Genomic DNA, 144179 nt, shown 5'->3' on the forward strand with positions numbered 1-144179 from the left:
TTTGCCTCTGACATTGCCCACTATCAGAAGACCAGCCTTTACACTTACATGCAACTAGCTGGTTCTGAAATGCTGCAGGTGGGTGGAGGGGAATTTCTCTTTGACCCCCCAGGTGATCAAAATATTGCTCTGAAGCATGAAGTGGTTATAATTTTATTTTTTATACTTTGCTGCTTTAAATAGACACTTGAATAAATGCTGTGTGGGGGAAATGGAACATGACTTGTTAAATGAACTCCTGACCTAGCTAAATGCTGCTGGTACTGGGAGAATAGCTGCAAACTGCGGCAAGTGGACAAGTGTTAAGTCAACCGTTTCCTTTAAAAGCGCTCAGAAGAACATGCTATCTGGCCTTTGAAATCTCTCTGTGCCCTTGAAAATATTGATGGGTGAAGACAATGATGTTGTGAGTTAACAACAGCACTGCCTCAGATAATGAATGGTAACTCCCCTTTAGCTTTTATTAACCACGTATATCATGTGACAACAACTGGGACGATGGCAAAAAAACCCACCAACAACAAATCGATAATGAGGACTCTGAGGTTATGGGGAAAAATCAGGAAATTTAAGTTGTGTCTATTACTAACTTTTTAAAAAGCCCAAATATTTAAGGAGCCCTAGCTAGACAGAATGGGGATCCTTTCAGCAGGGCCCTCTTCTCGGTTTCTCCCCCTCCCCCGTTTCTTTGTTTTTGTTTTTTCCCTTTGGTGATTAGTACAATGGGTTGATTTTAGAGATAATCCAGTTGACAGGGTTTTGTGGACAAGTTCTGGATTTGGGCACCTTCCAGTGAGACATTTTCGCTGGCAGGAGCAACCCTAAAAAGAACAAAAGCTCCATCTAATTGCATCACAGGGATCAAGAGAGAACTTTGGTCTAATTCTGGTTGTTGGGCTTGGTGTGTGGGTGATGTGTGGCCTGTGCGAGACAGGAGGTCAGAGTTGATGATTTGGTGATCCCTTCTGGGCTTAAACTCTACGACTTTCTAGGTTGAAAGAAGATCCTCTGCAGAGAGATCACACTCTGTGTGTGTGACCATGTTCAAGCTGCAAAGAGTTGATATGGTTGGCTGCAAGAAAGGAATGAGTAGTGAAGCCTTCCAAGAGGTCTGGAAATCCGTTAAGGGGTTTGTTGGGATCATATGGATTATGGAGATGGAAGAGCTCTATTAGGGCACCTTCTCCGGTTCTCTGTATAAGCGATCTTTGAGTGCTTTGTCCGGCCTAGTTTTAAAAAAGACTCCAGTAATGGACGGGCCCTTTCCCTCCTTCTTTTGGATTGAGGAACAATAGAAAAAGAAGAGACCAGGGAGGGGTTGTTCCTACTGGCCCAGCCCCGTATGGTCGTAGCTTAAATGGACCAGAAACGGTCCCTAGCTGGCTGGGGAAGAATTCTCCCGGCGCAGGCACTGCAGGAGGCTGCTTTCAGTGACAGGTCCCTGGCATAAGGACATGCTGAGGGTAGGTTTGGGGGTAGGAGGGGTATTCAATGGTGGGAGGGGGCAAGACTGCAGCACACAGCCCCATGGGGATTCGGGCAGTGCAGCCACCCACAGGCAGCTGTGGACAAACAGCTGTAATTTGCCTAACTTGTGCTGGGGGCCCTTGAGCTCCCAAACCTGCCCTGAACTGAGAGGACATAAAAGTGCCATTAACCCACCTTACCCAGTCTCCCCTGAGCTGCAAGTTTTCTGTTGTGCCTTTTACTGATGCAGCATAAAATTGCACCCCTGGAACTTTATTTCTTTAAAACCATTTTTCAAAGTGTCCACTTGACTTCCGTCTTTGCCATCTAAACGGAACTTTCCCTTTGACTGGGGTTCCGTTCACTCACAGCACGGCGTCCCTGTTCTGGAGCGGCTGATGCCGATATCACACCTGGATTTTATAGATCCTGGTGCTCTGCAGATCTAGAAGTTTTTGATCAAACTATAAAATGATCATCAAACGTAATGTAAGGAAGAGATTGGAGCCCAGACGTGGCTTGTGTCAGATTTTGACGGCTTTATTAAAGTTTTAATATTCTCTTCACCTCTAACTAATCTTCCAGTCATTATGACTAGGAGGTGGGGGAAATTAAATTGACAAGATCATCAGCACTAGGCCTGAAACTTCTTCAAATGAAAATTTTCATATCTGTAGTCACTTCAGAGCCAACATCTTGTCCTATTCAGGTCCTGTCATCTCTACCGACATTAGAGCAACAGAAGAGGGAAACGGAGAAGGAATGTTAGTAACTGTCCATGTGAAAAATTATAGACTGTAAAATACTGGGTTCAACCCTTATGAAGATTCTGTCCTCCAAATGCAAAAATCTAGAATGTTTGGTGGGGGGAAACACAATGAGATGGAGAGTAAAGTTTGAGAATAAATGTATTCCATGACTCACTGAGATAAAGTTTACTCCTGTCCAGTAATGTCATGGAAGCATTGGCTCTCAGGTTAAGTTTTCAGAAAGAAAACAGGAATATTTAGAGAATCAGACATAAGTCAAATTCATCCCATTTCAGGAGGACTGGGTGGGCTAGGAGGATGCACTTATTTGTTCCTTTGCTCCATTAATCTGGATTCCAAGGAAGACTCTATACAAGCAACCTCTTGGAACACTTCCTACAATCAAAATGAATTCTATCTTCAATTCTAATCCCCCTTTCAGTCGCTCATGATGTTCTCAAACACATTAATGTTGTGTTGAAATTTTCCATATTTTTTCTCAGCTCAAAAGGGTAAATAGCGATGGAAAGTTTCAGCAGAATTAGCTCAGCCATCTTTGTGTTCCTGAAGCGAGGGGAAGAACACACTTCTCATATGTTCCAAACAGAAGTGCAGTGCTCTGACCACTTAAAGTAGAAACATCAAACGTGTCTCACTTTGCTGATCTCAGAGAGACTTAACATCAATCCAAGAAGAGTCATTCAGGAATTCCGAAGTTGGGCAGCATTTGCTCTCACTCATTTTAAGAAGTCCGACCTTAAGAATACTGACATCAGCCCATCATACCTTTACACCTATTGCAACAATTTTCTTCAAACCTTTGTGGAGTTTGTTGAGACTTAATCATAGAGATTTTCTCCTGAACATCCGGGCTCAAGGACAGCTGGTTCAATGGGACTGTGGACCAAAGAATGCTGGCCAGATTTACTGGATGGGAGACTCTATCCTGGGAAGCAGTGACTCTAAAAAGGATTTGGGGGTCAGGGTGGATAAAGAGCTGAACGTGAGCTCCCAATGTGACGCTGTGGTCAAAAGAGCTAATATGATCCTGTGACGCATAAACAAGGGAATCTCGAGTAGGAGTAGAAAGGTTATTTTACTTCTATGTTTGGCACAGGTGCCACCGCTGCTGGAATATTATGTCCAGTTCTGGTATGTACAATTCAAGAAGGTTCAGAGAAGAGCCACAAGAATGATTAAAGGATTGGAAAACATGCCTTATAGTGACAGACTCAAAGAGCTCAATCTATTTAGCTTAACCAACAGAAGGCTAAACGGTGACTTGATTACAATCTATAAATACCTACCATGGGGAACAAATATTTAATAATGGGTTCTTCAGTTTAGCAGAGAAAGGTCTAACACAATCCACTGGCTGGCAGTTGAAACTAGACACATTCAGACTGGAAATAAGATATACATTTTTATTGGTGAGAGTAAATAACCATTGGAATAATTTCCCGAGGGTCATGGTGGATTCTCCATCACTGACACTTTTAAAATCAAGATGGGATGTTTTTCTAGAAGATTTGCTCTAGGAATTGTTTTGGGGAAGTTCTCTGGCTCATGTTTTACAGGAGGCCAGACTAGATGATCACAATGGTCCCTTCTGGCCTTGAAATCTATGGGTGTATGGGTAGAGGATGGCTTCGTTAATGAGGCCTCAGTCAAGGAGAGCTGCTTTCAAGAGGCATCACACTGAATAGCTGCAGCTCAAGGAACTTACAGACTCCGCTGTTGAAGGGAGGGAATGGAATTTCCGGTGAAGTCTTGTGACGTTGATTAGACCCCAGGTTGCTTAGGAGATATTTGACCATCAGTTTCTCAGGAATACTATTCACTGTCATGTACAAGTAATGATGACATCCCAGGAAACCACTCCTGACAGCCTTCACTGAGGAATATAGCCAATTAATCATAAAAATGACATTTCCTTGCTGGAATTGGGAACAGTTAGGCAGGCAGAAACATGAGATGGAAAGTACTGCAACGCTGGGCAAACCTGTATAAAATAGAGCGTGTCTATTCTTATCTTGCCCTCGCTCTGGGATTGTTTGCTGAAGATTGAGCAGCTCACTTAACTCAGGGTCTCGTTTCACACAATTAGAAGCCTTTTCTTAAAGACATTCTAGGCGAATGAACATGTAGACTGCATAATTCTCCTGCCCAGGAGACAGAGATTCTCTGCTTCTATAACAAGCTGCCACCAGAGGGACAATCTGGGGTTTAAACTACACCCACTTGTGTATGCTACCTGACAGGGAATTTCTTACTGGCACTGAACAAAAGAAAAGGGTAACACTTTTCAACTGCCCAGTAATTGCTGCTGCACCAAAGGGGGTTTCTGTGGAGGTGCATGTCACATCCACACCGGCCCAAAGGAACAGATCATTACTGGTGACAAAAAGAGCTAAAAGGAAATGCAGGACCTCTGGTTCCACCTCACGGGCCCAGACTAAAGCAGATCAGTGACGCTGTTGCTCTGGTTTAAGAAGAGGGAAGCATTGGATACTGAGCAGCATGAATATTTCACCCAGCAGGGGGCAGATGGGCACATATGCAATTGACAATTTATTACAAACTATGCTGTGGAAGCTTGTCCACCAACACTTGCTAACCTGCCCAGAGACTGTGGCTGATGTTACCCATTTCTCTCTGTTGTGGACACTTTAAAAATCACTGCAAAAAAAGAACATAGTTATTGTTCAGCGAACTGCTCAGCTACTTCATCTCAGAGCTGGACTGGTAAGGGCTGTAAAAAAGCGAGCTTTGTGCCTGCAACCCACTGTGTAACGCAAGCAGTGACATCCCTAGCAGTGACACCCAATGTAGCGGACTGATGAAGGGGCTGTAAATACACGGTGCACCTTGGTCCGTATGTTCAGTGTGAACTGGAAAGTAACAATACATAGTGATATTTGGCTTTTTATTGCCTCTTTCCTAAGACGACCTTATGAAATTGTTGAAATTCCCTAACTACAGACAACTTGCAAGAATTGTTACTTTCTTTTGTAATGTCAGTCCATAGTTATTTTCGGTTTATTATGCTAAGTGATCATAGATCCAAAACCTTTTGGCATTCAGATTTGCACGATTTGAGGTCTTAATATTTCTTTGAAGCAGAACCTCCACATCATACCTCCGTCCTTTCTCTTGACAGCAGCGTGCTCCTCCACCATAAGAAAGTTACGTACATGCACAGTCAGTCTCCGATCACAGGGCCACAACTTCTCCCCCCTCAGGGATTTTAGAAATTCCCTTTCCTACATTTGAGAAAGGAAATTTGCTAATGGCAAAATCACTCTTTCCACGCAGCAGCTAGCTGGAAATCACAGGTCCTACGGCACTGACTTGTTCTACACTGAGAATTGAGAATATTTTGTGTTTAGATGAACAATCTGTTCAGTAGAAATATACAGGTATTAAGTAGAGCTGGTCAAAAATGCCATTTCACCAGAAAGAGACCCCAGAATGATGTGGGAGACCAGGTCAAGTGTTTGATCTGGAGCAATGACTAGAAACAGGGTCGCCCATATCCCAGTTGAATGCCGTAGCCACTGGGCTATTGTGGGATGGGTCAGTCTCTTGTTGTCTCTCTCTCTCGTTTTCATCAAAAGGTTTCGTTTATGTTCTGCATCGTTACAAAAACAAATTTCAAAACCTTCAGGGTTGTTTTTTTTTGCGACTTGGAATTATTGTTTTCCAGCCAGCCCTCATAGTGAGGGATGGGGTTTTCTTCCGCCAAGTGAAACTCTGAGGCTTACTATGGCTGAACTGGGACTAAATCTTTAAGTACCGTAATTGCTGTGTATAGACAGGCTCTTCTTTCATGGTTCAGCATCACCATCAGTTTAGTGTAGGGAACTGTTTCTGGCATTGTTGTGCATTTTGTATGTTGGATTTCAGCCAAGAATTCGGATTTCTCCAGAAGCATGTTTCTCATTGCCAATGGGTCATGCACGTTCCATTACTAGAGGCTACCTGCTCTGGATCCCACGTATGCCGCTCTCTTATGTATATGGGAAGGGAGTGCTCCAAGAATAGGCAGGCTTCCAGATTTTGAGTGACCATGAGCTCATTGCCCCCAACAATTGCACAAACACATCCCGCACATCTCATGGGCTAGCCAACTCGTATTTTGAAGATCGGAGTAGCTTGAAATAGGAGAACAAAGACTATGTGATCGGACTTTGGCAGCCTCTTGCGACAATGCCATGATGCAGTCAAATGTCCTACGGGGGCGTTACAGCAACATCCTATTCCTGCATTCTTTAAGGCATTGGTGACTCAATAACGCACAACAGTTTATTGGCTTTTAGTTCATCTCATGCAGTTCTGTTCAGGTGTGAATGACAAGCACCGTCACTGCTTTGCCTGGCTGTCACCACCCCCAGTTTGAACTCATCAGGGGAAGGTAAGCGAAGCTGTTTGCTTAGTATGGTCTTTAACATGATAAAAAGGAAAATTGTGCAATGACCTTAACTGACATGGAAAAAAATCAAATCCATTTCAAATTCATTGAGCATGAAGGGTACTTTGACATTTGAGAGACAAAAGTTGTGCATAAACATAGTTTTTCATCATCATATTGTATTACCCAAACACTACATATTGTTATAAATGTCACAGCAGTTATGAACGTTAATAATGCCATTAAAATAGTTCAGCCAGCATACACTGATTTTACTGAAAATGCCCATATCTACAGCAGCTTCTGAAGGGACATATTTTTAAATGGAAATTAAGCTTTGAGCAGAAACTTAATTTGCTTAAAATAGCTGTGGAGTTTCTATTGTTTTAAGTTGAAAAAAACAAATAAACAAATGGAAGATGTGATTTTGACAAATGAGTGCAAACTTCATATGATTTTTAAAATATACAATTATGGATGAACTAATTATATGAGTGCATCCTATTTACATTGCAAAGCATATCTGCAATGTTTACACAATTGCATTTCAGTTTCTGAGATCCAGCAGTCTAGTCAGGATTATAAATGAATACTTTGATACCACTTTATTTTGCAGGACACTAATAACCATTTAATAAAGATGTGAATAGAGATTCATCCATTATATTAGTGTATGGCAGCTACCCCGCTGCTCAGTCCACTCGATTGGAAAGAAAAACAGATTGGTTATTTGGATACAATTCAATATCTCTGCCATGGGCCATTCTAACATCAACCTGTTACACTTTCAGTATTGGCAATGACCTGACAAAATCCCATCTATATCTATATCTATATTTATATATACACACACACACGGGACACACACACAGAGCATTACAGGTGATCTGCAGTTGTTGAGTGATTGTGGTTGCTAGTGAATGATCAAGACAGCATTGCCTGTGGCAGAACAATTGGCTGATGCCTTTTGATTGTGATACCCGGGTGTTCTGTGGAAGGATAGTGATGCTAAGATACAGATGATCATTAAGGGGTGTAATTCTCCTTTCCAACGCAGATAGAACTCTCAGTGACGTGCTGAATGCATGAGATACATTTTGCTCTTGCTTCATCAGTGAATGTCTTTATTTCTGTTGGCTATCAGGGTATAGGCATCACCAAAACTCTTTTGTTTAAGATTTAAGAATTCATTCTTCCCAACACCACTCAGTCTTCACAGGCTTCACCACCCTTGTGTGTTATTTTGGGACACTATTTGCATGAAAGATGTGATGCAAAACACAGCTGTATTGCTTGTAATGGAGCAGCTCACTCCCCCTCTAGTGGCAAAGTACTTTTCAAGCTTTACTAGGCCTAGTTAGCTTCTAGATGGAAAATACCCACTAGGCTGTCTAATTCTGACAGAATTGGGTTTGTTTAGTTTGGAAAAGAGAAGACTGAGAGGGGACATGATAGCAGTTTTCAGGTATCTAAAAGGGTGTCAGAAGGAGGAGGGAGCCCACGAAAGCTTATGCTCTAATAAATTTGTTAGTCTCTAAGGTGCCACAAGTACTCCTGTTCTTTTTGCAGATACAGACTAACACGGCTGCTACTCTGAAACCGGAGAAAACTTGTTCACCTTAGTCTCTAAGGATAGAACAAGAAGCAATGGGCTTAAACTGCATCAAGGGAGGTCTAGGTTGGACATTAGGAAAAAGTTCCTAACTGTCAGGGTGGTTAAACACTGGAATAAATTGCCTAAGGAGGTTGTGGAATCTCCATCTCTGGAGATATTTAAGAGTAGGTTAGATAAATGTCTATCAGGGATGGTCTAGACAGTATTTGGTCCTGCCATGAGGGCAGGGGACTGGACTCGATGACCTCTCGAGGTCCCTTCCAGTCCTAGAATCTATGAATCTATTCCTCCCTTGCTGAGGTAAACCATACTAGTGCACTGCCCAGGCTAATTTAAAATGCAATGGGGATTCCGTCACTTCCTCCTGAGAGACTATTCCACACCGTAGCAGATCCCATAGAAAGTAAATTTCTCCTGGTATCCGGTCCAGTTTCCTCCTATTTTAAATTCCTCCAAATGGCTCTTAGTTACATCCTTTTGTGCCATCGTAAATAATTTTTTCCCCTTCTTGGTGTTTGCACCCCTCAAAGACTTATCATATAGTTTTGTAGATTCAAAAGGGCCTGGTCTTCAAAGGTATTGAGCACTCACCGTGCCAGCTGAATTCAACAAGAGCTGCAAGAGCTCAGCACTTCTTGAAAATCAGGGCTTGTGCCACTGTTTGGCCCAGCTGTGTAGTCATGATGAGAATTAACCAAGCTCCATGACCCTCTCTTCAGAACTCTAATCCTTTCTGGGGTTCTTCTCTGAGCTAGTTTCAGTACGCCACTGTCTTTCTGGTAACAATGCACTGTACAGTGAATACAGTATTCTAGGGATGGTCACACAAGAGCCATAGGCAGAGACGATTGCCTCCCTTTCTTATGGCATGAAACTTCTGATGTGGAGCCTGACATTGCTGTGGCCTTTCCTGCTGCCATGTCTTGCTATGCACTCTTGATTATTTGACTGTCCCCTTTCAGCCTTAGAGAAGGATGGGCAAGGGCCTAAACTAGGACATCTAGGTTCAATTTTTGGCTCTGACACAGACTTTTCGTGTAACCTTGGAAAAGTCACTTTGTCTCTCTGTGTCTCAGTTTCTCACCTGTAAAATGGGCATACTGGCACTTTCCTATCTCATAGGGGTGCTGTGAGGATAAAAATCCATTAGTGCCAACGAGGTGCTCAGATACTCTTGTGAGGAGTACCAGATGGGGGTCTCTTCCAGCATTACAGCCTTTAGGCTTTTGCCTCCTCTTTAATATCTGTCTTTCACATTATTATTATATCTTCATTTTATGTTTTTCAAAGCCTCCACTATCAGCACCCTGACAGACACAGGAAATACACATTCTGCCATCCGCACTTTGGCAAGGAGACAGAAAATGTGCATTTCAGTTCTTTCACTTCCAGTGCTTTTATGTCAGGTGCTTTCCCTAATGAAGTAGGCAGTGTCATCTCACAAAGGGGATGCCTCCTACAGAAAGCTGCAGAACCGCTCTGTGGGCACAGTAATACTATTTACTTTTCCTAGTGTCAAACTCCAGCTGCTCAGCCCACAGCAAATCAAAGTGGGAAACAAAGGAAAGGACTTGGAAAGGTTTAAGTTACTCAGAGGGTCAATTTTACATCCCAAGCCTCTGAGTGATTCAATTCCCTAGATAGGCTGATAGCCCCTTTCTACAGCCCTGGAAGAGCTACTGCCACACCCAGACTCTGGATCACGCCCCTTTCCTCAGGGCTCAGTTTCAAAGACAAAACAAGCTAGTCCCTGAGCAAAGCAAGCTGCAAAGCCTAGTGATCTTTCCCTTGCCCCACTTCCCTCTGCTCCACAGCTTGCACCAGAACCACAACCACTTCCCACCCCCAGCTGGGGCACTTGCTGGCTTTTATAATCCCTTGGTCTGTCTCAGCTGGGAAATGGCTGATCAGTCACAGGTGAGACTGAGCCCAACTCCACTTTTAATCACCCTACACACCGGCCGGGCTCTGTCCCAAAGTTGCTGAGTAATCCCCATCTCGCCCACCTGGGCGCCCTGCAGGGTTTCCAGGTGTACGGCTGTCTATAATAATGGCTGACTGCAGAGCCCCAGAGCTAAGCTGCCATACAAAAGTCCTGGGGCTAAACAGAGTGATCACAAGTCACTAGTGTCCTTCAGCAAGGGGGTAGCCAGCCACATTAGCTGTGGGATCATGGTTCCCCCTTCTCCTGGGATCATATCTCTTCTTTCACTCTCCCCTCTCCAGGACTCACTGCCTCATATCCCACCTCAAGCTGGCAGCTCTGCAGTGATGCCATGTCTGTAACACTCACTGGCCTTGTCTCTACTACGCAGCATCAGGCCTACTGTGCACCAGGAAACCTGCTCAAGGCACAGTGCTGAGAATGCTGATAGTTGGTCTACCCCAGCTCCTACAACAAGCAAACACTCTTGGATGCTAATAGCTGACTATTAATGGTAAATATGCCCAATGGCCTATGATGAGACACTAGATAGGGTGGGATCTGAGTTACTACAGAGAATTCTTTCCTGGGTGTCTGGCTGGTGAGTCTTGCCCATATGCTCACGGTTTAGCTGATCGCCATATTTGGGGTCGGGAAGGAATTTTCCTCCAGGGCAGATTGGCAGAGGCCCTGGGGTTTTTTCGCCTTCCTCTGCAGTGTGGGGCACAGGTCACTTGCTGGTGGATTCTCTGCACCTTGAAGTCTTTAAACCACAAGCTGAGGACTTCAATAGCTCAGAAATAGGTTAGGGGTTTGATACAGGAGTGGGTGGGTAAGATTCTGTGGCCTGCGTTGTGCAGGAGGTCAGACTAGATGATCATAATGGTCCCTTCTGACCTTATAGTCTATGAGTCTATGAGCTGAGATGAGAGTACCGAGAGCTGACTAATACCCCTTGGGAAGTGCCATACTCTCAGCTGCCCTGGGCAGATGGAAATCACCACAATTTCTTCAAATACCTATTTATCCACAGGGAACCTCACATTCCAAATGCCCACTCCTGCTCATTCAAGGCTGTCCCCAGGCTGCACTGTGGCATGCGTGGCCCTCACAGACCTCCACCCTGACCGCTTGGCGAGTTCTATTCCTGGGTGGTGCTTGGGCAGGTTTTAAATGAGGCATCAGAGATGAGAAGTCATGGATATAATTAGGAAGGGGACCCGTGGCCCTGCTCTGAAAGTGCTCGGATGACAAACATTCTTGGAAGAGAAAAACACTGTTTCCTTCCCTGCTGCACTTATGGCTTCCAATTCAAAACTCTCAATTTCCCAAAAAGCAGCTCATTTCCCACTCCTGCCAGCAGGGTGATTGTGGATGTGAAGGGCAGGGACAGGGGAGAAGCTTTGGTGACGGCCTCATCCTGCTGCAATGGGGATTTTGCTTCTGACTTTGTCAGCATGGAATGCCTGCTGCAAACTGGTTCCTTCATTTTCATGAACTGCTGCTACAGGGGCCCCCAGCCATCCCCGGGATTGTGGGAGTGGAAAGGGGCTTAGAGGAGACCTGCTCTCCTCCTCCCCACATCCTATGCTATGCACAGCTCAGGGAGTCCCTAGGAGCTGGCTCCCAGCCTTTAAATTACGGTAAATACACCTGGCTGCATTAGTCTGCAGTCTTGAGCAACTCTGCATGTTCTTCTCTAAATGGTGTGAGAGCCTTGACTTGTGTTTTGGGTTGTGACGCTGAATTGCATATGAAAAACAAACAGAGGGACATCTGGTCCAGCTGTAGTAGAGTGAAAAATAACAGTGCCCCACTTGGTGCCAGGCTCTGGCAACAGCAATTAAATTACCAACACTTCATTCACAATAAGATCTCACACCTGCAGCCTTACCAACAATTGGGGCATCATCAAGTTCAGTCAATAGGTGACATGATTACATTTTCATTGAACCAGCTTTTTCATGGCCACAGCTCTAGGCAATAAGAGGCTGACAATAAAAATAATTTGTTGATGGAATGTTGATAAAAACCCTGGTTATTGCAAGCAGTAAATTAAATGTGGACACTTCTACCTTTATTTCCCACCTAGGGAACAATATCCGCTCACACTGAACTCAGAGGAGAGAGGAGAATACAGTCCCCCCCAGTCTTACCAAGAAACTCATAAAAATGGAGGAATAATTTTTCAGAGAGATAAGGGCGTTATGGATGCTAAAACTCACGTACGAAATTACTCTTCCCCTGAGAAGATGAGTGCAGGATGGGAAGGGATTTCTTTTCCCATTTTTAATTTACCAAACTCTTGTAAACTACAAATTAAAGTAACAATAGCAATTCCAAATGGCTGGATTCATTTAACCTTTATTTAGCCCTTAATTGTTCCAAAAGAATAATAATTTGCTTAGTGAACATGAGCTATGTGCTAACAGCATGCAGTTCCCACACAAATCTTCAGCAATGGATTTTGGCTACTGCATTTTTTCCTGTTGCTCTGTTCTCATTTAAGTGTAAGCATATGATTTCATGTAACAGGAAGTGCCACTTTCATAGTGAAACCAGCTGTGTTGTCTAATGCAGCATTGAAATGCATTGTATGCCATGATGTTGTGGGCATCGATAATCATAAAATTCACTGAGCAAAAGAGATGTCTATAAAAATACAATTCTCTCTAGAATGCTGCAGTAGTTCATTTTTATGCAGTCCTTGCAGATACGGGGCTAGATTTTCAGACACTGTCCAAAGCACCTAGTGTGTTTTGGCCGCTGTATAAATAACAGTAATAACAATCAAGGCTAGTAGTGGCACAATTTAGGTCACCAAAGGCCTGATCTTGGGAGATTCTGGGCCCCCATAGCTTCAGATACATGACAAACCATTGCAGATTAGACCCTTAGATGTTTAAGCCTTTCATCTGAAGATGCATTCAAGGACCTAGTAGTCCAGGTGACCTAAACTGCAGCTGCAAAATTGTGCATATTTTTGTGGTTGTGAAAATGGAGCGCCAGTTAAGGCTGGTTGAAATTTTGGCCCATAGTGTTTTACAATAGCCCAACCTGATTGCTGCTTAAAAACTTCCAAGCATTTTCCTTGCAAAAGGATGTCAAGAGGGGCTGGGTGTCGCAGGTAGTTGGCAATGTGACACAAAACCATTCACGGTGTGGTTTCTTGTTAACGGTTGGACTAGCCTAGCAGTGATCAGAGAGGGAGGATGGCCTTGTCGGTGCACAGAGCCAAGACTCAGGAGAGCTGGACTCATTTCCTGACTTTGCCACAGACTCCCTTGGGCAACTCACTTAATCTCCCTGTGCCTCAGTTTCCTATCTATAAAACGGGGATAATAACACTTTCTGTCTCCCACCTTCCGTCTTGCCCGTTTAGATAGTAAGCTCTCAGAGACTGTCTCATGCTATTTGTAGGCAAAGCAGGCAGCAGAGTGGGGCTTTGATTTCATATGGAGCCTCAAGGCTGTACTGTAATATGAATAGTAAGAACAACAACTGAAGGGGGTTGACATCTGGCAGCTATTGAATTGTGCCCGACCAGTTCTTAAGCCAGGGGTTTCCACAGTACAATAGACTGCCTCAGAACTAGCACTGACTGGCATCTTTGCGCACAGTCCAAACAGGAAGGATATGGCGTGGGGGAGTCAACCCTTCAGCTCTAGGGCTGACCCTTCCCGGGGAGAGCGAGGAGTCGTTGGCGGGACTCTGGGACAGCGGGTGGAGGAAGCTTGCTCTGTCACTCCCCATGCTGTGCCTGTGCAGTGAATAAACAGAGGCCTTGGTCTCCAAGGCTCTCAATCTCACTGTCCCTTTGTTTGGACTCTATGACCTGAGCTCCTGTCCCTGCTTGTTTTTTTGGCTCCTCCCCTCCATGCCTGTGGCTCCTCCCATGCCTGAGGGGAGGGCTTTTTGTTGCACTGGTGGCTCCGCCCACCAATCCCAGTCATACTCGGCTGGCACTTTTCACAAGGAGTAAAGTACTCTTATAAATTGAAGTCAAACCGTTTCTCCCTGAGCTTCCCTACTCATAGGAAGCCTTGATGATTGAATGAATGGGACACAATCTATGCACTGATTATGTATGCTGCCTGCCAACAAACCACCCAAGTGTGAAAGCTTCCATTTCCAAAAATGGAAGGACTAGAAAGTACCTATTGATGTAGGGCGATCTGGGCTTTCTGTGCCGCTCCCAGCTTCCCTGCAAGGGAGAGGCACCTCTTTGCTCATTTAGCCTTAGGCCTGTGCGTGGCGTGACAGCTTGGCTGAAATGAGCTGAATTATTTGTGGTGGTTTTGGTGAGGCAAATGTTACACCTGGGGTAGCACTTCCAGAGAAACACACTCGTTTCCCTTCAGACACCAAGATGAATTCGAGCTCTGAACCAAAAGGAGAAACAAGAATAAGGTCAGTAGGCACAACAGAAGCATTGCTAGAAATTACCAGGAAGGAAAAATGCAATATTCATTGCGGATTGGATGGATAAAACCACAATTCCAGTTTCCAGCATGCAACTTAGAGTGCAGCGTTGCACTGGCCCCAAAGTGCATTTAAAGAAAATGATTTAATTTTTAATAGTTGTATTTTACCAGTGGACCTGACTAAGTTGTACTCTGGCTCCATGTGAATTAAACACACTCCTTATAATCCCGATGAGATCCACATGCTTGCTGGATTCTGTAGTGCTCTGTGTAAGGATTCCTCCTGCTCTGCCCTTACCAGATGTAACCCTGGAGCCTGTAATCATTTGAGTTGTCCCACTGATTTCTGGGACTTCTCATTACTGATGCCAATGGTATTTGAGAGCGCTCAGCTTCTCTTGGGTATTTTAAGGACCTGGCAGGGTGAGTCCCTAAACATGGATATTTTGCCCTTTAAAAATTGATTGTTTTGTAGCTCAAATCTTTGATTCAGAGTCTCTTCATTTAAAGACAATTGCATTAGCTATCACAGATGGATAAAGAGCAGTGTACATGTGTATGGAGAGGAGAGGGCACGCAGAGTTAAGAGGCACTTACGGAGTTGAAGTGGATGGTTAAATGTATCAGTCAGAATGGATTTGCCCCCGAAACAGTTGAAACAAAATTACTCTGAATGTGCACTTACAAAAGCACCTTGTGTGGGCTCAGGTGAATTCATACGGGAGAAATATCCAGGACTAAGAAGAGCATCATGTAGTCGGGTTCGCACATTTCACATTGCCATAGTGAATAGAGGAGCTGCCTTGAAAAAGACGAGAATATCACTTCGGGCACTCAAACAAAAAGTAAAAGTGCTGCTAAAGGGGAAGCTGCTGCTTTGTGTCTGTTCAGGCAAAGCGGGCCCTAGCTGTCCCTCTCACACATTCTGGTTTCCTGATGCTCTTTGAAAAATCTAGCAGAAGAGCCATTGACTCAGCAGGTGACTCTGAGGAAGTGATAAGACCCACTCACGCCTTCGTCTCCCCAAGTGGAAAATTGGCTGAAAAGCAGGAACGTCACTAAGAAAATGGATGCTGCACGAGAAGCTGAGCTTCCCTAAGTAAATAAATTATAACAGCAGCAAAACTTGCAGGAAGTCACTGGAGCTGAAAAACTCTGACCCTAGTGTACTTGTTCCACTTGTTAGCCTCTCACACGGCCATCACCTTGTGGAGAATTCAATCTCTTTTCAGTTTCCAGTTCATGACTGACTGCACCTGATGATGTAGACCGTTTGCTATCCAGTGAAGGTTGGCGTGTACTGCCTCTGAAAATGTGAACTTGGAGAATCCTTGAGATTCACTATCAGGTTAGGTGCAGAGAGTCAGGTCAGCACTGACTGAGATAGGCTGCATTGTCCACTTAGTTTTAACTAGCTCCTGGTTGTACATGCTTTGAACATGTACACTGCTGGATAATTATGTATATAATAATAATAATCAAAATTCTTATTATTCTTTCTGTCAACCACATGACTTGCCTCACCGGATGGCAAAGGATCCCGTTACTAGGGGAAACTTGTCTAAGAGGCAGCTTGTCAAGCTAGCACCCTTGAATTAATTAAAACAAGGTAAAATCTTACTGAAAATCAGGGAGCTTGTAGTTTTTACATGAGTCAACAGGTCAAAGTAAATCCTAGGCCCCTCCATAGTCTTTAATACGATGTGCTGCTGTGAAAACGACACGGCCTTGTAGTCTTCTCTAGGCTGTTCCCTCGTGTTGGTTCAGAACACACCTGTTTCCTTAGACACCTAACTGTCATTGGGTGCATCTTCACTAAGTGCCACATATGTTTTTGAAACTTTACCCCCGCATGACTGAGTAGAGGGTGTGGCACCATTTTATCTAGGAATGGGTGAACCTCGGAAGAGGAGTGGGAGTTGTGTGGCTGAATACCCTCATCAGCTTTAAAAAATCACAACCCAAATGCTTCTCCAGATGTTATTCACACTCAGGGAAGTGCAAAACGGGGCCGTGCAGCTCATGAGAAGATGCTCTCACAGAGTTAGAGCCAAGCCAAATTTTGGCCAATAAATTCAGGTATGGAAAAAACTGGCAGTTCTAGAGTTGGATTAGCACATATCAAATGCATTTTTTCGCTGGCTCATCCAGCTGCATACTGCAGATTTAACATGAATTTCTTCATAGCATCACTCCCTACTAGAATAGCAAGCAAACAAGGTCAGTGCAAATATCTGATCTTACCCTGTGTTGACTGACATAAGGGACAAGGCATGATTCCTGATCCCTGGTTACATAACAAGAATTGTGAATGTTACACTTGAATATCAAGTGAAAGATGATTTTTTGTGATCATTCAGGTTTAAAATTTGCTTTTCACAATTGCTCACACTAGCAAAATTTAAGTGCTTTGAATTTGCGTAGGAAGTGTAACATGACAGCATTCTGGAGATGGCCAAAGACATCCCCAGAGGAGACTATGTGTCACCCACCGTCACTCACAATTGCATTCTGAAGCCTTGTTTTTCAACCCATCAATGTGCATTTAGTTCCTTCGGGGCCTGAGTCAAAGCCCATGATGGCAATGGAAAAATTCCCATTGGTTTCTGGATCAGGCCCTAAGTGATGGAAGGGAGTGCACGGTGCTATGGGAGCGAGAGAGAGATTGCCTTCCAAAGAAATGCTGTTGTCCCTTAATTCCCTGAGAAAACAGAAATAAACCAGGTACAAATAAAAGATTAAATTGGCAAGATAAATACAGCTGCTGAAGCCAAGGTGTTCATTGCCACCTTGACGTGAACCCTGGTGGAAACAATAGCTTCCTCAGGGTGCGAGGTTCTAGAGAAACCTTGCTGCAAGAGGACTCGATGATTTCAATTGCTTGTGCTTCCATTCCTTTTACCATGCATGTGATTAAACTCTGGCCCCATTTGTTTTAAAGACCTGCCTCATCTGACCTGTGTACAGGACTCGTGGATTTCTCATTACTGCCTTTGAAAGGATGCAAGAGAAAATGCCTCCAACCTCACGTTCCTTTGGTTCAAGCTGTGCCCATAAAGCATCACAGTTACAGCAGGAGGAATAAAGAAGAGCAGCGCTGTGTAGAAGATAGAAGGCATGTGCGTGTTCCTGTCCACACACTCTGGGGATTGGTGAAGGACACAGAGAAGAGTCCCCTCCGCTCCTCTTTTCAATATCTCTTTGGAAGCGGAGGGCACACACCTACTGACATCCAGGTCCCACTTTGATACTGGGCAATAACCTCAAAGATTGGTTCAGCTTACATGGGACTGAAAATACTCCATGTTCGTGCCACAAGACTCTTGTTCTCAGGGAAGCGCCGAGCCTTTTATTTTCCATTTAGAGTCAGGTTCAAATTCCCAAATAGCCGAGCCCTCGAAGGGTGTGGTTCCGCTTTGTCTCCCAGGGATATTCGCTGTGAGAGATTGCTAAAATGAATGGAAGGTACTGATGTTTCCCATCTCTAGAAGGAAGATCTGAGCCCTTGAGCAAGGCATGCAGACCACAGGCATTAAATGCACGTTTAACATTCAGTGACAGGAAGGGCAGCAGGGGGCAAGTGGCCTGAACAGCAATAGAACAATGACTCCGGCAGCTCCAAGCAATGAGGAAGACCTGAGGTTCTAGACTGCAGGAATTTATGAGGTGCTTGCCAATGCTACTTCTCCTGTTATATTTAAGGATCTTAGATACTTAGCCAAAAAAACTGGAATAAATATGAAGAGCTTGTAGAGCAAGAGGGACTGCGGATACCCCATCCAGCAAGGCTCTCCAGCCCACATCTTGCTTTAAGCTATGAGTGGTTCCACTGATTTCAGGTCTGACTGTATGGCATGTATTAGTATTATTTATATTCTACTATTACAAGACTATAACAGGGTTCAAAAAAGAACTAGATAAGTTCATGGAGGATCGGTTCATCAGTGGCTATTAGCCAGGATGGGCCGGGATGGTGTCCCTAGCCTCTATTTGCCAGAGTCTGGGAATGGGCAACAGAGGATGAATCACTTGCTGATTACCTGTTCTGTTCATTCCCTCTGGGGCACCTGGCATTGGCCACTGTCAGAAGACAGGATACTGGGATAGATGGACCTTTGGTCTGACCCAGTAAGGCCATTCTTATGTTCTTATTATGGTAGTGTTTCCAGGCCCCAGCCAAGCTCAGGGTCCCATTGTGCCAGGTGCTGTACATAAATATAGAGAGAGACAGTCCCTGCCGCGATGAACTTGCAATCTAAACAGACAAGGCTAAGAAAATATGAATATTGGAGCTGGTCAGAAAAAATTCCAATGAGATATTTTTCTGTTGGAATTTGCTGGCTCGTTGAAATCAAACTCACCTTGGAACTTTTTGATTTCAACAAAGTTCCTCTGCAAACCAGGCAGGTTTTGAAGCCTGGCTTCTTGTCAGCTTGCACACCCAGTTCCTCAGCAGCCCAGATTCCCAGGTCTGCAGCTCCAGGACAATCTGCTAGTCCCTCAGGCTTCCAGGCTCCAGGGCAGCCTACCAGGCAGACTGTCCCAGGACTGGGTCTTCAGTCCCTGTCACAGAAAATTTCAAAAATTTTGGTTTTCTTTCTGAATTGGAACAAAATCAAACGTTGAAATATCGAAAATCCTCTGTGGCACAGAATTACATTTCTCCACCTCGCTCTGATCAATATTGCCATTTTCCCAGTGGGACACTAAGGCTCAAAGACATTAAGTAACTTGCCCAAGGTCAGTGCTGGCAGTCGGTGGCAGAGCTGAACGCAGGTCTCCCAAATGCCAATTCAATGCATTAACCATAAAACTGACCTCTCTTTCTAAATCCATCTCTCAGTTTTGGCCGGGCCCTTTCCTCCAGCGAGGAATGGTTGAGAATTGCTGCTTTCCTGAGTTTTAAAGAGCAGATTCCTGCAGGAGGGATTTCTTTGCCCACACCCAGGGAGAGTTCGGAGTGTGAGTCACAGCATGCTGCCTTTGTTCTGTTGAATTACCATTGTACATTTCTCCTTTGCCATAGCTGAGTTTTGTCTTTGTTCTTCTGAGTTACTCCACTGATATAGCTTGAGTGGTCTCTCTCATACATTCTGTAGTTCTTCCAAATGACTAATCAATTATTCTTTATTAGGTTTATTTGCTTCATTAGTCATTTCTTCAATGCTTTCAATGCTTCATTAGTCCTTTCTCAAGTTACTGTGGATTTCAAGCACGGTGGAGTATGGGATAATTTATTTTATTAGGTAATTTATTTTCTGGGTACATTTTTAAAGGTCAATTAATCAATCTAAATGGAGGGGTGAGGTATGGATTGCCATACAATTTCTGCTTCAACTCCTGCCACTAGGACTAAGATACACCACTATTGAGCATTTATTTATCTTGTTAAGGAAACGTACACTAATAAGCAGGATTACTTTCCTGCGATGTCTTAACCTGGAATTGCACTTTCATAATTAGTGTTGATTATGTGCATAATTAAAGAGATTGCTGCTGTGGATGGATGAACCAATTTGGATTAAATGAGCAGAGCCCTGAACTTTCACTGAAGACCAAAGTCAGAATAGAACCTTATTTTCCAAGATTTCCAAAAGTTCAGTTCAGTTTTTAATTTTCACATTCAGGCACATGCTGGTTTCAGCCCGAATCCTGGCAGATCACCAAGAATTCAATCAATACCAGATGGTCCAGGAAATCTCGGAGGAATATCCTACCCCCCCCCCCTTTTTTTTTAAGATTTCCAGCCCAATTTCCAGATCACAGGGGGTTAAAATATAGCTGAACCTAACAGCGCACGCCTGGCTGGGGCGTGGGAAAGGCAAAAGTGGCTCTAAGCCAGCTTCATGGCTCCTCAGACCCTGGGTTGGCCAAGGAGCAAATTAGTCACTGGTGCAAGGCAGAAGCGCCACATGGCTGCTCTAATTTGTGCAGGTTACAATGGTTCCTATCCCAACCCAGTGACTGTTCACAAGTGGGGATCAGCAGAGCTATGGCCCCTTTGGCTCCTCCCACTCTAGCCCCTCCTGCTCCCGCAGCACAAAATGACTTCAGATGGGGCCACGGAGCTTCATACCTCTCCAGGTGTGCCGATTACTGATGCTACTAAAAACTAGACACTCAAGTTGCGTGTACAAAGCAGTTGCACGTGCAATTGTACACACACATTTTTTGAAAACCGGAGCTGAAGTATGCTGAGTTTTTCATCCTGTACTCTTTCCTTAAAGCCACAGAATTTTTCTTCTTAACATTAAATTGGTAAAAGGGTTTTGAGAGTTTTTTCCCCTCTCTTCATCTGATTTTTAGAAGGAAGAGATAGCCCTAAGTCAAGTTGGCAATTTTGGCTTCAAATTCTAATTTCTCTCGTCGCATATTTCTTGGAGAGAACAACTGACAGCAGCTTTGGTGCTGTGTTTTCGGCATCAGTTAGTTTATTTTTGCATCCATTAGTTCACATATTCAAGCGCATGGGAATGAAATTTCCTGATTATTATTATTTTTATCATTATTATTAGCAGCAGCATCTACAGGTCCCAACCAAGATCAAGGCCTGATTATGCTAAGAACTATGCAGATGTTGTAAAAGAGAAGCATTGTCTCAAAGCGCTTGCAGTCTAACTAGACAAGGCAGACAAAGGAAGGATTACTATCCCCATTGTACAGATGGGGAACTGAGCCCCAGAGAGATGAAATGACTTGCCCAAGGGCACACATTGATTCTGTGTCAGAGCTGGGAACAGAACCCAGAACTCCTGAGTGCCAGTCCAATTCCTTCATTTCACTGTGGGCTTCAAGTCAGATTGCATCTGGAATGCAGACACAGTACCAGTTCTTTGCTTTCCTAATGTTTTTTTCAACTTTTATTTTCAGGGAACAGGCGAGGGATTGTAAATTTCATTAGTTATGTTTAGCCTTAGGAAAGGACAAACTTCAAAGTGACTTTCTAATTAATCACAAGAGCCAAAAGACCCAAATAAAATATCACATCCCAGTGCTGAATGTGCAAGACTTGTTTGGTAGCTCGTAACCAGAGATGAAAAAAAAAAAGGGGGACTATTTTCACCAATAAAAGCACCAAGTTCACTTCACTGTGGTTCATGAGGTCATCATCTGTGAGTATTAGGACAACCGCCAAGTATTCACGAAAAGTTTGCAGATCCGGAAAGTTACACGAATTATAGCAGCTGTGGTTATACAGTCAGAAATTCAGAATGGAAGTGTGCTCATCGTCATCCTGGGTGACATTCACCATTGTGCACATGGTCAAAGCATCACTAAAACCCTCAGACTAGGATCAAGCGGGTCCTGTGAGCAGGGATGAATTTCACCCTATGTTATTCACTCCTGGTGCATCATTCAGTCAGGAAGCAGGAACAATACCTCTTGACCTAGGTGACCAATAGTGAGCAGCCAACCCGAACAGTTGATTGACAACCCCTAATCTGAGAATTATCCAGCGCTTGCTTTGGAATGCTGAGCGCTTGCTGTGGAAATCAGGTTTGGTTCGTCCACGGTTCGATAAGCAAGGGGGGGGGGTACAGTGATAACAAATATTATTCATTGCAAATGGTTCAACCAGCTCTCAGCATACACACCCTGCTCTCAGTGGCTGGAGTAACTCCTGTCATTGGAGATCATTCTGATTTACACTGATCTAAATGAGATTATGGCCTAGGGTGGTTGTGCAGTGTATTTTGGAATGGATTATAATCTACCTAAGATTTCATTTTCCCACCCAAACACTGTCATTGATGGGGATATTTATCTGAGCGAGAAAGATTCAGCATGCTAATTTTTTATGGGATTTTTTCCCACCAAAGTGAAAGTATTATATCAATTTTATGGACACAAGTATTGTGGACATTTAAAGCCAAACTCTATTCTCCTCGCCCATGGGAGGATTGTAGAGGATTATTGTTATTATATATTACCCTGGATATGATGAGTAATGCAGATCCTGAAACCCTGCACGTGGCTATAGGTGTAAGAGGAAGTGATAATGTAATGAAATAATAAGCCAAGAACCTAACTTTCAACTTCAGAATAACAATGAGGGCAAACCACGGTTCAGTGCGGAGAGGCCTGGATTCCGAAATGTCTTTTATGAAACAATAGCAATAAGCCTTAATCAAAAAACTGGGCAGCTTCATTTAGACGATTGATTATTATTCCATTCAGGATATAATAAGAGAGATACAAGTTCAATCCACTGAGCAAGAGCTAAACAATCCATTGGTTCTGCTGCCTTTCAAGCAGTTTGTATTTACGTTTTTATTGATGCTGCACAGAGCGAAACACCTATCATTTTAATCGGAAAGTCCACTGAAAGAGCCAATAAAGCTTCTCCTGAAGAAGGTATTTAAGTGTAGTGCAGAGAACATGAACAGCTTGATGCTTCATTCTTATCAAGCATGTGAATATGACTCAATCTAAGAATTGTGACTGGGGAAAAAGCCATGCTTTTCTAAAGCCGGGAAACACTTGGAAATGTAAAAAGTGCATGTTCCGTACATTTATGGCAAAGGTTGTTGGAGCACAAGAGAGGTGCTTTTCGGTGGATTTTGAATCCCAGTAAATGAAATACCGAAATGTTCCTGCCTAAGGAGCATTGTATAACACTTCATTTGGGGCTGGGAGTCAGGACTTGTTTTCTCCCCACTGCTCTTGGAAGGAATGTGGTCCCAGCCCTTGGAGCAGGGGATTGGGGTTCATGACTAGAGCTGCTGGAATGTTTACAAATGGTGACCATTTTTAGAATTAAAATAAAATAAGAAATTTTTTTGAAAAAATGTTTGCAATCTCCCCCCTGCCTGCCCCCCCCCCATCAGCTCTAGTCAAGACTCTTGGGTTCTATTCCCAACTTGAGCCTGTGACTAACCCTTATGTAGCTGTGCAGAGATGTAGGAAGGGTTAAGAATTTCCCCATACATGGCTAGCTAAGAGCTAGTCATGACTGCAGCCCTCCACATGTTTTTTCCTGGGAACTACTCGGGGAGCAGGGGCAGGGAGTAGGACTGTTGGCTCACCCCAGCAAACGGGGCAGGAGGGTTGTATTTCTCAGGAAGGGGGATATGCTGTAAAGAGGTGTTGCTGCAGATGATTCTTCCTCTACAACCACGGAGCCCCAAGAGGAATTGTGCTTCTTGGAGCTCAGTTGCTCAAGGCCTCCATGCGGGGAGCATGATCCAGGACCTACAGCTAGGGAATCAGTCAGCTCTCCTCACTAATCCATCCTGGGAATGACAAGCCCTGCAGCTCCCTCACTTGCAATCTAGCTATCTCAGATGCATCGGCGGCCCCCATCACCCCAAAAGCTGAGCTTCTCACAGTCTTTAATGTATTTATCTTCACAACAGCTGTGGGACTGGGAGGGAAGTATTAGACCCTTTTTATGGCTGGGGGTCCCGGTCCCAGAGAGACTGAAGGACTTGCTCAGGGTCTGTGATGGAGTAAGGAATTAAAACCTGGTCTCCAGGCTGGCATCATAACCATTGAACCTCCCACTCTTGATCCTGCCTGGTACAATTTCCCCTGCCTTTCGGCCTTCTTCCCATGCCTAGGGGAACCACATAGCACCGCTCCTGCACTAGGATGAGAACCGCTTGTTTAAGTGGATACATTTAGCTTGAAAAATGCAATTAAAATGGGTCCCCTGTTTGTTTCTTTTGTTTTGTTTGTTAAAACTCTTTACAGCTTCCAGGGTGCTTGAACGTGAAGAGTTTAACAGTGGCCTTTTTATTTTGGCTGAAGCGTATTCTCTCTGATCTAGCCTATTGTATCCGAGGGAAAGATTCTAACTATATTGGGTCAGATACAAAGGTGGTGTAAATCAGCATTACTCCCACTGATTTCAATAGAACAACACTGATTTCCATCAGCCGACCATCTGGCCATATTAACCATGCAGTTTTTAGATACCTACATTTTCTTAAGGAAGTGACGTAGACGTTGGGCTGTTTGTTCTGTGGTTATACAGACCTCGCACAATGGGGCTGTGGGTCTATGACGAGGACCCCTAGGTGCTATGATCAAACTCCTAATAATACAGGACAGATCAGGCAAAGTCATTTGTGGGGTTTTATTAGGAACTGGAGATCTGGGTAAATAAAAGTAACAGAGAAACAGAAGAGAACATTTTCCTTTACAGCAGCCCTGTCACGTCCACCACAATAAGACACCCTGGAGCATGACAAAGAAGAGCTGACAATCTTTTAAAAGAGAACCATAAGACACAGAAGAAAAACATTTTAAAACAATTAAAAAACCCTGATGAGTTATTATGAAATTGTTTCATAGTATTTTTTTTGATTACATTATAATGGCATGGTAGAAGGATATTAATGAGGTTGTATAATTAGTCCCAATTTACATTAATAGTTTTTTACATTAGTCACAGCACAGCATTACCTCCTGTGTATTAAATAGGCAGGATGGTTTGAAATGTAAAAGAAAACAGAGAGAACAGCACAATACAGTGGGACGTATTTCAAATCAGGCAATGACAATGCCCCTCCTGTATCTAAAGGAACCCTATATCTAGAGTTAAAAAGACCATTTGTTCAGCTGGTAACAATTGGCTTGCACTTATACAGCACTAATGAGCAGTTAGAGCCGAAGAGTGTGGGTGGAGTCTCTGAGTCCCCGCCTCCTGCTGGAGCTGAAAAGACGTGGCTCAGCGATTACACGTTCCCCGCTGCTAAATTCGAAAGATAGCCTGTTATCCCAGACTAGAGCCCATAGCAAACAGAGGCAAGCACAGCAGGGAGACGAGGCACCACCCAGAGCATGTGTGTGTTGGGCAGGTGGAGAGAGGCCTGCGTGGTTTCATGTCAGCTGGCTGCAGGAAGAGGAGAGGAGGGGACAAGGACGTGTTGTCAGCAGGCTGGGGTACAGAACGGCATGTGAATAATCCACCCCAAAACAGAATATCTGGGGGTTCAGAGAGTGTCTAGAGGAGCAGAACTATTCTTTACAAGTTTATGTAAATAGGGATATTTTCTCCATAACCAAAGCACCAATCCAAAAACCAGATGCTCAGACAATATTAAAGCCACATGCACAGGTTACAAAGGACCAGATTCCAATGTGTTTTTTACTGCCCTCACTGCACCAGTGGTCTCATTAACATCAGTGGGAATCCTCATGGAGGAAGATGCTGCTCAGTGAGAGTTAGGGGATCTTAATTTGGTCCTAAACCAGGGATCAGAAGCAAACTGTTCTTCACCCTCCTAGTACATCAGGACTACCCGAGAGCCCACTTACATCCTCCTCAGGCGACCCCTTCTCAAAGAATAGATTGGCGAGAATAGATTGGCTTGAAAATCTAAAGGCTTGGATTGTAAGCCCATACACCCGGGTGGCCGTTACACTGCTAGTGAACATTAACCCAGGTTTTCTGGGTGCATTGGCATTGACATTGTCCGCTGTTTATTAAGGTATTTGAGGAAACTCGTCTCAACAGCCATTTCTGTTTACAAACTGATGTTAACTGCACCAGGCTAGATCTTAATGTAAGATTCTTGGGATTATCGTGTCCAGGGTCCGGTTATTGTATTTACACTGATTAATCTAAGCAAAGCAGTGAGAGTGGTTCTTTCCTGGGGAGAGAGTCATCCATGTGCAGAGGGCTGGCTAAAGGCCTGGGGACCAATGAAGAAACTGCTTTCACTCAATGGGAACCATCTTCCCCATTCTTCAAGTCCAATACAAATGTGTAATTGAGTGTGGTTTTTTAATTTTTATTTTAAACATCAGTGCAGGTTAGTTTTTGCTTTCCCCCTCTTTGTTCAATCGCATTAAATGTGGTAAAATATCTTGCCGCAGGCTTTTTTAGCCCCCCAGCCCCAAATATCTTAATCTTGTATAAATGACAGTTGAGAACACTTTGTACTGTTTCTTCAAGAAGACTCCCCTCTGAAATCTAAAGCATCTAGAAATGCCAGTTCAATACACTTCAGATAGTTCCCTTGGAAAAATCTGCATTACAAGCTTCATTTATTTTTTTACATTCGTAAACAACATCGTTCTTGTACTGTGGCTTGAATACCTTAATTATGTTCTCGCTATTATGTTATCTTCCACTGTACTAACTAGTACATCCTTTTATTTAGCCTTTAGAAAAAGAATGTCAAACGCCCCAGGACTGTCACTGCAGCACCAGAATCATTTCAGTTCTTCCTGTTACTTGGCAGCCTTGCATCACAGACATTACTTCATAGGCAAGTTGGCGTGTGCTAGTTTTTATGGCAGTGGGCCATAAGCGTTCAGCCAAGGGCCTTCTAAACATGCCCCCTGGGACAATCGTATTGCAGGAGTGTCCTGCCAAAATCAGCACCACAGATATTACACTATGCAGATCTGAGAAAGCAGACACATTAAAGAGAGACTCCATGGAATCTAGTGTATCTGAAATATTCCTTGAACCCTGAACACCCTTTCTATGTCCTTCCTTGCCTCCTGGTCCAAGTGCTCTTCTTCCAGGCTGCTTCCCAGGCTCATGGCTAAGGCACCTGAGTGGGATTCAGGAGATCAGGGTTCTGCTCCTGACTTCCTGTGTGACCGTGAGCAAGTCACTTTGCCTCTCTTCCTGCTTTGTTAAACGGGGATATTAATACTTGCCTACTTCACAGGGGCGTGGTGAGGATAAACCCAGGCCTGTCAAGCCCTTGAGATCTGTGAATGGAATCTTCCCTCAATTAATTATCGATTAAGGAACTTTAAAGATTTATATTGCACTAAAGGCCTCAAAACCAGATTGGGCCCTGTTGTGCCGGCTGTACAGACACATAATACGTGATCTTCCCTGCCCCAGTGAGCTTGCAATCTAGCTGATTTTCAGTAGTAAGGAGAATATATATTTCAATCTCCTCCATTATGGGTGTTTTCGACATCATAGTATGGCTTTCGTCATAGATTCCCTTCATTCCTGAAGTCACATGGGATAAATTGTCCTGGCTCATTGTGAACTGTTTTGACATTGAACTCTGGGATGTTGTAAAAGCCAGTGCTGATTCTCCTGCCACCGTGCAGGGAGCCTGGACCCAAGAAGATCTTGTCAGCCTTCATATCTTTGAATAGGGAACCAATCTAGGCTCTGCTAGTAGGATGTGTAGGGAAGCCTAGAAGGCCTGAAGTGGGCCATCACTGTGCCTTATGGCTGGATCAGTGCGAGACATTTTCCTACCGTTTGGGAAGGGCTGGAGCCTGGACTAGTTTTCTCAGGAGAAATCCTACTAGTTGAGTTATATCCTGCAGTCCCTCTGTCTGAGAGGTGTCCCTAGTTAGCTGTCACTCACAGAGTTCAGCATGCTGCTACAGAAAAGCTCATGTGGCTACTAATGTATTGACACTTAGATTTCCTTGTAGAAGAGTTTATTTTCAAGGTGATCTTGTCTAGATGTTGTTTGGCAGGCAATTTTGCTTTACATTCGCTGCCTTTCTCAGTTAATGATTTTACTCTGAGAGAATTAGGGGCATCTGCTCTGTTACATATACACACAGACACACAGAGCCATGCATTGGGGATAGAGTGTGTGTGATACTGTTCTCCATTCACTCTATTCTGTGATCGTGAGTGTCTCTCTGTGTGAGATATACACACACACACACACACACACACACACACACACACACACACACACACACACACACACACACACACAAATGATACAATTCTCCATTCATTGCCGAAGCATGGGGTTCTAAACCAGTGCACTCAGAAATGAAAGCCTGAGGTCCTTTTTTGTTCATGGGGCTCAAACTCACGTGCTGTGGATGGTGTAAGGTGGCACTGAGAATGAACAGCACAGTAAGGCAGAAAATGTAGACAGCATAATTCCCCCCATGAGCCTGAGACTGCAGCTGGAGTACCACAAAAAGGAGGAGGAGGGAGAGAACAATATGGAAGATGCGTTCGAACAGTGCACAGAAAGCGCAGTCACAGATCCCACTGCTACTCTGTGGTTGCTTTGTGAGGCTCATGATCTCTTAATGAGATGCTTACCTGTGCGCAATAGCTATCCAGGCACACAGCTGTGCTGTACTTGGCTGCCATTGTCTAAGGGAGAGAAATAAAGGTGCATGGGGAATAGGAGAGAATCCGGCTCGCCCATGCCTGCTTGCTCAGTACTAGCTCTCTGGCTAGCAGACTCAGAGATGCTTCTATGAAGCAAGCAAGCATCAAATCTAATCCAACCCTGTTCCTCCTTTCACCCCCCCTCTCTGCCTCCAATATTCTTTTCTGATGATTAGGACTGCATGTCTATGCAGAAGTTTGGGGCTGGGGCTGGATAAGAAGTCCTAAGAGCCAGACTGGAAGAAGTAGACTAGCCTTGAGAGGAAAGTGAAACCTCTGGGGATATCCTAGTCCTGACATTAGCCTGCTCTTCCCACACAGGTCCTAGTGCTGAGATACCCGGGGAGGGACTCGCTCAGAGAGTCAACTTGTTCAGATGCTCAGAGTTCAGGCATTTGCAAACTGTGCGTTTCCTTCTCGGAATCTGGAGAGCAGAGACAAAAGAAAAGATAAAGTATTGCCAGATTCCATGGGAAAGCAGGTTATATTTCCATCTGCCATCAGTACAATTTTGGGCTCTGAAACCCAGCAAGGGGCACTGGTCTGTTTTCAGCTCTGCAGCATGAGCCCTGCACACCTGAATCACTGGACCCAGGCTCTGAGACTCGCTGCCCTGGGTTGGTTTCTGTGTAGACATCAGGCTCCTCTACCCTATTTAGGCATCTACATTAAAAAGTGGTCTGATTTTCAGAGGTGCAGGGCACCTGCAGCTCCACTATCTTCAGAGCTCAGCACCTCTGGAAGTCAGGCTGCTTTCTATTTACATGCTTAAATATGGACTTCGACACCTAACTTTAGGCAATCAGGTCTGAAAATGTAGCCTGTATAATCACATTATTCACAACCAGCAGCTAGAGTATTACCGATGAGTAGTTCTGGCTACGGCTGATGAAAAACTGATGGTTTAGTGCTTTTGTGCTTCAGAATTTTCTCCTTGAATTTGGGCTAGTCTATTTTTAGGATGAATTGTAACTGAACTTCCCCCAATGGCACTCACCAGTGCTGGCTTGGAACTTGGAGAATGATATTAATTATGCACAAGGGGTGAGGCTGAGCTGAGCACAGAAAATGCTGCTTGCTGAAGTTTACAGTTCAGAAAATAGGTCAAAATATTGTTATCCACTACATGACAGGGGAAATTGATGCTCTCTTCCCATGGCCTTGTCTCTGGACAAGTCAGAGGTACCTTGTCCTACACAGCTGAGATAATTCAGTCCATTGACTGAAAGGAGCATCACTTGAATCCTGATTTAGAGAAAGCCAGAAAAAGAATAGGGGTTTATTTTATTGTATAATTGTATCCTGCTGCTATTACTAGGTTGCCTGGCTAGTGTTGCGTGTGGCATTTAGGCAGGGAAGATGGGCTGTGTGTACTAGGAGACCTTGAAGTTTAAATAGTAATATTTTTCAGAACATTTATGGCCATTGAGTCAAGAATAACTATCAGCCCTTTGAATGTGCTCTCTCATTTTACGGCAGGTGTGGGGCTATTTGATTTAAAGCATAAAGGAGAGGCACAGCAGCATAAAAGAAGGTGTTAGGAAGGAAAATCATTTCCTTTGGCATTTTGAGCCGACTGCAATTGGCTATTCATCAAGAAGTGGCAATGTTAGTAATTCCCCAGAAGACCCATCTTCTTGAAGCCCCCACCAGTTCAGAAAGGTTTATAGACTAGCCGTGAGATGGGGCACTACAGAATATATGACACACCGGCTAGATTCTTCTCAGGCAGATGGCAATGGCCCTGCTGGGTTAGTGAAGTATGGAGATCCCTCCCTGGTGGAGTGCCAAACCAATGTCCTGTAGTCTGTGGAGCTGAGTCCTGGAGCAACTAGACTTGGGCAGAGGAGGAATATTTTAAACTTGCTAAAATTCTACAGGTTGTTAGTCCTTCACGGGAAGCCCATGGAGGGCAGAGGGCCTGTAATAAATGGTAGAAGGAAGCAGAAATAGCAAGAGAAAAGTTTCCGTTTGTAAAGATGAGTGCCTGGGAAATGCTTGATTCTAGCTGCCATTGTTTACAGCTATTATAGATTTCTTTATTGTTCACAAAGCCCTGACACCCAGGGATTTGAGGCGGAGCACTATTTCTTTCGTCCATCCCAAATGGGTTTTTCCCCATCCCAGCACCTTCCCACACTATCTTCATGAGGGTGGAACAAATGATGTCCTATTAGCTCCGTAAAACCCAAACTACATCTCCCACATGGCAATGTGCTGTGGTCAGAGCTGTAATCATGGAGTTGGCTACTTGCACCTGGCCTTGGGGACAGTAAACACCTAAGCAATAGCATCCTCTGTTATCCAGTACAAAGCTATAACTCCAGGGAACGCTCATTTCCAGCAGTCCAGTGATCACAGATATTAGCCTAGACTAAACTGTGCTCCATGTTGGGCTTTCTGTCTTTTGCTGTACTCCTGGCTTATTCCCTTCCAGGATTATAGCCCTGATCACAGAAGGGGCAATCCAGCAGCCAGTGATCCCAGCAAGGAGGACTAGAGCTGGATATGCACTTGAACCCTGGATTCAAAAAGACCTGGAGTTGAGTGGGCGAAGATGTCTGGATCTAGAACAAAATGTTATAGCTAGGGGTCCTGCCTCTAATGAGTGTGAACAAGAAACCTCACTGGGCACACCCTTGGCCTTGGGGGATCCATATCATCAGTCAGACTAACTACATGGCCTAAGCTTCTCTCTTGATCCTGGCAAACCAAGGTCCCCAGCTTGTCTGCTGAGCCATCAGGGTTGACCAGTCACCAGGAGACTTTTTGATTTGTCTGCATGTTTTTCTCACCTTCAGATACCTGGTACTTGGCCCATCCCCTGACAAGATTACAAGATATTTCACCCTTCCAGAATTAAGGGGGGAAAAAAGAATAGGGAACAAAATGATATTTCACTCTGATTAGGACCAAGGGAAACTGGGCTCTGTCTCTAACCTTTACCTCCTTCTTCTTTTAAGAAGCATACCACCAAGATCGCTCTATTTCAATAACACAGCAGGGTGGGACAGCAGACTCCCTGTTGCTGATATCATAAAGATGCAGCTTCTTCACAGTGCAATGGAGATGTTTGTATAAGAATATGTAGTTTTCTTTTTTTAAAAACAACAGGGGTGGGTGGGGTGTCCTGAGGCAGAAAGTTTTTCAAGCCATTTGCTAAATAATGCACAAGTGAAAGTTAAACATTTATGTTAAACTTTATTTATTAAGCCTTTTGAGTGGCCAATTTGAGAGTGAACCTGGGCTTATCACAGCCCCATCTCTGTGCAGTTTAGCAAGAACTGTAGGCTTTACATACTGAGCTTATCAAAGTCCTCACGCTCAGCTGATGATAAATAAAATATTAGAAAAATAACCCATTTGTAGTTACAGCCTGGAGGTATTACACAGCTTGCTGGAGGCACTCACAAGCTGAACACCAGGGACAAGCATTATTTCATCAGGAAATGGAGGTGTAGACCTCAGTGTTATAATCACACATGAGCCGGTAGGAATGAGGTCAGTTCTTTCACTTCAGCGTTCTAATGGGAGTGCACACATTATGCCCGGTAATGAACCACGCAGGGCTGGATTCTACTCCCTTTTACTCATGCTGAGAAATAGACCCCTGCAATGGGAAGGCTGTTTTCCACCAGTGGGACTCCTCACAGAGTCAGGTGCTACTCAGTGTGAACAAGGATGACAGAATCTGGCCCTTTATACATTTCCAGATACAAATATCAGCTTCCATGTATCTAACATGCAATTGAAAATTTGATTCTGGAACATTTGACAGTGTAGGAAAGGACTGAGGAAGTAGCAAGGGTCAGAAGTGGGAATGAAAGAGAACAAGGACAGCCAGCATTTCAGCTTTACAGAACAAGGGACATCAATGTAAGGAATTAGTAATCTGCCCTGTCTGGGAGGCGAGAACTGTTTGAACTGCTCTGTGTTCATTGTGGGAGTGTTAAGGCTTTAACCTTCCCACCCTCACTGACATAAAAATTCATGGGACACAGAGGAAGAAATACAGAGTGCACATTACTTATTCCCAGCTGACAAACACAAGGTGGGTTGGTACATTTCTGAACCCAACTAGCCATGGACAATAGCAGATTTTCCATCTTTCATTGCTTCAAGAGGCTTTAGTCCTTCCCCCAGCTTTTAAACACAGAACAGTGACTATACACTTAGCTCTGAACCCTTCCCAATTACAAGATCTCATATGGGTTTACAGGTAAAATACGTAAAAAAATGGTTTTGGTGGAAGTGCCAGTCTTTATGCAGAGACTGGAGGGAATGTCTCTCTGTGTTTGTTAGCTAACAGCTCCGAAGAGAAGCTTTCCATTGACTTCAGTGGGCGTCGGATTGGGCCCTTCTCCTTCACTTGTGTCATGAATGCTGTAAATAGTCACGACAGTCTCAGACTGCCATGAACTCTGTGCCTGGCTATCTGGTTGTGGGTGTCCGAATGGAAGATGTAGAGTGATTTTGCTGGCTCACCTTGACAGCCATATCAGGTGAGTCTTATTAGCTGCAACACAGGGAGATAAACACTGGATAATTTTCAAGGAAAAATTATGTAGAGACAGAACTCTAGAAACGGCCAGGTCAGGAGGAAGCTGGTGCTACAGTTTGTGTTATGATGAAGGAGGTGCTTCATCATAACACAAACGTGTGCACAGGTGCGTGCGGTGTTGAGAGGGGTGTGGGGTTTCAATGTAGATACAGAGACCAGTGGTAAATCTGGCTTCAGATCTGGGTCTGGTTCAAAGTTCAGGGGTGGCCGGGTGCCGGCTTTGGGTTAAGGTCCCCTGGTAGTTCAGATGGACTTCTCCTCATCCCGATCCTGTACTCAACGGTGAATTCAGAGGACAGTCCCATGAATGATGCAGTAGGATAGCAGCAATATCTGCTGTAGAGGCTCCCCTGGAAATATACAACAATTAGAACTGGGAAAGCCCTACTGGGCCATCTAGCCTGTTCCCTCTCTGTCACTGAGGGAGCTGCCATTTTCTAGCTCGGTGGCCTAGTGTTAAATGACTGAAAAGAGCTTGCCTAAGACTGGTTTGTGTAAAAAACTGTCCAGTGAGCAACTTCCAGCTGAGATCATCTCAACCAGTCTCCCCAGCACAGCCTGGGTGAGGGTTTCTTATCATTGCTGCCACAGAAGCACTTGCCTTCTCCTGGCTTTAAGAGGGTGCAAAGATAGGTATCATAGACTGAGCTGAATTGCAGGGAGGAGATTGTGTGTTGAGATTTAAATCCAGAACATTTTGGTTTGCTGTGGGCATAATCCAATAAAAAAAACACAAATCTTGCCTTTCAACACAGCTGTGGAAGCAGCAGAAGGTCTATTTTCTCTCCCATCTTTCTGTGGTGCAGAAAATTAACATATTTTTTCTTTACTGATGAATGCCCTAAACTGTAGGTTTTGGAAAATGCTCATTTTGCAGTGGCAAATTAACAAAACTTCACCATTCCCAATGTACAAACCAGCCTTACCCCATTCATTGGGCAGTGTTGCACAATCAACTGTATACTCTCTTAATAAAACATAATAATTATAATCAATAATACATCGCAACAACTTTTATGCAGGGGAGATTCCCTAAACATTGAAGAGAATGGATTGTGAAAAAGCAAATTTCTATTGAGATTATATTGAATTATATCTTGGTGATCCCCCCCCCCCAGCATCATCACAGCAAAATGACTGTACATACAGTGCTAAACGAATCCTCAGGAATCCGCTCCAGAATTATTAGGCAATTATGATGTGTTTTATGCAGCTGTCTCTCTGAGCTCAGCACTGATGTCTTCCACATTTGGGTTTATAGCTATCTAGACTTGAAATAGCTACACACCTGAAGTAGGATAATCAGAGAGTCATAGGAGAGAGTTTAACAGACAACAGAAGCCGGCATCACTTGATGTCTTGAAACAGACGGTAGAATTCCGGTAAAATATTGTTCAAAGCTTGAATGTGCCATAGGCAAGAACTTACTTTAAGTCTCCCTCTAAATGTTCTCTTTAAATTAGTTGCAAAACACAGAAATCTTTTTCAAGGAAACGTAGTAAAATAAAATCAAGATGCTGAAGCACATCTTCAGCCAGGCAGCTACTGGACTGTAGCTCAAGAAAGTGTGTGGGCCCGATCCTGTTGGATACAGAGAACCCCTTGGGAAGCGCTGATTGCTCTCAAGTTCCATTAAGGTCAGTGCAAATGAAGGCACTGAGCACATCTCAAAATCAAGCCATAAGAAATGTGGAGCTTGAAACAGACTTCAAGTACAATTGAGAGGCTCTTTGTCTGATATGAATGGTGATTTCAGTTTCACTTGCAGTGCTTGGCTAACTTTGATTGCATTAACTGTTGTACAGGCTCAGTGTTCTGTGTGCGAATACATTCCTTTCGGTGCCCATTAATGCAACGGACCCTCGGATTTTTCTTATGTTCTGCAGATTCAAGTCCCAGATAAAACCGTTCAAATTTGTAGGGAGGCTGCCACGGTTGAGCTGGGGTGGAGTCAAATAAACACTGAACTTGTTTTTCACCGAGTGCTTGGGAGGACATTGACACCAACCAACACACAAAGGGTTGCTGTTCATAACCGAGTTCCGCAATGGCCTGGAAAGCCTCTTCTAGTAGATCAGCCTCCCATCAAGACAAGAAAACCAAAATACATTCTGCCCACGCCACACTCGCAGTTCAGACGGAGGCGCTGAGCAGAGGGAGTGCCCTGAGACTGAAATTAGACTGAATACGATTTAAAGGATCCCAAGGGACCATGTAAACGTTGGACCAATTTTGCTGGCAATAACAAAAGACACTATTGTGATTATATTATCTGTCTTCTTAAAAAAAAATAAGATGAAATAATAGTTTATACCAGTCCTCTCAGCTGCTGAATTCTTCTGGCCAGATTTTCAGACGTGTCAATCATACCAGACTCGCTGGGAGCTGCTGATACGCAGCACCTTTGAAAATGAGGACACTCATTTGTAACTGGAGATGGAGCGCAGTCAGATTCGATGAGAAGAAGACTGGATTACATACAAGTTCTGTTTAAGTGCCCCCAGCTTTCCATCACCTGAAAATGGCAGGAAGCTACCCAAGCAGTTTAGTGAGAGCTGCTGAGTACTATAAAAGACTGAAATAATCTGCAGCCAGCCACACATTTATGCTACTTTTCACTTGCAAAAAGCTTTACATCTGTCAATTACAATTAACATTTGTAAACAGCAGATGACTGTCTCAGCATAGCTCTCGGGGCTAAGGATTAAGACAGGTCAGTTCTTAGATGGGAAATCCAGAGCTCAGCAGAAAGGGGTGTTGGTAATTCAGTAGGTGGCACCAGTCCCTATGAGCCAGTAAAGAACTGATGCCTATGGAAAGTGTGAAGAGCTGAGTTCCTGACTGAGGTGCCACCTATTAGAGGAGATATCAAATCAAGATCCTGAGCCGAATCTCGCTTTAGCTAAGTTCACACCTACTGGGGTTTCACTTTCCATGCACAATTGTTTGAGCAAAACGTTTTTTCAGGCACTTTTCCCAAGATGCATCAAGCCAAAAACAATAACCGGATTTTGTGATTAAATGATTTTTTTTTACATGTGGATTTGTTGCATTAGGATTTCCAGAGAGGAAATGAGATCATGTGACTTATGTATCCCTCCTCATCTTAAATATCTAGGGAAAGGGCATACTTGGTAATTCAAAGCTGCTATGCAAACGGCGTGGGCACAGAAGAAAGTTAATGTAAAGGTAAAACCAGCACATTTATGCAAGCTGGTAGCCAAACCAGAGATTTCTCATTTAAGTATAATCTAAACAATCAAAGACATTGACCTCACACTGTGCGAGAAAATGTCCAAACTGTCAAAACAGATGTGGAAATAGTGTCTTCAGTATGAGCAAGCCTTTTATGTATTATTCATGCCTCACAGTTTAACGCATCTGCCATCTACCAGCTGCAAGAGAAAAGCCTTTTAAAAGATCCCATTTGACTCACTAAGAATTACTGGGTGCAGTGTGGGGCTGTACAGGGAATTAAACTCTTCATAGATGTATTGCAAGTCTCTTATAACATGATTGCGCTTTAAACAGGCTAAATAAATATTAATAAACCATAAAGAACACGGACTCTGTTAGAAAAGTGGAGGGTAACAGATGGTCTGTAGTTAACAATTAAATTATGTTCAGTTGAAGAGACGGGGTGATATGACAGACTGTGAGAGCAAAGCTTGAGCTTTTTAAGAGCTATCCAGACCAGGAGATGTAAAATACTGTTACACACTCAGGCCCATCTGCTGTTCTTTATGATATAGTCTATCCTTGTATGGTTTATGTGGAAGAAAACTTGGTTAGAATACAATAGCCTACTGAAAGATCTGCTGTTTTACTCAGCGTTTACTTTCATGACAGCGCTCTGGTTTCCTAAAACAGCCAACACACCTAGGGCCTTCAAACTGTAGCACTGGGTGCATTAGAAATATCTGAGGGACAGACATGTCACCTGGTGACATCAAAGGCTCTCTCTGGGTTATTTGCACTGAAGTGAGGGAGCCTTAAGGGTTTTGGCCAGTTCATTTCCATTTGGATAAACACCTCCATTCCGAGCCATTTCCAAACTTCTGGAGTCTGCAAAATTGGGCAGCAAATCTCACACAGAAAAGCAGCTTGTGTGAATGTCAGGCAGGTTGGCTCTGGCCCAGCTGGAAGCTCCAAGGGTTCCCTCCCTCCAAGGGAGAATAAAAAACCAAACCCAGGCACATTCTATCCATTCGACTCCAAGCCTGCAAAGAGGATTCAGGTGTCTTGGTCAGCTAGAGCAGTGGTTCTCAACCTGTGGCCCGCTTGCGGCCCAATCAGCACACAGCTACGCCCCTGAGGGCCATCTACTGTAGGCAGTATATATATCGTGTGGACGCAGCCCACATAGCACATAGAGAGCTGCATGTGCGGCCCACAATAGTAAATAGATTGAGAACCCCGAGCTGGAGGTTTGTTCAGAGACATGTAGTTCTGCAATGTGCAGAGTGCCTCCCTTCTTATGGCAAAGTTCCCCAGAGTTCAACAGAAAACAATGACTTTGCTATAGGTCTTTTGAGCCATCCTACAGTAGGAACAGAGACTTACATCCCTGCTGTAGAATTATGCAGGATGCTTTTTAAAAAGCCTTAGAAGAATCGCCTCTTCTATTAAGTTCTCCAGGATTTTGGAGAAATTTAGAACCCATGGCATGAGTACCCTTAGCACTTATGGACAAGGACACCTTGTGGATCCACAGAATTACCTGGGATCAGGCCCAACATGGCTTCTTCTTTTATCCAAGCTAGTTATTTCTGTTTAGATTTGCCCCTGAAGCCCTCCCAGCATGCTGGACATTCATGCTACATGGATGGTTAACTAAAGCAGTTAAAAATACCCCATTGCTAGGGAGGAGCCAGAGTGATCTCTCCCATTAGACTAGGAGACGTCTATTGCTGTGGAGTGAGAGATGGTGAAGGAATAAGTGCACAGGAAATTTACTACGCTGATTGGTGTTATTTTGGAGCACTCCAGCTGAAGAGCAGCTTGATAAATGGCTCAAGTGTCCAGCTGAAAAACTTAAGCCTTGAACGCCAGCTGGAAAGCTGAAACTGTAAGTGAAAAGATGGGGATTTGCTGACTAAATACCGATGTAGAAATAAGTGATGCAAAAAGTTTCCCTTCCTCCACAACTGGCTTCTCTGTTGTCCTTGGGTTTAGAACAGAGAAAAGAAGTTTTTACAGGGAGTGCTGAATAGTGGATGGTGAAAAACCAATTAAGAAAGAGACAAAAGTTCCCTTCAAACAGACTGGCAAGGAAATCAGCAATAAGCAGAGCAATCCTCAAAGAAGCTTTTGAAATAAATTAAAGAGAAAAAATCCATTTACTTTGGATATTAATTTTTGTGCTTTATTCCAAAGAAATTGTTTTCATGTAAAGAGCCCAAGGTAACATCATCTAAAGTACTCTGGGAAATTTGGTTTGGGGCTAATCAGATTTTCATTTTAGGTCTCTTTGGATTTGGACTCTGAGAAGGAGAAGGAAAAAAAAATCCCATCTCTTCATCTGTATTCATCAGCCTTAAGGAGACTAATTGTCTGAGCCTTCCCCAGCATGCTCCAAAATAACCACACCGTGACCCTTTAAGTCCTACATTCTCAAACTGTTGCATCCTGGCATTGGAGAAGTCCGTGCTGGCAGGCTCAAGGCAGTCCTTGCCAACAGTGTGTCTACGATCCTGACATTCACTCCAGATCATTCGACAAAACTAAAAGGCACTTGCACGTTCATAGAGCCATATGTGTTAACAGTCAAGGTGAATCCAATCAAATGGATGGATCATCCTTGCTTTCTCAAAAGCCATGTTAACACTGAAGAAAGTAGGCGTCCCTGACATGATTACAATACCTAATTCAATTTCCTCCTCTTTAGACACTCAAGAACCTCACTGCCAGTGGTATGATGCCTAGTGCTATGTTGACAACTCCTTTGTGGGATGGGTCGATATAGGGAATGGCACTTATATACAAAGTTTAAAGGTGCTTTATAAAAACTAGAGCTGGTAAAATAACACGAGAAGAATTTATCTTGACATTTTTGTGAAAAATGTATGCCATTTTGGGAGGGAAAATTTAACATTTTGATGAAAAATTTCACTGAAATATTGAAATTTGGAAAATTCTGACCAGATGAAATAAATATCATAGATAGATTAGAAAGATCATGGAAATATGTTACAACTAAGAAACAAGAAAAGAGGCTGGTATTTAAAATTCATATCAGTGAAACATAAATGAGACAAAAGACAACACAGTCAAGCAGCTATTACAAGAAAAAAAATGAATATAAGCAGTCAGCAGGAGAAGTTTGTAGACAACAGAAACACCAGCTGTTAAGGTGGAGAATTTAAAGATCTATAGAAAATATTTCAGTGGCCCAATAAAAGGATTCTTTACATATATTCAGAGCTAGTAGAAGTTAAGGGAAAGAAAGCAGGTCTCCTAAAGCTAATGATAGTAGGGTAGATGAGAGAGAGAATAAGGACTGACAGTTTGGGTAACCAGTTGATTTGCATCTTTCCCACACAGAGAATGGGAAACTGTGAAAAACAGCTACTTAGTGTTGGCTATTACAGTGAAGGGCACCATTATAAGAAGACAGACTAGAGAGACTAAAATGCACCCACAAATTACAGTTGCAAAAATACCAGGGTTTTAAAAATTGGGCCCATAAAGTGTAAACATTTTATAAAATACTTTAGACTCTGAGACTTATGTGTATTGAATCGAAAATGCAAGCTATCAGGAGGGATTTTTGATGAGTTTCAGTGAAGTTCTGTAACAGCGAATCACGTCTTTCAGCATCCTCTACTGGGGGGTGTCCATCTGTGCATCTTCAGAAAAGCTAGTTGTGGTTATGTAGGAAGTAAAATGTGTCCACACTACACCTGAAATGCAGCTCTCTAAACTGGAAGGGTCATTTTGGTAAGCAAATCCCCCAAAGTTAATATGCTGTCTCTTCCGGTCTCCTTGATAAACGTCTGTAGTCAGGCTGTAGACATTGCAGCATATAGCTATGTGGGACTGCTAGCTTTTTTAGGGGGGCTTCTGTGCTGCCATTGTCAGTGCAGGGGTGCTGGTACAATGTGTATAGTGGGGGTGCTGAGAGCCGTTGAACCAGACTATAAACCCTGTATATGATGGAAACCACTTCAAGCCAGGGGAGCAGCAGCACCCCCAGCACCCTTAGTTTTAGCATCTTTGTGTCAGTGCTAGAACAGAATGATTTTCATCAGAAGGTAAAGTGGTGGGCTTAGGGTGAGCAGACAGCAAGTGTGAAAAACTGGGACGGGCATGGGCAGTAATAGGCGTCTATATAAGACAATGCCCCAAATATTGGGGCTGTCCCTATAAAATCGGGACATCTGGTCACCCTAAGTGGGCCGGCTACTGGTATCCTGGTGTGTGTACTGATGATCTGCCTAGCTCTGGGCTGCCATCACATTACAGGTATTCTTGTAGTAGCTCAGAGGAAACAATTAACATCTCAAAGAGACATGTCACAATGATTCATTCACTGAAATGATATGAGGTGATAGAGACATTTGGTGAAAGCGATCCAGACACTGCCACGCGTGCATGTAATGAGAAAAACCCTCAGAGGAGCTATGATTGCATAAAACATGAAGAATTGCAAAGCTTCACTTAGAGCTGCAACAAGCTGCTCCCTGTTATTCAGGAGATTAGAAACTCTGAAGTGCAAAATGGTAGGAGTAAGGCAAACTCCAATGTACGCGTTGCCTCTCATTGTGGCCTCAGATTGTAAGTGCTCTACTTCTCTAGTTAGATTGGACGCAGGCCCATAACTATTTGCCTTGATGTCCCTTTGGCTAACTGAGTGCTGGGAGGATGCAGAGTAGAGAGGAGACCAATATTTCTTTCAGGGGTGAAATGAGACTATCCAGTGGGTGCTTCTCCCACATGTGACAATGACAGAAGCCAGGCAGACTGATTTACTGGCTTTGTTACTATTATTATGGGGAATAAACAGGAAGAATTGTAATTATTAGTATATAAGCTAAATTATGACTTAACTGGCATCACTGAGAGTTGGTGGGATAAATCTCATGACTGGAATATCAGTATAGAGGGGCCTGGCTTGTTCAGGAAGGACAGGCAGGGGAAAAAGAGAGGGCGTGATTGCGTTATATGCCAAGATTATATACACTTGTTCTGAGTCCAGAAGGATGAGAAGCAGACCAGCTGGAAGTCTCTGGGTGAAGATAAAAAGAGAAAAAATGGGGGTGATGTCATGGTAGGCGCCTACACTAGACCACCAAGTCAGGAGGAAGAGGCGGAGGAGGCATTTCTAGAACAAACAACATAAATATCCCAAACACAAAACCTGATAGTAATGGGAGACTTTAACTACTCAGACATCTGTTGGAAAAATAATACGGCAAGACACAAAATTTCCAGTAAGTTCTTGGAATGTGTTGGGGACAGCTTTTTGTTTCAGAAGGTGGAGGAAGTAACTGGGGTGGGACAGGGGAGGGAGCCACTTTAGACTTGATTTGACTAACTAGGAGGAATTGGTAGTGAACCTGAAGGTTGAAGGCAATTTGTATGAAAGTGATCATGGAATGATAGATTTCATGATTCTAAGGGAAGGAAGGAGTTAGGGCTGAATAAGGCCAATAGACATCAAAAAAGCAGCCTTTATCAAACTCAGAGAACTGGTAGGTAAGGTGCTGCAGTGAGGCATTATGGCCTCCCTCCGAGCCAGAGGGGGAGGAACCACCCTCCGTGCCCCAGTGGGCGGAGCCAGGCCTGCCTCGTCCCTCCCGCCAGAAGTACATAACTGGGACAGGAAGTAGAGAGGGTGGGGCCGGCCGTTCAGTTGGGGCTGAGACATCGAGGGAGGCAGACGGATTCTGCTCGCTCCCCGCTGCTGACCCTGCTGCTGAGCCCAGCAGCGCCCTGTCCACTGGGGAACTTGCTTCTGTCACGGACCTGCCTGGACTGCCGCTGGCCACCTACCCAGAAAAGATGCAGGACTCCCAGGCTAATCCGAGGGGAGGGGAGGAAGTGGCGCAGGGACAGCTGACCTCAGTCAGGCTGTAGCTCTCCCTGAGGCACGGTCAGCGTGTGGCAGTTGGGATCCTCGCTGACCCAGTGGCGGACCATTCTGCCACTGTTAGGGCCCTGGGTCGGGGTCCGGTGGAGTAGGGTGGGCCTGGACCCCACCTGCCACCCCACTCCTGAGGTGGCAACCTCCCCTCGCCATGTCCAGTGGCCTGCGTTCATCGGTTGTCCTCCAGAACTAGGACGCCCGACCCCTTGGGTTTGCTCTGTCTCTGCAACTAGAGACCAGAGCTCATTGACTACTGGGTTTGCTCTGTGGCAGCATTAAGGACCCAGAACTAAGTGACTGCTCTGGATCCTGCCGAAGGGACCCCAGGCCATAGCCTACAGTGTTTGCCCAGTCCCTGCTTAAGGAGCCCAAGGGTGATAGACTGTTGGCCGTTCAGCCTCCTCCTCAGGGCGAGGGCATACAGACTCCTGTTTCTGCCTACGGCCTGGAGCTCATTGCCCATCTGGGAGTTCATCCCCATTAAGCGAGTCGGGATACTAACGCCTAACTGCTAATTCCCCCAATACTAGGCCGAGATCCCGATGACATAGTGAGGTGGTGTGGCCTCCCTCCGACCCAGAGTGGGAGGGAGGACCACCACCTGACTACAGGAAGAAAATCTAAGGGAAAAAGGAGTTCAGGAGAGCTGACAGTTTCTCAGAGAGACAATATTAAAGGCAAAACAGCAAACTAACCCAATGCAAAGGAAAGATAAGAAGAGGCCAATATGGCTCTATCAGGGGCTCTTTAATGACCTGAAAATCAACAAGGAATCCTACAGAAAGTGGAAACGTGGATGAACTGCTAAGGATGAGTACAGGAGAAAAGCACAAACATGTAAATCGGAAAGGCTAAGACACAAAATAAGTTACACCTAGCAAGGGACATAAAAAGCATTGAGAAGAGGTTCTATAAGTGCATTACGAGCGAGAGAAAGATGAAGAAAATTTTAGGTCCTCTACTTAGCAGGAAAGGAGAGCTAAGAACGGACGACATCAAGAAGGCTGAGGTGTTTAATGTCTGGAACTATTTAATATTTCCATTAATGACTTAGATAATGGAGTGGAGAGTATGCTTATAAAGTTTGCAGATGACACTAAGCTGGGAGGGGTTGCTAGCACTTTGGAGGACAAGATCAGAATTCAAAATGTGGGCACAGTGGTATAAATGTGGGCACAGACACGTGGCAGGTGACATTCCATTCTGGGTCTGATCCACAAATTATTTCCAACCCAGCTTTGGCACATTCAGGGCTTTAAAGAATGAGAAGTAAGATGAATGGACCTGGGGAAAGCTCCATTTTTGGGAGCTCAGAGGCACCTCCTTTCTTCTCCCGCCGCCCCCAGTCTCCCTCCAAACAACACGTGGACCCTTTCTCCCTGACCATCATATCTAGTGCACGATGAGCCATGAAAGCAAACCCTGCACGGGCTCCCTGAGCGTCGTCAGTCCCCTTCGGCTCTTTGTACTGCAGCCGCGGCCCGTGGAATTCCCCAGGGAGCACTTGTGTCACCTCCTTTCAAGCCTGCCTGTACATCGCTGAAGTGCTGCATAGGCAGGGGAAGCCAGGCTGTTCCCCGATACACCGGAGAGACCTGGGAGTAAAAAAGAACAACCAACAAATCCCAGTGCATGTGCCCGAGCACTGCAGAGAAGTTGTGCATTGGGCAGGAATAGTGTTGAAACAGCACAAATGTGAAGGGCACCAGCAAAGGTGAATGGTGCTGTTCCCTCTGGAACAACAAGATGAAGAGGAGAGTTAACAGCTGCTCCGTGCACCAGGGATTCATCCCTAAATCTTCCTGGCAGAGTGGCTGATAAACTCCCTAAGACCTTCAAGTCCTAGCCTGCATCTTACTCCAGTGCTTTCTTCCCCACCACATCTCAAATGGTATAAATATGGGTACAGACACATGGCAAGTGCCATTGCATTCTAGATCTGATCCACAAATTATTTCCAGCCCAGCTTTGGTTTGGGCACATTCCGAGTGGAAACAAACAGACCCAAACCAAAGCAAAGGTGTGTTAGAGGAATTCAGGCAGGAACTCATTCTCATAACAAGTCCTTTGCCCTTTGAGGCTTTCATGATCCAGGGCCTGTACATGTGCTTGGGGTCTCTGCGCAGGCAGACATGTGCCAGCATGCCCTACAGATAAGGTTATGTGAGATGCTCTCTTTCTCAGGCTACTCTGCTCGAAAGAGCCTTTCCCCCGTGTTAATATCAGGTGTGCATCAAAAAAATAGACATCACTAATGCACCAGGGGCTACCATTCCTGTGTAATCACAAGCCCTTCCACAACTGAGTCAATCACTCCATCCACGCACCAACCTGCCCCCGTCCGTCTCTGGTTTAGAAATGTCTCTGTGATTTAGTGCTCTGATGTGAGCGCAGAAGACACAAGGTTGCTTTTATCTTTGCCTTTTGAGCCCAGCTTGTGAATTTCTTTGCACCTTATTTAAACAGCACCTCCCACTGGCCAAACAAAGCAGAGCGGTGACCCCAACTGGAAAGCGTGGCTGGTTTTGCAGTCTGGAACGTGCACACAGATGGCTTCCCAGGCACATCTCCACCAGGGTTTTGCTCTAAGCTGCAACTGGAGGGGAAAGATGCAAAGGAAGAGGATCACTGAAGATGAGTCCCCTGGTGGTTCAGCTGATAAAAAACACAGCTGTAATGCTTGGCAGGCAGCTCAATTCTGCAGCGGGGAAAACAAAGGGACCAGAAGTGGCAAAGAACTGGCCAGTATGGCTCTAAGGTGTCCTGGATTCCTTTACACGAAGGCCAAGACACTTGTATACTTGTCCTTGGTGAAAATGAACATGCCGGGATGGGGGATGCCCTCAATACTCCCTTGATGGAAAGGATGGCTAAAGGGATTGTATGGTCACCTTGTTAAAAGATCCTGGGGCAGCTTCCTGAGCTGCTGTGGCAACAGATTGGATCCATGATCTTTCTCCTCACTGGGTTGAAATATTTGTTCCCCTGTTCCTAGTTAGAAGGGATAGGAAGGGAGGAGATTTATTTTGGGGTGGGGGAAGGATTCCCCCCAATGCTTTCTTGTTGCTATCTCTGTTTAACAAGTTTCTCCCATGGGATGTTCCTGGCACAAAAATAAACTTTGTAATTGCTCCTCAGACGTGATGAACCCTGTAAAGAGAAAACTCTAACAAACTCTTGTTTCCTCTTAATAAGAGGATGAGAAAACAAAAATGGTTGGGAAAACACTGAGAAATAAACTTAAATGCCATCCTCCTCTTAGGTACTGCCCTTTGGTTCTTCTTGGCTTTGTAGCCAAGTCATTTTGGTACATTAAATATCTTGATCACATCTCTGCTAATTACCCTCAAACTGCTGGGCCTGGTGTCTATCGCTCACTCTCGACTACTTCTCCAACGGTCAAGCAAAAGAAACAAATGCTGCTCTATCTCAGTCTCCCTTTCACAAGGCTCTTGTAGACTAGGGCTTATAAGGTTTCATCATGCAGGTGTTTCACGTGTTCCCAAATGCCAGGAAACAATAAATGTGATTGAGGGCACTGTGGTTGGGAAGAATAAAGACTAAATGTATTTTTAGGGCATGGGTAGTTGTGAGATCTAATCAGGCACATATGTGAGTGGACTTTTATCAAATGTTCTCTAACCCAAGGCAGTGCAGCATCAGTTTGAAATCCAGGCAGGAGTCACTGTTGTTGTTCTTCATGGTAGAATACAGAGCTAATTATTAAAGAGAAGTTACTTATCCTGCTTGCTCATACCTCTGCGTGCTCCACTGAGCCAACCCTCAACAAACATCTAATGGATTTGCTAGAAGCATTTTATATGGCCTCCCACTCAGCGTGTCGTCAACAGAATCTGTTTGCAAGTAATTGCTTGTATAACTAGGTTCCTAAAGGGGACTGCACAGTGGAACCAATGGCAGGTTTCAGAGTAGCAGCCGTGTTAGTCTGTATCTGCAAAAAGAACAGGAGTACTTGTGGCACCTTAGAGACTAACAAATTTATTAGAGCATAAGCTTTCGTGGGCTACAGCCCACTTCTTCGGATGCATATAGAATGGAACATATATTGAGGAGATATATATACACATACAGAGAGCATGAACAGGTGGGAGTTGTCTTACCAACTCTGAGAGGCCAATTAAGTAAGAGAAAAAAAACTTTTGAAGTGATAATCAAGATAGCCCAATACAGACAGTTTGATAACCAATGTGACCTTAGGAACAAGCAGTCACAGTTTCAAATGAGCTTAGGGCTAGATTTGCAAGAATTCAGCGTGCATAGTTGGGGACAGAATTTCAAAAAGTGCCCAGCCCCCAGCCACTCCCATCATTCCACCTCTGGCCAGGTTTTCAAGAGTTCAGCACCCTATTTGCACCCAACATGCTGAACGTCTGGGAACCTAGTCCCAGTCGCAGGTGCTGGGCACTTTTGAAAACCTGGCCCCAAATGGGAGAAAAAACAGAGTCCTGCTAAGCACAGTGCTCGGATATCTCTGTACTACAGCCACCTTCCCCTTACCAGGGAATACCGGCTGAGTAAAGCAGCTCTGATGAAACATAAGTGCTCTCCGAACCATTCGAGACACTGATGGAATTACCATGGCCTTTTCTGTTGAGTGGAATATATGGACTAAACACTAGAGAGGTTGGAAATCTCTAGCAAAGACATTGATTTTAAAAAAGAAGCACAGAGGAGAGCTGAAAAGCTGCGAAGTGTATTTGCCCTCATGAATTGAGCTGCACAGGTCTCTTTAACACCTGGTTGTGATTTTATGTCTAAAAATTAAATTAATTGGACCATGAAGAGACAAGAGTTTTAAAAAAAACATACTAACCCAACAGAATGGTAGTGTTTCAGTGATTCAGCAAAAAATCCTCTGACTTTGGGAAGTGTGGCGTTAATTGATTAAGGAAGTCGGGGTGATTTATTTCAAAGTCTGACTTGAGTTTAAATGTGTGCTAATGTCCAGATGGCCTTGAAAATGCTGATCAGAAGTTTACAATTATATACGTGCTTATATCACTGGGGATAGTTACAATGAGCAAGTGTTAGGCCTTCTGGTTGAGCCTGGGCACTGGGCTTGCTCAAGGCCTATCCACCATTGAAGCCCCATTTACACACACTTTTGTCAGTGGTTCATAAGTTTCAGACTGCCCCTCTCCCCACAGTACATTTTACCCTCAGCTTTAATCTTACTCTAGAGGGAGGTGAGTAGAGTGAAACTGTATGCCCTTAAAGAGGAATGGATGGGCAGAGACATGAGCATTTGGTCTGAACTCAGGAACGGGAGCTAAGAACTCCTGAGTTCCTTGCTTTGACGTTGTCTTCTCTTTCTGCTCTTCAGCTAACCACCTGAAGAGCTTTGCCCTGATGGGAACATAATTAAATTGCAGAATGTTAACAGAGGGTGAAATTCACCTCTACGTAGAGGGTTTATTAGAGCTTAAGTGAGACTTTCCTAGTGCACTGGCTTTGAGTTGACCTTCTGGCTTTGGTTTATGTTTACGTCCTTCCTGTTCATCAAGAACGCTGAGCATTTCATCTGCTTTGCTAGGATCCCTCCTTTAGAACGACCTTGTACATTATCATTCTGATATTTTAGCGTTATTAAAATCACTTCCCTGAGCTATTTGATGCAGAAAGCGTCTTATAATTAAACTACCAGACTGCCTTTCCTTCCTAGTATGTAGGTGAATCCTTGAGCATAGAAAGAGACTCTTGAGAGCTAATACTACTCAAGGTCTGCCAGGTGGGCAGTAATAGATCCAGACAGGCCGACTGGGATTTATTGCCTTACTTTAGTGTCTCCTACAGACGTAAGTGACTGAATTAAGAGTGTTGAACCAAAAAAAAATAAAAAAAAATTGTCCAGCACAGAAGCTGTTTCTGTAGGTGTTAGCCACTAAACTAGGTTATATTTGCTTTGCAGGTCAAACCATGACAAGGAGCAACACAGTTAAGTCAGGAGAGATGATAGGGTGTATAATAGATCTGCAGTAGACAGGCTAAGTAACCTCGCGCTGAAGTCTGTTAGGTGACCCTGCCATACGCTGGTGTGTTTCAAGGTCTTATGTATTGATTATGGAACAAAAGAAAGGAGAATGCGTGCAGGGGGGAGGGCGGGAGGGAGGAGGAGCAGTCATGGCTGGCCTGGCAGGCATATTGTTTAACTAACTCTTGTCCCCTTGACATGACTGACAGCATAGGATGGTGTCATCATTAGACCAGATCAGTCCTCCAAGTCAAGCTGTGAAATCCCGCAGCAGCCAGCCTCATGCCTGTATTGTCACAACTCTGTCGTCTGCCCAGTGACAGTGTTCAGGATGAGGTTTTCACTGCCTGGACCCTTGTCTACACTAGGAAAAGCACCGGTTGCTGACAAGGGGTGTCCCCAGCAGGTGCAGCTGAGCAGGATTTAAGTGAAAGTGTAGGCAAGCACAAAGGGCGCTCTGCACCCTTGCAGAAATCATGGTCAGTAGCTTGTCAGCAGGGGCTAAGATGCTCAGAGTAGGGAAGGCTTTGACACCTACAGGAATAGCAGTGTTGGCTGCTTGTGTATGGAGGGAGACCTCCACGTTCACGTCTGTCTTGCAGGAATATTTTGACTAACGACTTTGCCTGTCAGAGCGTTTGGGTGAATTTTTAAAAATTTGTCTTCTAGCATTGATATTGGATAACTGCAGATACTGGGCTAAACTAATCCCTGAGGTAACTCAAGTGAAGCCAATAGAATATCACCAGGGATTAATTTGTCCCCTGTATTTACAGAAGAGAAGAGAGCTTGATAGTATAGAAAGTATGGCTGTGGGACTATCATTGGACACCCTTGCTAGGGTTTGAACTATTCCAAACATGGGGGAAAGGCAATGAGCTAATCCTTTTTTAAGTTGACATTGTTTATGTATGGGAAAGTAGTTGCTAGAAGGGATACTGCTTGCTGTTCTGGATATGTAGACTTTTGGGTAACAATATAATACATAAGAATATAAGAATGGCCAGACTGCGTCAGACCAATGGTCCATCTAGCCCAGTATCCTGTCTTCTGACAGTAGCCAATGCCAGATGCTTCAGAAGGAATGAATAGAACAGGGCCATTATCAAGTGAACCAGCCCAACATCCAGTCCTAGCTTCCGGCAGTCAGAGCATGGGGTTGCATGCCTGACCATCTTGGCTAATAGCCATTAATGGACCTGTCCTCTATGAACTTATCTCATTCTTTTCTGAACCCCGTTATACTTTTGGCCTTCACAACATCCCCTGGCAACAAGTTCCACTGGTTGGTTGTGCATTGTGTGAAGAAGTACTTCCTATTGTTGGTTTTAATCCTGCTGCCTATTCATTTCATTGGGTGACCCCTGGTTCTTGTGTTATGTGAAGGAGTAAATAACACTTCCTTATTCACTTTCTTCACACCATTCACTATTTTATAGACCTCTATCATAGCCCCACTTAGTCACCTCTTTTCCAAACTAAAAGCTCTCAGTCTCTCCTCATATGGAAGCTGTTTCAGGCCCTTAATAATTTTTGTTGCCCTTCTCTGTACCTTTTCCAATTCTAATGTATCTTTTTTGAGATGTGTCAACCAGAACTGCACGCATCATTCAAGGGGTGGGCGTACCATGGATTTATATGCTGGCATTATGATATTTTCTGTCTTATTATCTATCCTTTTCCTAATGCTAATGGTTCCTAGCATTCCGTTAGCTTTTCTGTGTGCACTGCCTTCTGGGGCAGTACAAGCGGGGCCACAGTTCACTGATGATGGGTGCACTCGAATTACTGATGGATTTCTAGGAAGAGCCAGGTAACAGGTGATTATATCTATTCTCACTGTCTCTGTCCCAAGTGGATTGGGCTGTGGACGAGGATATTACATCCAGCAATGAGCATTTGGACTAACAGGTTCAGCCTCTTGAGCTATAGGCAAGCAAAGCCTCCAGGAGCAGAATTTTCATGTTGCTCTGATAAGTTGTTTTCCTCTTTCCCTTCCATCCAGTGCTGAGTTTTTTTCAGGCATGCTAACAATGTGGGTACAGACAGTGCAGTCTGCAGTTTGCAGCACACACAAATAGCAGCTGACCTGACAGAATACTGATCTCACTTAACTTCAGCTTAGTTGCTCACTTGATGAAAATTATTTTGGGTCATTCAATTTAAAGTTACATTTTGAAATATCTTGGAGAAAGATCAATTACTAATTCTCAAATGTGAGTGGGCTTCTACCTCTCCCTTCCCCACTCCCAACTTCATATTTCATGGTTTGGTGCTTCAAGCTATTATGATCAAGATTAGTTGAACTGCAGACGACAGATCAATAAATTTTGGAGAAACAATGGCACTAAAGGGCATCCTTTGTAGAGATGCACCTTTCATGATAGGATTATGACTTTTGAGCAATGGAGAAGGTAGATATCAATTAGAGAGAGTGCCATAGAAATCAGACAAGTATCTGACTGGAGAGAAACTAAAGAGAAATTCCTTGAAGGTAATTGCATGATAGGTCAGACAGACCCCCAGACATAATACCTGGGCTGATGTCAGTTTTCCATTTTGCCAGCTGTTCTCAAGTCATGGTGAAAGCTCTGTGGAAATTGTTACAAACCTGCTACATAGGACAGATTCAATCAAGGTTTGTGAAACTCCTCGGGATCTGAGTGATCTAGTTTCAAGTGAAGCTGGAACACCTGGTAATTCTGGGTTTAAATCATGCAAAACATGTTGGGTTTGCATATTTATTTTGAAGAAAACTTGACAATGTTGGATGAGTTTCCCTTGGAGATTCTGCCTTGGTTTGTAGCTGAGACTCAAAGCTAAGCTCAGAGGAGTGGGGATCTGCATGGGCCAAAAGTGGAGAGAGAAAAGCTCGGCAGGAACCAGGGGTTTTGTACCGTTCTAGTCATATGTGCCAAGGGGTTCACTGGGATTGCAGAGGGGCGAACGGGGCTCTCACCCCTATTTTTAGCTTTCCATTAAAGTGCTCCATCACTTGCCACAGGCTGCTCCCTCACCACTAGCTGCATGATGAATTTGTGGGGTGCATCTGAAGAGGAGCAGTATAAGTGGCTCAATGCGGGATGATGGTCTCAGAAGCCCTCCTCGCGGAGAGAGGTACTGGCAGCAGCCTAAGAGTGAATGTCAAACAGACCTGGTTTTGGTGGGACCCCAGCATTGAATAGAAATGCAACATCTTTTCCTGTTACACCTCAGACAACTCTAACAACGCAGGGAGACGTCATTTACCTTGTTCAGCAGACGTCAAATGAGAACTGGGGCCACTTAGGAAAGCCCGCCTGGGGACCTGGTTCACTTCTAAGGAAAGAGCCTGAAAATCTCACCAAGGCTGCGAGGGGTGGAGAGGAAATATATCCCTGGAAATGCAACAGAGAATGTAAAAGCGGGAGGGGGGAAGGAGGGGGAAACTTTAAGGCAGCAAGAAATATTAATTAACAAGCGCTGGTGCTGGAAACCAATTCCGAAAGCAAATCTGCTGCCAGCTAGCATAGTGCTGAAGGGAAGTGATAGAAATCCTTGTGCCTCCAGGAGCTGTTACTCCCACTTTGCCAGCTCTCATGCTTTCCTCCACTCTTAGTCATAGTACTGACTCCTTGGGCATCCTCTCTACGGGGCAATCAGACACGTGTCTCCTGCTACTGGAGCACAAAGAAAGCACAAGTCTGGCCAGCAGAAAGTCACCATTTGCTTTACTAGAGGCAAAGTTTGTCCAGGATATTGCAGGAAATTGCCATCCCTGTCACACATAGGGATTGCAATACTGGGTCAGGCCATACATCCGTCTAGGGCAGTATCCTGTCTCTCACAGTGACCAGTGCCGGATGCTACAGAGGAAGGTGCCCTGAAGTGGGCAATTCTGGAATTACCTGCCTATAGGGGAAGTCTCTCCCTAACAAAGTTAGAGGGCAATTTATACCCCGAAGAAGGAGGGTTTGGGTTCCTTTGAAGCCATGGCTGTCTTCAGTATCCATATAAATGTCTAATCCTTTTAAAAATGCTGCTGAGATCTCAGCCTCAGGGATATCTTGTGGCAGTGAGTTTCATGGGCTATCAGTGGGCTGTGTTAAACAGAATTAACTTTGAGCAGTCGTAAATTTGCTGCCTTCCAGTTTCCCTGTTGTCCCTTTGTTTCTGCATTAGCAGAAAGGGCAAAGCAAACTGACATGTTCATGCCCAGTAAAGATGCATGAAATTTTTCAGTTGTCATTTCTGATAACTGGCCATAGCCTTTTCCAGTATGTTGTTTATTGTTCTGTACTACACTTATTCCCAATTATGATTCATCGTAGTCCAATTAAATGCCACTTATACTTCATTGTAGTTATCCAGTCCACTACTCTTAATTAGTTTGTAAAGTATTAAAAGTCAATTTTAATTATTGCCGAAGGGTTTCAATGAAATCTCAATTAGATATCTTATGCTTCCAGTATAAGCAATAGCTCTTCATTGCTTTCCCTAAATGCCATTTACTTCTGGAAGTTTTCACTGACTCATTTTGGCTAATATATACTTGGAGTCAGTGGGCAGCACAATGCGCTAGCAAGAAATATTTGGATTCAGTCAGTTAACTGCAGTGAAAACAATGGGATGCCACTAAAGTCAATGAAACTCACCTGAAAGACACAGGGCAATTTTTTGGCAGGGTAATAAAATTTCATGCTTCATGGCCTAAACTCAGGGGTCAGGAGAAATGTTTTCCCTCCCCCGTATAACATTACACATTTGGTCAGGTATTCTATGGTTTTCTGTCACTTTCCAGGCACCAGCTACTGACCACTGTGGAAACAAGGACTCTGGGCTAGATATCTAAGTGCTTTGTCCTACTATAGCAAATTCTATTCTTGTTCTCAGTGTGTTCTATTAGTGGGGACCACACGCTCCAGAGGTGGCTGCATTTTGCTGGTGGATGTAGCGATACCGGTATGCACAGACTCTGCTGTGGGGGGCATAGTGGGGGTCTGTGCCGGAATAGCACCTGATAGGAAATCTCCACCCCCCCAGAACCATTCTGCCTATCTCAGGTGGAGACAGCTTCTACACTGAAGCAGGAGAGTATTATCCCTTCCAAAAGTTTATTTATTTTTTTTCCAGGAAGTACTATGATACCTCTGGACATTCATGTCACCTATATTAATGTCTTGTGTCCAGTCTGAATCATGTGGTTTTGTTGCACCAGCTCTGCCCATGTTCCTCACTTTTGACCTACATGACTTCTGCACTTGGAGTACTGCACATCACTTACGCAGAGAATTCCCAACAGGCCAAATTGGGAGGCTTTTGCAATTGGTGGTAGATCCCCAGGCTCTATGGCCCTGGCAGATTTGAACCTTATGTCTGGCAGTGAAAGGCAGATTTGTTAATTGAGCGTCTTTTGAGTCTTTTCAGAAACAGAAAAACTTTTGCAACAACAGGAAAATGGGAGTGGGGCTCAGTTCCTGGCTTTCCTGTGCACTTTCCTAACACTGTCACAGTCATAGCTATTTGTTTTTTTTTTATTTCAGCTCTGGCTGGATTTGAATAAAAACCCACCCAACTCATGCAGAAAAGGCAGAAGACTGAAGACCTGGGAAAGCTGTGAGATTTGAATAGTCCCAGGTGACGTCATTGTGCTACGCACACTGGTCTTTGATTACTGGCTTCTGCTTTTTAACTGAGACCACAACTATGATTTATATGTGTGATTACTAAAGTCACCTGGGTATCTTTTCCATTATTAATGCCATTGTCATTCTCCTAGGGCTTTTATGTTGAATGATGGATTGATTTGTAGCATGTTTGGTGGGACCTGGGATTTCTTCTGGGGTGATTTCTTACGCACTGAGCTTAGAAAACAGTAGAAGAAATTTGGTAAATAATTTTTCTGAAGATGATATTGAACATTCTGGAGGCTTTATAGAAATCTCTTAGAGAAACAGGAAATGGCATCTTCTGTGGCTGACCCTCTCTGTATCAGATTGTACCTCCCCATTAGTATTAATGAATTACCAGACATTTCTATATACCGACACACTACGCAATGGGGAGGGGAAGTCCATACCATATGCTGAAGGTATTCATTACTGCAACCCGTCTATCGAGCCTACATTTTCAAAAGTGTCTAGCAAAGTCATGTTGGATACTCAGTCTTTGGGTGTCCAACATAAGACACCTACTCTCTGAAAACCAGGTCCCTCTCAGCTGACTCAAGTTTGGCACCTAAAATCACTAGTCAGTTTTGAAATTTGAGGGCATCTGTATAAACACAAAAGCACCTATTATGGGCCAGATTCACTGATATGCTCAGGTGGTTTTGCACTGTAGCGGTGATGCAAAGTAACCATCAAACCACCTTAACTAGCGGGTTGAAACTCGGTTTATGGCTGCTCTGCACTAATAGAATGGTGTAAAGCAGTCGGGCTGTATTAGTGAACATTGCCCTACATATACAGGGCAACATTTTAGAATTAGTTCAAAACATAGCAGACTCTGTTCTTTGTGTGCACCACATAAGAGACCAGGCTTTCAGTATCTTGCATTTGCCATGGATTGCTTCTATACATGAAACTGAATGAGGGAGAAGCCATGTACAGTTGCTAAGATAGCCATCAAATGACCTTTTTCTTAAAAAGAAGTCCTCATCAAAATATACTTGTAGTGTGTTTTCCATTACTACCTTGAGAAAATAATTTGGGTGACTAAAATTGTTGCTGATCACTCTGTGTGTGTGTGTGTGTGTGCGCGCGCGTGTGTGTGTGTGTGTGTGTGTGTGAGTGTGTGCGCGCACCTGCTTGCCGTCAAACGCATTCAGAAACCAGTTCTCATGGCTGCGTTTTCAGAGTGTTCTCACTTTCTTGCCTATTGTAAATGCAAGGCTTTGTTGTCTTTCCCAAAGTTAAGCAGCCTCATTAGAGCTCAGCCTAGGAGCTGTGTTACTGCGCTACCACTCAAGAAGTAATTTACCTTTTCTTCCTCTGGCTTCTGAAAAACTTGTCACGGTGATCCTCAAAATAAGTTCCTCGCTTCTTTCCCCCCCTGTTGTTGCCTCGTGTCACTACTGCTGAGACAACCTCTAACAAGGTGGGGGAGGTGATGTCTTTTATTGGACCAACTTCTATTGGTGAGAGAGACAAGCGTTGGAGCTTCTTCAGCTCTGTGTGGCTCGAACGGTTGTCTCTCTCACGAACAGAAGCTGGCCCAACAGAAGACATTACCTCTCCCAGTTTGTCTCTCTAATCTCCTGGGACCAACATGTGGGGGGAAATTAAGCTAGCCCTATTAGTCTAAGCTGGTGCGTGGGTGACTTTTTCCACGACAAACATGACCACAACAACACTGCACACAACTAGCTATAACAGAGATAGCACCCGGGAGAGGCTGCTGCAGTTTAGTTTCATTTACCCTGCCGGGCATAATTTCCTTCCAATAACCATCTCAATGATATCAATAACTCACACTCAGCTTACCTGGGAAGTTTACTATCTATTTGTTTACTAGCAAAGCCCAAACTCCTGTGATGTTTTTGTTTGTTTGTTTGAGAGCTTTAAGCAAGCTCCATCAATTACCAGAGACAATTAGATTACCTGCCCAATGTGGCATGTTGCATCCACTGGGGTGCCTTCACATCATCATACTTTCAATGAGACAGTATTTGCCAGAATTGCAGTTAAAGTATCAGGAGTGGCATACACTCGAGTCCTACCTTATGCATGACATAATTTAAAAGCTTAGAAATGCAGGGCACCGCACCCTTTTTCCTTTGCCAATTTCACCTTCTAGACAAAAGTTTTCTAGTTCTGGGCCAAAGGTCTCCTGTTGTCAGAAAGTAAACACCTCATTGGACCAGCTCTTTAACTAGAGTAAACTGGAATGGCTCCGTTGAAATCACTCCCAGTAAATTTGGGTCCCAGGTTACTGGGAACCCTTCATTAGCAGAACATTGAAGAGTTGACTACTAAAGGAAAGGACAATCAGCTTACTGGATACACTCAGCATGTCCGTAGACAGAGAAAGTGACAGCCCTACCCCAAGGAGCAATCTACCAGCTTGCCACGCCTTGGCTGCAGTCTCTACATTGGTTGTTCTGCTGTTCTGCTCTGGAGTGTGGAATGGATCTTTCCGGGCTATGACACCTTTTAGTATCATGTGTGAGGAATTGGGCGGAGAAGACTCTGAATATGGATGTTTAGATGACCATGGGGGAATGTTGCTATATTCTTTGTTTTACCAGTGTGAATGTTGCTATATTTTTATTGTGTCTGCAAACAGCACCTGCTGGCATTAGACAGAGAGCGCCACAGCTATCTGTGTTCTGTTCCTGGCTCCGCCTCTGATCTATTGCAAGTCCTTTCCTCTCTCTGGGCCTCGATTTCCCTCCCACCTTTTGTCTGTCTCATCTATTTAGACTGCACACTCTTTGGGGGCAGAGCCTGCCTCCAGCGTGTTTGTACAGCACCCAGTACAGTAAGTAAGATCTTAGCTGGGGTATCTAGCCACTAATGTGACCTAAATAAGCAGGCCATGCATAGCACCATGAAGATGGTGCTCCTGGGAATGGCAGCATAGCAGAGCCCGTGCAGCGGAATGGGTTTGGCCAGCCAGATATTCTCCAGCCCTGAACCGCCCAGTTTATAATGTTCTCCAGGCGTTTCACTGGGAGCTGCGTTGAAGAGCTGACCTTGCAGACCCCATCCCTAAGGTGCAGTATACAAGGAAGTCCAGCTGCAGGTGGGTGGGCAAAGCCCCAGGGCTAGCTTGGTCAGAACATATGAAGCTGGCCTCTCACGACAGGTGCCTGAAACGCAGTATCAAAAGGCAGCTGCTGGGAATGGAGATAGAGCATGGGTGATTAAATAGTAACAGCTGCCCTGAGAGCAAGCCTCAGTTGTCCGGGGAGTTTGGGTGGAGACCGGAAGCCCATGAAGGAGGCTATTTATTCAGCTTTAAACACCAGAACAGTCTTGCCTTGGCGACCTTTTCAAGGCACTCAGACCCTCTACGGTATCTCTGAATTACTGACTGCAAACAGCAACATTCTCACTTCATTTATCTGCAGTGGCTGATTTGCTATAATTTCTTCTTGCTGTGTCAAGAGGAGGGGGGCGAGGTGGGAGCGAGAGCGTGCATTTCATTCAGGACTTCAGAGTCGGAGAATCAAATCTGGATTCATTACCGCTAAAGTGGATGGAGTTTCACCTCTCGGAGCTAAAGGGTAAATCTATTTCTTCTGAAAAATTACATTTATTACAACCATGCTTGAAAAATATATCAGCTATCAGGAGTCTCAAAGAGAAAAAAACCACCCTGATGCTGTGAAATGTATGTGGCCAAACTAAAAACATAAACCAGTACAGAACATTATACAGACAGCCCCACAAAGCCTGGAGAGAAGGCTCACACATGCCTAGGGCCAGTTGCCTGCACCTCTGGGATAACCAGTTTGCCAACATCTGTCACTTTCTAAACGTTACCATTTAATTATTTATAGGTTTCACATTTTACCTTTCCTCTCCCGGACTCTCTGCTGCGCCGACCTTCACTTTGTAGAGCTTTCAGCCCTGAGAAGAACACAGAGAATCGAAAATGTAAAACTGACGTCTAGCTTGAGGTTCTGGACCTTCAGCCTATCCCTCCAAAACTAGAGGCTTCTCCAGGGGCATAAACTGGGACAACCTGACTCCACTTCTGCTTAGCTTGGAGTGAAATCATTTTAGGAAAACTGCTTCCCTGAGGACTAAAGCTGCAGCAGTAGTTGGGACTGATTGGTGCCCACTAATTGGACCATGAACTTGCTCAGAAAGTAGAAGCTGCTGGTAGGGCACGAACCCTATTGTGTTTAGAGGGAACTGTAGGGAAAACAATAAATCTCATGCAGCATTTTTCTCCATTAATGTAACAAAATGTCTTTCTGCACCTCCTGCATTGCTTCTCAATTGGAAACAACAGGGGTCTCACCACGCAGCGGAGGAAATGTATTATGTAACCTGATTCATAACCATCCATCCATGTTCCTCCTAAAATCATTTGTGGTTTCACACCACAAGGGTGTTAATTTGGGTAGCTGCTTTTGATTTAAAGCTTGACATTTCTACCTGGTGCCAGCCCTGCATGGGGCAGAGAGGACCCCACTGGAGACTAACAGATATTAATGGTATTTGCAATGCAAACCAGCCTGGGGTTTGTTTCTGCATGGCTTGTTTTTGTTTGACTTTACAGCAGGAGATACTCAAACTCAGCTCTATCCAAAGTCACCTTATCAACTGAGGCTGAGTTATTCTTTATAAAATGGAGCAGACTGCTGCTCCCCTGCTCTTTCATAAGGCACTCTGGCCTACAGATACGTACTACGGCTCTCAGCCTCCATTGCTGCTTGCTACATCCTTCTCTGAGCAATGACTGCTGGGCTCAGGATGGCACAATGCCTGCTGGGATTTGTAGTCTCCAAAGGACATATTGGCCTGCAAGAGGAGAGACTGATTCCAATCTATCTAGTTGAGCCACAATTTAGCCCACTTTGTTTTATTCAAAAAGCAGCTTTTAATAATGGGAAAGCTTGTAAACTGTAGATAATGCACCTTTATTCCTAATAACCTCTTATCTTCTACTTTGGTTAGGAAAGGTAAAAAAAACCTCTCTCTTTTTCGTCATCCAGGTTATTAGAGAAATAAAATATTCTGCAGATCAGTTGATTGATGAACTATTAAATGTCCCTTGAGCCAGTCTGCAGAAGAACTGGCTGATAAATAAATGGGATGGGTATTCTACAGGGCTCCCTGCCTTCAGCAGCCTCCAGGATCAGATGAATAGTACACATATTTTTGAGGAGTTTGCTTTTCATGTAAGCAGAACTTTCCCTTTCTTAATTTAATTTCATCCCTTCTTGATACACCCCTTTGTGCCCCCCTAAATCACCCTTACATAGTTGTGATGCACATTTACCAGCCCAGGCATAATATCTACTCCCTGCCCTTTGCCCTGATGACTGGTAATTAAAACATTAGCAATATTTTATTCAGACGTGCGGATCTTTTATGCCTTTGAAGTGAACAACCAAATAGAATCGTTCGAGGTTGCCCTGAAGAACACTTTCCATTCATGGGGTTTGTGCAGACTCACCACTTCCCCTGGCCAACATGAGCATATTCCCCTCTTTTAGTCTTTCCTCATAATTCAGGTCTTCCCCCTCATCTCCTCTTAATGTTGTAGCTTTTCTCTGAATTGCCTTTGATCTGTCACTATCTTTCTGGTGCCAGGATGTTCAGAACTGAACACACTATTCCCTGTGCGGGTGCACCAGAGCTCCATAGAGGGGTCCTGATGTATGATGCGATCCTATAGCTGTGCATAGCATTGACCATTTCTGCTGCCATCACACCACATACCCATGGCAAGTTTACTGTCTCTTTTAGCATTCTGGATTCCCAGGCTTCTCCCTCCTACCACTTGTTTTGTGCTTACTGACTCAAGTTGACTGGATTTGTCAATCTCTGTAGGAATTACTATTATTATTTATTTGTATTATCATAGTACCTAGGAGCTGCAGGCATGGACCAGGACCCCATTGTGCTAGGAGCTGTACAGACACAGAAGAATAATGGATATTTTTATATGCTATCTATGGGCCAGATTTCCAAACACCTGGCCATGAACATCCTATGCCTAAATGGGAAACGAGCTGCTTGGCCCCACCTTTCTGTATTCGTATAACACATCCATCAGCATGGCTTTGGGATGAAACCTAAGAGATAATCACTATTCCAGGAGTTGGTATGTCTGGCTTATGTTCAACTGAATCATTCCCACATATCCTGGTCTCAGTGGGTATGTCTACATGGCAATAAGAGACCTGTGGCATCACTGGGCGGGCCCACGTCTGCTGGCTAGGGCTGTGGGGCTAACAATGGCACTATAGACATTTGGGCTCGGGCGGGAGCCCGGATGCTGAAACCCTGTGAGAGGGGTGGGTCTCAGAGCCCAGACTCCAGTTAATCACTCATGGGGATTGTCAGGACTTAGGACTCTGTCTCAAGTATGCAGCTGACAATATGTTACTTACGCACAGCGGGAGCTGAAGAGGCAGAATGGAGAAGGGAAGAGAGACCGCAACTGGCACGAACTGGCCCCAATTTTTGGTAGCCTCAGTAGGCTACACAGGCTGAACTCCTGTTCTGCCTTAGGAACGCTTCCCCCAGGCTCCGGGCGTGGGGCGTTGCCCAGGGTAGGGTATTTTAGGGGGCATCGGCACCACTGCTGCACAGGGCTGCCATCCTGGCATTTGGGAGTTTAGCTGGGGTTTCCCTGACCAGATCAATGAAGGCGACAGTGGCGATCCTCACGGTATAGTCTAGGTACTTTGATTTAAGGAGGGACACAACAGGAAGCAGTAGAGCAAATGATGTGTATTAGCGAGAGGATTACAAATCTCAGCATCGCAGCAGGGAGACTGGGTTTGTATTAGTATCTCAGGACTAAGATACATCAGATACATGATTTCGTGAGGACTGGGGGTATAATGTGGCCACACATTCTGTGGCAAATTGGCTCAGGGATTTGAAAACGAATGCACTGCACACAGTGGTGGAAAGGGGAACTTTCCATGCAAGTGGGGTGGATGCAGGGGCGAAAGGACTTAAAGGATTTACCGATATGCCGGAGTCCTGAGCGGGGGCGTGGCCTCAACAGGAAGAGGCGGGGCCTTTCAAGATTTAAAGGCCCTGGGGCTCCAGCTGTGGCTGGGAGCCCCAGGGCCTTTAAATCACCCTGGAGCTACAGGCTGCAGAGGCGGCTGGGAGCCCTGGGACTCAGGGGTAAATTAAAGGGCCCGGGGCTCCAGCTGCCGTGGAGCTCCAGGCCCTTTAAATCACTGCGGGAGCCCAGCTGCCGGAGCTCCGGTGGCGCTTTAAAGGGTCCGGGGCTCCCCGCAGCGGCCGGAGCACCGGGCCCTTTAAATCCCCGCCCGAGCCTGGCTGCCGGAGCTCTGGTGGGGATTTAAAGGGCCCGGGGCTTCCTGCAGCGGCAGGAGCACCAGGCCCTTTAAATCGCCGCCGCGGAAGCCGGTCTAGTCTGGCACAGTGTACTGGCTCTTGCCGGTACGCCGTACCGTACCGGCTTACTTTCACCTCTGGGTGGATGCGTAGCAGAGAGCCTGTGGAAAGAGAATGCCCTGCCAGCTTCATTGACATGCCTGCATTAGTCACCACACCAGACAGATGAAAAGCCCAACAATGTTTTTTTCCTTTACTGCAAAACCTCACCACATTTCAAAGAGTCTCTGGACGTGCGAGGAGCTGAATTGCTGCTAAAACCTTCAGTGCATCTAGAAGGGCTGGGTGCTTCATGTGTAATTTCAGAACTAGAAGACAAGCCGCTGACTGTCAAGTGCCCGGCAAGCCTTATGCCAAAGGCCTTCATTTCCCAGACTTTCAAGGCCCGCTTATTCCCACCTCAGGGCAGCACCCTCTCGATGGAGTTCCTTCTCCTCCTATTTCACACGACTCCCCCAAGTCCCTTTAACAAGTCTGTTTTAGCAGGAGAGGGGTAATTTTCAGGGGGTCAGTTTGTTCTTATGGCTGGGGCTAAAACCGCTGCCCATTTGGCTAACTGACATGGATGGCCTGGTTAGCGGCGAGGCAAGGATATCCTCAGCTAAGTCTATATGGTATTGTCTGGTATTTTACCCTCCATAAACCATCCAGTGTGGGCAGGTCCCCACTGCTTGTGTGCAACCGTGGGACAAGAAGCCAGCCTGGGAAGAACCCACAGCACACCTGTGCAATCGCACAGCAATAGGCCAACAGCTGCACACCCCTGCTGCTTGTATGCAACCAGGCAACAACAAACCAGCATGTGCAGAGCCTCACCACTAATGGGCAACCATACGAAAACAGGAGAACGAGATAGATTCATGGAGGTTAAGTCCATTAATGGCTATTAGCCAGGATGGGTAAGGAATGGTGTCCCTAGCCTCTGTGTGTCAGAGGATGGAGATGGATGGCAGGAGAGAGATCACTTGATCATTGCCTGTTAGGTTCACTCCCTCTGGGGCACCTGGCATTGGCCACTGTCGGTAGACAGGATACTGGGCTGGATGGACCTTTGGTCTGACCCAGTATGGCCGTTCTTATGTTGTTAAGTCAGAATCTTCAGCAGCCCCGCAACACACGAGCATCACTACAAAAAGCAGCCAGCTTGGACACACACATCCGAAGGGAGAAAATTAACTAGGGAATTGAGTTTCAGTGTCATGCTTCGAAGGAGCGATTATAAATGACGATGCGAGGGGGGGGGGGGAAGATGATTTTTTAAAATAATGAAAAATAATCTCTGAAGTGCCCTTTTTAACATAATTTAAATGCAGCTTCACTGTGTAACTTCTCTATGCATGTCCAAAATCATTTGTTGGAACAGCTTATAAAGGCTATCACTTCAAATGCTGATGAGTAGCTGTCTTACAGTCATGTCTCTTAATGTTTGTATAAATGGTCCTCACTTGATCTTACTTTTATTGGAGAGCTGAGAAATTTGAGCAGCAGAAAATCCCCCTTTAGGGGAACAAAACAACAACTAAAAAGATAAAGCAATTCTCAGCTCTGACGGAAGATGTATCCTTTTTCTGCTCATTATAAAATACTTATTATCTCCCTTTATCTCCAAGCCAACAGTGTTATTTCAATTTAACAGTGTCTGAGAAATGCAAGGAAATATAATAACAGGGCCATAGATGCACTATTTAATGTCAGAATGACAGATGCTTCAATTAGGCAGACAGGGCTATTTTTTCCCAAAATAGATAAAGATGAAATTTTTATAAGATTGTGCTGTTTGTGTTTATGGTACTGCACTGTTATAAGCTTCCATTACAACATAAATTAAAATAAAACCTCCTATTTCAATGGAAGCCCAAATAGGTTTGCCAATAATTTTGCAGCTCATAAAAGCATTTTATCCAAAAGCTGCCCTCCTCTTCCCTCTATTGCACTGGCTTATTGCCTCCTGTATCATTGGAACTGGAAGGTGTATGGTGCATGTGACTCTGAAGTGTAAACCTGTTTTTTGAGGGTGGATTCAAATCCCTCTCCTCAGTTTACAGGGTGTGTGCTAATTAGCTTCACCCTTCACCAGCATGGTTTGTGTATGGCTCCCTCCTGCGAGCTAGGGGCATATCAGAGAGCGCCAAGCTGACGGAGCAAGGATCACATGGAATCCTGCCTGTTACTTTGATGTCTCTGAGATAAATTACCAGGGCCGCTGTTGCATTTTTCCTTCTGCAGAGTCAGGCTTTTGGACTCGGACTTAGAGCGGGTCAAAAAGCCCAAGGAACTGCTTGCAAACATTTTCACACACACTTTTAGTTTGTTTCTTTCTTGATTTTTTTCCCCCAGCCTGCTCTAATCAGAACTGTCCTAGAGTTCAGGCCAGATGGGACCAGATCATCTCGTCTGTCCTCCTGTATGTCACAGGCCACCAACACCACCCAGCACCCACAAACTAAACCTGACAATGGAAAGGTGACCAAAGCATTAGAGCCCACTGGGTGTTCTGTGTCACCAGTGGAGAATAGGAGGGACCGAGGTGCACCAGTGCTTGAGCCCCCTGCAATGGCAGGGAAAGTATTAAGTGAGTTATAGTCAGATAATCCTGGCAAGTGACCTGCACCCACACGGTGCAGAGGGAGGTGAATCCCCTACTCCCAAGATCACTGCCAATCTGACCTGGGGAGAATTCCTTCCCAACACCACATATGGCGATCAGTTAGACCCTGAGCCAGCCCAGCACCTGAGAGAGAGCTCTGGCCCTTCCCATCCAATATCCCATCTCTAGCTGTGGCCATCCCCGATGCTTCAGAGGAAGGAGATAAAAAAATACATTGGGGGCAAAAATCCCTTCCTGACCCTGACCGGTGGCCAGCTGAAACCCTGAAGCATGAGCTTTGGGAACATAACACATAAACCAGAAGTGAGCCCCCAGGCTGTTGAGCCCTGCCCCCCACCATCAGAAGCAACCCCATCACACAGTCGCACTCATAAATTTGTCCATCTCTTTCTTAAAACTAAGTTGTTTGTCCCCACAACTCCTTTTGGGAGGCTGTTCCAAAACCTCACCCCTCTTAGAAACTTTCTTCTAATTTCCAGCCTGGATTCATTTTTGGCCAGTTTATTTCCATTTGTTCTTGTGCCAACTTTGTCCTTTAGCTTAAATAGCTCTTCACCCTCCCTGGTGTTTATCTGCTTGATGTATTTATACAGAGCAATCATTCCCTCTCTCAGCCTTTGTCTTTTATTTATTTATTTATTTATTTATTTTTGCTAGATTAAACAAGACAAGCTCTTCTGGGCTCTTCCCCAAAGACAGGCCCTCCATTCCCCTGATCATCCTTGTCGCTCTTCTCGGCACCTGTTCCACTTTAAATTCATCTTCCTTGAGCACAGGGGACCAGAATTATCCCTTCTCAATCCTTTTGTGTGACCTCTTCTTGGGCGTCCTGTGGCAGGCTCCCAGGGACAACGCTTGCCTTGTAGATTTTTCTCTTGATAAATAAAAACTCACTGCTGTACAGGGGCACTCAGCACAAGGCCTAGCCACCACCTCAGCCCACTTAGGACCCCAGTGATACATAGGGCTCCTACATGCTCTCCTCACAGGGTAAATCCACCCTATGTTAGTACAGTGAAACCTGCAGCAAGGATCCTGGGGCTTTGTTTTCCTCTTGCTGGCACCAGTGTTTAAACCAGCAGCAGCCCAAATGAAACACACAGAATGACACAGATGTAAAATATATAAGCCAAAGGGGATCAGAATTCCTACCTCCAACAGGCAACCACCTGCTTTCAAGGACCCCGGGCTTTCAGTACAATTTGGCTTGACCTGTGGTTAAAGAACCTCCTCTACTAGGCAATGGACTTTTGCTGGGTTGTTTCGGTACAGATTGTATTTGGTCTCCTCCGCCTTTTTTGGTGGTCGGGTCTGTGTGAGTGCCAGCTCATTCCACTGCTCATTTTTTCTCCCTGGAGCTGTTGAGGAGGCAAATTCATTTTTTTCCTGCATTGCTCCCCTTGGTTGGGGGGTGGAAGAGCTGATTTGGGGGTCCAATCCTGCAAGGTGCTGAGCACACCTCAGTTGCCATTGAATTCAGTGGGTATTTGGATGCTTTGAAGCCTCTGGGCCTCAAGCTCATGAGGGCAGTGAGGCCGCGCTGCAGGATCACAAGCGTGTGGCAGGCGAAGTCGCAGTCACTCCCCGCCTGTTCCATGTTTCCTGTTAACGAGGTACCTAGACCTGAGCAGAGAGACACAGAAAAATATGGGCAGCAATTTGGAAGCTGACTCACTGGTGTTCCGTTGCAGTCCTCATTACCAGAGAGCCAGTGCAAACAGCTCCTCACCACGCAAGCTGCACTTTCTCAAAATGTGTTTCAGAGCATTGCTGAATGCCTGCTAATGTTTGTGTTTTACCACGTCTGTCTACCAACACATCTAGTGGGATTCTATTTAATTTCCTTCTTCAAACAGTGCATCTGCTTAATGTAAACCAATTAGACAGTTTCTCCTTCTAGGAAACCATGAGGCATAATCAAGAAAATGCAATTTGTTTGCCTTTCACAAATACATATTTTAACACAACCGCAGGAAAATAGAGTTCTGTGGAGCCACAAAAACAAAATAAAGCACATTAAAGCAAGCATGTGCTATGTACATATGGTCTCATTTAAGCCCAGGAAGGTCAGGAAATGCCAGCTTGGACCTGGGAATTCAAGTTCGCATTGACACTGTACTGCTAAACTAAACAGGGTCTGATCAACATGCGGGGACCTTCACTGACACATCTGTGACTGGTGGCCAGAGGGGGCCATTAGAAACTTACACTACCTGCTCCCTCTTTCCAAGATAAAGCATTATGTTCTCCTGAGGCGTTGTTTACACTCCATCTGGCACCAGTTTAGTTAAACTGGTGCAGCCCCTGTGGGAACACATTTATTTTGGTCTAAGAAGGGCTTCTTCCAGTTTAGTTTAAACGGATTCCCAGTCGACTTAAACTGAATCAAAATAAGCCCTTCTTAAACTGAAGTAAGAGCGTCCACACAGTTCAGTTAAACCAGTGCAACTCTGCATATAGTCTAGCCCCGGGTGTCCAGCCCCTGCTGGGTCAATGAATGAACGTCCCAGCTCAGATTCCTCATTTTGGAAAATCAGTGTGTTGAGGCAGAGGCAGCTGCACATGGGATGCAGGGTGGTTAATGGACTGGAAGGCAGTGCCAAGAAGACTGATAGAATATGCCAGCCAGCAGCCAGTCATGCATCAATTTAAAATAAAAAATGTCCAGGTAGGTGACTATTTACCCCTGCGTGAAAACCAAATGGAACTTGATCATAATCTCCCAATTCAGAACCCTCGCCAGAGTTTGGCGTTGTTTTTAATGATCAGAATGGAGTAACAGTGTTATTCCCCAGACAGACTCCCATGCCCATTGTCTCTGACTATTGTCATCAGTCTTAACTCACTGGGCACGTTCCTGGGAGGGTGTTGAAATAAAAGCATGACACACAGGAGTTGGTCAAAGATTGGGCTTTGTCTTCTGGCTGCACGAACTTGACATGGCTCAGAGTTGCCAGAGGCTAATATCTAATTGTCACATGTCCGGGTCAGTATGCTGTTCCTGTTATCAGGTCAGGCAGCCCCTTCCTTGTTAGTGGCATTTGAGGAATTCTTGGAGTGCTCAGTACGTCTGTGAGTAAACTCCAATTGCAGGCAGTGACCCAAGTTGTCAGCTGATCAGGAGCTTCAGGCCGAGATGCTGCAGAACACACAAGTACCTGCAGAGTTCAATGGTAACTGAGCTGCGTTCAGCGCCTGCAGGATTGGGCCCCAGGTTCTCAAGGACGCTGGTGTAGCTTTATTCTGAGTTGCTGGATGAGACAGGTTCTGTTTGTTCTCTAACAACAGTAAAGACCCCTAAGTGCTCTTTGTAAGCAAGGGCCTTTGCCCTGGTGTTCCTGCTCTCCACCATGCCACTGTTGTATGGGGTGTGCCATGCGCTGCTTAGCTGCTGCTCTCCGTTGCTCAGGGGCTGTTTTTCAGTGGTGCTCATCATGTGTAATGACATCTTCACAATGTGCCCACTGCTGGTTCTGTATCCTGTTTAGGACTTTCCTGTTGTACAGAAGCCAGCTGTCTATATAATCACTTCAGAAATAGTCACAAAGCTCTCCCATCTGATATTATGAGCAGTGTGAGGGCAAAGGTGAGGGAAGCTAAGACTGGGATTAGACACCAGGCCATCTCTCAATCACCCATACACATGAGTTATCCAAAATAACTGTCACTCAGCCAGTATTTCCTCCTGGCTTCCCTCAGTGGATTATTCCTGTAACACAGTTGCTTTATAGCTGTATAACATTTGAGGGCAGATTTGTTTCCCCAGCCATTTTTCTTATGTTACCATTGGTTAACATTGGTCAGGACCTTGTAGTGGCCCATAGCTTTGAGTTTCTTTTCTTTTTGGTTATACGAGTGACCTCTTTAAGGCTTTGCAGAATTTATACTAATCTTATCTGCTAATGACTTCGGTTTTTCCCCTTTTATTTTATCCAAGATTATCTGTGTAGGCCGATTGTGAAGTGTTCTCAAAGGACGTTATTAAGAATTTGTTATTCCTCCTTTTGCAACTGCAAGACAAAAAGCATTACTGAAGGCACGATACATTTGCTGGCACTCCATCAACCAGCAGCCAAAGTCTCTTTGACTGAATATTTTGTGTTCTTCGTTTTGGCTTTTGGGATATTATATGTGAAATAAACACTGCTCAAAAAATCATTTAGTACAAAGAGTTGCCAATAGTCAGAGATAAAGTGAGCAGGATCATATTAACCTATCATCCTGAAACATCAAAGGGAATAGCAAGTACTGAACATAAATGGCTGCCTCTAGTCTTCAAGCACAGAGACATAGCTGCATTAAGTACTTATTACAAAGGATTTGTTTTAAGTATAATTAGTATGATCTCTTCACTGGAGAGCATAGTCTAGTGGTTAGAGTAGGGGGGTGTTAGACTGGTTGTCAAACCTGGATTCTTTTTTCCCATTTTTCATTTGCTGCATTACTCTAGGCAAGTTACTTCACTTCTGTATGGCTCAGTTTACTCCCCTATTAAATGGGGATAATGCTACTTACCTACATATATGGGTTTAAGACCTACTCACTTACTCAAAACATTTTTCCTAATTAGACATCAGGGTTTAACTTGGCTTGTTCAATGCTGTATTATTTTCTGTTCATCAACATTCATAGGATCAAAATTTTGTTTCTATGATATTTGTGAAAAGAGAATTTCAGGTCTGATGCTGAGGGTCATTTATTCAAGCAACAAAATGTATTTTGTGGTATAGTAAGCTTAATTTTGAGCAGAAATGGCAGTGCTGTATAAAGATTAGCCTAGAGGTAATTCCATGCATCTCAGCGGACCAGTCACAAAGCCTGAATAGTGAATTTCCAATATGAATTAATTAGCTGAATAAGCCTTATGAATGATCCACAGGCTCCAGCATATTCATAAAAAATGTTTGACAAATAATTTCAAATGAAAAATTAGTGCAGATGATCAGAAAACAATCAAAACAAATTTTCTATATGCTTTTCAGCTTTTCATTGAAATTTCATTTTGTCTGAAATTTCCCATCCACCTCTACAAGTCCCTGATCCAGCAAAGCATTTAAGCTTGTGCTTAACATCAAAGGGCCTTCCATGAGTCGACTCATCTGCCTCAATTAAATGTGTGTTTAAACACTTTATTAGTTTGGGGGTCCAAATTAGTAAACACTGTGGTCTTTTTTGGCAAATAATTAGCACACAGGAAAAGGTGTTAAATTAACTGAAAAAAATAGTTTGCAAAAAATCATTTGACCATCTTTAATTAAGATCCTCAACTAATCTAACCTTTCCCCACATTTACTGGTGGTCTGGAGTGGAGTTTTGGATCTAATCTAATCTAACCTAATCCATAAAGGCAGAGACAACGTTTAGGTCCATGTCCAAATTCAGATATAAGCTTCTCCAAAGTTTGGGGCTGAGACTTTGGGCTGTGCCTATCTCTAACTTAAAATATCACCATTTCATTAGGAAACACCCATCTAACTTCAGTCTTTTCACTTCTTGATTCAGATCTTTGAAGAAAAAGTCCGAACTTTCCAGTCTTTTGTGGTGTATGTCCCTGGCAAAATGACTTTGCAGTTTCCCTTTGTAGTGAAATGCAGTTTTATGTCACTTCAACCACCATGTGATACCACAGGCAATAACCTTTTAAGATATATGAAAGATGCTGATGACACTTACTATAGAGTTTACTTTAGATGCCTTCTGGTAAATTTCTGCTTCAAGATGTGCATAACCTATCTGTGAGCCCTTGAAATTTCTGAAGGTCTCATCTTTTTATCTCTGCTAAATTCCATGGCATATGTGTAGAGTAACTAGGTCAAGGAATAGTCAACAGAAAAGTTATGTCTGTATTTACTCAGGAAATTATATATGTAGCTTGAATTATGCATGAATTTAAAAAAGTCTACAATAGATACATAATAAACATTTCATGTTTGCCAGTTATTTTAATGGTGGCAATCTAGCCAGCTGGATTGTTCCACAAGAGTTAAAGTACAGGACAAGCTTCCTGACTTTCAGCATAATTGCTGCAAAAGAAAATACTGCAAATGGAAATCAGAACTGACACCAGATTACAATCGGCCTTGAGAATTGCCTGGTGAACTTTGTAGTCAGGGGATGTGCTGGAGAAAGTTTATGCTTTTTAGCAGAGCAACCCAAACAATATGAAATAATGTATAGTCATAGCCAGACTAGAGCTGTGAACTGCACTGAAGCACATAAAAGAATCAGATTTTCCACAAATGAAAATGCTATATAAGGCCATGTCAGGCTATTTCACGGCCGCTCCATTCCTTCCAGCTTGCAGCCTTTCGCACCTACAGGGTGGATGGCTCCACGTTAACCGGGCACAGGGTTGACACTTGAAAAGGAGCTTTCCTATCTCACTAGCTCCGTGATGTGCTGGAGTTGGTAATGTGTTTTATACATAGACTCATGCTCGCGAGAGGTTTTATACATAGACTCGCCCTGTGAAGGGTGCCGAGGGGAGGTGTTTAGTTTCCCCAGGTTTCTGGGTAGGGAGGTATGTATCCTGCATACAAGGAAAGCAGCTCTTTAAATCTTTGTTACCATTCCTGCACCTGCCTGGCAGGGTGCTCAGCCAAAGGGATGTGGCTCCTTTCAAACAGCTCTGCTGAGTTAAAACAAGTACTGTGACCTGAAGGTAGGTGTAGACAATACTGCTGCTCCTGGACAGAGGGCCATATTCTGATCTCAGTTGCATAAGTCTGGTGTAACTCCAGTGATGTCAAAACATTTACAGTGGGGTAACTCGGAGGATTCAGCTGAGCACTTATTTCACTACAAGCTTTTATTCTCATTAATCATTTTTAAATAGCATCTTTTCCCTGTATTGACTCCAAAAATAGGCAAATACACCATCTTTGCTCCATGGCTTAGGCAATGTTAAAGGTCAGTTAGTGCACAAAATAAATCAGTTACTCCAGCTCATCAGTTAGCGTGCCATATCTGAACTGATATATTGCATTGTGCAGTACTGTGTGTTTGCTTTCTGAATAGTTTGCCTGGCATATTGATATTATTTATGGCTTCGTTCTGACTTTAATTGTTTCAATCTTGTATATTTTAGTCATTTAATCTGTATTTGATTAGTCATAAAGTGCCCAGATACTTTGGTAGCTAGGCATTATAAAAATATTTATTATTATACTTCAAGCAAAACAAGCATTACTTTAATTTATTTGTTAATCACTTTTAATTCTAAGGAAACATCTGTGCAGATTTGCAATTAAGGTGGCGTATAGCTGCAGAAAGATTTCCCTAGACTTTCTGTAAATAGAGCCTGAGTTTATTCTGTAATTTTTTCAATATTCCTGAACAATTATAATCCTTTCCCTTTGCTGTAGACCATTAGCCGTCATATCCCATATGACTGTTGACTTATTTAACCAACAGGATTTAATTACTCAAAAGTGAGACCTTTTCTTTTTCAAACTTGTCAGCCAGCGAATAATTCAGTTAGGGGCTAGTCTTTCTCCCAGTGACGCTCTGGAGCAAAGGTTTCATTGACTTCTGTAGGTCATAAACCAGGCCATTAGTCACACTGGGAGCCTGACAAGTCTGTGCCTCCATCATTTGAATAAACTGCCTGGAAAAGAAGAAAGACTTGTTTCTGAGTTGGAAACCTTGTTTCATGATAGCTGCAATCCTGTAAAATGCTCAGCACTCCACAGCTCCCACTGATTTCAGGGCACTTTGCAGGATCTGGATGATTATGTCAAATAGGAGTTAATTAGATTTTCCACTGGTAATTCTGCTCATTTTTCCTCCTGGCTATTTTGTAAGGAGGCAGCAGTTGGAGCTCTAACACTGGCCAGAACTATGGAGAATGTGTTTGCTGGAAGAACTCACAAGGTGAGATGGCAGAGTGCCAGAGATGCAGTATAGCATTAGCTGCCAAATGGGACTTTTCTTTTGAACCTTACCCAAGAAACCAAAAGTGCTACAGAATGTAATCTAGATCATTTTGTAGCCTTTCATTTTAATCATACAAAGGTCGACTGCTATTACATTTACAAAAAACACAGCGGGTTGACTTCGTTTGTATTCTAGGTACATATCAAACTGTTAATAATTGGATCCCATTGCTAGTGAATAAAATTCTGCATGGGGGTGGCTTGTTTTGTTTGCTAACTGGTAGCTTAAAAGACTAGGGCAGATTTAACCACATCTGAGACTAGGATGGTCATAGTTTGGCATATGCAGAATCAAATGTAGACTTCCTTGACACCTGGCTTGCTAGGAGCCCTGCTCAGCTGGGATCTCTCTTTGTAGATCATGCAGAGGTTAGGAAGAAAGTTGCTAGTTTTTCTTTGAGAAGAAAAAAAGTTTGATCAGTAGCTGCAGTGTGTGAGCCAAACTCACCTGTCGGTCACTGGTTTCAACAGGGTTGTACCAGGGGTACTGAGACGAATCTGTCCAAGCAAATTTTCCAAATGACTCACCTCAATACACATTGAGAAAGCTTAGTGGGGTGGCTCCAATGTTGTGTTGTTTACACTGGCTGACAGGACAGTTCAGGGGATTGCACAGAGCTGTTCACTTCCAGGTCACTGGCCCAAATTCTGCCTGCCAGGTCTCAAGAATTATCTGCCTAATCTGTTAGTGCCATTGGATAGGATTTTCAGGGCTCTCAGGATCTCTGGGGCCACCTTAACGTCTCTGAATAGAAACAGGGCCTGGCTGTTTGACAGCCTGGGAGTATTCTAGACACTCACAGGCTTTGCACTTCTTCAGCCAGGCGGCAGCTCCGTCAGATGGCTGAACTGCTGTTCGCAAAGCCAGTGGGGGTCTAAGCTTGGGCTAAATGTGATACTTGGAAATCACTGCTACATGACACAGTTAACCAGCTTTCGGTGAGATAACATCGCGCAGGGACTACAGCTCAGTGCCAAGGAAATCACTTCATCTGAAAAAGACTCCTCTCAACTTTTCAGTGCATCACACTAGGGACTGCTCCCTGAGTAATGTAAATGTCCATTATTAATATCGATATATTTTAGCATCACTAAGGACGCTGCTTGATTTTAGGAGAGTGACCTAAAAAGCCATCTTGCTAGTCATGTTGCTCAGCAAATGCTGGCTTTCAAACACCAATTCTTGCCTTTTTCAGCAAAAAGACTCCCTCGTCTCCTCCACTTACAGGGTGACTTACAGTAGTAACAAGACAAATGTAGAGGCTCTTTTTGTCAAGCCTCATTCCTAACCCGAGGAGTGGGATTACTGTATTTCTTCATAATCATGCACTGCTCCCATTGCCTTGATCTATAAATAATATTTGTCACTCTGAGTCCATTTTAAGTTCATCAGCTTTAGTCCCCATTACTGTGTGACAGGACACAGATATTCAATAGATGCTTTAATTCTCAGGAGGAGGAGGAAGATTAACAAGTAATGCTTTTAAATATATCACCTACTGAGGGACTGCAGTGCTATTGACAACTATAAGAAAGGCATTTTCCCCCTTTCAGTCCAGTGAGATCTTGCCTTATACCAGAGCCATAGAGATTTAGGGGCCCTTAGAATGTTGTTATCTCCGTGGATGAGATATTAGCTTAAGTTGTCCTATCCTAGAAGAGAAGAGCAGAAGAAAGGGAGATCAATAAAAGATGCCTCTATGAAATTGAGTGTGGTCTTGCTAGAGGGAGCAAACCATCCCCATCAAAGAATTTATCTTGCTGACAAACTGAAAGTACAATCAATTCTACACTACTCAGAAGTGAGTCAACTTACTGCTATAATTCTTCTACCATACACCCTGCGTGATACTCACTCGCAGAATATAAATTAACTAAAAACATGGGGTGTAGGCAGATGCTGCTGATAAAAGTCTTTTTGACGTGAATTTGGATGATAGAAAAATCACTTTGATTCCCGCCCCCCCCCCTCACAGCAATTGAAATGTTAGAGGAAAATGTTAATCCATCTTGCTGGTTAGCTGAGAAATCAGCCCTCTTCCCACCTCCATCTCAGACTTCTGATGTTTCAGATCCTGCTTCCTTAGTTCACACTGTTTAGGGTTAGCTAGTAAAATTGAGAAGTGATTAGGGAGGGGCCGACCTCTGGCACCAAGAAACTTCTCTGTAACTTTTCAGACCCTTTGGAGTCTTCAGGGGAGTCTGTTGTGGGTGGTGTTCATCACTGTGTGTCTGAGCTCCTATGGACGGGGCAGGAAGGATAGTCCTGTGGCTAAAACTCAGGACTGGGAGTCATAATATCTGGGCTGTATTCCCAGCTGAGCCCCAGACTGCTTGTGTGTGCTTGGCAGGCCATTTAAACCCTCCGTGCCTCAGTTTCCTCACTTGCAAAAAGGGGATTAATGGTCCCTGACCTACCTTGTTGGAGTGTTCATTCATGTCTGGGAAGAGCTTTGAGATCCCTGTCTGCAAGGTGCTATTGCAGTGCGAAGAAAGCACTGCTTTTATTTCTTGCTTGCATTCAGGCATATCCATGTGTGGTCACAGAGGCGGTGACCTCAGAACAGGCTTTTCTTGCTGTGTTTTTGCATTCGGTTTCCAGTTTCTGAACCAGAGGGGGAGAGAATCTCCTTTGAATATTTCAGAACCTTAGAAGGTTTGGTTTGGACGTGGTTCCAGAAGTGCAAGGGAGACGTGAGGACAGAAGGTCCTTATGGCTGTCGGAACTGACTCACCCAGCTCACTAGCTCAGCAACAGGGGTCCCATGTTAATGAGAACTTCGAGTCCTCCTCGCGGCAGCAGCTGAACTCAACACTCAAATTCTCACCGAGCGATTGGCAGGGAGTATGGACCGCTGGTCAGTGGCAGTATTTCCTTCAGGCCCGAACACACTGGAACATCACTTTGCTCTGGCACCGACATCTGCCACAGTAACTCCTGGATTTCAGCCCGGAAGCCAGCCCTTAATTGACTGAAGCATCTCTTTAAAGATGGGATGAGCCACCGCTGTTGGGCTGCAGTTATGGCTTGAGTCACAGCGGAGAGGAAGCGAGTGTACTCTCTTGTGAATGCCCAGTGCCAGCTGGCTGTCTCTGGGGAGAGCATGATGACTTTCTTGGCATAGATCTCACACAGATACTGCCTGAGTCTATCGAAAGGGACAGCTTTTTGCAGTGCCAAGCCTCCCTGGGACTACTGCCACCTGTAATTGACTCTCCTGGTGTATTCTTGGGGCAACTCACTGTTTAGCCTGAGGCCAGGACACTGCCCAGTCAGCATTCTAGTTTATTTTTTTAACTAAGCCTGGGTTTCCATCAAGGCTTAGGTTTGCCAGATCTCTGATCTGTGACACATGCCAACTAGAATGCATTCTAACCACGCACGGTTTGGTTTGTGTTGCACAGCACCATAATGGTTGAGAAAGCATGTGACAAACTGAACACCACTCCTGGGTTGTGTGATCGTCACGTGATGATCCGCCATACACACTGTACCTCTGATGATCGGAGATGTATATTTCACTCTGGACTATAGGAAAGGAGTTTAGCTCTTAATTTCTGATTGTAGCTGAGAACTATATGAATTTTCAAATGAAACTCGGGAGCCTCTGTTGTTTGTGAGCCTCATCCAGACAAAATGTGACACCACAACAGAACAAGTTTGGAAATAAGTATTGTCACACACTGTATGAACAATATCTGTATTATTTCCCTGCCAGCATACTGAATTCAAATGACACTCATTAAGCCGAATACTATGAATTGAAAAACCTAGAAGTGCTGGAGGCAAAAACCGACAGACGAGCTTGTTCTTTGAACAAGCTGAAGGCCAGATGCAAACTAAGTTAGATGGGACTAATTAACGGCTGACAGCTCAGTAGTCGGCTTTCAATTTGTCTGGATATCAAAAATATATATTTTATTGTAATTATTTTAAGTAGAAAAACTATGAAAGGAGAGTGTTTCTCTTGCATTTGATTAAATCTTGTTTATCTCCAACATGCTCAGCAACATCTCTTGCATCACTGTCTCTTCTGTAACTATCAGCTGTTTTGAGAAGAGGGCTCTGCAAATTATGAATAAGTAATTAAAACTCAGCACCTACCAGTCCATCAGCATATTAAAGGGACAACCAAGAGAAATTGTTCCTACTCTTACCTTCTTCCTAATTAAGCTTTAAAATGTCACAAATTCATCATAGCCAGTAAAAAAAACCCAACAACTTTCTTTAGCGCGTCAAGCTTTGATAATCTACTGAACGTTTTTTTCTGAGTCTTCAGAGTGCATTGAGTTCTAAGATGCTGTTCAAAAAATTGTTTTATTCATGATAGACCCTGCGCTAGGCTTCCCAAAATGCCATGTGTCATTTGCCATTTGAAATGGAATGTATATTTATAATCCATCAGCATCCTCAGGACCAAAATTATAAATTCTGTGTTACAACTTAGCAGTTTTATCCCAGTTCTCAAACGTAATATATTTGCTAATAATAAATATATAATGCCATTGGTGTTTCAAAGAGCAACCTCTGGATTTATGAAAGATGGCTTAATTACAAGGAAATTACTGTTGATAGATGATAACATGCTGTCTGCGCTTTAAAACTGAAGGGGATGCTTGTGTTCATTTGAAACAAAATGTGATTTACAAGGTATTTATGCATAAAGAAGCATGCTGTGGCTCACGACCCTAGGAACATTCTAGAGAAGGCCAGGAGAGGAGGGTGAGCTCAACATGTGGAGTGGAGAAGTATAAGCATGTGATGAACAAATCCATATATGGAAAGGTTAAATATGATTGGTTAGAGGTTTGTGTTATGTAACTTGTTATGTAAGTGCCATGTGCTATAAAATAGCAATGGGAGGGGTTCCTTGTTGGAGGGACTCTGCCTGATTTTTGTACCTGGGGCTCTCCCTTTGTGCACATTGAATAAAGCCTTGTTGAATTGAATCGAATCGAAGACCCTTGATTCTGCCCAGCATCTGACTCATTGGGAACCACAAAATCCCAACAAAACTAACTAAGCACCTCGACCTGGTGGATGGAATTTACAGTATATATTTTCTTGCACATGATAGATTCCATACATGGTAGAGCCAATGTGATACTATTAGCTTTCTCTCTACCCCTTTCTTTCATGTCCTGTGAAACATTCCTGCTAATTAGCAGCTTCATAGGAAGATGAAAAATGCCTCCAACCTAACATTCCTCCTGTATATAACAAGCAGAGTTAAATTCTGCCCCTGTGCAAGCAGCCATCATGAAGCCCATTTTTGAGGGATTAAGTGGGATTTGTTGCTGGGGTTTCCAATGGAGTCAAAGGGTGTTAGGCCCCCAAATCCCATTGATTTCAATGAGATTCAGGCACCTAACTCCTTTAGGTGCCTCTGAAGAACCCAGCCATTGCGCTGCGGGGGATTTGTGCCAGCTCTGTGCACAGAAGTGAGTTTGTTGTTGCATTGAAATGCTACCAGTTCCTTTGAGACGTTTCAGATTATATCAAGAGGTCAGCAGTACTCCCAGATGAATTTATGACCCTATCCCCTCTGGAACTGCTAACCCCACTGAAGGCACTGACACTCCCATTATCCTTGCACACAGGGACCACAAAACCCAGGGTTATGGTAGCTCTTGCACAGGTGCACAAAGGCACCTTCACACCCTCTCTAATAGCTCCTGCATCTACACAAGGTGGACTGAGTTTACCGCTAGCATGCATGTTTACCTCTAGCACAATCAAACCTGGGTTTAACAGAGTATGGAGATTTATCCTTCTCTCTTTGCTTCTCTTTCATTTTGGTTGCATGTTCCTTTTTCCACCTCTTCATCAGGGCTATACCTGAGTAGACACCAAAACACAATGGATTTGTTTGGACCATGCAGATATAGCTACAAGCATTTTCTGCTTTAGTCTATTCTAGTCAGGTTCCTATACTGGAATCATCAGGGTAAGTTCTGATTCAGCAAAGCATTAAGCACGTTTAAACATTTTATTGAATCTGGGCCTTCGCTCCTTCCAAAATGCAGTAAGCACTGTGAATAACATCTGTCATGTGTGATTTCTTTGCAGATTACAGAGGGGAAAATGTACATGGATTTATAATTTTATACTACACGGTGAGTTTTCATTTGTGAAGGCAGGTCAAAGAAGGTGTGCCTTGCGCTTGGACTGGAAAGTGACTTGTGTTAGCTGTTACTTTATGGCTTCTGCATATCGATGTTATCTTTATCTAAAAGCAAATGAAACAAAACAGAACATGTATTTTGGGACAATTTCTAACAATTTCTAACATAAAATTCACTGAGGAGTATTGCAAGTACTGACAGTGAAAAGATGATACTTTCCAAAACTTAGGCACAAAAAGTTCACAGCTGCAGCTTAACAAACTTTTTAATATTGCTTTCTTATTGAAGTGTTTTATGACTTACACACAGTTCAACTCCCTCCTTTTTATTAATACAATCAAATGTATTTCTTACTTTCCTCCACCAACCAATATAAAATAAAAACCTACAAGCACCTAAGATAAAAGAGTTGCATTTACCTTCATTCATTGATTTCCATGCCCCATGCTGCATGTCTGGAGTTATCTATAATCTTTCATATCTGGGATCTAAATTTTTTTCTAATATAATTTAGAAACAGTCTCCATATATCATCAATTTCCTCTATTTTGCTTTCAAGCCCATAAATCACCTTTTCTTAAACTGGAATATTTATATCGCCCTCCAGCTCTGATGTGCCAGATATCTTTTCAGTGCCTGGCTGTAATCTGTTTTGCTACCATCAGACTAAAGTAACCTGTTTAGCCTTTTCATAGGAGACACTTACTGGTTTCAACGGATATCATTCCAGAATCACTTTAGACTCCCCAAAATATATTGTCATAGTCTCCTATAGGTTTCTAGCATTTCCAGTGTAGATCATTAAGGTCAGCATATTTTGTAACAGGACAGCTTTCCTTCATTTTTTGAACCAGACTGGGTTTAATTCAGGCCTCCTTCCCCATGTGCTTTAAATATGAAGGGCTGGATCTCATCTGGTGTAGAGTGACATAGCTGTAGTGACTTGAATGGTGCAATGCTGATATACACAGGCTGAGGATCTGGCCCACTGAGGGCTTAACAACCAGTCTGAGAGGAGGTTAGGATCAGGAGGAATATAAATGTACTTCATGAGTTTCCCCCCACAGCAGAGTGGGTAAAATATGTAGTAAATGAACCTATTACACCAGCTTCTGGTTATTTTGTCTCAATATTTACTTCAAAAGCCCTGTACAAAATATTGTGTGCATAGCAGAGATAAACCCAACGTTGAACTAATTACAAATCACTTTTGTTGGCAGAAAAATTGTATAAGGGAGAATTTACTAAAACTACTGCTGGGGTTAACTGAGTGTAATAGGCAAATTCAACAATGAAAATATAACTGCTCTGCATAATCCCTGGGATGAGATAACGTAATTCTGGAAATGGAGCCGGTGACGAACACTGTTTAAGGTTCACTTAAGGCTCCTGTCATTCTGCAGGGCTCTAAAATTGCAAATAGACTGCACTTGATTTCTAAGGGATGAACAAGGGAGAAATTCATAGTTACCAGGGATGGTTTTATATTACAGTCAACACTGCTTACAACAGCTGGAAAACGTCTGTTTTGAGAATATACTTTGGCCCAGATCCCTCATTTGTTGTAAAGCGGTGTAGCTTCGCTGAAGTCAATGGAAATATGTTAATTTACACCTATTGAGAATCTGGCCATGCATTTCCGCTCACCTCCTCATGACCTCATATGCACCCACTGCAGTATTAGGGTCTGTGTCTTGAAAGGCTGAGCGCCACAGAGCTCTGCCCAGACTCTCTGGGAAGCTCAGCCCTTTAAGGCACAGCCTACCACACCCACCAATCCACACTCACCAGTGGGTCCACTCAGAGCTGCCTTCAGTGCAAAACATCTTCTGCTCCCTCTATAGGGGAATAAGAATTTGCTCCTTTAGGGAAGCTGTAGTTCAGCATCACCTTAAGTCTGCCAGGAAGTTACATCTTCTCAATGTTACAGCGACTGGGTATTTTTCTATTAGCCGCACACATTAAGAGGGTTATCCGTTCCAAAGGGCTTGATGAATGGTGTGTATCTATTCACTTAGAACGCTGCCTCCTGGGATAGAATTCTGAGAGGCATGTTATGGTCTCAGGAGATGCCCACCATACAATTTTACTCCAGTAGACTTCAGTGCAGTGCAGTCGGGCTGGATTGCTGGTCAGTTGAGACTAATGCTCACTGTGCTAAAATATGGCTGATTAACAGTCCCCTCCTCCTGTTTGTTGATTTGTGTGATCTGTCACATAGGATAGAGACAGTCTTGGTTTGCCTGTTTGCACTGCACTTAGCAGAATGGGACTGTTGTAATATAAATAAATAAAAATATATGGGGATATACCTATCTCATAGAAATGGCAGGGACCCCAAAAGGTCAGCAAGTCCAGCCCCCTGCCTTCACTAGCAGGACCAAGTACTGATTTTGCTCCAGATCCCTAAGTGACCCCCTCAAGGTTTGAACTCACAACGCTGAGTTTAGCAGGCCAATGTTCAAACCACTGAGCAACAGAACATAAGAAAGCAATGCTGAGCAGTCACAATTCCAGTCTTTCTTTACATTTTCAAGGCTTCCTTAAAGGACAGATTAAAATTCTCTTAAAGCCAGTCATTATTGAAACCTCTTTTGGTAGCAATGCATACAAAGCCATTGGGCAAAAAACATTCCACCATTGGATGCACATACATAAACTCCTTTGGCCTGGCTGCATCTGAGGGCAGTTTGCCTTATTGAATGATACTTTAGATATATGCTGTCTGATTTTCAAAATCAAGATGCAAAAAGCTTTAGGAAATCTCCAAATATATGGAGAATATAGGTTCTCTGTCCCCGAGAAAATGGCAGCTGCTTCCACAGATTGCTTTTGCCTCTTCCAGCATGTTTTCTTCGCTCTCCCTCCTGGTAGGTGCAGGTGAAAAGAAACATATGCACAGAGCAGTATGATCATACGCTGGATCAGACTGGCTTTCTGAGGTCTGCCGTTGGGAGGCCTAGGAGAGAGGGTTTTCAGAATAAACGTGCTGCAGCTGTTTATACATTGTTTCCTATTACAAGCTTGTTTGGAACTCACTTTTGAAACAACTGATGCCAGTGTTGCTACTGCAAAAGAGCTGGCAAGAAAAGGTGCAATTGTCACAGAAAACCAGGTGGTCAAGTCATCAGTAGCCTGGCTTCCTGCCACTCAGCTGAAAATGAGTGAAATTTCCCTTTGGCCTGCATAGTAAGTCAGTGCGCATCTTGTGTACAACTGTGGCAAGATCAGAGTTCCCATATGTGCGTGGAGTTCCTCTGGCACTTGGCAACATGTTAGGTATCTCAAATCATTATTGTCATCTAGAGCTGGAGTGGAAATAGCTAAAGGATATAGCGAGTGAGACCAACTAAAGAACTAGAGCAATTCTGCGGCCTCCCAGGTCTTGCTGTTGTTATGTTACATAGCATGGTTATTCCAAACTTGTGGGGCTGAACCTCAGATCTTTTCCAAAAGCCCCTTGAGTTTAAGGGGGATCTTTCCCTTAGCAGTTTAAGGGTTATAGATGAGTGCTGCTTGAATTGTTTGTTGCAAATCATTTATCCAAGGAATTTTGGAGTTTTTCATCAAATAAATGATATGCAAGTACATTTTTCTGTTTTCCCGCCAGCTCTATAGATTGTTGAATATTAGTCGGCAAATAATTTATTCGAACTTCTACCAAGCATTGAATAATTCATTCACAAAGAATTGTTTTTTCCATTATTTGACCCAACAACAGGATCGAGCAGAGGTCTGATTCCCCTCAGTAGAGGGCAGTAGTACACATACAGACTAGCCAGTCCATCGTAGTAGCTTGTGTTTCTTGGCTAATAAGCTCCACAGATATCTGCATTCACCAAAAGCACTAATTGTTATCTTTTAGAAATAGGAAGGGCAGTGCCTTTTCCACCAAGGGATGGCAGCATTAACAGCTAACATGGTACCATTAAGAATCTCCAAGTCAGCAATTTAAGGTTGGAGACTGAAAGAGGTGTCCCAAGTTAAAAAGATGCATTTTAAATGCAACTTTCAGAGCTTTCCTGCTAGTGAACTAACCCCAGCAAATACCTGTCATATTTATTTCTTTTTTAACAAATGTTTACTTGCTTTATTTCAGGAGTAATAATTATGGACGAGCAAACATCATAGTAGATTCCTTCTTAGTAGATTGCTGGTTATGTATGTGCCCAGGCTGGGGTGACTGCAACTGTACTTGAAAGACTACAGCTTGGAGTAAGCTCTTCAGAACAGACATGATCAAGTGCTACATTAGATCTAGGTTTCATGGAGCCAAAGGTTGAATTGAAATTAGAGGTAATTTGAATTAATTACACCATTAATAACTAGTCTTGAAAGGTCTCAAAAGACCAGAACCCTCAGCTTCAGTAATTAGCTCTGCAATTGCTGGGAAGCAAAATCCTTCAGTGAATACTTTCTGAAATTCTGCTGTCCATTTCTGGACAGTGTGTACCATGTTCACGGTAGTAATTCTAACCAGCCGCTGACCCCCACAAAAGGGCAAACGATCAGAATATGAGAACAAGAACAACCTGTGCTGATCGATGATGAGGTCAGACATTAATAATTGGCTCTGGGGGCTCACACAGAGTAAACGGAACAGCAACAACAAAAGTAGCTGCCCAGCCAGGATGTCAAAAAACAGAGCTGTGGCCAGGCGTGTTTGGCAACGTTATGGCCATTGCTGTCAGACAATGGCCATAGTCACTCCCCTGCTCATGAGCTTCACTTTCCGTTGTGAAACTGAATACTGGCTCCCTTCACTAGCACCTCAACAAGCACCTTCCATCTTTGGATCTCACCTTCCCTTCTATTCACAGCCACGTCCTGAGCGGGTAACAGGCAAGGCAATCAGTGGAGCTTTGCTGATTGACACCAGATGAGCTTCTAGGCACAACACCCACATTACTCAGAGGAGTTAGTTAAATATTATTTGTAGCTACATTACAGAGGGGTTAACCGAGCTACCGAGAAGTTATGTGAGTTGCCCAAGATCACACAGTTAAGTCAGGGACAGAACCAGGAATAGAAGAACCCAGGAGTTCTGACTCTCAATGCCCTTCTTCACCTATTAATTAACACTTCCTTCCTGGTAGTCTGTAGAGGTGGGGAATTAAACATGGGTGGCAATGGTTGTACCATTCTTGTCTGCAGTACCAAATAGGAAGTGACCAGATGTCCTCCACATCTACCCATATGATATGAAGATAGGAATTTCAAAATGGGAAGTGCCTACATGGCATTCCTTACCTCTGGATCATTCCCTGAGTCAATGCTGATTGTCATTAAAAAAATTTGGGGCTTCCCTGGGACTCTATTATTATTATTATGTTATTTCTTGTTGTGCTAATTACTCAATTCTCCATTGATTTTGCTCAAAGGCTTTGGAGACGCACTAGCATGTTACTGATTAGTTTTCCAAACCAGATTACTTTGTCTGGTATTTTTTCTCTAAGCTCTCATTGAAAACAAATTTCAAAATAAACCTGGGGTGTTGTAAAAGTCTGAGAGAGTTTATGAAATTGTCTTTTGTGCATGACAGCACCTCTCCCTGTAGAAATTGAAGCAATTGTGTCATGGCTGTAATTGCAGAACTTTCCTATGAGCCTCTGAAGTATTAAGATTCAAGTGTATTATTGCAGAAATTTACCATGGAAGTAATATATTACTCTGCACTCCTTGAGTATTACCAAGAGTTGGCAGAATTGTAATATCATTCTTGAAAGTCCATGGGAATAAAAACCGATGATTTTTCTCATCAAAATTTAGCTCATTGCAAAGCTGAGTGGTTCATGAATAAACCACTGATCTTTATCTCAGTCTAGTTCAAACTAGTCTTTCCACACCTTGCTTCGGAACAGGATGCATGACTGATGATTCCTAGAATGGTCAGGCTACGTTTTTTGGCTTGGGTTTAAGAAATGTTTTAAAGAAATCTGGGCCATACTGTTTAGAAACTTGAAAACAACTGAGGTTAGGGGAGAAAGAATGTGTTCCTTTAAAAGCAAATCTGCCCTTCCCAACCTGTCTTTCTCTGTCCAAAGCCTTATCTCAGCCAATTTCTCTGACACAACTTGACATCACCAAAACTGAACTCCTGCGCTTCCCTCCCTGTCCTTCTCCACTCTCACTTGCACTGTTACTTGGGAACACACTTTCATTCCCACTGTCACCCACCCCATAGCCTGCAAATCATTTCTGACTCCTCCGTTTGACTGTGTTTTTGTATGTGTTTGTACAGAGCCTGGCGTATCACGTTCTTCTGTTTTTGAACAGCACCTAACATGACGGGGTCCTGTCCATTACTAGGTTTCCTAGGTGCTACATTAATAATAATAATAATAATTTATTAATAATTAAAGTGTTGGGCCTTATTGCAATAGAAGTAAATACCAGTAAAGGAAATGGTTTGTTCTTTCAGTGCTCCTTTTATAACAGGTGCTCCCAGCCATTCTTCAAAACCTGTGCAGGGCATGAACTTAGTTTTCCTTCTGCTTCATAACTTTGGGGCACAACGAGTATCCAGTGTTCTAACAATTACATACAGGAAGCAGAGGAGACGAGGTGAGGAGATCCTTAGTATTCCCTAATTAGAATCCAATGGGAGTTTTGCCATTGACTTAGGTGAGGCCAAGATTTCACCCCCAGATTCGTTCTCTGAATGTCTGGGCTGGGAAATATCATTACCGCCACATTATAAAAGATTGACACTGAGACACCGAGAAGGAAAGTGATTTGCTCGCAGCAGATGCAGGAATCTAGCCCTCCTGACTCCCTGTCGTGTGCTTCGAACTCTGGGCTGCTCTCAGGGCCGGCTCCAGCTTCTTTGCCGCCCCAAGCGGCGAAGCGAAAGGAAAAAAAAAAAAAAAAAAGATAAAGCCGCGATCGGCGGTAGTTCGGTGGCAGCTCTGCCATGCCGCTTCTTTCTTCGGCAGCAATTCGGCGGCGGGTCCTTCACTCCAAGAGGGACTGAGGGACCCGGACATGCCGCCCCTTTCCATTGGCCGCCCCAAGCACCTGCTTCCTGCGCTGGTGCCTGGAGCCGGCCCTGGCTGCTCCCCCTCCCATTATCGGTTAGTATGGAGGCCTGTTTGTTAGCCTGGGACAGAATTTTGCGTTTGACTTTTTGATACTCTTATATACAAAGACACTGGGATGTTGCTTTTGCCTAGTCAGATGGAATTGTTAGTACAATGGGAACAGATAAGAGCAGTTAAAGTGTTACTCGAGAGCACACTTTAAGATTGCCTCAACCCCTATCTCAAGGCAAAGTCAAGCAACCAGTCGGGAGGGGCAAAGGGGCTTGGGGAGGGGGGAGGTAGAAAACACTAAAAGACCAAAGAAATGCCCCTCATTGACTGTAGCACAACCTCACTCCTTACCCCTCCCATGGGATACAAAAGAAGTGGGACGAAGACCCCATACTCAAAATGGAACACGATCCTAAGTTGTAAGGGGTAGGACTGTGGGCGTGCATTGCAGGTATATTTGCGCCTGCTAAGAAGGAGGAGGTGGGAATGGGGAAGGGGGAATAGGGAATGGGAATAGGGAAGGGGGACACGGGGTAAAGTCTCTGTGGCATCAGAGCTGGGAAGGGGGACGCGGGGTCTCTGTGGGGTCAGAGCTGGGAACGGAGCATTGGGAAACAGACTCTGCCGGCGTGTAGAGCTATGGATGTGTTTGCTTGGAACTAACCCCAATCAACATTGCGTTGCCTGCACTTCGCACTTCTGGTCTTCTGCTCTCTGTCTGCGTGACAAGAACCAGGGGAGAAGGTGAAGGGAAAGCCCTCTAACATTATCCACCAATCTGAATTGCAGGAATAGGCCAGATCATCTGCCATTGACACAACAAATATTGCTGAGCCTAGGGAGCTTTTGTGATGTTCTTTTGAAAAGATGAATTATTGTGCATGCTGTCGATGTAGAATGAAGGGCATATGAAGCTATAAACGAGAGTGGAAATCTGTCCAGCACAGGAACCAGTCTGATCCCCCATCAAAGTCTGAAATGTGTCACATATGTCTGAGCTGGAATGCAGTCATTAACTTTTACTGGCCAAATTAGCAGAATTTGGATGGGATTCTTTGTCTTCCCAGGCATTAGCCTTGTTAGTCTCAACCACTCAACACTGGGTTCTGCTGGCCTTGCTGAACTACAGCACTAACCTTTGTCTGGAGACTGGGTTGATAAGTCTTCTCAAACACTGGAGTGGAGGGGAAAGAGAGACAACGAGAGCAGGCCCAGGAGTGAATCCCTGGGCTTTATTTCAGGCATAAAACTCAGCTGAAATCATGCTGTATGAAATGCCAATTACACAAATCATTGTCTGATGGGAAAAGCAAACAAGGTAATCGTGGTTTAATACAAATCAAAATAGTTTATTCTCATCAAATCATTAACTTACGATACAGTCGAAAATGAGTATTTCTGGCATCTACCCAGCCCTCTTTTAACAGCTGAGCCCTGAATCTGTGGCAGTGATATTTTAATATGAATTATTTGTATACCACTGGAAGATTTCATCTAGGACAAACTGTCAAACCACGAATGGTTTGACAGTTGGTTTAAAATGGAATTCTTTAACGTAATTAATCAATGAAGAGTATGGACTTGGAAGTGAGAAATGTAGGGTGTTTAAAACAAAGAGCTGAAAACAGAAACAAATCAGACAGATGGAAATGAACATGGGAACATCCTTGGACAGTTTCCCCTGCTTATAAGAGATGCGGACAATTAAATGATTTCTTCTTCCTTTTTGCTAGCGTTAGCTCCCACCCACCAGGTGTTTTAGTTTCCATGTGAGATGACATGCCAATAGCCAAGATGAAACAATCTGTGGGCAAGCAGCTTCTGAGAGCGTCTATCCAGCTCTCTATGCCAAGGAAAGCACCATTTGTGCACACTACAGTAAAACTGTCTCATGGGGTAGGTGCTTTTCAGACAAAATAGGTCTTCCCGTGGTGCTTCAGAAGAAGTTTGCAATGCACATAAAGCCTGCGTGTGCAGGGAGGAAGTGTGTCTGGTGGTTAAAGCAGGGGGTTGGGAGCCAGGATTCTTGGGTTTCATTCCCAGTTCTGCCACTTACACTTCTCTTTCTGTGTCTTATGTTGGTGAACGAGACTGTAAAATACACTTAAAATGCTCTGGTTTGATTTATTTAGAAAGATGTAGTCAAATATACATGTTATTCAGGAGACTCACACTGTCTCCAAGCAAGTGTGTGTTGAAGAGAAGCCAAAGGAAAAAGAAACACCATCAACAATTTTGGTATCTTCATTTGCTTTTGACTTAGGATCAATAAATCCCAACTCCAGGCTGAGAATAGCAAGAAAACCAGCAAGACTCATGATTACTATTTTTGACTATCTCATTGACAGCATCCTCACCAGGGACTATGTTCGTGCTGACAGAATCTCTGCCTCTGTTTTCCTGGTGCGCAGTTGACAGAGGTGCACTACTTCGGTCACTCTGATGAGCGCTGGAAGCACTAGTTTGTGTCTCCCAGGTTGGCTCTCTGCTTCCTCTGGGTTCTTAGAGAAGGGAGGGTAGCAAAAATAATGAAGGGAAGTCAGTTACACCAGGGATGAAACTGGCCCAACATCGACCTTCTCTCTCTCTCTGCGGTCCCAGGGACACAGGCAGCCCTTCCTACTGACGCAGGAGCTTTCACTTGGAGACAAGTTGCATTCAGACCCCATGATGATGCCTGAATGGAGATGAAGGCACCCTGAATCAGGCTGTCAAGTTGCCATGGTGTTGAGAGCTGCTAGCAGCAGCGGAGTGTGGAAAGCAACATGGCTGTGAAGAGGGACTGAGCGCTGGAAGGAGTTCGAAGGAGAAGAGGGGAGGAGCCGTTCAGGAAAGAAGAGCTGTGTGTTATCTCTCCTGGCTGGCTTTGAGCAGCCAGGGGAAACCATGGGCTTTCTGGGGCTCCCGCCGCATGGCTCTCTCCAGACCCAGTGCCCCCGACACACCCTTTTCACTCCTGCTTCCATGTCTAAAGCTGAAAAGGGGGGTGGGGATGCTTCTGTTCCCTGGCCCCTGCAGCAGTGTCTGCATGCAATGAGATTACCATACCAATGCCCATAACTGTTGAATCACAGGGTAAATTACTCTAGCCATTCAACAGCCATGCACAACTACAGAGAGCAGAAGTAAGGGCTACGCTTGCCCCCCAGAAAATCACACACCCTGCAGTCTAGTCTCCTGTTTAATCACAGAATCCCAGATGACAGCTTTGGAAGGTGCTATCTGGATCATCTATTCTAACCCCCTGCTTCACTGTACTTTCCATCTGCTTATTGAATCTTGCCTCGAATGCCTCTGATGGATAAACCAAAAGTAGCAGGAAAAAATGAGCTCGGCTGAGAATTTCTAGCTAAACACAGCTCCACTCGAACTCAGTGCTTATCAACCTTTTCAATAGCAGGACCCCTTTTGCTCACCATACACCCCCACATTTAGCAATATGGGAAGGGCAGAGTGGGTCACAGCCTCCCGCACACTGGGAACCCAGGCTGTAAGTCATGCCAGCTGCAAGCCCAACGAATGTGATGTGGGACCAGACCAGAGGTATTCGGGGAATAGTTCTCACAGCTCCAGGCCATGGGTGCAATCTCAAAGTCACGGGTTCCAGAAGAGACAAAAGAAGGAGATCAGTATTAATTTGATAATAGTTTATGCAAATGACTCTAAGCTAAAATAATGCATTTATCTGAAGTGCTCTCAAATGAGGGGCAGATCTAAACACAAAAGCCACAAATGAGACCAGCTCTGACACATGAACAATTCAGGTTTCAGAGTAGCAGCCGTGTTAGTCTGTATCAGCAAAAACAACAAGGAGTCCTTGTGGCACCTTAGAGACTAACAAATAAGTTTGTTAGTCTCTAAGGTGCCACAAGGACTCCTCGTTGTTTTTGATGAACAGTTCAGTTATGTGTAGGATTTAGCAGTTGTAGGCACAACCTAGAGGAGTGAAACCTTGTTGCATTTGGTGCATAACAGACAACTCAGATTTTAACATCGGGGATAAGTGGAGAATCCTGTGCAGAGCAGGCCCCTTTCTATCATTTCCATGTCTAAATACAGGAGGGGAAAAAAATCTGGGCAAGAGACAGTCCCCAGACTTAGGAACATCCATCTTTCCATGTGTACTTATGTTGTCACAGGCTGGTCCAAGATGGGGTCTCAGAGCTCCGCTAAATTATTATGCTAGATACATCTGATTGTTACAGAAATAGTTCTACACTTGTTTCCGAGGGTGTCCCACTGGAGCTCTGCTCTCACAGGGGCACACCTTTTATACGTCCTGGGTTTTCAGGATGTGAAGTGTTTCATTTTGTTTCGTTCAAGCTCTCCACTCCTAAATCTCTAAATAGAGAGTTCTGCCCACGTCAGCTGAAGTCTGGTACCTTTGCACAGCAGAAATAGCGTGAAAAAGGCCTGTGACCTAGGAGACATGTACAAGGGAGCTAATGTAGCCTATCAGAAAGATTTGCTCAAGCAGAGAGGAGAGAACCATTGCTCCTAGGGGAATCTGGGAGATGATATGGGAAGAAAAGCCAGGAGAGGAAACTCAAAGGGAATCTGTGAGGGAAGAGAGGAGAGCACAAAGCTTATTTCTAGCACAAATCACAACTATCATCATGTTAATTCTTAGCCAGGGCTTTGCTTCTGATGCCGGTGTGCTGTACAGGGGTGAATTGTGCGGGTGCTCCATTGTCGCACTGATGCAGCAGTCATTAATGGAACAGTAGCTAATTATTACTGCAGGGCGACTTCAATGGAAAACAACAGGCAACACAAAGGGAAGTTGCACAGTTTTAGAGTCAGAAATCTCGATAGCACAAAGGGCTTGATGGCCCTCAACCATTTCCACCTGTGTGATTGTGGGGTTGCTTGAGAGAGCAGCAACACATGAACCCTGCAGCTCCATGTGGGCCCTGGCCTCACCCTGCTCTGCAAACAAAATGGAGTTTTAATTGTTCCTGGTGACAACATTCCTGCCTGCTCAATCTGCACAGCAAAGGGGAGTGAGTCTGTGATGCTGATAGAACCTGGCTCAGTTTACCCGGGCTCAGGGTTAGTGCTATTGCTAGTTAGTGGCTGCTAACAATCTCCAACCCATTTCCTTGATTTGCGGGGGGGAGGGGAGTCCCTCAAGTGGATACCTAAAGGCATTGTCTTATTAGGAGAATGAAGAGTTTAAGGTTTATTACCTCACATATAGCAAGTGCAAGGCATTAAAAGGGCTAAGCTGCATTGCAAGGAATATTTGTAAAGTTGCACTGAGAGAAAATCCTGCAATATGTTGCCCTTTCTTAGTGCCTTCTAGTTCAAAAGCATCACATCCAAGATGTGTGTCTTCAGCTGCTACCTGCCTTTGCCTGAGGCTTCTGTGGTACTGAGAAAAATGAAGTGCTCCCCAGATTACTGTCATACCATGGGGCCACCAGGTCCCCACATAGCATCTGGACAGCAAACGCTCCTACGCTGGGCATTGTCTGGTGCAAGCTCTTTTAGTCCAATCCCAGAGACTAAACTCAGGAGTGCTGCTAGGTGTGGGATATTTTCTTTTGTTGTTTGGAAGCTGAGTGGGAAATCTCTGTTTTACTTCCAGCACCCCATTCCTCAGCCGTTCTCCTTCAGAGCTTGCTTCATTTGTGGGATGCCACCAGCAAAGCTGCTGTGTGGTCTAGCTTTTAGTGAGCATTTCAGAACAGCTCAGCTGCAAATTATTTGCTTCCTCTAGAGCTGCTGTATTTCCCTTAAGCATTCAGCTGTGAACTACAAGATCCCTAGCGAAGGTGAAGTGCTGGTGTGTTTTGCACGTGGGAGATACATATGTACACAGTGTCTGTGGCTTGTTCATAAATGGATTAGTGGTTCCTATTTCTGAATGAAATCATTTGTATGGCAGTTAGTCTAGAGAGACTGGGGAATAATGGAAATGTAAATCGTTTCGTAGGCAAGACTGCCTCAGTTTTGTATACCAGCCTAATGAGTTTAATAGGCACTTTAAGGTAATGAAGAACAGCAATGAATTGAGGTAGGAAAAAGGGGGATTTGCTGTTAACCCTTTCGGGGGTGGTGCGGGGTAGGTTATCCCCCCACCCTCACAGTCCCATAGGCTTAATATTAATTCTGTCCTTTCCTCCAGGTGTACGTGTTACCAAAGGTGCAGTGTTTTGGGGGTTACAAGAAGCTCTAGGGGACTAAGTGAAACAAAGATGGAGCCCTTGGCTTCTGTTATTTCTACTCATGTGATCAACTGTCTCCAGTAGCTTTTCTGTCTATTACTCTTATCTCTGCCTATAATTTATCTATAGATCTAGTTTAAAGAGACCCAAGACTCCCCCACTTTCTCACTCACTTGCCTCAAGCCCGGTGAGCGTTGGTTAATGCCTTCATGAGTAGATGATGTTAGAGAAAATCTCAGAGCACAAACAGACGTTTGCAGATTCCTCCCACCAGTCAGAACCTGTCTCCTCAAAGTAACGTCCCAACTGATTACTGCCAAAGAGAGCTTGTACCACTGAGTAAGAAGAAAAGACATCTCTTCACACTAGCTACTCAATATCCAAATTATCTAGCCTACCTGAAAAGCTTTGCAACAAAATAACTCTGTTTATCTCATACCAAGCTTATCTCTAGTCCACCCACAGGAGCCAAACTGCAGCACACCTCCGCTTCTTCTACTCCTGGATTATCAACAGGAGTTGTTTTTATGTTTTTTCTCAGTGTAGTTCTTCAAGCTGAGAAACCATGCAGAATGCAATATGGTGAAAGTCTTTGCTAGGGTCCCGGCACAGAGCACAACTAATTTTCACCATCTCAAACATGTGCTGAAAAGATCATACATTTTCAATAGTAACACAGAGCATTATGTACCATCATCTTGCATCCCAAAGCAACCTTGTGACAGCTGCCAAACAGCAACGTAGCTAAATCCAGTGGAAACTGTACAAGAGATTTGGGCAGGAAGAATGTAACTGGAATTTGGCTAAAACATAAAAATAAAGAGTAGGAGAAAATGGTCATCATTCACCATGTCTAAAGATTAACAGTGGGGCATGCCAGGGTTCTCTACGAGAAATTATGCTGTTTAATGTATTTATTAATGATCTGGGAAATGTGGTGAGCAACGAAGGGGCAAAATTTGCATATGACTCAGAGTTTTTAGGATAGTCAAGTCCAAAGAAGACTGTGAAGGACTTCTGAGCAACCTAGCAAAGCTAAATGAATGAGCAGCACAAAGGCAGGTGAAAGTTTGTGTTGCAAGTTCAAGGTAATGCACATTGGCTGGAATAAACTGAACTATATATACTGGTGAGTTCTAAATGAACAGTAACCACTGAGGAGAAATACTTGGGCTTCATTGTGGATAGTTCAGTGGAAGCCTCTGCCCAACATTCAGCGACAACCAAGAAAGCAGACAAAGTGTTAGGCTGTATAAAGCATGCAATAGGAATACTGAGATATCATGATATTACATAAATACATGGCCCACCCTCAGCTGAATTTGGCCCAGAGTCATCAAAGATGCAATAGCCAACTCAAACAACTTAGTAGCTACACCAGCAAGAGATTAATGTAGCGGGAATTAAATTGGCTTACAAAATGGGAAATGAATCAAACCAAGATAAAAGGATTTTATAAGATAGAATACTAAGTATTAGAAAGGCTGTCAGATGACCCCATTTAAACTTGTATTGAGAACCTGCTGGCAGGTAACAGGGACTGATATTTCTCTATCTGTAGGTAGTTGATACTTCAATATAAACCCAAGTGCACCATGTTCAATCAGCCATTGAAAGAGAAAATGCTCCTCCTGTTCCTCCAGGGTTATTAGTGGGTTATATGCTGCTTGGAAGGGAAGGAGATTTTTATTATGTGCAACCAGCAGGTTGCATAGACATAACTAGTTTTTCTTGGTTTCTAAAAAGTCTCCTAGAAATGGAGCAAATCAGTATGGAAATCTCTAAACATGGGAGACAGTGCTGACTCCGGACATGCATGTACCATGTGATCTCTGCATTGCTTTCTTAACTCTCAGCCTGCACACTTATTATTCAGTTTAATGGGAGCAATGTGGAAGAAGAATAATTTGACTTCAAGTTCCTTTGAAAAGGGTCTGTCATGTTTGTTTCGGCACCTAGCATATTGGGGCCCAACCATGAGAGATGCTACCCTGATATAAATGTTAAATAATAATAATATTAACATTGATGAGTCTCCTGATCATTTATGTAGCAGATTAATGCTCCCCAGGGACTACAGAGTGGATCATCTTCTTTATATTCTTCATTGTGTACTACACTTAGGTATGCACTGAAAGATGCTTAATGAGTGGCCAAATACCAGTTTTCATAGAGAGATTTGAGCCTTTCTATTGTTGTCAGCAGTGTCATTCAAATACCCCTTCTCTTTGGCTACAGAAGTCTTTAACGCATAAGATTTGCCATTCTAGATCATCTAGTGACCATTACCTGATATTTCAAAGATGCCCACGCCCACAAAATGCAGCTGGCCGACACTGCGGTTCTGTCTGTAGGAGAAAAATGGCTCCCTGGTCCCTGCAGCTTGGATTGCCACTATTTTAGCATGTTCAAATATTAATGGTAACAATGAAACCCTTTGTAAAATCCTGGGCCAGTGAGTTCCATAGGCTAACTGCCTCCGGGTGTCGAAGGAATGGATAATGGAAATCACTCCTCAGCTAGCTACCTCCATTCCTATATCTCCTTATGTTTGTTAATCTTTGTTAGGGGGGCGAGATTCAGCCCGGATGCAGCATTGACAATAATGTAGTTACTCCTGCTCTGGGCCAGTTTGTCATAGCAAAATTTGTCCCATTAAGCTTAAACTCACATTTTATTCTTCTTGTTCCAATTTCTTAGTGTGGCCTTCGATGATGCAGAGAACATGTACTGTGCTGCCAGCTGTTTCATGTAAACCCTCAAATCATTTAGCAAATTAGAGCCAATTAGCTCCATTTGAATTGTTTGGGTATGACAGCTATGTAGAAGGCTAGGCGAGCCTTCTGATATTTATCTGGCCTATATAAATGCAGGTTCTTTTTACTGCGTCCCTCTTTCTCCCATCCCTCACACTTGCACCCACTTGTTGTGTCTTGTCTGAATTAGATGAAAAGCTTTTTGGACAGAGATGGTCTTTTACTTTATGTTTGTTGGTAGGTTATGTAGGTTACATGGCCACATACTGCACATTATTATCAGTTCTTTGTAGCACGAAGAGGCCTCCGTGAGAGAAATATGGAGTTACATTGTGATAGGTGCTTATAAACACAAAGATCTGTGGTCATCTTCCTTGGACATTTTTGACAAATACCTCCTTGGTATTATAACCTTGTAATGCATAGCCTGTTTATGAATGCTGTGCCATCCTTTACTATGGAAATTTAATTCTCATTATATTTTGGAGATTAAAAAAAATGTGAAAAGGAGCAAGCCCTTAAAACTAACTTAACTGGTGGACTTTTCCGTTCTGCAGGAGGTCATGCCTGGGTTGATAAAAGGCACAATACAGAACGTTCTTCCCATTTCCTCCAAGCTTTTGATAGATTTCCACTTGGCAGCTTTTGCATCAGTCAGAAAGGCAGAGAGGGGGCAGAGGAGTGGGCGAAGTACAGCGAAAAAATAAGGAACAAGAAGCAATGTCAGATCTGAGCAGCTTTCCAGGCTGGATCCTCAGAGACAAAATTGAGCTGCTTTCTAATCTCCGTCAATTATTTAGAGGGACAAATAACTGTGAGTGCTCTAAATGCTGTGGCCACAATACAAATGCGGGAAGAGGAAAGAGATGCAGGATAAGCAGCCAGGGTGTTCCAAATGCGTTATCCCCACAGTGCTGCTCATGGGGGTGATGCACAGGAAGTGACAAATGTGAGTGAAGTATTTCATATTTAACATAGCGCTGGGACTGCTGTCTGCTGGTGTACAGGGGCCTAACGCTGGCTTAGCTTGCCCCTGCTGGTTTCCTGAAGAAGCAGGGAGTCTCAGGTTACCCCTTCTGCTGCCTGCCCCATCCATGGTGTGTCTGCGCCCGGGTAACCTCTGATGGTTTCAGTGGCTTCCTGGGGGCATTGGCAGGTGGTATGAATCAGACAGACACATCCCCGCCCTTTCAGAAGTGTTTGAGCTTTCCCCCTCATTTTTTCACTTTACTTGTCTAGGTGACGAGCAGAAAAGAGACAGGGTGAAATATTGAGATCTTAGCACCTGGGGCTCCAGTACTTCCTCTCCCAGCAAAGATCATCTCCAGTCTGACCATTTTTCAGAGATGATGGTGCTACATACACAGAGCCGATCAGCTGACAGCTCGTGTTAATACCACAGCTATCGCAGTCGTGGGGTGGCTCAGGTGTGCGTTGCACCATGACAAGTTGTCAGCTCTCCTTATTGCTGCATCAGATATCTGCTACGGTGTCTATCACTTCCTTTTGTGCAATGGCATGGAGTGAAAGCGTAGGCCGATTGGGTTTCTCCATGTCAAATGATCTGTGTGTCTAGCCATCCATAAAAACTCAATGGCGATCAGCACAGTTACAGGTCCTGTTTGTACTGTGGCGCTCATTAGCTTTTTAATCCCGCCTCATCTGATTCTTATTAAGAGAGCTGACTGTCATAGACGTGTTGGATATTGCTATAAAGTCAGCTAGAGAGTTTCCAAAGAGAGCCAGCTTCCCACAGTCCTACGGAGACAGCCAGCTTCCCAGGATCAAGAAGCATTGCAGCTACGGGGCCGTTGTTACCACATGACAACGTTACAGAGATATGTTGGGACAGCAGAAGAACTGCAGGAATAAAAAGCATGGCAGTTCAGCACCATGATATATCCCTCCATAGGGGAAAAAGGGTGAGACATGTGGGTGTTAGATTACACCAAGATCCACAGGTGCCAAGAGACACAATCTGTGAAGCCATTCATGGCTGACGTGTTACCTCGGCAAGACAGGGGTTGTGGTGATGCTGTCAGGGCATCATCGGGGCCGAACCGAAGTGCCGTAAAGTCACAGAGGTCTTTTGGGAGCTGCTGAGCAGGGTGTGGTGTGGTGTGGTGTGGGGTTTGAAAGCAGTGCTGCTGCTGCTTTGACTGCTTCTCTCACTAAAAGGCAGTTCACGTCACTGCTTCATGCCTCTGTTTCCCCATCTGTAAAATGGGGATCCCGATCCTGACCTCCTTTGTAAAACATTTTGAAATCTACCAAGCAAAAGAGCTATATAAGAGCTAGGCATTGTTATTTAGCTTTAATATTGTGTCTCATGCCAAGGACACACTATGCACTGGCTGAGCCTTCTCCTGTGTGGAATTTTAAAATCAGAATAAATAAATAAATAAATAATGGTATTGGAATTCTGTATGTAAATAGCAAGCTGACATGGATAAATGCTAAGGCGAAGGTACATGAAAGGAAACTAAAGAAGATTAAACTGGGGGCAGGATTCATAAGGTATTTTTTTTGTTCCTTCCAAAGAAGATAATAAATGTACATAAAGGGTAGCTACATAAACAAGATAGTTGGCGTATGCAGTGGGGTCATTCAGGAAATGATTAGATGCCATCCGAGGGGAAATGAATTACTGAAGAGGGACAGGCTCTCGTATACTGAGTGTCCTTTAGCTGTTCATAAGAAACTGTTCTGTTCTGTTACTGTACATCCTGAGACAGAGGGTAATTGTGCACACCAGCAAGAAGCTTAGAGGGGATTGAATGATCAAAGCACAAGTCCTCAGCAAATCAAAGTAATGTTAATGTATAAGGTGAAGTATTGCTATAGAAGCCATTGTAAACCGGAGCACAATAATATAGCAATGGTGCAAACCGATGGGGTTTGTACACTGTGCTCATATTATTGTACTTTTCTCCTGGTACAGTTCAGTTTAAGATGGAAAGCATGAGATCCAGTGATTACCTTGGTTGATGTTAAGCTGGTACGCATGGTAAAAGAGAAACAGAGCCATGTTAATGTCCCTTCCCCCATGGCACTAAGAAACAGCAACAGCTTGTAATGATTTTGCAAAGACGCAACAGGAGTCCCAAGTTGGGCACCTCTAACCATTAGGGTTTGCGCTGCAATCCTGCCATCTCTCCATACCACCCGTCTACCACAGATTTATAACGTGCTGCAGATTTCCTATATGAACAGTGCTGTGACAATGCACCTTATTATCAAGCCCACGCAGTCCGTCTATCAGCATCATAGCCTATCACAGGGGAAAATAGCTCCTGTTTGTCAGCCAGATGTCTTTGGTGATTCCTATTGTATAAACTGAATTATATGTGTATTGTGCCTTGATACAGATTAAGCACAGCTCCTGGGCACTTTCTGCTGTCCATGTAAGATATGACAATTTGTGGTTTTTAAAAACCCAATACTAAAGCAATCAAGACTCTTTCTTCCTTTCTGTTATGATGCCATGCTCCTCCTGAAATTCTGCAGGCACCAGAAGCTGTATCTGTGTCACAGGGGTACACATCAGCTCTCTGGAAATGCATCCTTTACTGGTGACTGGCGTCTGTATTGTGTAACCCAGAGTTTAATCAATGAGGGTACCTAAGATGTCCTAGTCAGGAACTAGCAGATGAGGTGGAATGGGGCTTTCCAACTGAACCAACATGCTTTTTTTTTTAAATTCAGAAAGTTCCAGAAAAATAAATAAACAAAAAGAGATGTAAAATAAGGAAAATAAAAGGCGCAGAAGAGAAAACATGGAAAGAACCAAAGGCTCCCATCTGAGCAGGGATGGGACAGCTCTCCTGTCCTTGAGAAGAAACAGTTATAGAACCAGTTTAAAATCCCTGGATTATATGGCTCTAGTTTTGTTGAGGGGCATGTGTTTCTACTTTCATTTCTCTTGTGAGTGTCTTCAGGATCAATGGTGGTTCTTCCTTGTACTGAAGAGGAAAAAACTGATTCAGTCTGAAAAGTCACTGCTGACCAAAGCTACATCCCCTTGTGTTTCATTTTATTCTCTCCCGCAAACCCACCTTCAAAGGGCCCACGTCAAGGGGAGCGACCTCCAGGGAGTGATGGAGGCACCTTCCTCTGTAGAGGGTTAGTGCTCTTCATGTCACCCTCTGGGGGTGACCAGTAGAATTGAGGCAGTAGTGCCTCAGCGTGCAGTGGAATTAACCCGACTAATCATCTCACTGGGAAAAGATGGGCTCTGAGATCATTCAGTGTCTGTTCAGGATGGAGCCTTTCTGCTCAGAACACTGAAGCTGCTCTGGATACATCTTTAATGTTAGAAACACTGGACCCCAGTCTTGCAGGCTGTCTGGGTGTGGCTGTCAATGGGAGTTCAGTAGATATGGCTTGATCCTATGCCCATTGAAGTCTCTTTGAGTTTAGTGGTGCAGGATCAGGGCCCACCAGCTGGTCTTTTCCATTTTTAACTACTAAGATCCTAGCTAAGCTTCCCAAGGAGCCTGTGACGTTGACAAATATTAGCTAGGTAAGAATCCCATCCCATTAGACCTGAAGAAAGACAGTGACAAGACACCATTTACAAAAGTAAACATACTAAAAAGCAGAGGAGAACTGTGATCCTTGCAAAGGCAATACTAAGAAACCATTAGCGACACTGATACATTTTGGAAGGTAAATAGGCTTTCATTAGTTAGCAGCTGAAAGGTGACTTCCCAGCAGAAAACCAAGACTTTTCTCAGCAACAGAAATCATCCATCACAGAGGATGCAGCCAGACTTTTCAGAGCCCTGAATTTGCATAGACAGTGCTTAACTATCCTTAACTCTTAGAAATGTTTTCCTAAAGTCTAACCTGCAATTTAAACCTATTACTTCTTGTCCTGTCCTCAGTGGTTAAGGAGAACAATTTATCGCCCTTCTCTTTATAATAACCCTTTACATACTTGAATACTCGAAGACTGCTATCCTGTCCCCACTCAGTCTTCTCTTCTCTAGACTACACAAACACAGTGTTTTCAATCTTTCCTCATAGGTCATAGTTTCTAGACTTTTAATAATTTTTGTTGCTCTCCTCTGGACTTTCTCCAGTTTGTTCACATCTTTCCCAAAGCGTGGTGTCCAGAACTGGACACAGTACTCAAGCTGAGGCCTTATCAGTGCTGAATAGAGTGGAAGAATTAGGTCTTGTGCCTTGGGCCAGGTCTATTCTTATGGCTAGATGGGGAATGCTGTGATTGAGGCAGCGGTGTTGATTTAGCAGCTCGCCAAGAAGCATAAGGTAAGTCAGCGAGAGAGCGTCTCCCCTTGACACAGCGAGGTGTAGACACTGCTATAAGTCTATCTAGGTTACGTAAACTTCAGTTACGTAACTTACATAACTGACGTAGTGTAACTAAGATTGACTTACAGCTGTAGTGTAGATCAGCCCTTGCTTACAACACTCCTGCTAATACATCCCAGAATGATGTTCGCTTTTGTTGAAACATTATTACGTTGTTGACTCATATTTAGTTTATGTTCTACTACAACCCCCAGATTCTATTCTGCAGTACTCCTTCCTAAGCAGTCATTTCCCATTTTGTATTTGTGCAGCCACATTTATCCAAATTGCCTGCCTTGGTATCTATTTACTCTTGTGTATTTGGGCTTTATGCACGCAAACAGATATACTTGCTGATAACGCTCGTGTAGAAAAGCAGGACCTGATAGGTGGCCAGTCTTTATTGAGTGCTATGGACCAGACTGCGGAGCCCTTAACTCAGGTTCATGAGAACTTACTCATGGGGAATCAATAGGACTGTTCGGGTGAGAGGGTGCTCACCAGGGTCAAAGGCCTATATGAGGATCTGCAGGTTGTGTGGCACTGGTAGAAAGCAGGGCTGCTCTATGTTTTCTGAACATAGCAAGGAGCTAATCAGTGTAGGAATAATAAAAGAATAATTCAAAACTCTATTTTGAGTCTAAAGTTCCCAGTCATATCTACCAATTTATAAGAAATTGGCCACCTTGAACTACCCGAAATATGAGTAACAAAATGAAACAGAATAGAAAAATCACATTCACATGGAGAGGGGGAAAAGGTGGCGTACTTAATGAAAATGTTATATGTCCTACTTGGAAGCTTTGTTTAGTTGGGCTTTGAAATTAAATTCCTATTCCTTTCTAGAGCACTGTTATTACCTTAATTCCCAGCTCTGAATAAGGCCGTTTGTATTGCCAAATGGGTGCAGGTTTTTGTATTGTAGACTTGCTGAGCAAAGTAGCTATTGTTTCCTTTGAGAAGGCTGGCTTTTGTCAAGCACTGTTTTACCTTTATATATTTTTTTTAATTTAGATGTATTCCCCCCCTGTTTCCTTTAAGCACAGTGTTATAATTTTATTATTCATTAAAGGGTGGGGTATATATTTTTCTTGTCTATTCTTTGTAAGACGTATTTGTGCTTGCTTGCGGCTTCTGGACCAGTGCACTGCTTCTGCATTTCTATCCAGAACATTTAAAAGTAGGGGAAAGAAGGAGGGGAGGGGGGAATGAATTCAGCAGGGCAGAGTACACAGCCAAAGGGGAGTCTGCCTTCCTTTGCTTTGACTGCAGTCTAAAAAAATTTTTATAAAAATTTTATAAAAATTTTTTATAATGAGCAACTGAGATTTGATTTCAGTTAGACAGCTAATTAATGGCAAAATATTTGGAGTTGCTGATGCTCTCATGGCTTGGTATGCTCACTGGAGGTACTGGATAATTCCCCTGGAATACACAGGCCAAGGTCTTGTCCCATCGGATGAGATAAGATATCCTGCTGTCAACTTGTCTAATCAAGACCATTTATGATGCTTCAAACACAGACTTTCCTTCCCATTTCAAGGATTTTTTAGTCTAACGTTACATCAACTTGTGACTTAATGAGAGTCTTCAGAGGTCATTTCACTGTCATTTTCCAGACTAAAACTAACTCAGTTTGCAATGCATTTGACTCTGTTTTCTGCTTGTTTCTATCAACCGTCCTGCTGAAAATATATCTAGGTCACAAAGGCTCTTTTCACTCCCTTTGCTCAGCAAGGCTTTTAACATCTAGCTCAACTTTGTAAAACAATCTTAAATTATACATTTCAGCTCAATCATTTTTCAGCATCCCTGAAATCTACCTACTTATTCAGGTGCCTATACAGTATAGATACAGCTTTAGGTGCCTTACTTTAATAACTTCAGCTTGAAAAGTGTAACCCAAATCCACTGAATTTTAAATGCAACTCATTTTGCTAATCTTACACCTGAATTTTTTTGTGACTAATTTATTTAAAGGTGACAAATAAATCTCCGGGGTTTGGGGTTGTTGAGTTATTCAGGTGAGGTTTTTTTTTTACAGAAGAGAAAATAAATCATGTTTGGACAAGTTTCCAGCCAGGCAAAATTGCTGCAATTGTTTGAAATAGTCTGAAAAATCTGATCCCCTTATGTCTCTGCTGTACCAGCAAAGCATGAAAATCAAGATCTAATTGTTCAAGTGATGAGAGAGAAGTACACTTTGGGAATGTTTTGTTCTTGAAAAATAAGAGATGTGCAAGTTTGAAATTACCCACCACTGGCATATAGGAGACCACTGGAAAGTTACATGGCCTTTTCACTGTAACTAGTAACAAATGGCTGGGTTCTCCAGTTCTTGAGGATACCAGGTGAAAGGATCTTTCAGTTTTCCATCACCCCCCATCCCTCAAAAAATTACTTTCAACTTAATAAATCGTGATTTTTAAAAATGTAAAGTGATTGAAATGCATGTTGCCTACATTTGCTCACGCACACCGGGATCTGCTAGCCTGGACCCTTTGCTGATGTGGAATCAGTGAGACTTTGCACATGTGCGGGGGTTGTATGCTTGCAGAGCTTGATGCAGGATCAGGGCCATATGGAACTGAACTATGAAGCTGTTCACAAGACAGTCCTGTGGAACTTCATTACCTTACATTGCAACCCTCATCCTCTCCACCATTCAATCTCTACCCCGTTGTTTGTTCCCAATACACGTTGCATCACGTTTAAATCTTAAACTGTAAACTCTTTATGGCCAGGAGTTTTTGTGTGCAATCCAGAAGAGAGATCCCATCTGTCTTTCAAAGATTATGTAATAATAAAAAATAATAACTACTGTAATTAGGACAGTATTGCCACTCCCAACCTTTCAAAATTCACAAGTCAGCTCCCCTCTCCCCCAAATCATGAGATTGGCTTCAACATCAGCAGATTTTAAAAATTAATGCATTTAAGCTTCTCTTTATTTGTTGGTTGTTTTTGGAGCCTTTAGGGTTCATGTTTTCAAGGTTTCCTCCATGACCATGAGGGGTAGAAACATGTTATTAAAAGAAAACTGAGATTTTTCACATAATCCCACATAACTCCAGGAACTGAGGTGCTAAACAACACACCAAACTCTGTGAGACTCATAATAAAATTGTGAGCATTGGCAACCCTGCAAGATCTGAAAGGCACCCTCCCCCTTTAAACATATGTGACTCCCTTTTTAGCACCTTTATGCCTAGCATCTCCCCCACTTGAGAGACTTCAAAAAAGTGGCACAAAACAAAATGACATGCCTTCTGTTTTCCCTCCTTTACTGTCTATAACTTTGTAAGAGCTATGGAAGAGTCATATTATTGCTATTATTATTTCAGCTAGATATTATGAAAAGCTTTCCAAATCTAATGATAGTTCAGGACTGGAATAGGTTACCAGGGTCGGCTTTAGGACCTGCGGGGCCCGATTCGAATACCCGGCGGAGGTCCAGGCCTTCGGTGGCACTTCGGCGGCGGCGGGTCCTTCACTCCGCTCCGGGTCTTCCTCAGCACTGAAGGACCCCCCGCCGCCGAAATGCTGCCGAAGACCCAGAGCGGACCCCCGGCTGCCGAAGTGCCGCCAAAGACCCGGAGTGAACCGCCCCTGGGTGAGTAAAAAAAATTAAAAGGGCGCCTAAGGCACGGGGCCCTCTTAGGCATGGGGCCCGATTCCGGGGAATGGGGGGAATCAGCCTGAAGCCGGCCCTGTAGGTTACCAAGACAGGTTGTAGAATCTCCATCACGGGGGCTTTTAAGAACAGGTTCGACAAACACCTGTCCGGGATGGTCTAGATTTACTTGGCCCTGCCTCAGTGCAGGAGGATGGACTAGATGACCTCTTGAAGTCCCTTCCAGCCTGACATTTATATGATACTGTGATTCATTAATTATTATTATTATTTATGATTTTATTTTATTGACAAATAGAAATAGAATCTGATCTCATTCACACCAATGTAAATTCATGGTAACTCTGAATTAAATACTTGTTTTGCTTTTCATGTATGTTCTCCCAGTTTGTCACTCTGTCAGTGGACTGGTATTTGTACATTTCTACATGCTTTAAAAAAAGGTAAGCAGTCATGGGATAAGAGGGAAGGTCCTCTCATGGATTGGTAACTGGTTAAAAGATAGGAAACAAAGGGTAGGAATAAATGGTCAGTTTTCAGAATGGAGAGAGGTAAATAGTGGTGTCCCCCAGGGGTCTGTACTGGGACCATTCCTATTCAGCATATTCATAAATGATCTGGAAAAAGGGGTAAACAGTGAGGTGGCAAAATTTGCAGATGATACAAAACTACTCAAGATAGTTAAGTCCCAGGCAGACTGCGAAGAGCTACAAAAGGAGCTCACAAAACTGGGTGACTGGGCAACAAAATGGCGGATGAAATTCAATGTTGATAAATGCAAAGTAATGCACATTGGAAAACATAATTCCAACTATACGTATAAAATGATGGGGTCTAAATTAGCTGTTACCACTCAAGAAAGATCTTGGAGTCACTGTGGATAGTTCTCTGAAAACATCCACTCAATGTGCAGTGACTGTCAAAAAAGCAAACAGAATGTTGGGAATCATTAAGAAAGGGATAGATAATAAGACAGAAAATATCATATTGCCTCTATATACATCCATGATACGCCCACCTCTTGAATACTGTGGGCGGATGTGGTTGCCCCATCTCAAACAAGATATATTGGAATTGGAAAAGGTTCAGAAAAAGGCAACACAAATTATTAGGGGTATGGAATGGCTGCAATATGAGGAGAGATTAATAAGACTGGGACTTTGCAGCTTGGAAAAGAGACGACTAATGGGGGTTATGATAGAGGTCTATAAAATCATGACTGGTGTGGAGAAAGTAAATAAGGAAGTGTTATTTACTCCTTCTCATAACACACAAACTAGAGGTCACCAAATGAAATTAATAGGCAGCAGGTTTAAAACAAATAAAAGGAAGTATTTCTTCCCATAATGCACAGTCAACCGGTGGAACTCTTTGCCAGAGAATGTTGTGAAGGCCAAGACTATAACAGGGTTCAAAAAAGAACTAGATAAGTTCATGGAGGATAGGTCCATCAATGGCTATTAGCCAGAATGGGCAGGGATGGTGTCCCTAGCCTCTCTTTGCCAGAAGCTGGGAATGGGCGACAGGGGATGGATCACTTGATGATTCCCTGTTCTGTTCATTCCCTCTGGGGCACCTGGCATTGGCCACTGTCGGAAGACAGGATAGTGGGCGAGATGGACCTTTGGTCTGACCCAGTATAGCCGTTTCTTATGTTCTTATGTTCTAACTCATTTCCCCAGAGGGCTAAAATGAGTCTACTTCACTTTTTGAATCAATTCCTACAAATGGTAGCAAATCACTACTCCATGAAGGGAAGCGGGGGACAATGATCATATATCCAATTTTCCTTATTATTAAGAAGTGATATAGTTCTCAGCCATACCTAAATTCCGTGCCTGCAAAACTTGTGCTGATATTCAGGTGCTCCCTCAATAAGCTGCCAGTTTTGGGTCTGAATTGCGAAATGTGATTCATCAATATAATTGTAACAGCTCATTTTACAAATATTATGTAAACCACTGTAGTGTAACTTATAATGAAAGTATTGCATAAGAATTTCAAAGTGTAGCCAGTAAGATCAGTCAAACACTTTGGAAAAATCAAGAACTTTCTCTTTAATCAGCTAGCTTTTATCTTTTTAAGAATAAACAAGACTGAGGCAGGTTAAGGTAGCCACAACATATCATAAAGAAGCTTGAAGCCATGCTTTTCTGCTGTGAGTAAATAATTGATTTTAGAAAAATTCAGCTTCTGCATAGCTATTTCAATTACCTGGAAAATGACAAAGAACACAGGGAGAGGTTAATGGTTGTAAAATATTTAAAGAAAAGATGTTTGGCTGTGCTTGTTATATTTTTTCATTTTTCCAATAGAGAGAAATCATCAGTGAAGCTAAATGATTGGGGTATGTGACAATGTTTAAGCCCTTCAGAGATGCATGCTACTACAAGTGTGATTTATACAAATGATTTGTTCATTAGAAAGACAGCATGTGGCATCCACTCGATGAACAAAAATTGAAAGGTTCTTCCTTGGGTGCCCTCAAGGCGAACAACTCTTTAGACAGCGGAAGAACTAGTCTGGTAGTACTGACAAACACATGCCTGTGCTGAAGATCAACCATTGCTCTAGTAGCAGAGGGCCAGCGTAAGGCACATGCACAACTTAAGTCCCTCTTAAGCCTTGGGTCTTAAGAGGTTCATGGGTGTGTGCTTGGCCTTTGCAGGGCAGGTGGACATTACACTCTGGGAGTGCCCAGAGACCAGGTCACCCCAACTCCAGCCCCACCACACCAGGGAAAAGGGCCAGAGCAGACTACAGGGGCATAAACAAGCCATATCCAGCCAGAGGAGGAGGATTCCCTCAGGCAGTCACTGTGGAGGACAGCCAATAATCCTGCCCTCTGAGGATGCCTTTGCGAGCTCTGGCATCGGGGGCATGCCAAGAGAAGGACGGCAGCAGCATGGTGATTCTGGGCAGTGCTGTGGTTCATGAGGCAGCCACTGTTACTTAGACCGGCAGAGCTGGGAACTGGACCCAAACTTCTGAGCCCCTCTCTGGCCCCTTAACCAGAGCACCGGCCTTCCTCCCTTTTCATAACACTGGCAGCACATCAGTGGTTCTCGTGAATGTCTCTTTCGACATTCCCCATCATTGTTTCTACCCCTTGCTGCCTTTCCTCCAGGCTGCGACTGAGCTCAGTGAACAGTGTTTGTTGGACGATGTCCATCTAAGTCACTTTGTGCAGTGGATTTTCTTACCACTATGTGGGAATGGGAAGCTTTATTCTCCTTACGTGCCTATGTTTATTTTTTTCTGCTGAGCCATTTGGCTGCGTCTGTATTTAATCTGAGGACTGTGACTAAGACGTATTCTTTTTCAAGCACAGAGGCAGTTAAGCCTTTGGTACTTGGTTAATTCATATCTGATTTTTTTGTTTTTGCTGGTTTTCCATGAACAAATTTAGCATAAAAATTCACCATGTTGTGCACACAATTCTGCTGCCTCTTTGGAGTTGATCCCTTGTCTTGATACAAATATCACAGCCGTACACATTGACATGATGGTTTTTGGCACAGTGTTTTTATGCTGGGCTTTTTGTTATTTCTAGCTCTGTGCTGTAGCCCTTTCTTTTTCTACTAAGAACCAAACTGAGAAATCTCCTCCTGTGTCATTTGATGTTTTCTGTTTCAATCTGTTAGTGTTGCAATGTATTTCTGGGTTGCCACCAGAACTGTGTGGCTTTATTTGTTTTATTTAGTGGGAATAGAGAGGTGAAAGATGCAGACTGAAGTCCTCTAGTCATCCAACTAACAGACACAACACAAGCTGTGGCATTGTACATTTTCCCCACGGGACTCCTTAGTTGATTTTGCTCTAACGGGGCCATTCTGAGGTGTGCTCAGTCAACACGGCTCATTTAGTCCTTCACCTTTCTCCCCGGGCCATTTATAGTGGTGACTTTGAGGTGCGGGAACAGGACTAAAACTCCAACTCCAACAATTCCCCTCTCAAATGCCAGTGGCTTGCGGCTATTAACAACAGGGGCTACATTCCAACCAATGAAAAGGCCTGTAACTCATTCATACTCACGTACGCCAGCTCCTTCCCATAACAGTTATTTTATGAAGAAAGTGCCATTAAAAAAAAAACTGCTTCGAAAGGGACTCACTGCGCAGTCATTTACCAAAAATCAAACTTAAAAATATATTTACGTTGTTCAGCACAATTACTGCTGACTGTCTCCGCTGGTGGCGGGAGCCATGACCAGGAATTTTCCTGGGTTCTCAGAGTGCATAAGGTCTTTGATCATTTCTTCTGAATTTATCTCTAATGTAGCAGAAATTAGACACTTCTTGGAACTGATTAGATCAAAGACATAAAGAGAGGTTACTGTAAGTGAGGAACTGCTGTGGATTCGCCCATGGGCATTGAAATCCTGGTCATTTATTTTACTGTTATCCCTTAGCAAAAGAAGCCTTGACAGCAATTGAGACTTATCCTATCCAGGAACTGCGAAATCAATGGAAATGGGGGTCTCACTATTGAAACTGGGGTTAGGGCATCTATTTCTGCCTTTGGGTGCTCACACAACACATTGGCAGTCAAGACCAGCATCTGAGCATTACGGAGCTAACCTGAGCACTCAAATGGAGGACACAGCGTCCCCATTTCAATGCTGAGCCCATAGACTCTTTTGTAAAAGGAGGTGGCAGGGTTCCTTTGTCATACAAAAGCATTCGGTGCTGGAGCCCCGAGGGAGTGCTGTGTGGGGTGCAGGATGAAGAATTTACGGGGGCTTGTATTTATTACAAGGTAGAGCTCAGGTTAAGTTCTGCTTTACCAGCCCTAGCAATGGCTGCTGTCGTCACGGCTGTGATTAAATTCCAAGTAATGCCAGAAAGGGACCTCTGAGACTCTACTGGGCTGAGACGGTGATGCTCACACTTAATCTGATGCTGAATATGAAATTATAGTAGTCTGATCCCAAAATGGCTATGGGACTGAGAACTTGACAGCCGACAGTGAAAACCGTTGGAGGCTTGTTTTTCATTCCAATGGCTGCAGTTCTGCTTTTGGATTCATAGTCCCCAGCTTCAAGCCCTGCCAGGGACAGACTCCCCCACTATGCAGAAAACAGCAATGCTGGTGTACTCTTTACAGACTCCTGTGAGCTCTGCTTGATGCTGTACCAGCACTGGACAGCTCTCAGCCTGATGCATGTACTGACCCCTTCTAGTTTTATTAGCATAGCTGGAACCAAGGCTTGGATCACAGAAGTTCCCCACTTCTACATCTTCACTCACATAGGATGGAAGAAGCATGCCCTCTAAAATTTGATGACCTGTGTTGTCCACATGATCAAGGTGCTTCTTCTGGCCTTAAAGTCTATTAAACTAAGGGCTGGATGTATTCCCCGAGCAGATGAGATGTTAAACTGATATCACATTAATTAAACAATGTGGGTTGTGAGTATTTGCTTCTGAAACAAAAAACAAAAACACTTCCACTAAACTTTCCACTACTCTATCAGTAGCAGCAGTCCCAAACTGTGGTATACCATTGCTGTGCATGGGTTATAAGCAGCCATGTTCCACCCTAGCTATGGCTCCATTTCAGTGGTGGATCAAAAGATTCCTCTAGATAGCTGGTGAAGCGTTTTGGGATGGAAGGTGTTACGTAGATGTAAATGCCTTGCAACATCATTATCCCAGTTTTTGGAAGAAGTTGCAACTTTCGCAAGGTCTTATACAGATAGCATAGTACTCCAGGGTAAGCCACTTGGGGGAAGGACTAACCTGGATCAGCCCACTTGGTTTGCAAGGTTGTATTAAAGCATTTGTGTTGATTACCAAGGTGGATTTGAAGATACCCTTCTCCATAATTTGCTTTGGTTTTGTGTGCTCTTTGATCATTATACCTCAGCTGTGGGAAATGCGTTGGTTCTCTTTGTTTCAGTTAACTTTCCTTTTTCACTTTCATCCTTTTAGATAATTTATTCTTGTTTATTCTATTCACTTTCATATTTCGGTTTTACTTTCTATTAAAATTCTGCTTCAGTGGCTTATGGTGAGACTTTGAAGATGTCTCTCCCTGTCCTCAACCTTTCCAGGGGAACAAAATCCTCTCCTCATTTAACTCTTTCACTGCTATGTGTTATCTATTTACCTCCCTTTTAACTGCAATACCAAACAAAGCAGCATGTAATCAAGGTAGACTGTCCATTGTTTCCATATCTCTTTCAATGGGAATTAGGTAGCAATGGTTTGTCTGGCAAGAATTGAGTGAAAACAGCCTGCATTCATTAACATACAATAGGTTTTCTCAGTTTTTTTTTAAATACATCAGTATATAAAATTATACAAAAACAACTAAGGATGGAAACCACTTACTATGTCATGTAGTCCACCCAGCACAAATGAACAGTACTAGTTTGGTTCATACTCGCCTGGGAAAAAATGACTTTTTGTAAGAGCAGGCGATAACCCCAGTATTCTACCCAATATTTGCACTCTTTATAAAAACAAATTTGACTGCACTTATGCTATCAGGGCCGCTCCATTTGCCTACACAGCCAATAGCCAATGTTCACTGCCATACTTTCACACTGTGCATTAATGTCTGCACTGCATAAAACCAAGTTGCAGTGTAATCTAATCTGCAAATTTACTTCCATTCTAAATTCACCTGAGTTAGTCTATTGAAGATGAAAGTGACTATGCTATTTCTTTGAGACCTAGTTGTTCACCCACTGAGTAATGCAAAGAGAATGAACACAAAATTGGTATGAGCCTCTGGAATAAATGTACTGCTTGAATGGAGAACATGCCTTTGTACATGCATGAAAAACCTATACATAATGAAACAATATATCCGATGCTAAACAGAAGGAAGACTGAGGAGAAGCTGACCATGACGTTAAAATGGTTTCTGGAACTGGCACTAAAACATGCTCCTCACATGCATTGTGTTAATAAAAGCCTTCTCCAAGAAGGGCCTTTTTTCTCTCTGAGTTACAAAGATTTTAAATTTTCAAAGTGGAGCAAAGGTTCAGTGGAGAAAAATACCCTTATGCACAGCCGCTGAAAAGGGCTTTCAAGACAGCTGTTCTTGTCCCCTGCCTAAACAATGGAGTTCTTTAGCTGGCATTTCCTTTCCTTTTCAGATGTGGAAGCTTCTTTACTTTTTCACTTCTTTGTAGAGATGGATTTTTTCCCACCCTTTGTTCTCAAGTTTTTGGTGTGTTTTTTTTTAAGAGATATTTCAGCCTGGAAGATTTATTTGATTTCAACTTTAAAATGAATCTCCCAAATAGAAACTGTGGGTAGTAAGTGCCATTTGTCTATCAAGTTTATGGTATTTACACAATTGCTTTTTGTTTTATTAGACCCTGACTCTATTGTTAATATTTCACTGGGTTTTCACTGGTATGTTAGAGGTACATAGTGAGAGGGCAGATTTTTCTACCGTACCAATTCAGACCCCATTCTTGCAGCTATTCTACCCACACAACTCCCAGTGACATCAATAGGAGCTCTAGATTGGGAGATACAGAAACATTCCCTTCATGTCCTGGCTTTGATTCTCAGAACCTGAAGACTGACCTGAGCGCTGTCATGAGTGACAGTCCCGGATGACTGGAAAAAGGCTAATGTAGTGCCCATCTTTCAAAAAGGCAAGGAGGAGGATCCAGGGAACTACAGGTCAGTCAGCGTCACCTCAGTCCCTGGAAAAATCATGGAGCAGGTCCTCAAGGAATCAATTCTAAAGCACTTAGGGTACGTCTATACTTACCTCCGGGTCCGGCGGTAAGCAATCGATCTTCTGGGATCCCGGATCCCAGATCGATCCCGGATCGATCCCAGAAGTGCTCGCCGTTGACGCCGGTACTCCTGTTCCGCGAGAGGAGTACGCGGAGTCGACGGGGGAGCCTGCCTGCTGCGTGTGGACCTGCGGTAAATTCGAACTAAGATAGTTCGACTTCAGGTAAGTGAATAATGTAGCTGAAGTTGCGTATCTTAGTTCGAAGTGGGGGGTTAGTGTGGACCAGCCCCCAGATAAGAGGAAAGTGATCAGGAACAGTCAGCATGGATTCACCAAGGGCAAGTGCCTGACTAACCTAGTTGCCTTCTATGACGAGATAACTGGCTCTGTGGATGAGGGGAAAGCAGTGGACGTGCTATTCCTTGACTTTAGCAAAGCCACAATATTCTTGCCGGCAAATTAAAGAAGTATGGGCTGGATGAATGGACTATAAAGTGGATAGAAAGCTAGCTAGATCGTCGGGCTCAACGGGTAGTGATCAATGGCTCCATGTCTAGTTGGCAGCTGGTATCAAGCGGAGTGTCCCAAGGGTCGGTCCTGGGGCCGGTTTTGTTCAATATCTTCATTAATGATCTGGAGGATGGCGTGGACTGCACCCTCAGCAAGTTTGCAGATGACACTAAACTGGGAGGAGTGGTAGATACGCCGGAGGGTAGGGATAGGATACAGAGGGACCTAGACAAATTAGAGGATTGGGCCAAAAGAAATCTGATGAGGTTCAACAAGGACAAGTGCAGAGTCCTGCACTTACGACGGAAGAATCCCATGCACTGCTACAGGCTGGGGACCGAGTGGCTAGGCAGCAGTTCTGCAGAAAAGGACCTAGGGGTTACAGTGGACGAGAAGCTGGATATGAGTCAACAGTGTGCCCTTGTTGCCAAGATGGCTAATGGCATTTTGGGCTGTATAAGTAGGGGCATTGCCAGCAGATCAAGGGACGTGATCATTCCCCTCTATTCAACATTGGTGAAGCTTCATCTGGAGTACTGGGTCCAGTTTTGGGCCCCACACTACAAGAAGGATGTGGAAAAATTGGAAAGAGTCCAGCAGAGGACAACAAAAATGATTAGGGGTCTGGAGCACATGACTTATGAGGAGAGACTGAGGGAACTGGGATTGTTTAGTCTGCAGAAGAGAAGAATGAGGGGGAATTTGATAGCTGCTTTCAGTTACCTGAAAGGGGGTTCCAAAGAGGAGGGATCTAGACTTTTCTCAGTGGTGGCAGATGACAGAACAAGGAGTAATGGTCTCAAGTTGCAGTGGGGGAGGTTTAGGTTGGATATTAGGAAAAACTTTTTCACTAGGAGGGTGGTGAAGCACTGGAATGGGTTACCTAGGGAGGTGGTGGAATCTCCTTCCTTAGAGGTTTTTAAGGTCAGGCTTGACAAAGCCCTGGCTGGGATGATTTGGTTGGGGATTGGTCCTGCTTTGAGCAGGGGGTTGGACTAGATGACCTCCTGAGATCCCTTCCAACCCTGATATTCTATGATTCTATGATGTCAGGGGTGATAGTGCCCCAGGGAAAGAGGGGTTTAGCTTATTAGAAACAGAATTCCTTTCCAAAGGGTCTGTATTTGCAGACTGGTGACAAACTAATGACATCTAAATAACCTGCAAGGCGGGCAGCTGTCATGTGTTGACATACTCAATGAACACAGTAGCAAGCTGTGCGTGAAAGGAGAGGAGGGACTCATTGCCATCTCAGATAAGCAGGTCATTTGCTGCCGATTACAAGAATCAGCAAGGTAATTAATTGGACACAAAGCAGGTTCCAGTTGTTCAGAGGGAGAAAAATTATGCTGTTATTATTATTATTACAGTAACACCCACAGACTCACCCTGCCAGACTCTGCCCAACACACAGGAAGACACGGCTCCTATACTGAAGAGCTTAGTCTTCCCCGTCTCCTCTAGTTATCAGGACAGATACGCAGCCTGTAAGGACCCAATTTTCCACTCCAGTTTATGGAAGAGATTCTGCTTGTTGCCTCGTCAAGCTGCACAGAACAATACGCTAGGAATCCACAATTATCATCTATTTATATAATGTCGTTTACCCTGGAGGTTCTCAAAGGGCTTGCTAAATGATGGCATTTAGATGCCTCATTCCTATTGATTGGTTGCATGGTCAAGCAAAGCTCCCATTAAAGTCAATTGACAGCAGGATTTGACCCGCTGTACAGAGAGGAATCACTTCACTACTTAAACTACTGAGCCTGGGGGAGGATCCTAACCTGCCCCTGCTGTGTGAACCAGCCAGTCTTATGGGGCCTCTCCCAGAGCGCCCCCATTGAGTGGAATGGGGGTGCTTCAGTGGGTTAAGGGGGGATAATAGAGAGATCTATAAAATCGTGAGTGGTATAGAGAAAGTAAATAAGGAACTGTTATTTACTCCTTCTCATAATACAAGAACAAGGGGCCACCAAATGAAATTAATAGGTAGCAGGTTTAAAGCAAACACAAGAAAGTATTTTTTCACGCAACGTACTGTCAACCTCTGGAACTCCTTGCCAGAGGGTGTTGTGAAGGCCAGTACTATAATGGGGTTCAAAATCGAGCTAGATAGATTCATGGAGGACAGGTCCATCAATGGCTATTAGCCAGGATGGGCAGGGATGGTGTCCCTAGTCTCTGTGTGCCGGAAGCTGGGATTGGGTGACAGGGGATGGATCACTCGATGATAACCTGTCTGTTCATTCCCTTTGGGGCACCTGCCATTGGCTACTGTTAGAGGACAGGATACTGGGCTTGATGGACCTTTGGTCTGACCCAGTATGGCCGTTCTTATATTATGTTTCAATTCACCCTGCCTCCCCTGAGCAACTGGGAGAGGGGAGGGGTAAGCTGAGCTGGAGTTAAGCTCTGGTTAGCTTGGTACCGAGTAGTGCTGAATCCTCTTCATTATTATTTCTATGATGGTAGCAGCTAGAGGCCAGCTGAGATCAGGGCCCCGTTGGACTGGGCTCTGCAGACTGGTAATAAGACACAGTTCCTGCCCTGAAGAGGGAAACAGAGGTGCACTGACTTGCCCTAGGTCACCAGCAAAGCCAGGGATAGAACGCCACCGGTCTCCTTGCTCCTAGTTGAGTGCCCTAGGACCTTTCCTCCTATTGGGTTGCTCTCATTTGCTTTGCATTCAGATGGGATTACCCAGGTTGTGACTGGGTGAGAATTTGCCCTTTGTATTTAAATGCATGTCTTCTCCCTTGTTCAACTAGGCTTGCAGTGGCATTTTACAGCCTGCAGATTGCACCTTGATTGGATCCCTTTTCTGTCTCTCCCCACCCCCTCCACCCCCACCCCGTTCCTCACAACACTTTTACTCAAAGCATTAAAGTGCTGTCATTTTCTGCTGGTCTCCAGAAGCTGCCTGAATTTTAACACAGCCAGTAAAATGCTGTATGTGTCCCTACATGGCCAACATTTTAATATCCTGCATTTGTATTGGTGGGCCCTGCCCTCTCTTTCTAGCAGGGTAATGAGGTGAGGCAAGGTACCACCCAGTAATGTATGGGGGAAAGCCAAGCGGACCAATGGGCTCATCATCTAAATGCACAATCTAGGAAAGGTCAAGCCAGCCAGAGCCTCCTTCTATGACTCAGAGCCCGGAGGAGACATTTGAATTCTGAGTTCTGTTGAGTTTGGCTTTATTCTTCTGAGAAGCGTGGGAATGAGATAAGAAAGGGTCACAGAGCCAGGCCATGTGAATGACAAAGATTTTAACAAGGCTGGCAAATGATGCAATTAATCTCTCTCCTTCCAGCCTCTGCTGCACTGTAATCTCACAGTTCCTTCTCGGGTCAGGGTGGCACTCAATCCCAGCTGGAGTCTTTGATTCAGCACCGGTCAGGGCTCTTGTCATGTCCATTTTTCGCCCCTTAGCATTTCTCTTTGGCCTTGTAACCGTGTTCCATTCAGAACTGGAGCCAGAGAGCAGATTTGACTAGGTGAAAACAATGGGCGAAGCTGGGAAATAAGAAAATGATCAGTGCCAACTTCCTTTCCCAGAACAAGGCCTCCGTTCAGCAAGCTACTTAAGCATGTGCCTAACTTGAGGCATGTGTGTAATGTCATAGGGATGACTCACGTGCATAAAATCCTGGCTGAATCAAGATGCAAAGTTCTGATCATTTCCATGGTGCTGAAGGAGCATTGGCCCATCACTCATCTCCTGAGTAACTTATCTGGCAACATTTTCCTCATTCCTATTGTGTTTGCTGTTTCAGAACTCAAGACTATTCGGAAGATGTGCTGACCCCAATACTCTGCACTCCAAGAACATAATTTGGCCTGAGAATCTCAAAGTGCTGTTCATTAATCCTCACCACTTCCTGTGGAGGGAGCTAAGTGTTATTAACCATCTTTTGCCGATGGAGAAGCAGGCACAGATACACAACTGCCCTCAGGGACTCAGTGCAGAGGGAGGTCTGGGAATACAGCTCACAAGTCCTGATTGCCAGTCTCCTGCAGTAATCCACAGAACACATTCCATAGCAGACACTTTCCCCTCTGTACACCAGGAGCCCCACCACCTGGGGAGGTAAATCCCTAGCCAAATAAATTATATGTTCATACCCTTGGAAACGAGACCTGTGACAAATTCCTGTTCCTTTCCCAGAAAGGGATATGGTGGCATGATATCAATCACTGCAATCCCACTTAAGCCTATATCGGGGGTAGGCAACCTATGGCACGCGTGCCGAAGGCGGCACGTAAGCTGATTTTCAGTGGCACTCTCACTGCCTGGGTCCTGGCCACCTGTCCGGGGGGCTCTGCATTTTAATTTATTTTTAAATGAAGCTTCTTAAACATTTAAAAAAACCTTATTTACTTTACATACAACAGTAGTTTAGTTATATATTATAGACTTATAGAAAGAGACCTTCTAAAAACGTTAAAATGTATTACTAGCACACAAAACCTTAAATTAGAGTGAATAAATGAAGACTCGGCACACCACTTCTGAAAGGTTGCTGACCCCTGGCCTATATTAAGGTTTTAAGTGGAATGTGAGCAGTGCATTGGACCTAGTTCTCGCCCTCTGAATTTCACCCACCTGTGGCAGTATAACAAGCCCCTTGAACATAAATGGCAGCGCTGGCTCTATACGTTATGAATAGTTCAGTAATCTGAAAGATGATATGATATATCTGCTAATATTGCAGATCAGGTTGTTATGCTCCAGAGAAGCTGTATTTGGGTAACTGGAGCAGATTGGAGGTGGAGCTCTCCCTTCTGGCCCACTGGAGATCTAGCATGTGTGGGATGAAGGGAGAACAGTTATTTTCTAAAGGATGTTAAATCAAATGCCAAATGTAATGCAGCTTCTTCCCAGGAGGTGCTTTGCTATAGACACTCTGCTTCAGTGATAAAGCTCTAACCAGGATAAACATCTGTGCGCTCAGGCTGGAGCTGAGGAGAAAAATCCTTGTCAAGGACATTGGGCTGTGTTTGTACACATTTGAAATGTTAATTTGGAGAGGAATTTGAACGGTGTAATTAATAACTGGAGCAGAAGAGCTCGACTTCAGGCGGGTTGTTCACGTGCACCCCACCTTACGAGGTTTGGATAAACGCAGAGGTCATTTCTGGGACCGAATGAATATCCTGCCCCCATTGCCACAGACTCTCCATTTCTGCAGTTATCAAGTGCGAATAGTACGTGTCACTCATACAGGGAGGCTTAAAGGAGAATCTCAAAGCTCTTTCAGTGCATTATTTAACAGACCCTCGGCATCCTCTTGTGAGGCAACTATTGTTACCCCGGCTTCATAGATGGGGAAACTAAGATACGGATAGGTCAAGTGACTGGTCCAGATTCACCTAGGGCCTCATGCTGCCACCCCTCCAAAGACCGCGAGGTACCTCATGGGCCTTTTCCTGGAGTAAAGTCAGCAGATTTAGGCCCATAGGTGAATCTCACCCTTTGAGTTTAGGAAGAGCACAAGGCCTGAAGCTGTGCTGGCTGTTTGCAGAGGGGTGAATCTCATCCACTTCTTGTTCATTCCACTTGGCCTTCCCGTCTCCTCCACACAGCGAGCATGGGCAAGGATCTCATACCATATTTCCAGGCTATCTCCCACAGTTATGTAGTGGGTCCCAGGACGCTGCTTTAGGCTAGAGGAGCAAACTAGAAAAGGGCAATAAAACGAATGTGCTGCATTAGCAGATTGTGATGTTGGTGATGTGAAATCATTCCCCAGCCTTGTCCCATTCCCTGACCGAGACCACACAGGGCTGCAGAGAGAAACTTGTGTTTGCACAAAAATGAAATGATCAAACCTTCTCTCGCCCTCCTGTAGCTCTGCATGCCTTGCGTTTTTATCAAAGGCCTGCTCCTGCTCCCATTGAAGTAATAGCAAAATTCATATGGTCTTCATTGGGGAGTAAGAGCTGATCCATGATTTGTGTTATTACAGCCTTCAGCGCTGCTGTTTTGAGCTGCGATCTCCTCAGGCCTCACTAGCAGAGTGGTGGTGAACCTGTTCAGTACTTGGACAGGAGACCTGAAGAGAAAACCCGGAGGGCTGCAGGAAATGGCACTGGTGGGTTGAACTGCTGTGCCCTGGGAGTGATTAGATACCCAACACCCCAATGTGCTACCAGTACAGATGGCTTATAAAATGGTTTATTTTTCTTGTAAGTTCTTTGGGTCAGGGAATGTGAGGTGAGGCCTCTGTATCTGTAGGTATGTAAAGAGTTAACGAAGTGCCAGTAGGTGGCGCTGAAGAGGATGTGCCATAGTTCCTAAGTCTGACGGGCCCAATAAAAGTTGTTTTGGTTTGTTGTGGTGCCCTGCAAATGGCTTCCTCTGAGCAGCTTTTTACACCAGCTAGTCACAGGTGTACAGTGTGTATTTAGCACAACTGAGCTCAGATCCCCGACTGAGGCCTATAGATACTACAGAAACAAACAACCACAACAGTAGCTTGGGATCCCTAAAAGGGGAGTGCTGGTGTATACATATGAGTTGTTATTATTATTGATGTTATTGTGTAGGGGGGACTTGATGTGTGATCCTCAATAAAGCCCTTGTGTTTTATCTCATCTTCATGCGATATTGAGCATACAAGCCCCGCTTTAAAGAGGCTTATTCATTTATGGGGAAGTTCCATGTTTATGGCTCTCAAGGCAAATGTACCACCAAGCTCAAGGATTTATGGCAACAACCCTTGGGGTTTTTGTTTTTTCTTAACAGCTTTGGGATTTGTAACATCCAGAAAACAGTCACGCCCACGGGATAGCACCTAAACCATCCTGCATTATGTCACTTCACACCATGTTAACCTCCCTGCATATTTTCCAAAGTAATCGGATTTGACTGTTTCCTTGCAAATTGATAGAGCATAAAGGAGACAGCCGAGTTTACAGATGGCTGCATAGACAGAGACGACCCTTTGAATTAAAAATAGTTCTCCATGTCAGGACTTGTCCAGGGTAATCAAAACCACCCAGGAACCGTTGATCTCACTCAAATACACAATGTAACAACTTTCCACCCACACCCTACACTTTCACAGTATATATTTATAGATGTATATATGTGCACACATACACACACCAAGCACAAACAGTACATCTAGGCCCATGATTTGGTTTTTATGTGTGTACTTTGTATGTGTAGATAGATAATCATCATCATCGATCTCTTGGGTGGCTACTAAACATTTGTGAATGTACAGTATGTTGACAATCCTGCATACTTCAGGGCTAGAGACTTAGGCTGAAATTTCCAAAGTCACCAAGACTTTGAACTTCCAAATCCCATTAAAATTAATGGGGACAGGTGTCCAAATGCCTAGAGGCAGCTTTGAAAACCTCAGGCATATGTCTTTGCTGCCCCTTCAGTGTCTAGGATTCTGTTTACTGGTATCACATGCGAAGAAGTGTCTCAGTGCTGACAGACTTTTAGAAAAATGCATTGATCAAAATGGGCTCAAGTGGTCTGAAAAACTCTCCACTTCTTTTCCCCCTAACGTGCTTGCTAAGTTTAAAGACGCGTCTCACAGCTTGTTGACGGAGAAATCTCCAAGGTAGTGACTGGGGGAACAGGGCTCAGGAATTGATAAGGAGGCTTGGAGCTTTTCATCGCCAGCTCACGGGTTCGAAGCAAGCTGGCAGGGAATCGATGTCGTTGCTATTTGGCAGCTGTTCCCTGGCCTGTGTGAAGTGAGTGAGCAGGCTTCAGCCACACTGGGCTCTCAGGGAGGGGTTCCCACACCACAAAAAAACCCTCCCCCTTTGGCACAAATTGGTACCTGGGCTGACAGGCCCAGCAGGAAGGCCAGGAAGTGAACAGAGAGGCACTGAGAGCCCATTGCTGTCTCTGCAGGGGTGTGGCAGGCTGAGCTGTGCCCTTATCTGGTACTGCTGGTTACATGGAGGGTGTCTCTCTCCAGCTCTCTCTCTCTCTGCACTGTTATATGGAAAGTTCCCAGGGCTGTAAATTCAGCACTAAAATCACTTTAAAAATACAAGGGAGAGAAGGTGGGTGAGGTAATACTTTTTGTTGAACCCACTTCTGTTGGTGAGACAGAAAAGCTTACCAGCTACACAGAGCTCTTCTTCCGGTCTGGGGAAGGTTCTCAGAATGTCACCTACACAGCCCTGAAGAGGAGTTGTGTAGCTCAAAAGCTTGTCTCTCTCACCAGAAGAAGTGGGTCCAATAAAAGATATTACCTCCCCCACTTTGTGTCTCTAACATTCTGGGACTAACGTGGCTACAACTACGCGGCACTTCGAAATACAAGGTGGTGGTGGTGACCCCTCAGTTAACCAAGCTAGAGACCTGCCAGCTTGATTCCCTTTCCCTGAAAGCCGGAATATGGCTAGCTCAGGACACAGTCATTTTCTCTGACAGGCTGTGGTCAGTGTAGATTGTCCTGGGCTTTATTTAACTCTTCAGATTAATACTGCCTTTTGCAAGGACCAAACCCCCTCTCGGAGCTGTCCTCTGCCATCTAATTAAATATTTCTCCTTAGCTGCCTCATCGGAAACAACAGCTTATCTCCCGAGTGCCTTAAATGACTCACAATGAGAGGAGTTGGTGCATCTTTAGATCCTGCAAAGTGCCTCAAACTCCTTCCTATCAACTGCTCCGCTAGTTCCAGTACCCTTTAAATGGGTGTCTCTTACATTGCGCCTGGCTAGTGAAATGAGAAGTGTGGAATGACTGGAAATCATCATATTATCATGGTTACCCTGTTTTCTACTAAATACCCTATTCGTCGCTTTTTAGATTAATAGGACAAAACAGTCAGTTTTGCAGCTTTTCTGGGAAAACACAGTAAGGCCCCAATTCTGCAATGAACACCATGTAGGAAACCCACTACCCCCATGTGGAAACTCATCGACTTTAATATCTCTCCACCTAGACCCTCACACTCACAGAGTCTGTTGCAGGACTAATTCGATGAAGTGAGGTTTCCCTTCAGCAATCAATAGCTGATGGTGATAAAGACCACCTCGATAAACGAACAGGCAGGAAGATGTCAGCTAGATTTAAATAATGTTAAACAAATGAATGGTTGTGAATAGGGCTCAGGGAGAATTTATATCTGCTCTAGGGTCAGGGATTAAGGCCAGGATGCTGCTGGCAATAATATATGGAGATATCCTTTCAGGTGTATGAATTAGCCAGGTTTCAGGGGAAGAGGGTGTGCAAAGTTCTGGTACATAAGGTTAACTCAAACACTGCAGCATTCTGGACTCTGCCATTCCTCTTGGGGAGAGCATTAATTGCCTGGAAGGAATGAGAAGGACCTTTTGAAAGTAACGTATTCCCTTCCTCTCCTTTGAGTAAGGTTGACATTTCATAGGTTTCACGGGGAAGCAGATATCTTCCAAGTGATCATCTGCAATGGGCAACTGAGGAAACAATAACAGGAAAATATTTCTTCAAGATATAGTTCTTTTTAAAGTAGTGTCTGGCTAACGGGCTGGAATATCTCATCAAAGCAAGTGAGAGTAAAGAAAACAGAAACATTTCACTTTTGCAGTGAACATGAGTTAACTAAAAATCAGTCACTTACAAAGTAGCCACTTACAAAGCAATGGCCACTCCACAGAGGTGACCCTACCCCCACATGGGCCATGTGCTACTTACTACCATGGCAATTCCCACGTGCCTGGGTTTCTCTGCTACTCTGCCTATGAATAACACTGGTCTATCTGGGTACACAGCACAAGGATTGTTTTGTGGCTACCGTGCTGGACTGGGACCTAGGAGTGTGCGGTTCAATGGAGTGTGCGGTTCTGCTACAAACTCTGTGACCTTAGAGAAAACAATCTTTCTGGGCCTCAGTTTGCCATATGTAAAACAGAGCTATTACAACTTTCGGTCTCCCACTCTATTGACTGTAAGTCTTTCATGACAGGAACAGTCTCTTGCTATGTCTTCGTACAGTGCCTAGCACATCGGGCATAGGTACTTTCACAGTGATAATGTTTACACTGGACTCCACCATGCAGCATGTGAGCACCTTAGAAGTTGTAGAAGAAACACATGCGTTTCTCAGATTCTTTCTCTGCGTTCCTTGATGGAGGAAATCTTTCGTCCTGTTCGATTGGGTGGAAGTTGTAAGGAATGATGCGACTTGCACGTATTATGAGGGGTCTGTAAGAGTTTGGCTTCCATTCCATTGTGGCATGAGCTCCTCGAGCTCTGCAGTAAGTGTTGAGCAGCAGATTTTTAAATTACTAAGGAATTGTCATAAGACCGGGAAATTAATGATTGCTCTTTGCAAGGAAAAGTTAACAGGGAGATGCCAGCACAGTGTACGGACAGTTGAGTGTCAGCTCATTAGCTCTGGCAAATTTGTTGATTATCAGGTTATTAAAAGGCTCATTTCTCTTTCTTTGGCAAAGTTTTGCCCTAGGAGAATGGCATTTGAAGTGGCCCTGCCTGGGAAAAGGGAGACACAAGGTTCAGCTGAGGGACTTATTTGGGGGGAAATCCCTCCTCTGAAAGCAACTGAGAGTTTGGATTCGACCCCTTGAAACATTCATTTGCCTTTTGTTAAATACACTTCCATGCAGATACAGAGCTGGAGAACAACCTATTCTGCCTATCTCCAGATTGGGTGCAGCACGACCAGTGGCAGTGCAAGCTCCCCCCAAAAGTGTCCTGCCAATGTGCTTGTGATGGGACTGGGTGTACCAGTGGTGTTGCCTAGTTAGGTCACTGGGCCCCAGCTCTCCGGCATCCCTTGCCGGCAACCACTCCAAAACGGGGCAGTCTTCCTTCCAGTAGCTACAGACTCAGCCCTCTGGCCAGGTCACCAATAGTGTTTGTTCCCTTACGGGGTAACCAAGTCCAGCAAAATATATATAGTCCAACATCCCCACAAAAGAAAGGGTCTTCAGCCACCTCCAGGTCCCTGTGAGTGGTGCGCCCTGGACTCAGGCTCACAATTAGAAACTGTGCAAAAGAGTGTGCACAAAAGGAGCACAAATGCAAAGCAGGGGAGAAAAAGCTGAGTAAATAGGAATGCCAGCCTCTCCCTCCAGCCTTCCTCATGGCAATCATTACAGTACTTAGAAGACACAAAAGGCCAAAGGGAGACAAGAAAAAAAATTAGGTAGGGCAAGTGGAGAAAAGATGATAATAATAAAAATGTAAAAAGAAAATGAAATAAATACAAGGAAAAAGCCAGGCTGCATTCCAATAGACTGCAGGGTCCAGTGAGCTGATGTGACACAAAAAAAGGTAAAACACCTTGCTTCCTGGATAATACAAAGATCAGAGCACAGGTGATAAGAAATTGAAGGAAGGAAGGGTAAAATTTGAATGCAGAAATTACTGAAGGGAATAAACTGCAGGCAATATGCTATTTTGCTATGCTAATAAAGAGATGAAAGCAAATTGAACGGGAGCAGAGACTGGCAAAAGTCTTATTTTTGTTGGAAAGAATAAGAGGATAAATGTTTTTAACATTTATGAAGTCAGAAAATAAAGCAAAGAGACTCAGAACATCAAGCTCGTAGATGAGAAAATTAAAGTACATAAAATATTTATTCATTTGTGCTTAGTGGCTGTCAGCCATGCATGCATTTGTAGAAATGGGATGTTTCTGGGCATAGTTATAGACTCTTCCCCCCCACCCCCACTCCAGAGATGAACAGGAACAATTTGGTAAATAGCAGCTGAATCGGCAGTTCATTTTCCACATTCCATTAATGTTTCATTTCTTAATACCCTCAAAATAAAATGGGAAGTTGGTGTAGAACATTATTCCCTCTTAATATAATAATAAAAAAGTATGTGGCTCCAGGCCAATAATCAAGACTATTAACTGGCATCTGTATTAAAATGTGATGTGAATGTGGGTAAAAGGTGACAGACTGACAGAAGCCCTGCAGTAATCAGCAGAAACAGGTTCAACAGTGGCAGCACAAAGTTACCGCCCGGTGCCCACGCGTTCTGGTCTCAGGATCAGCTCTACAGGAGGCTTTTTGTGCTTCTTGCTGACATTGCAAATGAAGATGGCAATTGTAGTGGCACATGTGGGCCAGCTGCCTGCTGGGAAATGCACTGAGACCCCTGCAGTTCATTTCACAGTGTGGAGACAACAGAACAGCCAACAGCTGGTAATTTCCATGGCTGAATTCATGACTGTGATTGGAATGGTGGAATGGTGGCTTTTAATGAAAATGTGATTAAGTATATCTGATCAGTTATCCCATTAAAATCAATGTACCTTTTAAATACTTTCTTACCTTTTGTCAGTTCTTCCCCCTACTTCCTAATTATGGACCTGGGGTTCAGTCATTTGAAATGAGACTCTAACATAATGTCTTAATGTTACCTCGTATCAAAGGGACATTCCACATACGTTTTAAGAACAATGCTACAATGCCTGGAACAGTTCAGTTCCAAAAACAAGACAGTTACACTGTTGGCTTCACCCCAGCCTGTGCCCCGTTAGCCTAAGGCAATGGTCTGAAAGGAGGATATTGGCTTCTATGTTTCTCATCACTCTCCTTTTCTCTTGCCAGTTGGTTTTTTTAAAGAAATCCACCCACAAGGAGAGAACAAGGGCGACCCCATTAATGGAGAGAGAGAGAGCATGTTGTAAGATGGAGCAACCACTGCAAGGTTAAAGTAATACCCTTTTATGACTGAGCATGGAAGGGCAGATTTGTGGTTTTAATTCTGAAAGGCCCAATTTTAAATTGTAATAGTAAACATGCCCACTTATACAGCAGCTGGAGAACAAATCTGCGGCATATTCAGCCTGATTCCAGCTTCAGACAACAGCCAGCCAGGATAGCCTTTGAAAGGGTTCCAGGGCCCAGTGGAAACAAGATGAGAGGTCAACAAGAGCATGGATCGGTAGGTGGAGGAGCAGCAAATCTGTCTGGAGTCACTGGCTGGGGAAGTTAGAGCAATGCCTCCCATTCCTCCTACTACATGTGGCAGCAGTGTTTGCAGGGGGCATGGGATCTGTAATGTATTGTGCTACATACACCAAAGCAACAGGGCCTTAGTCAACTGCCCCTTGAAGGATCGTGACGCTGTGAGTTTGCACCAAGGGGAGCACAGGAGATTCTGAGGGCTAGCAGCTACAGAAACATTTTGCTGCTCAGCCGATCGCCCACCTACTAAATGGAACATGAGCATGAGGTTTCAGTTGTCATCAGCTCATCCTTGTCAGGAGTTAGGCTAGAGGCTAATAACCTGCCCATTGCCTAGGGCCAAATACAGCCCATTACTAATTTTAATTTGTTTGATAGGGAATTCCATTTGCTCCAGTACTCTGGTTCACATCACTAGGTATCAGTTGTTTATTCTCCTGACAACAGAATTTTGAGTTTATCACTTGCATTTTCCCATACTGGGTAGCTGTAGCTCTTGTGTAGTTTGTCATTTCCCTCCACTCTCTTAGAAGCAAGCATTTCTTTCCGGTCATTGAACCAGCTACATTTATTTATATTCCCTTTTCTGTAGCTTGTGTTGAACATGCAACACCTGGCAGACAGGAGGAACAGAGAGGCTAATAAATACCCTTTGGAACAAAACACCACCTCTTACCTTACCGCATACCTTACATGATTGCCAGGCTAGGGAGATGATCGACTCTGAAAACACTCACATGTTCAAAGCCAAGAGATTTACAGTGATCTCGTCACGGGCCCACAAAGAACGGTGCTCTTTGGTACAACGTTGCACCTGAAATCAGTTTGAGGAGAGATTGTCAAAACTGCTGAGGGTGCCCTGTACCTCTGAACATCAAGCCTCTGTTGTTTGTCAACCCACTAGTTTTGTTGCTTGTCTCTTGTTTGAAGAACATGAGGAATAGTGCCACATAATTGATGGAAAATGTAAATGTTTCACCTACTGTGTAGGACAGATGAGTGTGTAGCCACACCTTGCTCTGAACCTGTCAGGGTGGGTGGGTTCAGTGTGCAAAGGGAACAGAGCGGATTGTATCAAGGGGCTGAGTTTCAGTTTAGGGCACTTTGGGGTGGTCTCTGGAACACAATTTCCCCTGGGTTTCCCCAATCCTACTTGTACATAGTGATGGGCAAACCTCAAAGGTTTGGAAGCTTAGTTCAGTTCACATGAACAGACCAAAATGTGTATATGCCTCTCTAAACTATAGCCAGAATCTCCAAAGCTGGGCTGGAGTTTTCAAGAGGATGCAGCCTCTCTTATCAGATTCTGGCTATTTCCTGTTTCTGATCAAGCTGCAGTCTGGAAATGCAAAGACAACATCACAAAGGAAAAATGTTGGAGCTAAAATGCTTCTAATGCCATAAAGGATCCAGGTGTAGCCTACACTTAGAGAATGGGTCTTTGTCCCACTATAGACGCTGGGCTACCTAAGAGGTTAATGCTGATAAATCTGCTAAATGTGCTAACCAGAGGACTTAGTCTGTTAGATTGAATGATCATGATTTCTGGTTTTAATGGTGAAGGTCTGTAGTTCAAGCCTCAGTGGGGATCATTTACATATAGTTATTTGGGTTTGAGGTTGGAGTGAAGTTCCCATGAGTGAAGTTGTTAATTTAACCAAATATCAAGTGTTTATGTTTTATTACACCACTGATTTTCCCTGGGCCCCTGAGTCTGAGGAGAAACTATACTGAAAGGCCCCAGGAATTTCCAAATCCTGCTTCTCCATGGAAAGCATCATCTATGATGTGTGACTGGACTTTGGACATGGGGGGAGAAACAGTTCTTATATTTCTTCCACTGACTCATTAATTGCACATTTCTATATAATATGGAGGTTGGAACATTAATCTCTTTAAAATATACAAATATTGTTACTTATAAGCAGAATTATTTGAAATCATACATTCTGGGAAGTTCCCTCCACCTCTTTGATTTTACAGATTTGAATCTTATCCTCAGATGTGTAAACTGGAGTAACCTCATTGACCTCAACTGAGCTTTGAAGATTTGCATCAGTTGAGAAGCTGCCTCTTAATCTTTAGTCTGGTAGTTTCTTTATTTAAGAAAAACTGACACGTGACCAAGTATGGAAGAAACAAGAGCAACTGATAGAATCATAGACGATTAGGGTTGGAAGAGACCTCAGGAGGTCATCTAGTCCAATCCCCTGCTCAAAGCAGGACCAAATCATCTCAGCCAGGGCTTTGGCAAGCCAAGCCTTATAAACCTCTAAGGATGGAGATTCCACCATCTCCCTAGGTAACCCGTTCCAGTGCTTCACCAACCTCCTAGTGAAAAAGTTTTTCCTAATATCCAACCTGGACCTCCCCCACTGCAACTTGAGACCATTGCTCCTTGTTCTGTCATTTGCCACCACTGAGAACAGCCGAGCTCCATCCTCTTTGGAACCCCCCTTCAGGTAGTTGAAGGCTGCTATCAAATCCCCCCTCACTCTTCTCTTCTGCAGACTAAATAAGCCCAGTTCCCTCAGCCTCTCCTCATAAGTCATGTGCCCCAGCCCCCTAATCATTTTCGTTGCCCTCCGCTTGACTCTCTCCAATGTGTCCACATCCTTTCTGTAATGGGGGCCCCAAAACTGGACGCAATACCCCAGATGTGGCCTCACCAGTGCCAAATAGAGTGGAATAATCACTTCCCTCGATCTGCTGGCAATGCTCCTACTAATGCAGCTCAATATGTTGTTAGCCTTCTTGGCAACAAGGGCACACTGTTGACTCATATCCAGCTTCTCGTCCACCGTAATCCCCAAGTCCTTTTCTGCAGAACTGCCGCTTAGCCAGTCGGTCCCCAGCCTTTGGCAGTGCATGGGATTCTTCCGTCCTAAGTCCGACCTACTCTGCACTTGTCCTTGTTGGACCTCATCAGATTTCTTTTAGCCCAATCCTCCAATTTGTCTAGGTCACTCTGGACCCTATCCCCACCCTCCAGCATATCTATGTCTCCCCCCAGTTTAGTGTCATCTGAGAACTGGCTGAGGGTGCAATCCATCCCATCATCCAGATCATTAATGAAGATGTTGAACAAAACCAGCCCCAGAACCTACCCCTGGGACATTCTGCTTGATACTGGCTGCCAACTAGACATTGAGCCATTGATCGCTGCCTGTTGAGCCAGACGATCTAGCCAGATTTCTACCCACCTTATAATCCATTCATCCAGTCCATATTTTAACTTGCTGGTAAGAATACTGTGGGAGACTGTATCAAAAGCTAGCTGGAACGAGGAGTTTACTGTATAGCCAAATGGTGCCACTTTTCTCTAAAATGAGGGATCAGAATTCTCTCTAGGTGGCAGGAAAACACAAGTGACAATTTTTTAGGATCACCATGAGAAATCACTCTAACAGCTAATAATGATAATGACACATTATGAAAAGCTCAGATGAATCCCCACATCACTCAGATTCGTGTATTTCAAAGCTGCAGGCACGGCATTGTGCGGTATGCATTCTAATGGTAAAGCAATTTAAAGCCTTCAGTCCAGGGAGTACACTTGTTCAGTCAGTCCACAGGAAGGAGTGTTTGATACCTGGCTAAGTAGAGCCTGAAGGAAAACCTGCTTAGGGGATGGAATTTATGCATGCAGAGAGAATTTAATTAAAGTTGGTATAGATTAAATATAAAGGGAAGACAGGTCAATATGGAGGAAACATATTTTAAAACATTTTGAAAATACTTCTAGGTTCTTTGATTCTTTTTAAAAGTGGTTTATTGGTGAAAGTGCAAAGTGAGAGATTGCACAAGGACATCAGAAGGAAATGTGTTAGCGGCTCTTCCAGAAGCCATCTTTTTGCAGGAGAGAGAATGGCTACAGCTGCTAATTAGCAGGGTTTAGTATCGGCTCCTGACATTCCACAAGGAACCAGTTCTGTTCTTGGCTGCATGTTCTCCCTTTGATTTCAGTGTGGATTACAATATAAACCAGAGCAGAATCTGCCCCAATAAATTAAATAAAAATGGTCAAAACGGATAAATATTATCTACAAAAAGAGCGGGGAAGGTAAAAAGCTAAGGGGAGTCTTTCCATTGAGTTCAATAGGCTGTGGGGCAGGCCATTCTGACAAGTGGAATCCCAGCTTGTGGACGGACTTTGAGTCCCCATGTATAGTCAAAAAAAGACTGTATAGAAAAAGGATTCCATAAAGACATCAGCCTGCTTTTCAAAAGAAAGTACCTAAGTTGCATGCCTGGACTGGACCATTTTGGAATCTAAATTCTCCTCTGCATGCAAAGCGATGGATTAGCACATGCTGTGTATGTCATCCGTTCTGCAAATGTATGTTGCCTTCTGCAATTCCGTGAGCTTCAAGGCTTCAACACTAGCAGTAGAAGATATAAGGCATGGGCAGACACACAGCTGAACCAGTGATAGATGGTGGCAGAGGAAAAATCCAAGCCTGAGCATGTCTTTAAAGATCAACAAACAGTCTTCTAAATCTGACCGACTCCAATGAGCAGTGTAGTTAGATGGAATGAGGTGCTGGGAGGATCTAGTCCAGATGAAGATTCCGGCTGCAGTTTATGATGAAACCTACCTGGCAAGTCTCATCAGGGACCACCAGTGTACTCCGCACGGGGCTTCTTCAGTCCTGAGCCACACCTTCTGCAGGAGGCAGACTCCACCCGTGGCACAGAGCTGCAATGTGCCTAAGGTGTACACTGTGAGTATCGCTGGCTCCCACGGTCAGCTGAATGTTTGAGACTCTCTTTACATTTCAGGCCTGTCTCAGGGAGGATAATTGGGCTTGCGATTTGAGGTTTATGAGCTTGCATGGGCTGGCTCACGATGGAGGGTCTGAACCTCAGTGGGTGTAAATCCATGTAGTTCCAATCAGTCTACACCCATTGACACCAGATCTTGCCTTGAATCTCCAGGGACAAATCATTTAGGCTCTACATGCAGATGACATATTCAGTTTCCCCTGTTGCCTACCCTCTGTGCTTACCATTGCATTTCCAACAAGTACATACATAGCGTCTGCGTTTACCTTGAAACACTTGCTTCCCGAGAACTCACCATGAAATACCTCTGTCACCTATTCCCTGGGGACGCTGCAGTTTCTAAGTGAGCAGAGAGGAGCAAATTGCTTTACTTTCATAAATATCATTTGCAGGTTTTCATACTTAGGAAGCTGACACCTTGTCTGAGTATCATCATGTGGTAGAAATCAGGGATACATAGCTTTGGGAGATGTTACATAGAAGCATTTCCCTTGTCATTATCGATAACACATGCTCAGTAAGTGCAGATGAAAATCAACAGAGAGCCAGAAGGATGGGAAATATTTTTCTCCCCTGTATATATAAGGGCAAAACGGATTAAAAGAGCTATTGAAAGTAGATACAAATATTTGAAGACCTGTGCAGTGTAAAAATCTACAGCTCCTTGCATGAACTCTTCTGTCTTGCCATGTGGAATAAAAGGAAACACAGGTTGAGAGCATGGATCACACCAATGCTTTATCTAATCCAATATTCTGTCTCTGACAATGGCCAGCACCAGATTCTTCAGAGGAAGGTGTAAGAAACATCCAAAGAGGACAGTTATATGATAACGTGCTCATAGGCAGTGGTGCTGGAACAATTTTAGAGTGGGAGTGCTGAGCTGAGCCCCCCTTACCCCTGTCCATGCCCCTCACCACCCCCTAGAGCTTGGGCCGGGAGCAGGGCTGTGGCTCCATGAGGGGGAGACATGGACAGGGATAAGATGGCCAAGGTTGGTGCCACAGCTGGGGGATGGTGCGGAGCCCCTGGGTGCAGGGTCAGCAGCTGGCACCCCAGGCCAGCAACCGGGACCGGGGCTGGCACCAGAGCTCCTGAGCGTGGGGCCGGCGGCCGGGACCCTGGGCACGGGCTGGCGGCCGGGACCCTGGGCACGAGCCAGCAGCTGGGACCAGGGCTGGGACCGGGCTGGCAGCGAAGCCCCTAGGCTGCTGGCCAGGACCAGGCCAGTAGAGGAGCCCCTGGGGTTGGGGCCGGAGGCCGGGACCCTGTGCAAAACCTGGGGATGCTGCAGCACCCTCCACACCTCTAGTTCCCATGCCTATGCTCATAGGTGAATTTTCTTCCTATTCCCCTAAGTTAGAGGCAGGTTTATGCCCTGAAGCTTGTTTCTAAGGAGGAATATATACTAGACACAGCATTACATTTACAGACAATAAACATGGGCAGCATGCAATGGGAATGGGATCTCACGGCAGGCACACGGGGGGCGGGTCTGCCGTGGGTGACAGCAGGCGCAGCAGCAATGACTGCCTGGGCATTGGGCTTCTTCCTCTTTAATCTCTGTTCAGAGGAAAAGCCGACTGGGCCGTTCTCTCTGCCTGTCCTTCAGCAGATTGTTTGGAAAGAAAAAAAAGTCCCTGTGATTCTTGCACACTTCTGGTTAAGTTAGTGGCCTGTTTTCCTCTCCTACAGTCTTAAAGGGCAGCCAGAATAGCTAGCATGGCTGCATAGTTTCTCTTCCCTGTGTGGCTTAGGAGTTAGGGTCCATTTGCTGTTTCTACTGGGGGGTTTGGAAGTTTACATGCTGCCTATCAATGGGAGGTTCCTGTTAGAAGGCGGGAGGGTGCAAGAGGGGTGCTTCTGCCTGTTGCCTATATTAACTTTCCCCCTTTCCCTTCTCTCCTCTTCTTTGGGTGAGGAAACACCTCTGTGTAACTCTCCACGCAAGTGAGCCAAGCCCCGGAGCCTGTGTTTACCCAGCCAATGTACAGCAGGTAAATCATTTCACAGCCCTGCCATTTCATTCAGTCACTGGTTAATTTAGTCATCTAATTTAATTGATACCGCATGAACCAGATCTTTGTTAAAAACAATACAACTTCCACCCGTCCAGCTGCTTGATTCCAGCGGGTGCTATTGGATTAATTTAATGAGTCCGGAGACCAAGTCTGATTGTGGCAGGGAACCACATGCATCTAGCCGCGGAGGTATTCATACATTGTGACAGGCTGTGAGGATTATTTATATTATAGAAGTGCTTAGGGGCACCCCCTGGGATCAGGACTCCATTGCACTGCACATACCCGTCCTAGGAGAATGTCCCTGCCCTGAGGAGTGTACGATCTAGATAAGACAGAAGAAGGGTGGGGGAAAGGAAGGGTTATTTCACATTATGAGATTATTTCACAGTGGAAAACAGAGGCAGAGCTAAAGTCATTTCCCCAGGGTCATACAGGGAGTCCGGGGGAAGCACCAAGTACTGGACCCAGATCTCCTGAGTCCCAGTGCCTTAACCACAAGACCATCCTTTATCTTTAGAATCAAAGTTTCATTATGGTACCAACCAGGGTGCACATTCCTGGAGCAATGGTGCATTTTTCTTGCCTTTGTCTTCATACCTCAGTGCACCAAAGGCCAGTAACTATGATCAAGGAATGCACACACCGATGTAGCTTATTGTTTAATTAGACGGCTCTCTCTTTTGATAAGCATGAATCCTTCCATCATTTGTTCCATCTTTAATCAAATTTGTAGCACCTCAGGCTTTTCATGGGGGGTGAGAGGGGAAGCTTTCAGTCTGTAATAAGGACTTGTCTGTCAAGTGGAGTAAAATTGATAATTAAGTCATCCACTCTGGCCGCAATTTTTATGAATTTCTGAAGAATTGTCTTAACAAAGCAATGATGCACATAGAAAAATTCCTAAGCCGCATGAGGAGGCTGCTAAACAACAGCAGGGACTTCTGCTTTCAAGGGATAGCAATGAATAAACATGTTTCCAAGTTTCTAAATCAGAGTGTACAGAAGAGAGGGCGAAGAAGCAGCATTTTTGTCTAGGACCTTGGACTAGACACTATTTTAATAGAAAAGGGAAATGAGTTTATTGGAAATAATACAAAGGTTAGTCGGATGGTTCAGATTTATGTATTTCTAGCTAATATCAGGCCAGCCTCTCAAATTGATTTTCAAGGGACAGATCTGTATACTTACAAATCTCATGAACTAATTTGCACTCACAATTAGACATTAGTGCCCCAGTTAGAAGCAAAAAAACCAGAACAAACACAAAACAGGCACAGATCTTATGGGTGCAGTGTCTGTCAGAAGGCAGAAACCCTTCTGAATATTTACCTTTGCATATGTAGGAAGTTTTCCCCAGTCACGCCAGGAGCAGGGATGGAACCCACTGCAATCCCCTGTCCATTCTATTACACTTGTATTTTATTTTATTTCACATTTTTGCTTTCTGATATAGCAATTACACTATAGATTCTTTATGAACAGCCACTGAATCAGAAAATAGACTGTTTAACCAGGATTCCCTATCTATCATTTTCCAGTCCTTTCTGCTAACCTGCTCTTGCTGTTTCCAGTGTTTCACAATTCTATACTGAGTTGTAGCATCAGCAGGATCAGGATTTGATGTTCTCAGGGGAGAGGGGGAAAAACCTGCATGCACACTGTGGGTCTTCACCTCCAGAAGGTCAGTTCTAGGATAAGGGAGACTTGGGAGTGTTGAAAACCTTTCACATACACCTTTTAAAAAACTTTTGCCTATATTACACTCCCGGCACATGAGCCGTTCCCACTGCTGCATTTCCACCACATTGTGGACTGGTGTGGAATAAATGGCGCTGTAATTCTTAAAGGTGCACTCCCTTCCCCCAGCCTACGGCGAGAGCAAGGCAGTTCAGAGAACATGATGGTCCTCGGGGGTGGGCAGTCGGCATCGCTCAACAGTGAGTTCAAGTACAGGAAGAAGAGTTGTGGGATTAAAGCGCTGGTTTGGGAGTCAGGCGTTCAGTTCCCAGCTCTTTCACAAACTCCCTGTGTAACATTGGGAAAGTCAATCTCCCTGCACTTCAAGGCCCCCTCTGTAAAACAGGGATAATAACGTTTCCTTTCTCCCACATGTCTGCCTTATTATACTGCAAGTTCTTCAGGGCAGGGACTGCCTCTCGTGGTGTGTATGCACAGCACTGAGCACATTGCGCCCTTTGGTAGTACTGTAAAACAAACACACCGTAATAACAAAACCACAAATCAGTAACAATCACTCGGAAAGGTGATTTTGCTGAATGAACAGGGAGTGAGTTCAATCAAAGGCATCCCAAGCTCTCTGACAAGTGGTGTGTGCCATTCACAGAATCTGTGTTGAAGAAATGTGGTTTTTACTCTTCAAAGCCCTGTTTCAGTAATAATATGTATTTTCTGCCGAGTGCAGAGAGAAAGAGAGAGAGATGGACCAATGAGTGGATGGACATATAAAATAAATGGACTGGGGAAAACAATGCTTATGTAATATCCTACCAGGACCTAGCTAAAGCACAGATTTCTCTTGTCTAAAGCTAAAAGAAGCAGGGTCTTTATTTATAAATAACATAAGCCTTAAACATCGAAAAGCAGAGGCCTGCTCAGATGAAATTTTGGCTGATATGTGTCTAATTCTGACAAATGGAAGACTAGATTGTGAGCTATGAAAGAAAGAAAACGGGGTGAAGAGAAGAGAAATAAAGGTGAAAGGTTCTAACTCAAGATTAAAGATATAAATCTTGTCTGTTACTATTCTCTGGGTGACAAACGAGTGTATTCCCATGGGATCTGGCCAGCAGATTAGGACAGAAAGTGAAGAATACTATGTCCAACAGAAATCAAAGGGGATCTTTCAGGTGGTGGGCAGTAATTACTCAAACTGGAATCTGTCTGGAGGACTAGGGTGAACACTACTGCTTTTCAAGAAAGTGCCCTGGGGATCTTTTACTGACTACAATTGATCGGGAGCTTCGAAAGAAAAAAAAACATTACATTGTGGCTGCTGAAGCTAGATGGTACATTTCTGAAAAAAATGTTTCAAAGAGATATATCGCTTTTGACAAAGTTTTTGACTGGAAGGCTTTTGAGGTCCCAGGATCTCTGGTCATGTCTGACCAGAAAAAGAGAGAGAGAGAGAGAGAGAGAGAGCAATCAAAAGCTGAACTTTTTAAATCTGAAAGCAGACATTTTGAACCAAGCCTGTTTTGTGAAAATGTTCAAAACATTTTATTTTAGCGATCGTGTGAAACGAAAACAAAAGTAGAAACTTTGAAAGTTGCCATGAAATGGAATTATCCAGTTCTTCTGGCTACCAAACAATCCGCAGTACTTTGTTGGGAGTCTTGTAAGTTCTGTCTCAAGAGGGGACAATGGCAACTACTGTAGATGACACAAAAATACAGTGAAACCCCGCTATAACACGATGATTGGGGTCCAAAAAATTAGATCGCGATAAATGCGGGGTCGTGGTATAGCAAGGTTTACCATTTCAAGCTGGTCAGTTTCAAGCTGGTCAATTTCTCTTGGGCAGAAAACGACTTGCGTTTGCGAACTGCCCATAACAGTAACTGAAAGGGTGCAGCTCCAGCAGCGGGGACTCTCAGCCATGCAGCGAGAGAGGGAAACACTTGGGGAGAGCAGGGGAGACGTGCAAGGGGCAGAGAAAGAGCGAGGAGCAGCTGGGGAGGAGAATGGCTCGTCTCGCCAAAAGGAGAAGCGGGGGTAGGAGGGAAGAGGCAGTGGGGAAGGCACGTTCCATTTTTTTCCCTTCTGCGGCACTCCAGCCGCTTTTTTTTTTTTTTTGCTTGGGGCGGCCGGAGCCACCTTATGATCGCGTTATATCCGAATTTGCGTTATTGCGGGGCGCGTTATAGCGGGGTTTCCCTGTAGTGGGAGTGGTAAATAAATGAAGAGGACAGATCATTGCTACAGAGCAATCTGGATCACTTGGTGCAAGCAATCAATGTGTGTTTTAATATGGCTACATTCAAATGTATACATCGAGGAACAAAGACTGCAGCCATACTTACACAATGGGGGACTCTACCCTGGGAAGCAGCGACTCTGAAAAAGATTTGGGGGTCATGGTGGATAATCAGCTGAACAAGAGCTCCTAGTGCATCACTGTGACTAAAAGACCTAATGTGATCCTGGGATGCATATGCAGGGGAATCTCAAGTAGGAGTAGAGGGGTTATTTTACCTTTGTATTTGGCATTGATGCAACTGCACCTGGAACACTGAGTCCAGGTCTAGGGTCCACAGTTCAAGGAGGATGTTGATAAATTGGAGAAGGTTCAGAGAAGAGCCATGAGAATGATTAAAGGTTTAGAAAACCTGCCTTATAGTGACAAAGTGAAGGAGCTCAGTCTATTTAGCTTGACAAAGAGCATGTTAAGGGGTGACTTGATTACAATCTATAAATACCTACATGGGGAATATTTAATAATGGGCTCTTCAATCTACCAGAGAAAGGTCTAACACAATCCAATGGCTGGAAGAAGAACTTAGACAAATTCAGACTAGAAATAAGGTGTAAATTTTTAACAGTGAGATACTTAACTATTGGAACAATTTACCCAGGGTTGTGGTGGATTTTCCATTACCGATCATTTTTAAATCAAGATTGGCTGTTTTTCTAAAAGCTCTGCTCTAGGAATTGTTTTGGGGGCAGTTCTGTGGTCTGTGTTATGCAGGAAGTCAGACCAGATGACCACAATGGTCCCCTCCTGGGAATGGGCGACAGGGGATGGATCACTTGATGATTACCTGTTCTGTTCATTCCCTTTGGGACACCTGGCATTGGCCACTGTCAGAAGACAGGATACTGGGCTAGATGGACCCAGTATGACCGTTCTTATGTTCTTATGTTCTCCTGGACTTGGATTCTATGAATCACCAAAACTTGTGAGACTTCCCTTCGTGATTCAAGCGAGGCCGGGGTCTGCTTTGCTTGTGAGATGTGACATGATTGTCTAACTGCATGGCATTCAGGGTATGTCTACTCTTTGAGCTGGGGGTGTAGTCCCTAGCTCAGGGAGACTTACACTAGCTCCGATGAAGTAAGCACATTAAAAACAGAGTGCAGCCCATGGCAGGTGTGACAGGCTAGCCACAGGGAGTATTTGCCTAGGGTCTCAGAAGGGCAAGTACTCAAAGTGCTAGCTCCTCCCACCGGCCATGCTGCCATGCGTTCACTATTTGTGGTGTACTAGCTTGATCGGAGATAATGCAAGTATGTCTAGTCAAGCTGGGAATCACACTCCCAGCTCAAAGTGGAGACACTCCCTGAGTCTGTCATCAGAAGACTTCCTATTAGAGGTTAATACAGCTTTGAAATCTAGTGTAATGGTGAGAAAAGGAGACTTCAGGCTATGGATTCATTAGTTCTTGCATTCATTTGTCCCACATCTTGCTGACCAAAGGATTGCTTTCCCCACTCAGCAGGATTTTCTCTTCCCACACATTTCCTGTTAATATCTGTGCGTTTGAATGTATCCGTCATGTTGATGTCTTCCCCGTAAACTTTCAATATTTTCTCTTCTTTAGAGATCAGTATCTGTCCTTGCTTGATCTATGTATTGCCTCCCACTAAACATCTGTTTTCCACAACTTATTCATGAAAAAGAAATGATTCTTGGTCAATGTGCTGCACCTTTGAAATCGTGCTGAAATGAAAACAATGTCCTCTACAGTTTTACATGTCTTTCAAAAGTCAAACCTCCTGAAGGAAAAATGTCTGGAAATGATATTCCTGTGCCAGTGCATCTTCTTAGTTTCTGCTTATTGTACATTGGGCATGTGCTTATTTCCTAGAGACACGAGAGATTGGCATGATGCTGTGATGAGAGGAGTGTGAACAGAAGAAAATGTTCAAGTGCTTATATACCAGTCCTAGGAGTCTGGGTAACAAGCAAGAGGAATTGGATATTCTCATTGAGGAGAAGAAATTTGATCTAACTGGCATTATAGAAACCTAGTGGGATGATTCACATGCCTGGAATGTTAAAATGTCTGGTTATATCCTGCTTAGAAAGGACAGAATGCGTAAAAAGGTGTGTGTCGGGGTGGCGCTATATATAAAAGACATCATGACTTGTTTTACAGTTATTGATAACTCAGAACTGCAGGATCTTGAATGCATATGGATCAATGTGCTAACTAACAAAGCCCAGGAGGAGGTAATGGTGAGCGTCTGTTACAGACCATCGAATCAAACAAGAGACCAGGAGGAGTTACTTCTTAAGCACCTGCCTGTCATGGGTGTAAAGAAAAGTTATGTTTTTTTGGGAGACTTCAGTTTGGGAGACATAGGCTTGAGGTCCCATGCAGCCACGAGTAAAACACCACTTGAGTTTCTAAAAAATTATAGATGATAATTTTCCAACACAAAAAAGACATTACACACAGCACAAGGTAATGCTATTTTGGACCTCATTATCATATGGATAAAGTTGAATTAATCAAATTGGTGGTTCCTTACAGACCAGTAGTCATAACCTGATTACATTCAGTGTGGGCAAAGAGAGGACTGGCCCAACCAGTTTTTTTTATATATACACACACAGAAAAAATGTTAATGAAAATAGGGAATTTTTAAGAAACTTTATTAGAAGTCCAAAAAGCCATGATTAGGAATTAGGAAAGGGAACAGCTTTGGATAAAAGCCCATCCTGGTTGAGTGGCAAAGTGAAGGCAGCAATTAGAAATTAAAAAGTAAAATATAATACATGGAAAAAAGGGCAAATAGATAGCAATCAATACAGAAATTATGAAGTATAAAATTGATAAGAGAAGCTAGAGCAATCAGGGAAAAATCCATTCTTTGATGAGATTACAAGGTTGGTTGATAAAAGTAATTGCATAGATATAAGATGCTCAGACTTTTGTAAGGCATTTGACCCATAGCATTTGAATTAAAATCATAGCGCTATACAATATCAATAGCAGACACATTAAATGCATTAAGAACTGGCTTACTGACTGATCTCCAAAAGCAGCCCTCAATGGGACAAATCATTGAATGGGAGTGTTTCTAGTGTGATTCTGCAGGTACTGGACCTGATGCTATTCACAGTTTTATCAATGATCTGGAAGTAAATATAGAATCACTGCGGATAAAATTTGCGGATGGCACAAAGATTGGTGGAAAGGTAAATAATGGTGAGATGAGGGAAGTCAGATAGAGTGCTCTGGATTGCTTGCTAAGCTGAGACCACTCAACTAAAATGTGCTTTAATACAGCCAATTGGAAAGTTATACATCTAGGAACAAGGAGTGCAGGCGAGCCCTACAGAATGGGGAGTGACAGTGAAAAGGATTTACGGGTTATAGTAGACAAGCAAGTCAACATGAGCTCCCGGTGCAATGCCGTGGCAACGTGCTCCTAAGGATGGATAAAGAAGGGAGTAGTTAGTAGGTATGGGGAGGTGATTTTACCTTTGTAAATAGCACCTGTGAGACTGATAGTAGAATACTGCTTACAGTTCTGAGCATGAGCTGTTACCACTTGAGCTAATTTTCTCTAGCTGAAGCTGTTGCCGACTTCTGTCCTATGTGGATCAGGCTCACAGGGGGACCTACAACACACTCTCCACAGTGGGTTACACTGACCCTTCACAACTGGCAGCGTTCCACCTTCTCTTTGCCTAGCTGTAAGTGATGGCACAAGGTGCAGAGCAAGGAAGAATCAGGCCCTGCATTTATGCCAGGGATATTATCTGCAACATTCCTTTTCCTTCACAAAAATATTTCATTACAGAATCTCAGGAAGAAAATTCACCAGTGGGCCAACTGCCTAACTAGAGACTAATTCTGAAAAATCAGATCATTCAAAACCAGGGGCCAGCATCTTAAAGAGGCCTCATCTCCGCCTGCGGTTTTCTGGGTGTCATTGAGTGCTGCAAATAGACCTCTGACTGCCCAGGAAATAAGGCAGAGAATATGGCTCCTCTGAGTTTCTTGGACCAAGGCAGCTCATTACACTGAGTGATGACTGCAGTGCAGTGGGGCACTGACCCTGGTTAAATAACAGGTGCAGGGTCACTTTTAACCGAGGAAAATGGTTTCTTTCCCACAGCTGTTATACTCACATAACTGCAGTCCCTTATGCTGTGTGTTTTTACCAATAGAGAATGGACTAGTTCCTACAACAGCTTGTATAAGCTTTAACAGAACTTTCCCCTGCTGTATTTTCCAGAGGGAAAGCTGCTGCTGCTGCTGCTGCTGGTGGGAGAAGGGACTCATATGCTTTTCCCTCCACTCAGGATGAGGTTCAGCTTAGACATGACTGACCCTGGCACATGGATCTTCTTGTTGTTTTTCAAGTGACAGGGACGGATGAGTAACTGACTTCCCCCCCTCAAATTGCTAGCTCTCAAGGCACAATTTTCCCTTTCCACTGGAATTGCTGTTATTTTACAGCAGATGCTGCTTTTAGATGTCCAGTCACTCTGATAACTGCTTCTAATGTAGACACTTTCTTCTGCTCCGTTCTTTTCTTCCCTCTGCTTGTGTTTTCAACTAGGCCTATTTTTGGTGGGTGTGTGGGCATCTAATTGAGGTTCTAATTACTACCAGCTGCCTTCATCCACATTTGAAAAGGAGAAAGTGCAGCCTCCTTCTCTCATGTAGATTAACTCCCCAGGAAGTTAAGTTCATTTTCAAGTGTACAGTTACTTTTTTCAGAGCTTTCTCCTTTTCCCCTTTTTGCAGGGTGAACTTATCACAAAGACTGAAGGTTGCTTCAGTATTACCAACCCCAAACATTCAAAAATCATGAGCCAGGCCCCAAAAGAAGAAGATTGGCTTTAAAATCATGAGATTTAGAAATAATAAAGGGTGGATTCTTTCATCATCACTTAGAAAAGGTCTGCGACTACAGAATGCTGCAGCGCGTCTCCTCAACAACCCAGGCTATCGCAAGCACATCCAATCTATCCTTCGCTCCCTACTGGCCCCCCACAGAATATTGAATCAAGTTCCAGGTCTCCATCCTTATCTTCAAAGCGTTCCATGTCCTGGACCTAGAATATCTTAAAGATCAACTATAGCTCCAGGAAGATGATCATGGTTGACAACTCTGCTCCTCTGGCACAGTGGAATTCTCTACAGTAAGTGCAAAGCCTGTCTGTGTGGGAGACAGAACTTTCTTGGGGACTGATCCAAGACTGTGGAATGAACTGCCCCAGGAATTAGGACAAGCACAAACCTCCCCCATTCCATTCCAAGTGCCAGGCGTGTTTCTTTGACCTTGCCTTCTCCAACATAAACACAGAGCAACGTGTTAAAAAAAAATTAAAACAAGACAAATTAAAACAATGAAACAACAAACAATATGTGGCAGATGTGTAATCCGTTGGTTAATGCATAACTGGAAGGTATCAGATATTATGGTGATGAGTACAGTATAAGAACCAATGTAGAACAGAATAGATCATGGGTTGGATGCAGAGTCCATTGAAGTCAATGGGTGTGTCTTCCCATTAAGACCCTATACGAAGTACACTTCCTTTCCAGCAGGAAAGCCATAGCCTCAATGAGAATAGAGATTTAGCCATCTTCTCACTCCCTGGAGGTGGGACTTCCAAGTGATGAGGGGAATGTATTAGGTAGTGTAGTCAAAGCAGGGCAGCATGTGGCAAACTTGCATTGTCATTGCCTGTGAGTTTTTGCCTGTAAAATGCTTTTCACCAGCAATAAAAAATAAACCACTTTAAAGTTAACCATGAAATAAACCCGAAAAGAATTTGGATTAAGCACCAGAGAGAGTAAGCCAAAACAAGTGTCTCTCTCCTTTTTTTTATTTTCTTTCAGCAGAGGTCAATTGATTCTCCGTTACCTTGGGACTCATAACAAAATCAATGTTACTTCATCCGTAATTTGATCTTTTCGTTTACTAAGGGTAGGAAATGTTAGTGCCACTGTAATTTTACAGGGTCTTGTTAGATAACAGGGGAATATATAATGTGAAGATTATGCACGGTATCAATGGCAAAATATTATAGCTGGGAATGAGTTAGAAGAACATTAATGTTTGAGGCATGCTATAAGATATGACATGTATCCAACTATAAAATGTCTCATTCTTCAAGTAATTACTCAAAACCTGACTCACTGATGTGCTACTGATAGAATATCACCCAACAAATTGAATATCCTATTAGCAGAAAATGACCTGCAAACATTTCTCCTAAGCCAGGCACCTTTATTCTTCAGAGAATAATCTTGTGTGTCAAAGAGCCAGGCAGGCTGCAAAGGGAGAGAAGTGACTGATGCTGTACATTTTAGACAGATCGATAATAGAATCTGTATGGACCTTGGATATTTTTGTGTTTAATTCATTGGATAAAATGAAACAGGGTAAATCACCCCGAGAAGATATGAACTGATGTTCATAGGCACATTTATAGCACTAGCTAAAAATATGAATCCTGCAATTACTGACTTAAAAGATCATTGGTACTGTAGTGACTGCTATGGAAAAAATCCCTTCTCTGAGCACATTGTGTGTGTTTCAGGAGCGAGAGTTATTGGAGTATTAGCTCGAGGAGAATCAGGGATGGGGTGAAATTGAAGGCGAGATCCTGTCTGTTGTCAGGGTCTAGCAAACGTGCAACTGTAACATCCAGACCAGATGTCTGTGTGCCCACCATCGCGTTCGGGGTGCAGAGCAACCGGGTGACATGTTTTTGTCATATTCTCCAAACTACTGGTGGTTCTGGTTTTATTTACCCTGGTGTAAATCAGTAGTAATCCCAATGAAATTCACGAGGTTAAACTAGCGTAGCCCCACTGTCTCAGACAGGCAGGAATCCTTATCACCATTTAATAATAGATTGTAGGTTGTCAAATCCGTGCCCATATTCTGCATAGGGGGACTCAGATGGGCAGTTAGCTACCCAAATATCCAGTTTAAATGCTGATCTGGGTACCTACCTTGGCACCCAAATTTGCGAACTGGGCTCACAATCTTTAATCTGTTGTACCAAATGTTTGCTTAGAGGAGACGAAACATAATGCAGTCACCCAGCTGCTGACATCCCATTTATCTGGTGCCAACAAATAACCCCAAAAAACAACAACAGCTGAGACCAAAACGACACCAGAGGAGCAGTGAAATTAGATCAGCGCTTGTTGATCTAGGGCTTGATCCTGCAAGGAACTGCACAACCCCCGGAGGTGCTGAGCACCCTCTACTCCCATTGAGTTGGCTGAGTTGATACGGGGCGTTGATTCTAAATTTCTTCGGGTCACAATGTTTAGTTTGAGCTGCAGCAAGGGTGTGAGGTTAGAACTGAGAAATGGAAAAGATTTATTATATCCTCTAGTCCATCTCCCTGCTGGGGCAGGATCGGCCCCCAAACCATATGCGCACGTGCTTTTCCAAGTCTAGATTTCAGGGTCTCAAGTGATGGTGTCTCCCGCATATGTCTTGGCGCCTGTTCCATGCTTCTCGCCATCTGAAAGGTTTCCTGATGTTCAGCCTACATTTTCCCTGTCTTAATTTGGTCTTTTCACTCCTGTTTTTTAACTTCACGGACCACCTTAAACAATTCCTCTCCCTTCTTGGTGTTCACACCCTTCAGATGCTCAGTGGAAGTGCCACTTCCTGGTAGCTGGCCTCTCCAAGCCTCAGACCAATGAGGTGATGTGCCAAGCACTAATTCCTGAAGGAATCATGCACCTTGCTTCTTTAGTTGGAAACCAAAATGCAGCAGTGGGAGGAGAAAATAAGGAATGAGACAGAGAGGGAGAGAGAAAGAGATTATCAAATTATTACGGCTGTGTTTCATCACTGTTATTATTATCTCCTGCTGCAAGTAATTCTGTCTCTTAGTGTTAAAGGTTTCTTCTGTGCTTGGCATGTTTCTGTTTCATTTATCGGCTGAACACACTTTGTGGAGGATGCGGCGAAGTTGCTGAGCTGAATAGTGTGCAGGCAAAGTGCCCAGGGAGGGGGGGGGGGGGGGAAGTTCTGTTTTACTTCTGCTAATAAAAAATACTTTGCAGCAAATCAAGAAGAGCTTATGCAAATGATGACAGTTACTGGACTCCTCCAGGCAGCCAGAGACCTTCTCTCCACAGAGCAGTGAGCTGGTGTCACTGTGTGTGGGTGGTGCTGCTTAAAATGTGCCTGTGTTTTCCCGATGCTCTTTTGAGCAATATCTATTTTAGATCTGGAAATATACAATGAAACGTGACACAGTCAGTGCACATGCATCCACACAGATATACGCATGCCCCAGCATGTATGCACACACACACACACACACACACACAAACACACACAAACACACACACACACGAACGACACTGGTATGCTATAGCTAAACAAACAAGCCAACAAACCCATCTACTCCACCCACACTTTTTTCTGCTGCAGTTTTTGCTAATCTGAACCACAGATGAATGCTATCAATCACACATCTTTAACGACATAGTGAAAACTGGAGCATTTCTCTAGAGGAAAGATGCAAAAATGAAACCGGGATCAAAATAGCATTTAAAAAAAAATTCCCACTCCTCTCCCCAGCAGCAAGCTCAGTCATCTGGGCCAGGCACTGGGTTGTAGGTTTACCCCGTTATGTTAATTTCTGTAGATGGTCTCAGAAACAGGGAGACGGATGACAGAATCTGAAAACAAATAAATAAAATCAAGCACCCTTTGCATCCAGTATCTCTTGCAAGCCCCTACTTTCCCCTGAAGCTTCTGTGAACGGTAGGAGACCATGTCTGCTGGGTGCTCCTGCTTGCTGACTCCATGTGTTCCTGGCATGCATTTCTCCATGCTGTCCTTTTGACCTGCTTGAGTTAAATAACGGGTGCTGCTGAAAGCCTCGGAGGGGCATGCGCACGTGCAAAGCAACCACAGCGCAGTGGGTAGAATGGATCGCCAGTGGGACCAACAGGCTAATTCTACCACATTGGCTGCAAGCGTTCTGAGAAGAACATCTTATTAAAACCCCTGAATTAGTCTCAGCAGTGGCCTTGCTCTTGCACTGAACACTGGAGCAGTCTCATTAGTGTGAATGCTGGATGGGAAGGACAATCCGACTCCAACGCCTGCAGATTCCTTTGAAAAACCAGGCACAATCGTATCATCTCTGCTGTACAGAGTGGGGCCCCAAACTGCATCACCCGAGAAGCTGGGCACCAGCCTGGCAAAAGAAATAGAGGAGCTGGGTTGTAAAGGTACCAGTCCTGCCCCCAGGCAATGACAAGAGTTAACAATTCCAGTCCGCGGCTCATCGTGGTTTCCCAATGCAAAACAAAATAATTATTATTCTAAACTTGACAGGCGCCTGTGCATAATCTC

Source organism: Emys orbicularis, chromosome 22 (assembly GCF_028017835.1).
Source record: "Emys orbicularis isolate rEmyOrb1 chromosome 22, rEmyOrb1.hap1, whole genome shotgun sequence".
Lineage (NCBI taxonomy): Eukaryota > Metazoa > Chordata > Testudines > Emydidae > Emys > Emys orbicularis.